Here is a 144,179-nt window from a genome sequence, read left to right as displayed (position 1 = left end):
AGTTTTGTGAGTTACTTACAAAGGATAATTCAGGTTGGGGTTGCTTGCTCATTCAGATTTACTGTCCCAGAATAAGATGAAGCCACTATCTTTAAAGTAGCTCATTTTGCCCAGGTGTGTTCCCTAACTCTCACCTGTCCTGCAGTGTCTATGGTGGATTATTAATGGTCCATATGGCTCAACTGAGGAACATTGTGTCTGAGCAAAGGGGCTGAGTATTTTTTGAAAACATGGAGGTTATGCCTTCCTTGGGTCCTACATAAAACTGTTGATCAGGTTGCCCTCTGTATTTATTATCAATAAAGACATCCCTTTAGCTTTGTAAGTCTTCTCTTTCAAATACAACCACTTGTTCTTAATAGTGCCCTCAGGTTCACAAAATCTTAATGTTGCATTCTGTGGAGTGCAATCTAGTTCAAGGTAGATATTAGTCAATGTCTATCACAGTCATAGTTTCCACTATAGTCACAGTTTCCTTTCTCTAGGAAGTATTCCCTGGAGACTCTGTCATGGTCTCCTTAGGGAACAATTTCCCCAAATAGCATATAGTTAGTCCAGCATCTCTGCCCTTGCAGCTCAAGTGGTTCATTTGATAAAGACTTAGTCATTCAGGATGCTTCATATTAAAATAACATTCCCTATTCCTTGTGACCCTTCATTTCTGCCTAACTTCTGATATAAAATTGATCTGAGAGAAGGAACATGCTTTCCCATTTATGAAAACTTTTCCTTCTCCCCTGAAGTCCTCATACATTCAATGATTTATTTTCCTGCTCTAGTGAACAATGTGTGTCTTTTTTAACAGCTAATTTATAGAATTGGTGACATTCAATTTTCACAAAAGTATTTTTGAAGTCTCAGATTCCCGTTGTATTTTTTTCAAGTAACTACAGGTATTCATTTCAACCTAGCATTTTAGTTGTTTCTTCTTAAAATTAAGTGCCTTAATGTGTTTTTTTTTTTCATTTTCCTCTCCCTGTAGAGTTTGTATTCAGTCATGTGGTCACTATTCAATAATAGTTCACCAAAAGCTGCTTTCTGTTACTATTCCTGGGTCCAATCAGGATAAAATGCAATGCACATATTGTCTCATAAATTTCAAGATGAACATTTTTTTAAAAATTAATATCACCCTAAACCCTACTATAGGTTGTTCTGATTCAAGAATAATTATTATAATGTATACAAACCCTTCTTTAAGGATATGTCCTTAGTGCTCATCACTAGACCTGATTTTGTAGCTTCCTTCCTGCAACACCACAGTTCAGGCTGAGCACTGAATTCAATACACACATGCCAAACACACCCTGATATATATGATGTAGGTGTGGAGTTATGGAAGACAATATGGAAGTCCAAACACTCAGTGGCCTCTGGCCTCCAGAAGTCTCTCAATGGAGGGGACAAGCTTACATAAACAACTCAATTTGGCACCAACAGTGCTTTGGGATCACAGAGGAGGCCAGCAGTTGCCAGAGCTTAATTCTTTAAAAAAAAAATAATTACATTTATTTATTTACAAGAAGAGAGAGATGGAAAGAGAGAATGGGTGTGCCAGGGCCTCCAGTTGCTACAAACTCCAGATGCATGTTCCACTGTGCATCTGGCTTTATGTGGGTACTAGGGAATTGAACCCAGATCATTAGGCTTTGCAGGCAAGTGCCTTAACCACTGAGCTATTTCTCCATCCCAGAGCTGCATTTTTGATGGCTACTACATATATATACATATATGTATGTATGCATGTATATATATATGTATACATATATACGTATATATATGTATATGTGTGTATATATATATATATATATATATATATTTCTCCATTGTACTGTTTATATAGTCCTTTTGCCCTGAATGATACCAGTTTGGGCAGCTATACAGCCCAAGTAATAGTCACAGCCTCTTGAAACCATGACATTTGAGTCTATTCCACTCCCAAGAGGTCCTGTTTAATACCTACTTCCCAGCATGGGTCCTCTGACAGGTGCCTTCAGTGGTCCCATGTGTACTGCTGCCTAGGACCTGATTGCACACATACACCTGTAGCCATGCTGGCCAAAGCCTTTGGCGCTGGGCACTGTCAACCTTGCTGCCACCACTGAAGAAGTTCTGTACATGAAAAGATATTCTTATCTAGTGTGGTAGTTTGAATATCCCCCAATAGGCTCAGATGTTTTTATGAAAACTTGGATTTCTAGCTGCCTGGCTGGAAGAGGTGCCACTGGGGGTGGATCTGTTTCTAGCCTAAAAAGTATGCAGAGGCTTGAGCTCTGCCTGGGGCTCCCTGCTATTTGCTCAAGTGTGATTTCTTTTGGTGACTTGGGTGGTGGTTTTTTTCTCTTTCTCTACTTGGATCTGTGAAAGGAGGTCAGCTTCTTTCACCATTTTGGAACTTCCCCTGGATCTGAAAGCTTCAACAAATCCATTCCTCCCATAAACTGTGCCTTGTTAGTAAGTTCATCCCAGCAAGGTAGAGCTGACATCTAGGCTTTAAGGTCTGAGAAGACAGCTGATGACAATAATTTTTCCTACATTCTTGGGAAGACCTATCTTCCTGCCTGTCTCCTTCTGGTGCAATGGCTGGGTGGGGAGGGGAGGGGAGTGGAAGGGTAGGGTCAGAGAGCATGCACTACAGAGTGCAGGAGAGGAGACAAAGCTGACCTAAGAGCTACATCCAAGAATCATCTCCTCATAGTAATTCTCTGCCTTTCTGAAGGCATCCTCATGACAGAACTTCTCAAAATCTTCATGTCATCTCAGTTGGGCTACATCACCCAACTGTCCTAGGAGCTCACCATCAGCTACAAAGCCCCCAATTATTTGTCCCAAGGATAGGATTTCCTACACACAAAAGTCTTAATGGACCCCTGACAAACCCAGTTTTTCTGAGGTATGTGTTCAGAATGAACTCATCTTGATCCTCTCTGTGTCTTATTAGTAGCATTTTTAGTCACCAAAGTAGCATTTACTATTTTCTGTGAAAACACAAATTATATTTAAACTAAATATATATATAAACTATAAACAAAACTTTCCATCACATCTTCCCCACTACTTTGACTCCTCTTGCTCTCCTTAGCTTTCTTCCACCCTCTCTCCTTATCTCCTACCCTCTCTCTTGTCATATAAAGTATATAATCATATACAATGTATGTTATATGCTATATATATTTTCATGTACATATTTTAAGCAAAATAATATACTGTGCATATCGCTTTGAAACTTCTTTTTTCCATTAGCAATGTCAATTTATAAAATTGTTTTTTTCCTTTCAACTATGTGTCCTTTGTTGTATGTCTACTTCCCAGTGCAGTGCCTGTCATAAAGCAGCAGAAGGAGGAAGATAGGGAAGGATGGCAGTGGGCAGACAGGCTAAGCACTTTAGTATGCATTCACTGTTTTATCAACTTCTGTCTGTATATCTCTAATGCACATATCACTCATGTCAAACATAGTCAATGACAAAATTTAGAATTTCCTCTTTAAAGGAAGAATGAGATCAGGATTTCCACTATAACTGCTCCTATTCAGTAATAGTACAAAAGTTTTAGCCAGTGCTATAAGATAAGAAAAATAAAACATAAAAGAATTTGGGGCTGGAGAGATGGTTCAATGAACAAAAGCACTTGCTAAGCAAACGTGACAATCTGAGTTTGAATTCCCAGAACCCATGTAAAAGCTGGACATGGTAATCAATATCCATAATCACAGCCCTCCTGGGGCAAGGTGGAAGAAGGGACAGGAATTCCTGGGAGCTAGCCTGACATATGAACAACAAGCGATTCTGCTTAAAAGTGGAAAGCCAGGACCGGAACCAGAAGTCCTCTAACCTCTGTGGCATGCGCACACTCTCACTCACAAACAGGAACATATACACACAAAGAAAAGATGCTAAAATATTTTTTAAAATAATTTGAATGATCTAGGTGTGGTGGCACACACTTTTAATCCCAGAACTTGGGAGGCAGAGGTAGGAGGATCATTGTGAGGTTAAAGCCAACCTGAGGGTACATAGTGTATTCTAGGTTAGCCTGTGCTACAGCAAGACTCTGCCTTAAAAAAACAAACAAACAAAAATATGGAAGAAAACAATTTGTCACTCACAGATAATATGATTGCATAATACAGAAAAAAAATCAAAAGTATCTAAAATTATTACAAGTGTAAACTATTTGAAATTGGATACAAAATTAATAGAAACCAACAATCTATTCCTGAATAATCACAATAACCACTTAGAAAACAACACATTTGAATCACCACAGTCAAAGTCCTGCCTATTCCTGGTCTGCTCACTTATCTTATTGAGATTTCCATGCAACAAGTAGCCTGGTTCCTTACTTTCAAGTTCCATAAAGGCTTCAACCATTTCTATTTTATGGACCACTTTAACTCTATTGTCTGAACACTTCGGTACTATCTTTTTTTTCTAAAATATGGACATAGTAACCAGTTACCCTGGAATTGAGTGGCTTTCCAGGATATGGAAATTTCAATGCTACATCCAGGACAATCCTGAGCAAACCAAAAGGTTGGTTTTCTTACCTGTTCACAAAATCCAAACAGAAGGGGAAATCTGAATCTCCATATTGACCAAGGAATAAGTTACTGCTTTCAGGGCTGAAGAAGAAAGTGAGCTAGAAATGGTGGCACACACTACAATGCCAGCATTCAGGAGGCAGAGCAGGAAGATCTGAAGTTAAAGGTCAACCTGTGCCACACAGAAAGACCCTGTCTCAAAAATCAAACCAAAACAAAACAAAAAAAGAAAGTGAATAAATGTTTACTGCAGTGGTTTGGGCTAGGTATTGATCAAATCAAGCTCAAATTCAAGGGTGAGTTGTGAATCCTTAATGTCTCCATAAAAACCCTTGGATAGTTTGAAATTTCTGATACCATTAAAACTATCAAGAGTATGAAAACCTTGAAGATAAGAATATTCCTACAGTCATTCTGATACAATCTAACACCATACAAAAGTGAGAAGCCATAATAGAATTTTCTTTATGAAATTGCAAGTCACTGCAATTCCTTTTCTCCCAAAACAACCTGAATAAATCAAAAGACCCTTTTTGCTCTGGAAGTAGCAGCAAAATTTCTCATCTGATGAAATACTCAAGATTAAGTATACATGTAATTAATTTGCATTTATATTCAATGCTTGAAGGATATTTTTTTCTAAAATACTCTCAATAGCACCAGAAATTTCTATTACAAAATATAATATTCATTACATTCAAAGTGCAGGGAAGGAGAACAAGTGGCATAGATTATTCAATAAAAAATATGCTCAGTATGAATAAACATATCCTTCCAAAATTCACATGTTAGAATTTAAACCCCTAGAGATGCATTAGGTTTGGGAGGGAATCAGTATGACTATTAATGGGAATGAAGCTTTTTTATAAAGTAATAATAGCATTCTAAAGAGAATTATGGTGTTTGCTGCATGACCTTGTGAATATAGTAGAACCAGTGAACTATTTTAAAACGAGTGACTTGATATGGCATGGGAATTGTATCTCAACAAAGCTATTAGAGGAAAAACAAAGCACTGTGAATTTGGGTGGAATGACTGAGTGCACAAATGGCCTCAATTCTTCACCACTCTTTGTGTCGACATCCTTGCCACATGGCTTTCCACTTCCTCTCACTAAAGAGGTGTACTCATTTGCACATCCATTGTATCTAAGTTGACCCTGTCATTTTCTTTGTCCAAAAGACTGCTGGGAAGTGACTTGGTGCTGAGAAACTGAGGCTGGCACTTGAGAACCCTTTCATGAGTCCACTTGGCCTTTGCTCCTCTAGCATTGCCATGAGAACCAGCCTAGATTAGCCTTAGATTAGTGGATGAGAGGTATGTGGCATCAAGATCTCCTCACTGATCCCATCTAAAGTCAACCTAAGGCTAGAGAGATGGATTAATGGTTAAGTGATTGCCTTTGAAGCCTAAGGACCCCTATTCAAGGCTCAATTCCCCAGGACCCACACTAGCCAGATGCACAAGGGGGTGCACGCATCTGGAGTTCGTTTACAGTGGCTGGAGGCCCTGGTGTGCCCATTCTCTCTCTCTCTCTCTCTGTCACTCTCAAATAAATAAAATAAACAAAAAAATTAAAGTCAACCTAGACTAACCAAGTCAGCCAGTTCTCTGACAATATCTCAAGCATATGAATAAGCTCAGTTATTACCAGGAAACTACCTTCTCAACCCAGCCATAATTGTCAACTTTGAAGTTACAAACTAAATAGATGTTTGCTTGCAAAGCCTAAGGATCCATGTTTGGCTATCCAAATCCCACATCAGCCAGATGCACAAAGGTGAGGCAAGCACAAGGTCGCACATGCCCACTAGGTGATGCAAGCATCTGGAGTTCTATTTCAGTGGCTGAGGACCTAGTGTGCCAATTCTCTCTCTCTCTCTCCCTCTCTCTCTCTCTCTCTCTCTCTCTCTCTCTTTCTCTCTCTCTCTCAAATAAAAAGTAAATAAATAGATGCTTGTTGTCTATGTCACTGTGTTAAGAGATTCTTTGCAGCATCTGTGTGTGTGCACGTGCACGCATACACACACACACACACACACACACACACGGGTATATATTTATATTTATATGCAATTACTATATCAGGATAACATCATACAATTCAAGTATCATTTCAAGAACTTTAAGGAAAAGGGCAGATAATAAAAAATGAAATCCAGAGCCCTCCTGGCCACAAGTGTTTACAAAGATTGGTAAAGACATTAGTGGAATGAGAAGAAAAATTTGAATATTATCTGTAGAGTAGCTAATATTAAAAAGCATTAAATCAATGTTAATTTTCTAAGTTTTAATAATCATCTTTTGAGTCATAAATCCTTGGAGAAGCTGGTTGAAAGTTATATTGTAACTTGGTGTACTAGTTTTAAAACTCTAAAGTGATTTCAAAGTGAAAAGTTCTTTAAAACTGGTACAACAGTGACACATAAGTTACATGGGTAACCGACTTCTCTCTGATTGGATATAGGGCTATTGAGAACCCAGTCAGAAGTCTATGTTGTGGAAGGTCATAAGCCCTACAGGGAAGCTACCACTTTGGGGGAGGTGGGTAAAGTGGAAAGGTTATGCCCATCAAAATCCTAAATGAATGTTTATCTCCTGAGATTAATGCTACTGTCACTGTTAGTTGGAAAACTTGCTTTTTACAGGTGGCATTGAATCCAGGGGACACCCAAGACCCATCAGAATGATGAGGAGAAAACCAAGCAGGAACTGAGTCTTCTCATCACATTGGTCAAGGCCAAGGAAGCATTATACAGAAGTGGTGGGTTAAACTTGAGTGTTGCTCTCACTAGTAACCAAAGAACCTTCTCCATGAATAGGAGTGTAGGCACTGAGGAGACTCAAAACTTCTCAAAGCAGAAAATCAGAGGCTTTTGAGGACTGAACTATATATAAAGGAGAGTTCTAACATGCCCTCTAAGGCTCAGAAAACACTGTGGAAAGAGGTAATGGAAAGGATGTGAGAGTGACCAAAGAAAGGTATATCCTGAGTCATTTTCCTTCCCACAGGAACCAGCTGGTTCATTTAAGACACCATAGTGATTACTGATACCCTGACTGAGGAGGGTCCTCAGTGGGACAGGGCCAGGGTAAAGGGGACAAAAGAAGACAACCTAGTGGGGTGACCAATTTGCAGTATTTTCATATATTAAAGTTCCCAATAAAAATTATTTAAGCCAGGTGTGGTGGCACATACCTTTAATCCCAGCACTTGGAAAGCAGAGATAGGAGAATCACTGTGAGTTTGAGGCCAGCCTATAGGTAAAGAGTGAGTTCCAGGGCAGCATGAGCTATAGTGAGAACCTATCTTGAAAAAGAATATTTTTTCAAAGGTAGGCTAAGTGTATTATTATTATATTTATATTTTTTGTTGTTATTTTTTTTGAAGTGGGGTCTCCCTCTAGCTCAGGCTGATCTGAAATTCACTATGTAGTCTCAGGGTGGCCTTGAACTCATGATGATTCTCCGACCTCTGCCTCCCAAGTGCTGGGATTAAAGGTATGTACCACCACACCTAGCCAACATTTATAATTATTAAAGGTGGATATATAGAGAACTATCATTAGCAGTTACTACACACACACACACACACACACACACACACACACACACACACACACAATTTATTGATGCAGGAGCTACAGTAAACAAAACAGAATATCTTTGCTCTTATGAACTTTTCACATGGTAAATAGAAATATCCAGGGTATGGTTGGAGAAATGGCATAGCAGTTAAGGCATTTGCCTGCAAAGCCAAAGGACCCAGGTTCAATTCCCTAGGACCCATGTAAGCCAGATGCACAAGGGGCACATGTGTCTGGAGTTCATTTGCAGTGGCTAGAGGCCCTGGTGTGCCCATTCTCTCTCCATCTGTCTCTTTTCTTTCTATCTCTCTCTGCTTGGAAATAAAAAAATAAAATAAAAAAGAAATATCCAGGGTAATTTTAGCTGGTGGTAAATACTATGTAGAAAATAAAACAGGATAAAGAAGTAGGAACAGACTTAGGGAACTACATAAGGTTAGGTGGTCAGGTAGCGTATAAGGGAGCGTAACTTACATGAAGCCAAAATGGCCTAAAGAACCAACTTTGTGGAGCTCTGGAACGTTTTGGGGAAGGGAAAGCAAAACACGGGCCCTGGGGCAGAAGCAAGCACAAAGTGTTCCAAAGAGAAAATGTCCAGGCTAGTGCAGAGTGAAATGTTGCCAGGCCAGCCTGGGGCAGTAGGCATTTTTGTGCAGCACGGGAAGGGCACCTTGAGAAGTTGTGTTTTCCTTTGTGTACAAATGGAAGCAATCGGATGTTTTTAAGATGGGTGGGACACAACTTAACAGACGGTTTTTTTTAAATGTCATTTCATTTCTGATGAAAAAAAAAACTTGCAGGAGGACAGGAGTGACAGAGGAGATGCCTGAGAGGAGGTGCACACAGTAGTATAGAAAGCAAGGGAGGATAGCTTGATTCTGGCAGTCAGTGAGGGCAGAAAACGATGAGTGGATGTAGTTTATTTGAGGGAGAACTGAACAAGTTTTGCAGATGGGCTAGATATGGAAGGTGAGAGAAAGCAAGGACCTGAGATGACCACTTGTTTTCTTGCCCAATTGGGTGGATTTTTATGCTATTTACCAGGGAATAGTGTTAAAGGAACAGTTTTCTGAGTAAAACAAAAAAAGCAAAAATTCTGTTCTGATAATTTTAATTTGAGATGTTTTAAAGAGTTTCATGATTTCATAATTTTATAAGGATTATGTGTCATATAAATGTATATTGTTAGGAGCTCACATTTTGGAAAAAAATAATAAATGTATGGAATATCCAGAATATGTAAGTCAATGTATAACTCAACCATTCAAATAAAGAGGGGGCACAACCCACCTAGAAAAGTTACTGAGATGAGACCTCTGCGCAGGGCAAATGTTCCACCCCCAAAACAAGCAGTTGTAGAATTCACCAATAAAAGTGATGTCTCACATTTGTTCCCAAGGATGATTAATGATAGGTTCCATGAGCGAGCCTTTATCCACTGTCATCGCCCACATAAACATGACAGCTTTCAAGAGGAAAATCAATGGAGCCAAGCAGTTGTCCTTCACATTTAGAAAAGAGACTGTTTCAGTCAGGATTCTCTAGAGGAACCCAACAGAACAGAAAGAGGATTTATTAGACTGGCCTACACAGTATGGGCTGGGTAAACAATGTCTCTCTGCAGGCCAGAGAGGCTGAGAGCCCTATCTTATGAGGCTGGATGGCTCAGTCATCCCGGGTGGCACTGAAGACCGGGGGATTCCTGGACAGCTGCTGGTCTTCAGCCCACATTGGAAAACTGAAGAAGTTGGGTTCCACTGTCAATAAAGGATGGCAGCAACTGGGTAGATGTACTCAACAACAAGGAGTAGATGTGGGGAGGCAAAACAGCCCATTTTTCCTTGAAACATATCTGAAGCAACAGTAGAAGGTGTCACCCACTCTCCCCCACCTCAGTTAATCCTTTCAGGAAATTCTCTCACAGTTCTGCTCAGGGGCCTGTTTCTTACTTGAATTATGACCCAACCAAGTTGGCCAGATTAAGCATCATGGAGATTGACCATATGTGCTGGTAAGAAGAGAAACAGTGGTAATTCTGTTTAAAATATCAGTGCAGAGGGGATTTGGAGGCCATGGGAAGATAAATATTAGACTATTTCAAGGATAATCCCAGCATTTGAGAGGTGGAGGCAAAAGGACCATAGTGTTTAACAGCCTTTGTCAACTCTTACCTCCACCACTGACTTTTGTCACTTTGCTCAAGTTCCATAACTTCTCTATGCATCAGTTCTATAATCCATAAACAAGGATAATAATACTGCTTCTTTCCTACCCCAAGTGTGGATACTTAGACTTTTCTGAATTAACAATCAGTTTCTCTCTCCCTCTCTCCTCTCTCCGTGGAGTCTGCTTCCAAGAGAACCCAATATGCAACCAAAGCACTTCCTCTGCATGGGAAGTCCAGAGGAATAAATAAGCTACTGTACATAATGCACTAGAATGGAACTTGCACACAGGAAGGGGAACATAAGTGTTAGATGTCATTGAAATGATCTTCCTGTGAGGCTATCAACCTTTGCCTTTACTTTTCCAGCCATATAGGTTCATTGTAATGGTTTGAATTAAATTTCCATAAGTTGTAAATAAAATTACCTGCATGATTTAGGTGATGAGAAAGGTGTTTGGAGCTTATGCTACTGCTTGGAGTCCCCTCATTTTTGGTGCTAGGGACCATCACCACATTTGCAACTTGGCCGTATGCACCTTGTCTATTTGTATATCGAGCTTTGTGGGGTTGCTATTTAAGAGAGTAGAACTGAAATGCATTTTCCTTTTGTGACAGGCCATCATGTAGCCCAGGTTGATCTTAAATTTCTGATCCTTTTGCTTTTACCTCTCAAATGCTGGGATTACAAGTGTGTGTGCCACATGCTCAGTGACTTGTCTTTTCATTAGGGCTGTGTTACATACATCTCCTAATACAGACTTCTTTATGACAAGAATCTGCATTTGTAGGGTCCTTTTCTTAGATAAGAGGAAGCCAGTGTCCTGAGCTTACTCCATTCTGTTCAGACAGAGATGGTTGTGATAACCAGAGGTCTGGATCTTAAACTCAGTTTGTTGTTGTATTTTTGTCTGGCTCATAAATACTTGATATTTATAGACTAAACAGAGATTGAAGTTTTCCCATAAAGCTGACGGTTCTAAACACAAGAATAACCAGAGAGCTTCTGTTTCTACAAGCAACCAATGCAAGACCACATGTCTAAATCTGAGAAACAAATGTTACCTCTAAAGTCAGATTTTTTATTAGATAAGGCTCCATTCCAACATATCAAGAGAAAGAAAGAATTGGCAAATGTAAACTTGCTGAGAACTAGAGGCTGAGATTGGTAAAGGTACGATATTTGTGGTTTTACCTAATTCTTCAAAGAGCATCAATTGTATATTTGGTTTACAAACTATGAGTGATGGTTAAAATTGTCAACTTGAAAGGATCTGGAATCACCTAGGAGACAAATCTTTAGGCATGTCTCTGAGGAATTTTCTAGATCAGGTTAACTGGGGTAGGAAGACCCACCCTAACTTTGGGAAGCACCATTTCATGGGCTGGGGTCCCAAACTGAATAAAATTGAGGAAAGGGAGCCAGGTGTGGTGGCGCATACCTTTAATTCCAGCACTTGGGAGACAGAGTTAGGAGGATTGCTGTGAGTTCGAAGCCACCCTGAGACTACATAGTGAATTCTAGGTCAGCTTAGGCCACAGCGAAACCCTACCTTGAAAAAAAAAATCTGAGGAAAGAACTGGCATTTCATGCCTTTCTGCTTCCTCACAGAGGATGCAGTATGACCAGTTTCCTGGCAACCCTACTGCCATGCCTTCCATTCCACAATGGGCAGTATCCCCTGGAACCAGAAGCCAAAATAAGGCCTTCCTCCCTTAAGCTGTTTCTTGGCAGGTATTTTCTGACATCAGTGAGAAGGACTAATGCATATAAAACATGCTCGTGTTTTCTTCTTCTAAGTGAAAAACTTTAACACTTATGATCCCATTCTTCCATATTTGTCCAATCTTATTTCCTGATATGAAACGTACATGCTGGGCACAGTTAGGGAAATAATCACCAAAGAGGTGACCTGGTTAATGAGAATCCAAGGCTATTTGCTTCTTACCCACCTTTGTTCATTTGCATGCCTTTAGCTTCCATGAGACCCCAAACTTCTGTATGTGACAACTGGGCTATGGATCCTCACTCCACTGGGCACCTCACTGCTCAGCCACAAGCTGAATAAGTTGGAAGTAGCTGACCTAGTTCTCATGTGTATCTGTAATTTCTCCCCATTTCATTTCTTTGGCACCATTGCCAGCTTTCACCTATTTTATCATAAGTCACAGTATCTGTTTCTATCTATGCATGATCCATGTTCCTTTACAAACCACCAAGTGTTCCTGGCTAAAATGTCCATGCAATTGTTTTTCTAGCTCCTGCCTTTATGCCCTAGACTTTTGTAAATAGTTCACAGGTTCATGGACAAATTTTCTCTTCAAGATGTTTATTAATCTCTTTTCAATTCACCCTCCCTTTCCCCAGAATGACCATTCCCCACAGTCCTTCCTTTCGATGGCTACAAACTTCAGGGTGTTTTCTCAAGAAACAGTTTTAGCAAGTGTATTTCCCTGCTAGCACTGTTTTACTTGGTTAGGTTATCTGCTACATAATTGGGATCCCAATGTCCCAAAGCTCTTAGCCAACCAGTCCTGTAGGAACTTCCGGATCTCTGGGTTTGTTTTGCTTTGCTTTTTCTGTTTTTTGTTTTCTAATGGAGGGCTTGGCAATGACACTTGAACTCAACATAAGAAAGCTTAAAAAAAAAAAACATGAGGGACTTGAGAGTTCGTTCAGCAATGAAGGTGCTTGCCTTCAAAACTAACAACCCAGGTTCAGTTCCCCAGTGCCCACCTAAAGCCAGATGCACAAAATGGTGCATGCATCAGGAGTCTGTTTGCAGCAGCTAGAGGCCCCATGAGCCTATTCTCTCTATCTCTCTTCTCTATATCTCTCTCTGCTTGAAAATAAAAAAAAAAAACCAAAACATTGAAAAAAAAGAGAAAAAAAAAAACATTAGGAAAAGAACTTAGATATTGGGGCAGCTTCTGGGGTGACTGCTGTAGAAACCAAGATGAGAGAGAGAGAGAAAAGAGTGGGAGGCAGTTTCCAGCCATCCATACCCCAGCTCCCTGCAGGGATTTTGGTTGTTCTACACTGGGATACAACCTTCACTACAAGGACCCCATGGGGAGATGGCCACGTTTATCTTCTAAATGCTCTGTGAGAGCCAGCCTTTCCTAAAAGACTGCCTGGTGCTTCTAACCATCTTCCAAAGAATTGGAATCATGCAGGAGGCTAAGTGAGCCCTGGGGCAGCCAGAGGAACACAGGGAGCCCAGTTCTACTTCACTTCAACCCTCATGGTTGTCATGGCATTTTTCTTCTAAATTCAGAGATTTTGATGCCCGTAACATCTCCAAAATGGGAAGTTCTGAGGTTGAAAGCATCTTTCAAACACCATCAATAAAATTCACAGAGGACAGCAGATGTGCTTTCCTACTTTCCAAGGCATTAGCCATATAGGAGTATATTTAGTTCAGTAGTTCAGGACTGTTGTCTGTTTGGAGGTGGGGAGATTCAAAGTGGGAGGAAGAGTGGATAAACTAACTCACCTGTTTTGCATGATCAGACACTGAGTGAAGGTGACCTTCAAGAGAGGAAGAACACACCCGGTACACTTATGAAAAAACCCATGTGATGATGGAGGTAGTTTCAAAACTTGGGATTTTCCCAGCACTCAGGAAGCAGAAGTAGGAGGATTGCCATGAGTACAAGGCCACCATGCAATTACATAGTGAATTCTAGGTCAGCCTGGGCTAGAGTGAGACCCTACCTCAAAAAAAAAAAAAAAAAATCTTGGGATTTTCATTTGCTACCTGAATGGATTGGGCAAGTTGCTTGTTGCTTAAATCTCTTTCTAAGCACCATGTGCTGTGCCAAGCACTGAAGCTGGACCAAGAGGCCACTGCTTTTATTGGATTCCACGTGAAGAGGCAGCACTTGTATTTATTTAAAAACAGACCAATATTGGAAAGCCAGTGCCAGGTAATAGTCAAGAGTTAAATACAAGCTCCAGTCCTGGCTCAAATCCTGCCACCATCATCTTGCCCCTTCTCTCCTCCCTGAATGCAGCATGGGACCTTCTGAACAAAGTTATTTCAGCTCTCCTCATTTCCTTTTGTGTAAAATGGAAATACTAATAAGACCTGCTTTATAAGACTGTGGCCACAATTAAGGAGGGAGCTACATGCAAAGCTGTTACATGTTAGCATAATGTATGATCCACCATACAAGCTTAGTAAAAGTCAGTTGACATTGCTACAGTTAATTAACTTTTTAACTGAGCACCTTGAAAACCAAGTAATAGAACAGGATAGTTGAAATAATTATGGAACTCAAACAGCTCAAATATGAGGTTAGACCCCATGTGTCTGAAGAAATTCAAGTTAAAACATAGTAGCATCAGTCCTGAAATGACAAAATGAAGAAACACTACGTCAGTCATTATACAGACGAAAAAGATCCCAAGGAAGGATACTTTATCACTGGGAACAAACTAAGTATACATGATATATCTAATTGAAACCCAAGGAAAGTTTAAGACTTCTAGTTTCTTCCATGTTACACCAATCCCATTAGAAAGACATCCAATGAGTAAAGGATTTTATGCTCAAATATGTAGGTATTTTGTCACCCTCTCCACTTAGAAATGCAGGATTCAGGAGAGATGGCTTAGCAGTAAAGGCACTTGCCTACAAAGCCTAAACACCCATGTTCAACTCTGCAGATCCCACATAAGCCAGACTCACAAGGGTGAGGCAAGCACACAAGGTCGTACACACATGTGGAGTTCTAGCACAGTGACTAGAGGTCCTGGTATTCCAATTCTTTCCTCTTTCTCTCTCATAAAAAGAAAAAACTTTAAAAATACAAGATTCACATTAGAATTTGAAAGATCCTTAGATTCCCTATAAATGCAAAGCATATAAACCCCAAAATGTTTAATTTTGTTTCATCTGGTGTTTTCCAAACTATCTGATGAGACAATGCTTCTTTTGTGCAATAACTGGTAAAATTCAGGAACATACCTGCTCAGATTTAGAAAGGTTTATAAGTACACATATGTGTTTGGGGTAGGGAGTGGAGGTCTCTATCTGAAGATATCATCATCATGACTATAGAAGGCAACTACTAAATTCCCACTCTGCTTCACAAAGCACTTTAGACTAGATGCTCCAGGCTCCCAGAAAGTGTAAAACCCAGAAATAGCTGGGATTATAAAGAAGGGTTGAGAGCAGAGAAATATGAGACCTGGTTATAATTAACTCTCATTGTCATCAACATTGTTGAGAGTTTACTGTGCACAAAACACTGTACCAAGTACCACTATGAAAAAAATGCAACCATTAAGGGACTCAGTCCTAGCTCATTATAATTTCTCTTTTCTTTCTTTTTTTTAATATATTTTTTAATTTTTTAAAATTTATTATTTATTTGAGAGCGACAGACACAGAGAGAAAGACAGATAGAGGGAGAGAGAGAGAATGGGCGTGCCAGGGCTTCCAGCCTCTGCAAACGAACTCCAGACACGTGCGGCCCCTTGTGCATCTGGCTAATGTGGGACCTGGGGAACCGAGCCTCGAACCGGGGTCCGTAGGCTTCACAGGCAAGTGCTTAACCACTAAGCCATCTCTCCAGCCCTCTTTTTTTCTTTCTTTCTTTCTTTCTTTCTTTCTTTCTTTCTTTTTTCTTTCTTTCTTTTTTTCTTTCGTTCTTTCTTTCTTTCTTTCTTATTGTGTTGTTGTTTGAGGTAGGATTTTACCTAACATGGAATTCACTATATAGTCTCAGCATGGCCTTGAACTCATGGCGATCCTCCTACCACTGCCTCCCAAATGCTGGGATTCAAGGTGTGCACCACCACACTTGGCCTATCTTTTTAAAATATTTTCTTTTTCTTTATTTATTTGAGAAAGTGAGCAAGAAACAGAGAGAGAGGCAGATAGAGAATGGGCACACTAGGGCCTCCAGCCACTGCAAATGAACTCCAAAAGCATGTGCCACCTTGTGCAACTGGCTTACGTGGGTTCTGGGGAATTGAACCTAGGTTCTTTGGCTTTGCAGGCAAGTGCCTTAACTACTAAGCCATTTCTCCAATTCCTCTTTTATTTAATATTTCATTTACTTATTTAATGAGAGAGAGAGAGAGAGTGGCAGATGGAGAATGGGCATGCCAGGGCCTCTAGCCACTGCAAATGAATTCCATATGCATAAGCCACCTTGTGCATCTGGCTTACATGGGTACTGGGGAATAGAACCTTGGTCCTTAGGCTTTGCAGGCAAGCGCCTTAACAACTAAGCAATCTTTCCAACATAACCTCTCTTTTCTTATGCATGAATTTTTTTCATTCATACAATTCCTATCTCTCTGCAAATAAATTAAGAAAACCACTGGTATGAAAAATATTTTGGGAGAATATACTTATACTCTTCATATTAGTATTACTGGTATCATGATCCAACACATGATGAAGAAATTAAACAGAGGTCTTGGTCCTGGCCCAGGCTTCCTCTTGTGTATCTTTCTCCTGACACATAGTTCCTCTCTTTGTTGGTCTCTGTTATCTACAAAAGTCCTTCCGCTTTAACATTTTATGATTCTAGGATCTATAAAAATCTCATTATTACAAGGCCAAGGTCAGTTTTTGCTATGAATCAAATAGACCAGATGTCCAAACATAAACAACCAGATGCTCGAGGGGAAACACACACACACACACACACTTGAGAGAAGCAGTAGAGCAGAGAAGGAATGGTGTGTCACATACAATACAGAAATTTAAGGGGCCAAAAAATTCATGAAATACCTTAAAAGGGTTGTCAAATCCAATAATAGGATCATCAAAGGGCAGATGACAGTCAAATCAGACCATTTGATAATTATGGTGCAAAACATGTCCTAAGGGAAGGAAATGAACTACTGGAGACCAAAGGTGAATTGTCTTTCCTAAATTGTTTTCTAAGGCAGAACTGTATGAAGAAGAAACAGATTCAAACACAGAATGTTTTTCTGGCTATAAAGGTACTATAAGGAATTATTAGAGAATGGAGAAAGCTGTGGGAGGCAGAGTGGGGATGAGACCAGGGGGATTAGAGGGCCCAGGCAGTGCAAGATTATCCTTCCTACCCCTCTTTGGAAAGCAGAAAGAATGATACTCCATACATTTAACAAAGAATTACCCATCCCTTCCTAAAGTGGTGCTAAGACCCAATTTCAGAAAGAAATCTGAAAGGAAAGCAGAGGAAAGACTTTGGGGTAGTAGAAATGATAATAAATGACAATGACAAATATCATTTATAAGTTTTTCCATGTATCAGAATGTAAGATAAAAGTTGGCCCAGTTTTGAATTTTGGTCCAGTCTCTTCTTAGCTAGGTAACATTGAGCAAGTTTCTAAATTCATTCAAGCCCAAGTTTTCTCATCTCAGAAAAATAATGATGTCTCTGTTGTGGGTCTAATATGAGATTGATCATTTGTAAAACCCAGATTCCTTTCTTCATTTTTTCAATTATTTTAAAATTTTATTTCTATGTATATATACATACATATTAGGAGGTTATACTTTTATCCCCTCACCCTTGCTCCCATTACCTTGGGGGTCCTCCACAGTAGGGTGGTGGTATTCCGTGGTGGTATTCCTGAAGGCCTCAGTCAGTCCCTGTGGGATTTCAGGGGAACCATGCTTCGGGTACTCCTACCTACTTTGTGGCTCTTATAATCTTTCTGCAGGTCTCTTCTGCAATGTTCCCTAACAGTCTGATTTAGTGTTGAGTTCTCTGTAGATCTGAATTTCTGCTTTGATATATATATTTTTTTCTTTTGAGAGAGAGAGAAGAGGCAGATAGAAAGAGAATGGGCATGCCAGGGCCTCCAGCCACTGCAAACAAACTCCAGACACATTCACCCCCTTGTGCATCTAGCTTATGTAAGAACTGGAGAATTTAACCTGGGTCCTTAGGCTTGACAGGCAAACACCTTAACCTCTAAGCCATATCTCCAGCCCAGCTTTGATGAGGTTTTAATTAATCACTGGGAAGCTGGTTGTCAGGCTAGCAGTAAGAGCAGTATTCATGTCACAGCTTCCTCTGCATTTTCTCCTGAGCCCCGGCAGTTGTGGTAGAAGTGGCATGTCTCCCAGCAAGCCATTGGCTATCTCTTGGATGGATCTTGGCTCTCCTTCATTTTCTCTGTCATCTGTAAAATAAAGCAGATCCTCCAATCAAGAGTGACAGCAGCTTGAGTTAAAGGAGTATGCAAAGTTATTTGAGAGACTTTGTGGTGTGCAAGCCCACTATTCTTCTCCAAAGAGCAGTGGGGGCTTCTCTCTGAAGTATGAGTTTCCTGACCATGAAATACTGACTTGGTTTTCAGTACCAGATATGAGTTCTCTACCACTAAGTGGGACTCATGTCCAATCAGAGAAGAACAGTTGTTTACCCACAGAGGCTGTGTGCCAGTATTTCACTAGTGTGTACTTCTTGTCTGGCTGGTTGATTTCATAGTCTATAGGGTCCCCTGCACTAAAAGGGCCAGCTAGATACATGTGCCATCCTGTGCAAATGTGCGACCTTGCACATTTGTGTCACTTTGTGTGTCGGGCTTACATGGGATCTGAAGAGTGAAACGTGGGTCCTTAGGCTTCACAGGCAAGTGCCTTAACTGGTAAGTCATCTCTCTAGCCTTCCTTCCACCTTTTGAGATTGGGTCTCTTATGTTGTTTTGCTGTTGGGAAAATAAGTCTAGCTGGCTTGTGAGCATGAGGATTCTCCTGGCTCTGTCTTTCATTGATGTAGGCACACTGGCATTACAGACCCATGTGCCTCTTTGAGTTTGCCTTTATTACCATGTTGCATACTAAATTTAGATCAATTGACTTGTTTGGGAGCAAGTACTTTTAACTACTGAGCCATCTTCCCAGTCTCAAAAGCCAAAATTTTTAGAATGTAAGAGCTTAATAAATACTATTGGTTATGACAACTATTATTTTAAATACTTTATACTTGTGCCATTTAATTATCAAATAATCTTTAGAGTTAGTCATACACACTCATAATATCATCAGCTACCAGCCCATGGGCATTGAAGATCATGGAAATTAAGTGTGCCCAAGGTCACAAAGCCAGTTACTAGTAAACGTTTTGGAATGGGAAAGGTTTGATAATCATAAATGCATATTTTATCAGCAGTCTAAATTCATGTTAAATTTGAGTTTATATATCAAATGGAACTATTTTATTATAACTATTAATAACTGAGTTACAATAAAATGGTTCTGCTAGGTTGACTGTGCAAAAGGCAGAGATGAGAGAAAGTAAAGCCATTAGTCAATAATGTAATAATACAGTTGTAAAGTGAAAATGCCCTTGCCTGTAGCCCTGTTCAAACTAAAAAGAAACTAAGGGAGACAAACTGATAAATGGACTTGAACATGGAGGCCTAAAGAAAAGGAGTCAAAGGTCACCCTTTCAGTCCAGAAGGGCCCATGTGGGGTAGTGGTGACTGGCAGAAGTAGGGAAGGGAGTTGGCAATGGGGGCTCAAAATTAGGTATGTTTTAGACACTTGGCAAGTGGATGGAGTGTGAATGAGTGCTTGAGAATTCAAGATTCTTCCACAAACATTTCTGTGCCTCAGTCTCCTTTTTATTGCAATAAAGAGTTGATCTAGCATTAACCCTCATGTTCCTTCCAGCTTCCTAGAGAGGCGTGTAAAACACATAAAGAGCTGGACGTGATAGTGAATGTCTTTAATCCTGGCACTCGTGAGGGAGGCAGAAATAGGAGGTAATATTACCATGAGTTCAAGGCCACCCTGAGACTATTCCAGATGAGACTGGGCTAGAGAGAGACTGAAGCTTGATAAACAAAAACAAACAAACAAACAAAACAACAGCAGCAACAACAAAAGACATATAAAGAAAGCAGGGGAGAAGGTCCTGCTGGTCAGCTCTCCTTCCTCACCCCACCCCAGCCCACCTCCGGGTACTCAGCTGTGCGTCACACCACCATGACAGGCCACCATCCAGTGCTCGAGCTCAGTCAGAATACAAATCTGGAAGAAAAGTTCAGTCTGGAAACCTCAACGCTGCTAAGCCAATTGCAGATATCATCAGAACATGTTTGGGACCCAAGTCCATGATGAAGATGCTTTTGGACCCAATGGGGGCAGGGCATCATGATGACCAATGATAGCAATGTCATTCTTCAAGAGATTCAAGTCCAGTACCCAGCAGCTACGTCTATGATTGAAATTAGCTGGACCCAGGATTCAGAGGTTGGAAATGGGACCACATCAGTAATTACTCTTGTTGGAGAAATGCAGTCTGTGGCTGAGCACTTCCTGGAGCAGCAGATGCATGGCACAGTGGTGATCAGTGCTTATTGCACAGCACCAGATAATATGAACAGTACCCTGAAGAAAATCAGTATCCCTGTTGATGTCATTAACTGTGATATGATGCTGAACATCATCAAAAGTGCCATTGCCACTAAAGTAATCAGCAGGTGGTCCTCTTTGGCTTGCAACATTGCCCTGGATGCTGTCAAGATTGCACAGTTTGAAGAGAATGGCTGAAAGGAGACTGACATCAAGAAATATGCAAAGGTGGAAAAGATACCTTCTGTGTGCTACATGGAGTCATGATTAACAATGTGATCCATCCTCAAATGCAGCGCTTGATCAAGAACCCTTGCACTGTGTTGCTGGATTCTTCTCTGTACTATAAGAAAGGAGAGGAGCCAGACTGACATTGAGATTACACAAGAGGAAGACTTCACCTGCATCCACCAAATGGAGGAGGAGTACGTCCAGCAGCTTGCAAGGACATTATCCAGCTGAAGCCTGAGGTGGTCATCACAGAAAAGAGCATCTCAGGTTTAGCACAGCACTACCTCATGCGGGCCAACATCACAGCCATTTGCACAGTCTGGAGGACAGACAATAATCAGATCGCTAGAGCCTGTGGGGCCAGAATAGTCAGTTGACCAGAGGAATTGACAGATGTTGGAACAGGAGCAGACCTGTTGGAACTCAAGAGGATTGGAAATGAGTAGTTCATTACTGGCAAAGACCCCGAGGCCTGCACTGTTCTCCTCAGGGAGGGGCAGCAAAGAGAGGCTCGTGGAAGCAGAATGCAATCTCCAGGACGCCAAGCAGGTGTGCAACAATGTTCTCCTGGACCCTCAGCTGGCATCGGAAGGTAGAGCTTCTGAAATGGCTGTCGCCCATGCCTTGACAGAAAGATCCAAGGTTATGACTGGTGTGTAACAGTGGCCATACAGGGATGCTGCCCAGGCTTCGGAAGTTATCCCGCATACCCCGATCCAGAAGTGTGGGGCCAGTACCATACGTCTACTAACCTCCCTTCCTGCCCAGCACACCTAGCAGAACTGTGAGACGTGGGGTGTAAACGGTGAGACTAGTACCTCAATGGACATGAAAGAAATGTGCATATGGGAGCCATTGGCTGTGAAGCTACAAACATACAAGACAGCAATGGAGACCACAGTTCTGCTGCTGTGCATTGATGGCATCATCTCGGGCCACGAAAACATGGGTGATGAGCAGAGCCGGCAAAGCAGCGCTCCTGATGCTGGCCAGGAGTGAGTGGTGGGCAAGGTGACTTCAGTGCACTGACCCAGCGTTCCACGAACACTGTGACTGTCTTTGTTTGGAAGGGGTCAGGTTGACCAGCCCCAGTCTGTCAAGCACAGTTTGCAAAAGGCACAGACCTGTACCGCTTCTTGTAAGCTTTCCATTCACTTTTTTTTTTTCCAGTGATTAAATCTAAGTCATTTGAAAAGAAAAAAGGCAGGGGAAGAAGCTGGGTTTTAGAGATTAAACTATTGGATTATAATTTGGCTGTGAACTCAAAGAGGAAATGAGGCAGCTGTTCATTTTTTAAGATTAAGGGGGAGATGCGCCACTGCTTCGCTAGTGACGGGGTCTCCTCAGGGCCTTGAGCCTCGTCCTCAGCACCTCCCCCAGGAGACCACTGCAGTCGGCAGCCCCGGCTCCTCGGTAACCAACCATGGGCGATCATAAGGCAGTGATCAAAAATGCAGACATGTCGGAAGAGATGCAACAGGACTCGGTGGAGGGCGCAACTCAGGCGCTGAAGAAATACAACATAGAGAAGGACATTGCGGCCCACATCAAGAAGGAGTTTGACAAGAAATACAACCCCACCTGGCACTGCATTGTGGGGCGGAACTTCGGGAGCTATGTGACACACGAAACCAAACACTTCATCTACTTTTACCTGGGTCAGGTAGCCATTCTGCTGTTCAAATCTGGCTAAAGGCGAGGACTGCCAAACACCCAGTGATCCATCCAAAATAAGGACTGCAGCCGAAACTCCAGTACCAGAGACTGAAATCCTCACCCTGGCTAAGGGAACGCCTCGTTTGAATCTTGACTGTGTCTGTACAGGGCATCCTCTGTACTAGTTTATTGAGGTCATAAAATGATTAGTAAAACAGCTTAGATTTGTATTTATTTTCTATTCCATACTCTGTGCCCCATGTTTTTTTTTTTTCTTCTCCTTAATCCATTCCTTTAAAAAATAAATCTGTTAGAGATGAAAAAATAAAAAAAAGATTAAGGGGGAAAATGTGCCTTTTAAGTAAAGACTTAGGGGCTGAGAAGATGGCTCAGCATTAAAGGCTGCCAGCCTGGGTTTCTAAGTCATAAAAAGTAGCACAAGTGTTGGGAATTAGGTTGTACCAGCAAGAGGCCTTGGCATGTGTGGACACACACACACGAGTGCACACACGAATAAATTGTAAAAATGACTGGACAGGATAATTAATATAGCCATATATGAAAGAGTTAGCATATGAACTGACTCAAGAAATATAAAGCAAATTGTGTAATAGTGTAATTTAAATAGTCTATTTGTAGAAGAGATAGCTGTGTGAGGAGTTAAGGGTTTTGGGAAAGTAAAAATGCTCAAAAAACTGTTCTATTGACCCTCTTAAAACACTGCTTAGCTTTGCACCATTAAAATAAAATTCTTCACTGTTCTTTATAGTGTAAACCGTGCATGTGCTGTTATGGTGTTTCCTGGTGAATTATTATAGCAGGATAATATCTAGCCACAATTAGCTGAGAAGACAATGGTCTAAAGGACAGGAAGAAACAATTCCTTTGGTATGTGTGGCATGGCTCATGACCATCAGTTCAGCAATGCATGGGCACCTGTCTTACCCCAGATGCTGAGCTAGGTTCTTGATCTAAAAGGTCAGCTGGCTCATTACCTCAAAATATGTAAGTCAGAGAGTAGGCTGCATAACGGGGCTAGGGGAGGGTTGTTTTTTTAATTCTATTATTTATTGATTTTTTTTTTTTAGGTAAGGTCTTGCTCTAACCCAGGCTGACCTGGAATTCACTATATAGTCTCAGGGTGGCCTCGAACTCACAGTGATCCTATCTCTGCCTCTTGAGTACTGGGATTAAGGGTATATGCCACCACACCCAGCTATTTACTTTTTATATAAAGGTTGTACTCTTAGACTCCCTCTTTTCTGCCCCAATTTTGCTAAAGGTCTTTGGTGGGGCTATTGGTCTTCATGGTGGGACAAGGCCTCAGTCAGTCTCTGCAGGGCAGGGAAGACAATGCCTCAAGCTACTCCCACCCACCCTGAGGCTCTTACAATAATTCAGAGTCCCCCACTTCTGCAATGTTCCCTGATCCTTGAGGGGCAAGATAGGGATCTGATTTAGTGTTGCTTTCTCTGTAGACTCTAGATCTCTGATTTGATGAGGTGTGAGTGACCACTGTGTCTATTGCTGTTTCCCTGGAAATGGTTTCCAGGATAGCCATGAGAGCAGTATTTGTGTCACTGCCTCCTCTGTAATGAGTTCTGGGCCCCAGCAGGTGAGGTGGAGATGACCCATCTCATGGCAGACAGCTCTCTCTTCTTGATGTATTGATGTATCCTTGTTCACCCCAGCATTTTCCTCTAGCTGTAAAATAAAAGTTTCTCCAACCAAAGGTGAGCAGTTTGAATTGAAGGGGATAAGCCTACTTATTAGAGACTTATTGATCAACTGTTAGTAGAGAGCAGTGGAGGTTTTCTCTGGATCCTATTGGTTTACTGTTCAAGTGAATCTGGTTTGGTTCCCAGAGCCACATACAAGTTCTCCCCCACTGAGCGGGTCTCATGTCCAATCCGTAAGCAGTTGGTTACCTGCATCAGCTGTGTGCCACTATTGCTCAGGTGTGTACTTCTTGCTCAGCTGGCCGATTTTATATCTAGCAGGATCTACTGCTTAATCAGTCAGTTGGCAACTGTTATTCTCTAGGCACTCTCATAGCACTTTCCAGCATGATAAGGGCTAGCTAGAAGGAACTGAGTTTCCTTTCAGTTCCAGTATGATCACTTGATGTCCTGCAGTTTCAGGCTATAGTGTCTTCAGCAATAGGGACTTACTTTTTATCTCTTGCAGGAAACCAAGTGTTTTTGCAGTGGCCTATATTATTTTGGTGGCCTCATGTCTCCCTGACCAACAGCTCTCCAAGGAGGGTGGAGGGGGCAATTCTAGCCCTGGGAATTACGAGCCAGAATCCATGGTTTTAGGGTTATGCTTTCTCTATCGTTTATGGAGCTCTTCTGTGCAGGGCCCCCTTCCCTTTGTAAAGGGTAATGACTTGCAGCATGGTATTCAGGAAGAGGGTGTCTCTGGAATGGTTTTAAGTTGCCATTTGTTATGTGTATCCCCCGCCCCCTCCCTCTACTCCTGAGGGCTTTCTCTCTCTCCCTTCCTTCCTTTCTGACCATGGACTTGTCAAATAGCCCTTTCTCCCTTCCCTCCCTATTTTCTCTTTTTCCTATCTTCACTCTAGCACCATGTCCATATTGTTGATATTTATTATGTTTTGAAATTATCTGATGCTGGTCCAGGCTAGAAACTACAGATGAGAGAGAACATGTGGCATTTGTCCTTCTGAGCCTGGATGACTTTACCTAGTATAATTTTCGTCCGAGTCCCTCCATTTTCCTGCAAATTTGATTATTTCATTTTTCCTTACTGCTAAGTAGAATTCCATTGTGTATATGTACCACATCTTCATTAACTATTCTTTATTATTATTAACAACATATTTTGTATCGATATATCATGTGTTGGTATCCCCTTTTCCCTCATCCTGACCCTTCATTAACCATTTTTGTACAGTCACTATGGAAGTCAATATGGAGATGCCTCAAAATGGTGAAAACAGAACTACCATTAGATCCAGCTATACCTCTTTGGGGCATATACCCTATAGACTCTACTATATCTCACAGAGACACATGCTCAACCACTTTTATTGCTGCTGTATTCACAAGAGCCAAGAACTGGAAGCAACCCAGACAACCATCAACAAATGAAAAGGCTGGGAGAGTTTTAAACAGTGGGAACAGGGACAAAGAAAGGAAAGAAAGAAATATAAAAGAAATTCTTGTCTTCCTTCACAACTTTGTTTTATATTTTAAATTTGTCTGAGGGAAAGACAGAAAGAGGCTGACAGAGAGAATGAGTATGGGCATGCCAGAGAGTCCTCCTGCCACTGCAAATAAACTACAGATACATGTGCTACTTAGTGCATCTGGTTTTATGTGGTTACTGCGAATTGAACCTGGACCATCAGTCTTTGCAAGCAAGTGCTTTTAACCACTCAGCCATCTCTCCAGCCCCCTTCACAACTTTTTCATAAATTAGACCCCTTCAATTTAAGGAGGGCTTCTATCTTGACTTCATCAAATCTCCAAAGGACCTTCTAAAGTTTTCCCAGTCAGATTTGACACTATGGGCTGAGAAGAAACATAATTCAAATATTTTCTCTAATTAAATGACTTTTAGTTCTTTGAAATTTAAATTTATAAATTTATTTATTTTTATTAGAACAGTTGTATGGACAAATCATGTGTTGGTCTCATTATCCAAATTTTTACTGTATTAGAATTTGGAAACTATAAGGTTGACTATGAAATATGTGTCCATGACTAAATTTTCACTCTCCTTACTTCCTCCTGGATCTTCACAATATCCTAGGATAGCTAAGGGTAGTGATCGAACCAGGGCTGGCAAGAGAAGGAAGCAGGGATGTAAAGGAATTGTAGCTAGAAATAGCACTGAGAACTTCTTTAAGCAACAAACTATAGGAGCACTATGTTTTCAGGACGGCATTAAGCAGGCACTGTAAAAACTGCAAGAATCCAAAAATGCTCAATTAGGGCTTTGAAAATACAGGCTGCCCATTCTGGTTCTGGTACTTATTAGCTTGATGGCCATGGGAATCGTCATATTCACCTTTATTCATTGAGTACTGGCCACATGCTGCATCTTTATAATGAGCAGAATGTCTTTGAACCTCCAAACTCATCTGTTGAAATCCTAATCCTCAATGTGATGAGTTTGGGGGTGGTGGAGCCTTTAAACTTTTAAAATTTACTTTTTATGGGATTTTTTTGAAGCAGGATCTCACATGAGCCCAGGCTGCCCTGGAACTTACTCTGAAGCCCAGGCTGGCCTTGAACTCAGGTGATCCTCCTACTAAGGGTCCAGAATGTTAGGATTATAGTAATGTGCCACCACTCCTAGCAGAAGTGGGGCCTTGGAAAGATGACCGGGTGATGACAGTGGAGTCGTTATGAATGGGATCAGTGCCCTCAGGACAGGGACTCTGGAGCTCTCATCTGTGTTGTTTCAAGACTACAAGGACACAAGAGGACGTCAGCCTGTACTCCAGAAAGGTAGAGCACTCTCGCCAGAACTCTGATCATGGCAGCACCCTGATGTCAGACTTCCAGCCTCTGGAACTCTAAGCAACAGGTTTTTATTCTTTAAGTAAATTAGTCTATGGCCAGACTTGTCCAAACTAAGGCAATGTTTAGCGCGTTAGTTAGTGCCCATTGCGAATCTAATGGGACACAGGGGTGGCAGGGAGTAAATACAGAGCTGGGAAATAAGGACACGCTCAGGGTTTAGAAGTGTTTGCTTCTGGCCAGATAAGGTTTGGGGTCTATCAGAAGACATTTTTACTAGAGACTCCGTTTTTCAGTGCCAGCAGAGATGCGGATTTTGAGGCAAAGCACTGTCGTTTCACAGCTTTCTGTTGGCCCATAGTCTCTACCCCGTTGCAACCAGGCTCCTCTTTAAGGAACGTACAGAATGGGAGGGGAGATGGTGTACATAGGGAGAAAATGTAAGTCAGACCTGATGCCAGCCACCAGGCGGTCTTCTGTCCAGGTGTCCATAAGGCTACCCATAAATGGTAGGAAGTGGGAGAGGAGCTGAGTCTAGGAAGATGTGACAGGTGGAGGGAACTATGAGGCTTTCTGGCATGGAACAGAACAGGATCCAAAAGCAGATTGTTCAAGGGCAGAGGCAGCCCAGGTGTGGTCTGTAGACATGTGGGCTTTGAGGTGACAGTTGGGCAGCAGAAAGAAAGTCAAAGGATGGCGGTCCAGCTGTGAGCGTCTCTGACACTCCTGCATTGGAGCTTGAGGCCACGTGGAGTCATCAGCATGGCAAGGTCACTCCTGGGAGGGCAACTTTGGAGTGTTGCGAGGAAAATGGACTGGAAGCAAGTAGAGATGCATGAGGCCAGAGAGCAACTGCGAGCTTCCACGGCCAGCTTCCAGAGGAAGCCTCGACTTGACCAAAGGGACACATTCATATTTGAACTGTTTTATCTACCTGCTCAAGGACAAGCTTCCTGTGTGTGTGTGTGGGGGGGGGTCCCTTTCTGCTGCTGAATGATAAGAAGTCTCCAGCCAGAGAAGTTTCAACTTTCTCCTCGCCAAGGTCGGCTACTACAGGTGGGCTTGAACGCTCCGCTGCACGTCCACTCTGGACGAGCCTGGTCGCTGTTCTCCCTCCAGGCCCTGGCACTGCTGTGGGCCAGGCCAGCAGGCGCTCCGGGAGCTGCGAGGCGGCGGCGGCGGCGGCGGCGGCAGCGAGAGGCTGTGCCCCAGTTTGTGTCCAATCAGGGAATGCGGGCTGTGCCCCGAGCCGGGCAGCAATGCGTAAACAAACCCACTGGCAACTCCTCCGCCCCCTTGGCGCGCTCGCCCCGCGTCCCGCCGCCTCCGCCTCCGCCGTCGCCACCACCGCGGGCTCGGTTGTCCTCGTGCCCGCCCGCGGGGCCAGCCCCGACCCCCGCGCGCGCCGAGCCGAGCCGCGCCGCGCCGCGCCGCTCACGCCCCGCCCCGCCCCCCGCCGGCGCGGGCTGCCTCACCTACCGCCCCACGCGCGCGCGCTCGCTCGCGCACCACGCGCCCCGCGCGGCCCGCCCGGATCGTGGCCTCTCGAGAGCAAGGTAAGGGAGATGCGCGGGGGGAGGGATCCAGGCGGCCCCCGAAGTTTCTGGCGTGGCTCTTTCCCGCTGGGGCGGGCGGGGGGTGGTGGCGGAGCGCTGGAGATTCCCCCCCCACACCCCCTACCCCGAGCGCCCAGCGAAGCCCGGCGGGCTGGAGGGGGCCGCGCGGCGCCGGGGGTCACAAGTTGCCGAAGCTGACACGGGCGGGTGCGGGCGGGCCGACGGCGCGCGGAGCCGGGCTGCGGGCGCGGCGGGGCCGGGCGGGCCGGGGAAGGGCCCCCAGGAACTTTCTCGTCCCCCGAGGGGCGCCTGCCAGCTCGGGCCGCGGCCCCGATCCCGGACCTCTGGCTCCGGGGTTGGAGGGAGACCGTGAAATGTGTTTGGAAGAAGCTGACGCAGTTTGTGACGCTCGCTCGCGGCTTCCTGAAGGGGACCGGCGGCCGCGGCAGCTCCTTCGCGGACGAAGGGACGGAGCCCCGGAGGCACACGGACCCTTCTCCAGCCCCCCCCCCCCCCCCGTCCCGGGAGCGCCGCGCGTTCCGGCGCCTAGTTTGGGGACGTGGGGGGGGGGGGGAGGAAGGCGAGGGCTCCGGGGCGTGAGCATCTGCTCCCGGCCGCACACCGGCCCCGGCAGCGCGCGTCGCTTCCGCTTTGATCGCGCGGGTTATTATATAAGATGTCACGGAGAGGAAAGCGGCGAGCGAGCGGGAGGTGCGGTGGCGAGGGCGCGCTGGCCTGCCGCGACTGGCGGGGTGCAGGGGTGCAGGCAGGAGGCAGGGCCCCGGCGGGGACCCACCTGTGCGTCACTGCGGGCGCCAACCGTGGTTGTTTTGCGGGGGGTGGGGGGGCACGACGACAGCCTTGCCCACCGCTCCCCTCTCTACCCGGGGAACTCTTCTCTCTGCCACCTCGCCTGGCTCTCCACGTTTCTGCTCCGGGCATTTGTACTTTGAAACATTTGTTTAATAGGAAGGAAGCTGCGTGTGCGGCCGTCATCGTACGCCCGGAACGTGTGGCCCCGAGCGCCAGCGGTGAATGAATCATCGGCCCGCGGACCGGGCTGGGATGATTCACGCGGGGCGCACACACGCGCGCGCGCGCCCCCGGCGAGCCGCTGGCCCGGGGAGAGCGGCCCTTCTGCAGTGACGACGCCGGCGGGCCGGGCCGGGTGGGTGGGCGGGTCGTGGTGCGAGAGGGCGGCGGGTTTTTCCCCCCTTCCACGCTAACTTTGAAGGTGTCAGGTTCCCCACCTTCCCGGAGGCTCAGCTCGCGTTCTTTTGGAAGGGTTACAGGATTCCACCTGGCAGCGTTAATGAGTCAGAGGAGAAGCGCTGATTCGCTGCTATAGCACTGGGTCCAGTCTCATTCAGAATTTGAATAGGAGGTATCGGACTTTGAAGGAATCTTTCTAGTAATTGCACCCTCTTAAGTAGCTTTCAAGTAATTAGTAAAATTTAAAAAGCAAGTGGATCTTAAGAACAGTAAGGAGCTCCTTAAGTAAATGACCTTTTAGGCTAGGCAATGGGTTCTTTTTAAGTTTTAAAAACAACCTAGTTTTTTCATTCATAAATACGGATCTTTTTCTTCCCCACCGTGATCATCTTTAAACACCAACTTGACTCATTCCCAGCTCATCCCGCATTTACAAGAACAAAGTTTTCTTATCATTTACAGGTCACCTCCAACGTCAGGGACCCACAGAGACTCTTGATAAATCTTTTTATATGTATATATTTTTTTATTTATTTGAGTGAGCGAGAGAGAGCGCGAGCGAGCAAGCCAAATAGAAAGAATGGGTGCACCAGGGCCTCCAGCCACTGCAGAGGAACTCCAGACACATGTGTTGTCTTATGCATCTGGTTTAGGTGGATCCTGGGGAATTGAACTGGGGTCCTTTGGCTTGTTTGAGACAGGGTCTCCCTTGTTTTTGCTGCTCAAAGCACACCAGTCTAGCTGGCCTAGAAACTTCTAGAGTCTCCTGGCTTCCCCTCTCATTGCCATGGGCATGTTGGGATCACAGACCCATGGTCCACTTTGTGTCTGGCTTTCCCTGGATGTTGGAGAATTAATCGAACTCAGGTCAGCAGGCGTGAAAGCAAGTGCCTTTAACTCTGAGCCATCTCCTCAGCCCCTATAAACTTTATATTATAAATAATAAACAAGAGCCAATTAATCAGCCTCAATCTTATACCAATACTTTCAGAACTCTGTATTTCCAAAGTCCACTACTAAACAAGTGGAGGCATTGTCCAGTTCTCTTCCCATAACAGAAACTGTGATCATCTTTGGAAGTAAAATTTCAAGAGTGAAGTCAGGAAAGAAAGAATCCTAGAGCTAAGACACACCTTGAAGTTAGAGGGCAGCATTCCTTTTTCCCATCTCCCTCCTTTAGGAAACTAAGGCACACAGTGAAGTGATTTGTTCAAGATTCAGGGTTGGGGAGTAGAACCAAGAATCCTGGCCTCCCACTGGAGTCTACATTGTGGTAAACCCCTGAACCCATCAGATTGTCAGTACCAACAGGTGGAAGGAATGATTCGTACCATTCACGGATGTCTGACTCTTGCTTGTGAACTCTCAGTAAAATCATGTTTTATCTAGCTTTGTCCCCTCCCATATCCCTTGGACTAGGTTTTTGTTGTTGTTACTGTTTTGTTTTGCTTATTTTGAGATTTGTTACTGCTTTTTATGTTGCTTTTTACCTTTTGTTCTGTTTTCCATGTAGGGTCTTACTCTATCACAGGCTGTCTTGGAACTCTCTCTATACTCCCAGGCTGGTCTTGAACTCACAGAGATCCTCCTACCTGTGCCTCCCAAGTTCTGAGATTAAAGGCATGTGCCACCACACCCAGCTCTACTTTTTATCTTTTCATTGATAATGCTTTATACATATACATAATGATCATAAGCCCCTCTTTTTTTTTTGTCCCATCCTCTTTCCACTGAACTCCTTTCTAACTAGTCCTTCTATTTTGTTGTCTTTTTGCCCTACTTCATTATTTATGAGAGTATTTTGATAAGTCCGGTATTATGCAGGTCTTGTGCGGATAATAACCACCACTGGAGGTCATGAATACAATGGCCATTTTGTATCTGGAAAACAGCATTCCATAGCACTTCTCCCCATCCTGTGGCTCTGACATTCTTTCTACCATCTCTTCTGCAATAGTCCCCTGAGCCTTCTAGGGTGTGGAAGAGTTGTCTCCACTACCACTTCTCATAACTTTAACACGTTTTTGAGTCTCCCCACAGTAGTCATTGCTATCTAGACAGAGAAGCATCTTTAACCAGAAGTGAGAATAGCACTAACATATGAATATAAACATAAATAAAAGGCTGGTTGGTGGGCATAGTATATCTGTTAAGCCAAACAGTAGTAGTTATATTTTGCTTTAGGGCCCATGACCTTCCCAGCTATAGCCTTTTGACTAGGTTTTCAAAAATCATGGAGCAGGCCTCAGATCCAAAGCAGTTGGTTACCCCCTTGCCAGACATGTCACTATTGCACTAGTGGGTATATCTTGTATGGCTGGCCACTTGTATAGCTTACAAGGTCCACTGCTGGTTAAGACTGTTGATGACTTTTCTCTCTCAGCAGACATCTCCCAGCACTATAACAGCTTGTCAACAAAAAAGAAGCCTACCAACTCAGTTTTAGCTTGATTTCTCGGACTTGTAGCCAATGCATGTCTTATCTTCAACAGTACGATCTTACCATATAGTCCTAGTGGGCAACTAAGAAACTTAGCAATAGCCTATATTTTTGGGGGTGGTTGGGGGCATCAGGAGCCTTCCTGACCAACTCACTGGTAGGTATCCCAACCCTAGCACAGGAATTTTACAACCTATGGTTTCTGGGTATAGCATTATTCACTACCATAGAGTACTTCTGCCCAAACTCTCTCTCTCTCTTTAAAAACATATAATATTTATTTTTAATTAGCTAACAAAGAAATGGGTTATCATATGACTAATAATATCTTTAACTTTGATTAACCCTACTCCCAACCTTTCTCTCTTCCATCCCCCTCCCTTTACCCCATTTAGACTTCCACCCCAGTATTCAGCCCCTCTTACTTAAATATCTTAAATATCTGCGTGTGAAAGATTACATGGTATCTTTGCCTTTCTGAACCTGGATAGTATTGTTGAATATGGTTGGACAATTATTTTTAAATTGAAAATATACTAAAGAAATAAAAAGCAGGAAAACATATCTTTACCAGATTGAAAAAGGTATCTGACAAATGGGATTATAATATTGGCATAAGTTGCCTTAAAGGTTTCATAAAGATAATGCTACTATCTAATTCTTATGTCTCAAAAATTTCAAAAATGGCTTAAAGCTTTTAGTGTACATATTCACTTAATTGCCATAATTATTTACTAGAAATCAGTGGGAGACAGAAATTAGGGCATCTACTAGGTGTTGTACATGTCACAGTTCAGTAGGAAAAACTGAACCTCAGGCCTACCTTCAAGCAGTAGTCTCCATTATAAGATTCTTAACTTATGTGGAAAATTCTCTCATTCTAAAGTGCCAGGCAGGGGAGGTGCCATCTACCTTGAAGGAGTATTGTGAGACTGGCACAATATATAAAGGGTCTGGTGTATACAAGGCCCTTAATGCTTGATATCAAGCAGGATGCATGCTTGTAATCCCAGTATTTAGGATGTGGAGGCACTGCACAGCAAGTTCAAGGCCAGGCTGTACTACATGAGACCCTGTCTCAAAAAAAAAAAAAAAATAGTTAATAACTGCTGTGCTTCAGTTATGTAACTGTTGGGCTGGAATAGGGAATTAAATGATCTCTAAGGTCTTGCCCAACTCTATTTTAGGAACCATTTATGTTTGTGCTATTCTGCAATTTCAGCTTAAATAAAACTATCCCTATGTTAATTTAACAAGATGAACTGCAAAAAAATGTTAAGTTTCTAGGATAATTTGCTTTGTGTAACCTCAGTGATAGTAACCACATTTTATTATTCTATATGTCATATAGATACAAAGTTAACTTGAATATTCTCTTTTACAGCTTACTACATGAAAGGCAGTGTAAGGAGTATGTGAGTTAATCAGAGGGTATGACAGGTAACCAAAAGCTACATTACATGGTAGAACTGCTAGAGAATCATAAATAATATTTTGTGAATTCAAAGAATGAAAAATCTATTACTAGCCAGAAAATTCAAAAATACCTTAATTAGGGAATTTTATTTAAGGTCTTAAGTAATTGGTAAGACTTCAACTGGCAGAGGTTTGGGGACTAGCCTCTACTAAGACATGAAAAAATATACAATCATATCCAAAAATAGAGAAAAATGTGGTTAGTCTGAGGAGGCTGCTGGGAGTTTAATGGAGAAAATGGGAAGATTGGGGAGACATTGTGAAGCATCTTAATTGTTGAGCTAAGGAGCTTTTTGAGTATGTAATAGAGAACATCAAAGATATTAGCAGGGAAGGGATGTGATCAAAGGTATGTGTTATGATTAATCTGAATGGGTAACAGTGGTAATTCCAGTTAGGAAACTATTTAACTGGCCTTCAGAAGAGAAGCCGTGCAAACCTAAGTTAGGGTGGGAGGAGATTGGGCTGGATGAGATGTAGTAGATATAGGTGTGACCACAGTCTCAGTTTGTTGGCTATTTGAAAGCAGAACCACCTGGGCTGGTGTTGACAGGAATTAACCTACAGTCAGGAAGGGTTACTGGTAAAGCATCTCCTAAGTAGTACTTTCATCAATACATAGGTGTCTAATTAATGGAGAAGATTGTAAGTTAGGATGGAGGGATAGATAGATGATAGGTGAACACAGATTAATCATAACACATACCTTTGATTTGTACCAATGAAATATCCAAACATATGAGAGCTTTCAAAAGTAGGAAAAGAGGCATTGGAGAGATTGCTCAGTGGTAAGGCACTTGCCTGCAAAGCATAACGACCCAGGTATAATTCCCCAGTGCCCACGTAAAACCAAAGTGGGACATGCATCTGCAGTGGCTAGAATCCCTAGTGCACCCATTCATATTCATTCATTCATTCCCTCCCTCCCTCCCTCCCTCCCTCCCTCCCTCCCTCCCTCCCTCCCTCCCTCCCTCCCTCCCTCCCTCCCTCCCTCTCTCTCTCTCTCTCTCTCTCTCCCTCCCTCCCTCTCCATGAGCAAATGAGTAAATAAAATATTTAAAAAGAAGAAAGAAAAAGATCTAGGATGTCCTTATGGAAGAGGGTGGCAAGCCTTGAGAATAAGTGAGTGAGAAGAATACTCAAGAGGACAATGAGAGTATCTGTGAAACATTCTCAAAAAGGAAATAATGAATGGGCTGGGGATTCATTCAGCACTTAAGTTCTTGTCTGACATATTCAAGGCCCTGAATTTAATCCATAGTATCACAACAAAACAAACCAACAGCAACAACAACAACAACAAATCAGCCTGTGGAATACAAAAGCATAAAGAAGGTGTTTGTGGGTGGAATGGCTTCCATTTGAGAAGCAAGGAGTAGGGAGGTAAGGAATACACCAGGAACTCCTCAGGTAGGAGGAGTGGAAGTATGGTACAATGACCTTATCTCTAGATTGCACAGGAAACTCCTGACTCAAATTTGTGATCCCAGTATAATCATGGAATGCTATTTGGACAAATGATGGCCATTTTTATACCTTTTTCAGTATTTATTCAGTTACCTTGATCCTAATAAAGGAATTATTTCTGGGGAAAATATGGAAATAAAACACGAAAGGGATATGAAAAGTTATATCAGGGCTGAGGAGATGGCTCAGCAGTTAAGGACACTTGCTTGTAAAACCTGCCGGCCTGAGGTTCTGGTCCCCAGTACTCACATAAAGCCAGATGTGGCTCATGCATCTGGAGTTCATTTTAGCAGCAAGAGGCACTGGTATGCCCATTCATTCTCTTTCTTGAATAAAAATATTCTTTAAGCAAGTATATTAATTTGGTAGAAAGGAAGAAATAAAACCTTTTTTTTTTAATTTTTTATTTATTTATTTGAGAGCGACAGACACAGAGAGAAAGACAGGTAGAGGGAGAGAGAGAGAATGGGCGCTCCAGGGCTTCCAGCCTCTGCAAACGAACTCCAGACGCGTGCGCCCCCTTGTGCATCTGGCTAACGTGGGACCTGGGGAACTGAGCCTCGAACCGGGGTCCTTAGGCTTCACAGGCAAGCGCTTAACCGCTAAGCCATCTCTCCAGCCCGAAATAAAACCTTCTTTGAAGATAACATGATTATATTAGAATGTAGAAGTGTAAGCAAATTCTTGGAACTAGTGAGTAGTTACAGCAAAATTACAAGATACAAAGCTAATACAGAATTATGAAATTTGAAATTAAGAACATAGTATAATTTTCATTAGCAAAAAAAGGAAATTAAATACTGTGGCATAAACCTAACAAAATATGTATAAGATCTAAGTAGTAAAAACTAGAAAAGTAATGAAAGAAATTGAAGGAAAATTAAGTCAATGGAGCAATATTCATATTCATGGATAGGACGATTCAATATTGTTAAGACTTCTGAACTTGATTTATAAATTCAATGCAATCTCAACCCGAATTTCAGTAGCTATTTTATGAATATTGAAAATCGACTTTAACTTTATGTAGAAAAGCAAAAGATCCAGAATAACCAACACAATGGCACAAAACAGAGTTGGATGGTTGGTACTAATTGGCTGCAAGATTGACTATGGAGATGTGGTGATCAAGACAATGTAGAATTAGTAAAAGATTAAACAGATGAGTGGAACAGAAACCCTGGATATCCCACATGAAGGTAATCCACTCATCTCTGACAAAGGAACAAAGGGGAAAACACAGTCTGTGAGGTGGCTGCATGTGAAATGGATTGGTAATCTCCTGAGCATTTGCTGAAAGTACATCAAGTGATGTATAAAGTGTGGTAGGGGAGAGTAAAGGAGGTTTGGAAAGCTGTGGCTCTGTATGCACAGAACAGCAAAAACACTGAAAATTCAAAGGCAATAAAAGCTAGACTAGTTGCTGAAAGGTCTTGAAGCAGTGGTAGGAAAGTCATTCATGTATTCTTACTTTCTCCAGCAATGTTCAGAAAATTGGAAGTGGAAATGGTGTGGGTATCACTGAAACTTCCAAGTCCCTGTGGACCCTCAGTTGAGTAGGAAATCAAGTCAGAAGTAGGTGATAGGCTAGGAGAATGAGCAGTGCAATTATGTGGAGTAGCTGGCTGGTTTAGCAAGAATGAGGGGAAAGGAGAAATGGGCATGTTCAGAGGTCTTGAAGGTAACATAATTTTGGAGGGATCTATTCTGAATGATGATAAAAATTCACAGGGTTGCTGACCTAGAAGCTGTCCAAATGATCGAGGCCATTGGAAGTAGAAGGTTGCTGTCTTCAGGAACCATGAAGTCAAAGTACTCAATGACTGTGTGTCAGTGTAACTAACTCTGCTTTTAACAATTGTAGAATATAAATATGAAAGCCTTTCTTAGCACTTACTACAGAAAGAGAAAGATAGAAGGTAAGGAAGAGGCAAGTTATTCTTTAATTTCAAAGATGAGGAGGCTCCAAAGTCTTTTAAGCACTTTCTAAATTTATTTATTTATTTATTTATTTGACACAGAGGGATGAAGGAGAGGGGAGAGAGAGAAAATGGGTGCAGTAGAGCCACTGCAAACGAATTCCAGATGCACGTGCCATAATGTGCATCTGGCTAACGTGGGACCTGGAGAATCGAACCTGGGTCCTTAGGCTTCACAGGCAAATGCCTTAACCACTAAGCCATCTCTCCAGCCCTTAAGCACTTTCTAGAAATATGAGGATTACTCAAGTTTGCAAACCTGCAAGGCAGAGCTGGAACTGGAAAGAACTGAAATCCCTGAATCGCAGTTAGTATTGCTGCGTGGACAGAATAGTTAAAAGTATTAACTGAGCTTCTGTGACATCGGCTCAAAGAGCTCTGTCCTGACATGGCATGTGAGGGCACCATCAACTAAACTACCCCTAAGAATTAGTAACCAAAATGTAAATACCTTTACTAGTGAAGGCTAGACTGGAAAACATAGTTTGGTGTGAAGCTCAAAATTATGTTGCATCCCACTTTCACCTAGTGTAAACTTCAGATGGAAACCTTGAGACTGTACTGCAGAAATGCTTACCCAAGAGTTTGCCTTTTACTGTCCAAGTGGAAAGAGAGAAAGATGCCATTTGCCACAGGTTATTATCTTTGGTAGAAAAACTCCATTCATTTACTAAGACCTATGATGTAGACCCCTGTCATTCCAGCCAAAGGAATAGTTTCCCTCTATGAGGCAAGTATAGCTTAAAAGAGGAAGATGCAAGGAGTATAATGGGAATACCCCTCCTTTGGAAATCTCTTGTATCACAAAGAGGCATTGGTTCCCCTTAAGGTTCCCATAAGGCTACTGACTACTCATAACTTTCTTATTTCCATTTGAAACAAGAGGGAGCAGGTACCTTGTTAGGTCACATAGATGTGAATGAGGTGACTCAGAACCGTTTGAACCTACGTCCTCAGTTATCAGTTCCACAGCCATGCTTAGAGGATTACCTCTTCCTCACTGGGAATCTCAGGAAATCACTGATGCCACAACGGCTTTGAGATTCTTTGTTCAAACTCTTAACTTTGGAAAAGTAGAAAGTTCTTCTTCATCAGATGTTTAAGCTCCTAACTTGCTTTCTCTCTCCTCTCTCTCTCTCTTTCCCTCCTTCTCTCCTTCCTTCCATCTCATATATGTATATGAATTAATTCTAATTGTGGTGTGTGTGTGTGTGTGTGTGTACTCGCATGTGGAGCTCAGAGGACATCCTTAGGTTTCAGTTCTCACCTTCCACCTTCATTGAGATGGGGTCTCTTGTTTAGCTGGCTTGGGAGCTTCAGGAGTCTTCTGACTCCACCTCCTATTGCCATAGGCACTTTGGGATCACAGACACTGTGCTGCTTACATTCAGCTTCACGTTCTGGCAATCTGAACTCTGGTTGTCAGACTCATGCAGCATGTACTTTTAACCACTGACCCATTTCCCCAGCCCATCATTTTTATCTTGTTCTAGAGATAGGATCTCACTGTAGCCTAAGCTAACCTGGAACTCACTCTGTAGCCCTAGGTGGCCTGGTACTCACAGTGATCCTCCTACCTTGGCTTTGGAGTTCTGCTCCCAGCACCATCACTTTTTTTCCTGGCAGTTTTAAGGATCAAATGAAGGGCCTTGAAGTTATACAAGCACTCTACCAGGGCAGCTACCACTGAGCTACATTCACAGCCACTATGTCTTTTTCTTTCTTTTTAAAATTTATTTTATTAGTTATTGACAGACTTAGTATGTAAATACCACATGTTGGTACCACCCTTTCCCTTATCCCTGCCCCTTTCTGAAGAGGCCCTCCTCGTTGGGAATGTAAGATATCCCCGTGGGAATTGTGGGTCATGCATTGTGGGAGCAGCAGTCATTTATGGGGGAGAGGCAATGTCTCTGCCCATAATGTCCCAACTTGTGGCTCTAATAATCTTTCCACCCACTTTTCTGCAAAATTCCCTGACCCATGTTGAGTTCGTTCTAAGTCTACTTCAGTGATGGGCTCTTAGGAGCCTCTGCATCTCTGGATTGGTAGGTGTTGAGTGTCCTCAGTGTCTGTCTCCTTCACCCTTGTGCTGATACCAGGTTCACTAGAAAACAGCACTCTTGATCATTTCCCCAATTGTTCTGTGGTTTCAGCTGGGGCCAGGCTGAAGGGTGATGGGTCATTTATCTCATGTCCCACACACCCATCTAAAAAAGAGAAGCAGGTTCTCCAACAGAGAGTGAAGTCAGTGCCAGTTAAATGGGATAACCATTATTAATTTAAAGTGAATTTAATAGGTGTAGACCCTCTTATATCCCAAGATTAGTGGGAGCTTAGTATTGGAAAGCAAAATCATTATGTGGATATGATTCTGACTTGTTTCCTATTTCCAAATATGGGTTCCTTTCCACTGAGTGGATCTGTTAGCCAATCCAAGAGCAGGTGGTACCCACCGTGGCTGTGTGCCACTGTTGCACTTGTGTGAGCATCATGTCAGGTCGTTTGCTTCTGAGTAGCTTAGACCTCAGGTTGTTCAGATAGATGTTGGCCATGTTCTCCCAGCAGCTCATGTAGCACTTTCCAGTACTAGACCGGCTGTTTGGGTGCTGGCTTTCCTCCAGATTCTAGCCAGGTCTCTTTCTTCATTTATTAAAAGTGATTTTAACTTTAAAGCAGAAAGAGATAGAAGAGAGACAAAGAGAATGGGCACACCATGCCATCCAACTGTTTCAAATGGACTCTAGATTCATACACCACTTTTTGTATCTGGCTCTACGTGGGAACTGGGGAATCAAACTTGGGTCATTAGGCTTTGCAGGCAAGCGCCTTGACCAGTGAGCCATCTCTCCAGCACCACATCCACTATTTCTAATTTTATGAACTAATTATTAAGTGCTCTAGACTCCTAATCAATAACATAGGAGGAAATAATATTCATTCTGTCGCCTAAGGATTTGATGTAAAAGCTCTTTGCAAATAAATAGTGATGTTCAATGTAAGTTATTAGTATTACCATAAGAAACGCAATGTCAACTAAAATGCTTAAGAGTTTTTATTGAAAATAAGGTATTTTGAATAAAACAAGGAAGATGGCTATAAAATATGCTGGGGCACAGGTTTAGACTTTAAAAGAATAAAAATTATGGCAACTTTTCTTTTTTATTCATGTCAAACTGTATAATAATTCTGGCTAAATGAGATTAAACCAGTATATTTCCTGACAAGTGAAATTTCTGCCTGTTTCTCTTTTAACTTTTTTAAAAGAGTAATTTTTATTACAAAATGTAATACAAATACAGAAAACTTTTGAAATGTAAATGTGCACTTTAATGAATTGTAAGAAGTGAACATCCGTGCAATTACCTCACAGCTAAAGAACTAGACCAATTTAATCTTTTCCACATGGGGAAACTTCTCCTGTTAGATGCTTGGTGTTGTTATTTTTTTTTTTTTCAAGGAAGTCCTGAGTAGTAGCAGAAGGCAATTATGAAGTTTTGGCAGGTCCAGAGTATGCACTCCTTTCAAGTGGAATTAGATCAAAGGTGCAATACTAGTGTTTTACTCTGTAGTCATTCTTGGAATTTATTTATCCTTGTAGTTGAATTTTGTGTTTAGGGCAAGTGCTGGGTTTTTATCCTTAAAGATTGAAATCTTTAGGCTAAGCATCTTCAATTTGTCTCCTTTAGATGAGGGTGAGAAGGTTGTAATCTTTGGATATGAGAAAAGTCTGTGTGCCTGACTATTTCTTAAAAGTTTTTGGTCTTTAATTCTTTTCCTGTCTTTAGAGGCAAACTAGTCAAGATTCCACTTCAGATGGCTTTGTACAGTAATCCAAAGTCTTTTTTGAAAGTACCTAACAGTTATCAAGGCAAATACCTTTCATTTCAGGAAGATGTGAAGTGGTAAGAAGGGTTTGATAAAAAGGCTCTTCTTGAATGAAAATACACATTTCCTTTGTTTATTACAGTCCAGGGTTAAAAATCATATCGTAGTATAAGAATAACTCAATGAGATTACAGGTCAAAAGTCTTTTGTGTTATTTAGAAAAGGATTCTCATTTACTTAATTTAATCACTGATTGTGTAGCTCAGGCTGGCCTTGAATTTTCCATTCTCCTTGCTTCAGACTTCCTTGTACTACGTTTATAGGTAATGAGACACCATACTTGGCTTAACAATTTTTGAATAATATTTATTTGTGATTAACAAAAAAGGTACTTTTCTTGCATCTTAATAAATAGTAAAAATAACTGGAAAAGTATGCCAGCTACTCAGATGAATCTATAAATCAGGGGGAAAGGAGGAGTGCTGAAAGACTTAAGAGAATGATACAGCTTTGGTGACACCTTCTCTGCTTGTGAGATTTGATTATTGAAACCTCAGATCAGAATTTGGTAGATTGAACATGATGACTGTCAGTGTCTCCTGAGACACTATCTTAATTTTCTGTCACTGGGATCAAATATGTAAGATAAGCAACTCAAAGAATGAAAGATTTGTTTGGTTCATAGTTTCAGAGGCTTCAGTCCATACCCACTTACCCTGATGCCCATGGATTTGAATCAAGGAGAGACAGAGACAGACACACATACAGAGAGAGAGAAAGAGAGAGAGAGAAGAAGAAGAAGAAGAAAGAGGAGGAGGGAAAAGGGGAAGTAAAGAGAAGGGACGTTGAGGGGAGGGAGAGAGAAGAGGAGAGGCAGGCAGAGAGACAGACTAACTCAAGTTTTGATGTTCCAATATCCCATCAAAGGGCAAATCCCAATTATTTAACTTGCACTAGGTCCAGCCTCCTAATGTTCCCACCATTCCCCAAGAGTGCTGCAAGCTTAGACTTAAGTCATTGATTGACACATGAGACTTTAAGGGACATTCTAGATCCAAACTATTAACAAATGTCCTCGTGGTGAACACGAAAGGGGGCTCCAGAAGGCAAGAGACACAAGGAGAACATGAAATACAGCAAAAGAACAAAGCAAGGACATCAGATTAGTACAGGGACTGGTTGAAGGGAGGCAGGCATTCAGTGCGAGGAGTATAGGGGAGAGAGGGCAAGGGAGAGTGGCAGGAGAGGACTGTAGTCACAATACAGTTTGCATATGTGTAAAATGTATCAATAAAAAGGAAAAAAATCAAATAAAAATTTTAAATAACTTAGTATTAACTTAGTATAATGGAGAAAGTTGATGTGTAAGGGTCTGGAGGGTATTGGAGTAAATAGTGGGAAGAAGCAGACAATTTACACTGGAGAAACTGAGAGAGGCTCTGGATTTAGAGGTCTTACAGCAGGGTATGGGTTTCAAAATGAAAGACTGGGTGAAAGTCTGAAAAAGGAGCTAGAGGCTCATTTCTGTCCCATATACACAGATGAAATATTTGCCTGACAATATAATCATTTTTTTTGTCTCTAAAAATCAAAATAAATGAAGGGTTATGGCTTTAGACATGACAGACAAAACAGAGAAGGGTAAAATGATCAAATGGAAAAAGATAAATTTAATGAAATTCTGCATGCTAAACAGTGAGACACTAGGTACTTCCTCCACCTTGATCCTAGGCTATCAGGTAGGATGTCGAGGGTTTGTGCTGGGCAACATGAGCAGCCGAGAGAAGAGACCTGCAGATACTGACATATGGTGATACTTCAGATGCTGCAGTAGAAAAGAATGATTTACTACTTATCTCTTCACCCAGTGAACCTAGTTAATGGCCCTACTACTGCCCTCCCTTCCCTTCTGCCATGAACTTGGAACTAGACATCAGATTTTCAGTGACACTCTTACAAAAAGTAAATAGCTAATGAATAGGAGGCATTTGAAAATAACCTTCCAAAAATCACAGAAGTCCAAACTATTGTTTACATGTCTAAAGAGATGACAAAATTTTCTTCCATTAGATAAGAGCAGAGACTTTAAAAATTAGTAATTATGGACTAAGAAATATTTCTTAGGAATTAAACATAAAATGGCAAAAAAGTAATTGGGAAGAAACAAAACAGGTTAAGAAGCAAAAAGGAGGGAGAATGTGATAGAAGAAATAGAATTAAGGTACTATTCAGTAGGTATAATATGCTATTAAGAATTCTAGACTACAGAGAAAAGGTAGGGAAACTACCAGATAAGTAAGAAATTTTTAGGACATCCATCTCAGGGTTGGAAACCCATATACTGATGTACAACTCATATCACTATAAAATTTCAACACACTAAGAAAATTAAAATACACTAAATCCTACAGAAAAAAAAAAAAGGTCCTTCAATGCCTTAGTAGCAGTACTGCACTTTTAAGAACACTGGCTGAATTCCTTCAAAATTTAGAGGGAAATTATATGCTATCTAAAAATTTAAACATGAACTATCAACTGGACATTTTTAGTGGGAGATAGAATTTGGACATATTGTAATTTTTTTACTTTTATATAACTTATAACAGGTTATATTCTTATCCCCTCATCCCAGCTTCTGTTACCCTGGGGGCCCTCCTCAGAGGAGTTATGGTATTCACTGTAATTCCTAGGAAGTACTGACATGACTGAACAATTCAGAAAACCTGGTATATGGGGGAGGGATGAATTATAAATGGTTGTACAAGAAAATAACTCAGCAGATGATAGTTACATAGGTCATAATAATGCAAATCACTATTGTACTAGTTAAAAGTAAGACTACACTGCTATAATAGAACACCCCAGATTATGACCTAAAGAAGTCATTTATTTTTATTTCACATGTCAGTTCAAGGTGAGCATTTCAAGTAGGTTAAAATGCTTACTCCATACACTTATTCAGGAGCCCAGATTTCTTCCATCTTGGCCCACTGCTGTCCATTAAGGGATTGCCCTAATGGATAGTGTTAAAACTTGGTCCATCAATGTCCATGTTTTAGTTGATAAAAGCAGGAAAAAGCTACAAGGGGCAAAAGTTTAAGGTCCAAGATTGGAAGCGGCATACATCACTTTCACTTACAGTTTAACAGCAACAAAAAAATCACATGGTCATACCTACAGGCAATACTCAGAAAATTTAACAACAAACTGGTTGCCCAGCTGCTGACAAGTCAGAACACAGGTTTGCTGGAGAGTGGGGCAGGTTCAGAAGGCTCCCTGCTAAGGCACATGGTAACCCTTTATTGGCTGGGTTATGGGGAACGGTGTTGGAGAGCAGGATTAGGAGAAGTTTGGGAATAGCAGCTATCAGTAGCTGTAGTACGGAATCAACACTTGGTACAGCTATTTTATTTAGGCTAAAATGTACAGGCCAAACATTGACCTTGGCCACATTTGACTGCAAAGGAGTTTGGGACAAGTGTTGACATGACCGTTTTAAACAACACAAGAGGATATGCTTGTACATAATGGGATGTCTGCAGATACACTCATTAAAAATGTCTAAAGTTAAATATGTAGTAAATGAAGAAATGCCAGAATCTGCAGATTGTTCGGGAATAGTAAATATCAGAAGAAACTGGTGGCATGTTTATAAGTAGCATGTCTTTGAGAGTGAGGCACGGGGTACTATTATTTTTTATGTTACATCTAATAGTATACTTTCTGGTAATTTTCTTGGGTGAGTTCAATAAAAACTAAAACCAGTAAGGAAAAAAAAAAAAAAAAAAGCAATGCAGGGGTAATAGGTGTGTGTGTCAAATGTTTTCCTTGGGAAGATAAGAACATGTGTGTGTTCATTCCAGATGGGGCTCAGACAAGAAAACCAAAGCACAATCGCACCAAAATCCAGTTTTAGTGAACCAGTAAGTCTATTGGGGTTATTTACAGAGTAGGGTGAGGGGTTGCTTCCAGGAGCATAGGGCACTCAAAGGCAGCTGCATCACATGGAGCCTACCCAGCATAGGTGCATGGAACCTGCCTCTGGAGCTCTCTGCAAGGTTTATAGGGAGCTTGGCAGCTGGGTTGGTTGTAGTTTGCTCCCCAGCAGCTCCTATAACCTGGAGCAGAGGTCTTGGACTTGTAACATTAAGTTGCACTTTTTCCAGACTTGTTTAACCCAAGTCTCCTGAGCTTCCCTCCTTTGTGGAAAGAGTGCTTCATTTCAGTGTAAATCTTTATATGAAAAGGTGGATTAGAGAAAGATGGACATGTTATCCAAAGTTTTAGAAATAATGCATATTAAAAGAAGCATAACTCTGTTAGAGTTGAGTTCTCTCTCACAACTGTGCTTCTGGCACTCATTCTATCTCAGACCCTTTGGGTGACCTTTGACAAAGTTCAGATGAATCCCCAAGCTTTGATGTCCTTGGCATTGGGAGGATCTCCAGGAATCGATAATTTAAAAAAGTCTCCCAACTTCTAATTTCCAGCAAGGAATGACTCTAGTTCAGTGATCTTTAAACATCTTTGCTTCTGATTCCAAAATATCTTTGTGCTGTTGCTATCTCATTCTTATTTCTGTCTGAAGTCAGGTCTTTTCTACCCTCACATCTTAACTAGGGTGGTCTCTTTCAGGGCAGAAGAGTAGAAGGAAAGAAAGTGAGAAACAAGGGAGAAGTCATTCAGATGACTCTGAGTGATATGATCAGAGAGCCAGTATTTGTTTCTTCTTCTTTGCAAAAGCTGCATGCATTGATGCCTTTATCTTAAATTCTCTGAAATTATTTTAGGACTTAAGTTCAAGTAAATCTGAATTCACTAACATTTTTTACATCATTGTCATTACTGTTGCCTCATAAGGCTACAGCTGTCCCCTCAGGTTGCCTTCCAGCTCTGTATCCCCCGGGGTTGTCTCTGATTCTCACAGCTGAGGTCTACCAATAGCAGCAAGTCCAGGTCACAACTGGGATCACCAGAAGGCCACACAGTTTATTAGTGTCCTCTGAAGGAATTCTTAGAGGGGTTTGATAAATAAGCAAGAGATGAAGGGATTAAAAACTATGTGGTTTCCCAAGGTCAGAGGCCTTATTCCATCAGATTTTTTACTAAATAGATTCTGTATACCTAAAAGAATGTTTATTGTGTACATGAGTTATATTTTTATTTTATTTTTATTTTTTTATTTTTTTATTTATTTATTTGAGAGTGACAGACACAGAGAGAAAGACAGATAGAGGGAGAGAGAGAGAATGGGCGCGCCAGGGCTTCCAGCCTCTGCAAACGAACTCCAGACGCATGCGCCCCCTTGTGCATCTGGCTAACGTGGGACCTGGGGAACCGAGCCTCGAACCAGGGTCCTTAGGCTTCACAGGCAAGCGCTTAACCACTAAACCATCTCTCCAGCCCTGAGATATATTTTTAAATACCAGTGGAAAACTTTTTAAATAAAAAAATCTAGATTTTTGAAAATACCAAATTATAGATCAAAGTTTTCCGTGTAAATTGCACAGTTCCAGTCTATCTACACCTTCCTAGATTCAGTTGTCCTCATGAATCAGGTATGTAAGTTATCTACTTATAACCAGTTCTTTTCAAGTCAGTGTCCTGCTCCATATAATGCTAGGTCTTGCCTGTAGCATTCTGTCCATGTACAAGGAGCTGTCCCAGCTGACTTCTGGAGGATTTCTCTATATTTATACATTCTGATACAGGTAGGCCCATGTGGTCTTCCAGGTGAGGGATTGATCTGTCATATAACTTAAAGATTTATTTTAATTTATTTAGATAACTTGCAGATTTTTATTGACTTATCCTCATCTAGGGATTGACAGTTTGTATTTCTGACAAATTCCTCCATGGCTGCTTTTTGGTCAGAGGGCCACACAGAGAATAGCAGTGCTGGTTAGTGACTGATTCTCAGCCTTGGTTACACATTAGAATCATCTGAAGCACTTTAAAAATCTGTGATCTGTGTGTAGTGATTAGGTTGAGTTGGTCAAGGTGGGGGCTGATGTCTATAAAAATAGATATGAATGACATAGACGTGTCTCATTTGATATTAAACAAATCTCGGTACCCTTTTACTATGTGCAACTTGTAGATAAAAGTCTTCATTGTGGAGAATGTACCAAACACTGGCAAGAAGAAGCTAGCTATAACACCTAAGCTCATCCCTATAAATACATCACCTCCAGGAGGCCCCAATTCCAAAATTGCTACCAGCTGGGGACCTAGCATTCAAAATATGTAAATCTATAAGAGACATCTGAATCAAACCAGGACATTCCACCACTGGCTGTTATAAAGTGGTAACCATCCATGATGTAAAATGCAATGTATCCAGTCCAACTTTAAAAGTCTTCTTAGTTTTTATTAATCCCAATGATGTTCAAATATCCCCATAATCCAAGGACTTTTAACTGAGCCATAATGCCAAAAAATAAAAATAAAAATAAGGGCAAAGAATAAATATTTATACTGCAAAAGGTGGTATTGGGTATGGCAAAAAAATATTGATTTAAAATAAACGGGGCAAACATCAGACTCTGTAGCTCCAAGTCTGACAATTCTAAACGGTGATAAGTCTCCAACTCTGATAATTCTAACCAGTGATAAGTCTCAAGTTCCAATTCTGTCTCTCCAGCAAGGCTATTAACAGTCTGGGAAAACTTCATCTGGGGCCAGCAGCTCTCTGTAGTCCTGGTATCTCCATTGGATCTCCACTGTAACCCATGGTTCATCCTCAAGGCTCCATTGGACCTCCATGCAGGTAATTCAACAAGCCTGCTTCACACTGCCCATCGTCACTTCCAAAAAAATAAAGCTGTGTTGCAAATTCAGTGTCCTTCTTTCCTGCATTTGTTATACTCCATAATATCAGGTGGGCTACCAATTTGTTAATCTCCAGGGAAATAAATGCAAATTTGAAGACAGGACATGCCTTCAGCGTTCAGACCCCTTACATCAAGAGTCCACATTCTTCCTGATGTTCCAATCCAATGCAGATCAGCTGGTCCAATCGCAGTGGTTGTGATCTCTCAAACAATTGCAGCTGAATGGGTAGCAGTTTCAGTCCAAAGATGTTGTTTCCTTCTATGCCATATCCATCTGCTCACACCAGTCCATTTCTACACAATGCATCCCTGCAGAAGTTCTCAAGACACAAGCAGGCAAAACAGCAAGTTTCCCATGCAAACTGCTCCTAGCTCAGTACCTGCAAAGTTCTTTCTCACCCTTGTAAGACAAACTTAACCGTCCATAGTTCTTACTGCATTCAGGCCTTTCAACTCTGACCAGAATGGTTCATCAAGCTGTACTTACAGCACTGCACTGCAAGGAGTTTCTTGGCCAAGGTTTCAAGTATGTACACATTCCTCCCTCAAATAAGTTCCAAATGACCAAAGCTATAATCAGGTTATTAGCAGCAATGACCCCACTTGTGGTATCAACTTACTGTTGCAGTCAGCTGGCAGAAAATACCTGACCAAGAGCATCTTGTGGAGGAAATGGTTTATTTTGGCTTGCAGAATTGAGGGGAAGCTCCATGATGGCAGGGGGAAATGATGGCATGAGCAGAGGGTGGACATCACCCCCTGGCCAACATCAGGCAGACAACAGCAGCAGGAGAGTGTGACAAACACTGGCAAGGGGAAGCTGGCTGTAACACCCATAAGTTCATCCCCAATAATACATAACCTCCAGGAGGCTCCAGTTCCCAAATTGCCACCATCTGGGGACCTAGCATTCAAAACATAACTTTATGGGGGACACCTGAATCAAACCATCACAGTGTCCTATCAGTAAGAATTCAAGGAGGCATTGATTTTAAAAACACAGCTTTGGGCTGGAGCGATGGCTTAGTGGTTAAGGCATTTGCCTGCAAAGCCAAAAGATCATGATTTGATTCTCCAAGACCCACGTAAGACAGATGCATAAGAGGGCGCACACATCTGGAGTTCATTTGCAGTGGCTGGAGGCCTTGGCACACCCATTCTCTCTTTCTCTCTCTCTCTCTCTCTCTGTCTGTCTGTCTCACTCTCTTTCTCTCTGTCTGTGTGTCTCACTCTCTGTCTCTCTCTGTCTGCCTGTCTGTCTCTCACTTGCTCTCTCAAAATGAATAAATAAAATAAAAAACCCCACAACTTTGATACTTTGTTTCTTTAGAGAACTAGTGTTTCTTACTATCTCTCTCTATATGTTTGCATGTAAGTATATTGAAAAATTTCTATATGTCTAGATTTCTAGTATTTACATATTTCATTTGACAATTGTTTACACAAGATTTTAGAAATTTTTAAGACATTTTATTGTCACTATCCTAAATTGAATGACTAACATCCTGACGATATGACTTTTGTCATTCTCAGGCACTTCCAATGCTGCTAGCTGACTGATGATTACATTTGCTCAAAAGTCACAGGCCGGGATTCACATGTTAATTATTTTAATATTACTACCAAGATGGTTTAAGGAAAATAAAAAAACTTTATAACTATGTTCATAGAAGCTTCTTGTAAATAATCTATAAAAATTGGTGGATTTAAATTAAGTATAATTGTGCTGCTAGAAAATTAGAATTCTCTACCTTCTTACTGTTTGGTCATAAAATAGACATTTGATTTTACTTCCTTCTTGTGACTTTGTCTACTTTCTACCTACTTGATTCAATCGGGTTCTCATTATTTGTTCATCATTACTGTGAACTCTACAGTGGTAAGGATGTGATCCTTGGAAATCTTAGTTCATTACATGGAGCCTGACACATGGAGCACATGTGTTATAAATGCTTGGTAAATGAATACAAGATTTCTCTATAGAGTGTTAAGAACTTGCACTTGTTAAGATGAAGATTCAAGATAAATAATAGGGCTGGAGATATGGCTTAGTGGTGAAGGCACTTGGCTGCAAAGCCAAAGGACCTAGGTTCAGTTCCCCAGGACTCACATAAGCCAGATGTATCTGGAGTTTATTTCCAGCAGCTGGAAGTCCTAGCACACCCATTTTCACTCTATCTGTTTCTTTCTCTCTCTCTGTCTCTCTCACAAATAATTAAATAAAATATTTAAAATTAAAATTAAAAGATAAACTCTTAGTAATATATGATATAAAATCATTACCTTAGTTTTTATTCTCAGTTGCCCTACCAAATACCATTTTAATGATAAAATCATTCCAAATATGCATAGATGCATATATATGCAGACATATAGACATGCCTATCTATATAAAATGGAGAAAAATCTTTTAAAAAATCAACATATTTATAAATATTAAATATCCAGGATAACAAAATTCATATAGATGTGAATAATACCCATAGTTGATTTGTTATTTTTCAGGTAGGCCTCCTTGGTTAGAAGAAAATAGGTTCAAGTCCTAAGAAACACATGAGCCAATGTGGAACACATCTGTATTTCCAAGTTGCATTGAAGTTGTGCTACAAAAATGTAGTTTGAAATATTTTCTTCAATAATGTGAAAATTTTAAGTACTGAAATACTATTATATAGTTTACAAATAAGTCAGATTTACATGAATTTCTACCATTTTCCACAGGATAGTATCTTAATTTATTCAGGGTACTACAACAAAATATTATGATCTGGGTGACTTACAAAAACACAAAAGTTTATTTTCATAGTTCTGTAAGGTAGGAACAAGATCAGGTCATGGACTGATTGGTGTTTAGTGAGAAGCAACTTCTGGTTTCTAGAATGCACCTTCTGTCTGTGTCCTCATATAACAGGAAAAGACTAGCTGGGTTTCTGGGCTATCTTATATAATGGTGACAATCACAATTGTGCCTTCATGACGTAATTCCCTTTCCCTTATACGATAGGATTTTGGCAAATGAATTTTGAAGGACACAAGCATTCAGGTTGTAAATGGTAATTTCACATAATTTCTCACAAATGAGGATACCTAGTCTTGGTATTAATGGGTAACTAAATTGTGTTATTATAAGACAATGTATGCTTCTTTTTTGAGGTTTAGTTTTCCCATATATAGAATATGGGATTTAGTGTAAAATATTACTCAGGTCATTTTTGACTCATCTGTGATTCTGGAAAGTTATGAAACACAGCCCGTAACCATGGTGAGGAAAGCTGATTGGTGGCTCCAAAATTACTTGTTTCCTCCTCCTCTGTAATGGTGATGCTTTCCTATTAAGTCATTCTGTGTGTATTCCCTTAATAAACCAATTTATTCACTTTTTTTTAATGCCAGCTGCTCAGTAGTGAATGGAACACTGTCTGGAGAAGTGCCACGCAAATGAGCTCTTGCCTCTTGTCTTAGGTATAGATCTAATTATTGTGTTGTATTTCATTCCTGTTGCAGGTTTTCAGAAAGCAGAAGGTGGTGATTTGGTAAATTTAGAAACTATTTCACTTCAGTGCCTGCTTTATTTTGTGTTTTCAAGAATGCCATTCAAAATAAATCTTAGTTATTCTCTGAAAATATGATTTTCTTCATTTTTGCTTTTTCACTGGCAACAAGTCCATATCTATAAATACAGACTGTGTCAAGATTCTTTCATTGGTAGTTATTTTTCTATGTTATCATCTAGGTAATCTAGTTAGACGCAGTCATGTTTGACCCTTGAAGCCCTTTGATTTCTTGATGTGTGGCATCATTAGTTTGTCCTTGGTGCACCAATGTCCTGAGGATCCCTGGGGAAACATTCTGAGATTGCAAGGCCTGTGGCCATGCTCCTTGGGGACTATCCTCCATCCAGAACACTGTAAGTGAAATGATATCTTCATCTACTGGAAACAAGTATGAGACTAATACACAGAATCTCACTGTTGGTGAATATACATGCCAGACAGATCTAGCCTTCTGTAGTAGAGAATCAGATCATTAAATGAGCATTTTTAAATGCCTGCAAAAATAACAGAAAGCAGGCCATATTTTTGCAGACTTGTAATCCCAGAACATGAAATGTAGAAGTAAGAAGATCAGAAGCTCAAGACCAGCCTCCATTACATAGGAAGTTCAAGGCTAGTCTGTGCTACAAAAAAAAGTCATGTTTCAAATAACAAAGATATGATTTCCATTTTTTAATTCTACAATAATATGTATATGAAATGTGACATTCTGATTAGCTGTGTTACATGATATGGTGGTTTCTATGAATTTCAGTTCCCTTCTTCTAAAATTATGGATCTAAAATGGCTTTGCTCCTAAATCCATACTTACACTCTCTCTTTCCCTCCCTTCCTTTTCCGTTCTCCCTCTTTGTCATTCCTTTTATTTTTTTTTCTACTCTTAAATGTCCTGATGATAATCAGTGCCCTAATACTTAAGATGCTCAAGACAATAAGGGTCCTCACATAAAGGTTGCTAATGATGGTCATCAGTGTCCTCACACTTAAGCTCCATGATGACAGTCATCTGTGTCCTCACACTTAAGCTCCATGATGACAATCATCTGTGTCCTCACACTTAAGCTCCATGATGACAGTTATCTCTGTCCTCACACTTAAGCTCCATGATGACAATCATCTGTGCCCTCACACTTAAGCTCCATGATGAAGGTCATCTGTGTCCTCACACTTAAGCTCCATGATGACAGTCATCTGTGTCCTCACACTTAAGCTCCATGATGACAGTCATCTGTGTCCTCACACTTAAGCTCCATGATGACAGTCATCTGTGTCCTCACACTTAAGCTCCATGATGACCATCATCAGTGTCCTCACACTTAAGCTCCATGATGACCATCATCTGTGTCCTCACACTTAAGCTCCATGATGACCATCATCTGTGTCCTCACACTTAAGCTCCATGATGACCATCATCAGTGTCCTCACACTTAAGCTCCATGATGACAATCATCTGTGCCCTCACACTTAAGCTCCATGATGAAGGTCATCAGTGTCCTCACACTTAAGCTCCATGATGACCATCATCTGTGTCCTCACACTTAAGCTCCATGATGACAGTCATCTGTGTCCTCACACTTAAGCTCCATGATGACAATCATCTGTGTCCTCACCCTTAAGCTCCATGATGACAGTCATCTGTGTCCTCACACTTAAGTTCCATGATGACAGTCATCAGTGTCCTCACACTTAAGCTCCATGATGACCATCATCTGTGTCCTCACACTTAAGCTCCATGATGACAGTCATCTGTGTCCTCACACTTAAGCTCCATGATGAGGGTCATCAGTGTCCTCACACTTAAGCTCCATGACAACAACATCAGTGTCCTCACACTTAAGCTCCATGATGACAGTCATCTGTGTCCTCACACTTAAGCTCCATGATGACCATCATCTGTGTCCTCACACTTAAGCTCCATGATGACCATCATCTGTGTCCTCACACTTAAGCTCCATGACGACAAACATCAGTGTCCTCCCACTTAAGCTCCATGATGACAGTCATCTGTGTCCTCACACTTAAGCTCCATGATGACCGTCATCTGTGTCCTCACCCTTAAGCTCCATGATGACAGTCATCAGTGTCCTCACACTTAAGCTCCATGATGACCGTCATCTGTGTCCTCACACTTAAGCTCCATGATGACAGTCATCTGTGTCCTCACACTTAAGCACCATGATGACAGTCATCAGTGTCCTCACACTTAAGCTCCATGATGAGGGTCATCAGTGTCCTCACACTTAAGCTCCATGACGACACACATCAGTGTCCTCACACTTAAGCTCCATGATGAAGGTCATCAGTGTCCTCACACTTAAGCTCCATGATGACAGTCATCTGTGTCCTCACACTTAAGCTCCATGATGACAGTTATCTCTGTCCTCACACTTAAGCTCCATGATGACAGTCATCTGTTTCCTCACACTTAAGCTCCATGATGACAATCATCTGTGTCCTCACACTTAAGCTCCATGATGACAGTCATCAGTGTCCTCACACTTAAGCTCCATGATGACAATCATCTGTGTCCTCACCCTTAAGCTCCATGATGACAGTCATCTGTGTCCTCACACTTAAGCTCCATGATGACCATCATCTGTGTCCTCACACTTAAGCTCCATGATGAGGGTCATCAGTGTCCTCACACTTAAGCTCCATGATGACAGTCATCTGTGTCCTCACACTTAAGCTCCATGATGACCATCATCTGTGTCCTCACACTTAAGCTCCATGATGACCATCATCTGTGTCCTCACACTTAAGCTCCATGATGAGGGTCATCAGTGTCCTCACACTTAAGCTCCATGATGACCGTCATCTGTGTCCTCACACTTAAGCTCCATGATGACCATCATCTGTGTCCTCACACTTAAGCTCCATGATGACCATCATCTGTGTCCTCACACTTAAGCTCCATGATGACAGTCATCTGTGTCCTCACACTTAAGTTCCATGATGACAGTCATCAGTGTCCTCACACTTAAGCTCCATGATGACCATCATCTGTGTCCTCACACTTAAGCTCCATGATGACAGTCATCTGTGTCCTCACACTTAAGCTCCATGATGAGGGTCATCAGTGTCCTCACACTTAAGCTCCATGACAACAACATCAGTGTCCTCACACTTAAGCTCCATGATGACAGTCATCTGTGTCCTCACACTTAAGCTCCATGATGACCGTCATCAGTGTCCTCACACTTAAGCTCCATGATGACAATCATCTGTGTCCTCACACTTAAGCTCCATGATGACCATCATCTGTGTCCTCACACTTAAGCACCATGATGACAGTCATCAGTGTCCTCACACTTAAGCTTGATGATGACAATGATCAGTGTCCTTACACTTAAGTGTGATGACTTTCTAACTTTGTCTGAAGCTTTATGATACCTATGGTTTTGTGCTTTAAGCTAGGCATAGATCCCAAGGGGTGGAGGCACGGACCTCTGTAGGGCCATCCTGCCTATCCACATCCCTGTCCTGACCATAACTGCAGTAGTTTTCCACTCCTTGCTCACATTAATGTACTTTTAACCCTCTGTATTGTTTCTTATTTCCATAGCTTTTACCATCCTTGCTGGATAAAGCACTGCACAGGCACTAGGAATCACTGAAACACAGGCTACAGAACCTCTTCGGAGGTCATACAGTCCTTTGTGGAGCTTCCAGATTGTTTTCCTGTGCACAAAGCAGAGGTCAGTCATATCTGTTCTTAGACAGGTGAATTTCAGGACGTGGTTTCTGTGTAAGAAGTGGACAGGAACCTCAGTTATCAGCAGTGTTCTGCTTATCTGTTACTGATGGGCAAACCACCCCAAAACTTAATGGCTTAAAACAGTAATCCTTTGTTCTCTCACAGTTTCTTGAATCATGAATTTAGCATCTGGAAGGCTGTATGGTCTTTCCACATGGCCTTCACAGGGTAGGCTCAATGGCTGGGGGCTGGAATAATCTTGCTCACTTGTGTGGTGTCTTGTTTGAGACACCTGGGCGACCCAGGCATATTCCTGTCTATGTGACCTCTTTGTGGCATATTACTTTCCAAGGTTGGCTGTATCGAGGTATAGATGTTGAAAATGAGATCTCCAACAGACAGTGTGACCATAATAATGTGTTGACTTTCTTGAGGGCTAGCTGTTATAGGGCTATCTCTTCCAGTACAGTGCTGGAAACTCAGTGAGGTTACATGACTTACATGAGTTTAAAATGGGCTTGTGAATTTACTTATGAAAGGATTACTGTTGGAGGGTCAGCGGAAAACTTACTTCCAGAAAGAAAATAGAACTCCAGTCCTTCACTGACTGTCAAAAAGTGCTGGACAGCTACCTATTGAAACACACATACACAGTTTGATTCATGTGTCCCCCAGAAACTTAGGTAGTCTGAGTGGTAGGTTCCCAGCTGATGGAGATTTGGGGATTAACACCTCCTAGAGGCAGTGTATTGTTGGGGGCTGGTTTATGGGTATTATAGCCAGTGTCCCCTTGCCAGTGTTTGGCACACTCTCCTGTTGCTGTTGTCCATCTTATGTTAGCCAGGTGGTGATGTCTACCCTCTGCTCATGCCATCGTTTTCTTCTGCCATGATGGAGCTTCCCTTCCAGTCTGAAAAGCACACACATGACCTCTTTTCCTTTCTCTTCATGATCTTAGATTTTCATTTTGTTCAGTTACATTTCAATAATTTTTTCATACTCCTGTTTTCCATTAAAAACATAAACCCCTTTATTAGATTTTACATCTGTGAGTTGTTGTAGAAACTGAGTATTTTGAAGAGGTACCCAAAGTTATTTTTTTAATATTTTTATTTATTTATTTGAGACAGAGAGAGAGAGAGAGAGAAATAGGCAGAAAGAGAGAGACAGATTGGGTGTGTGAGGGCCTCCAGCCCCTGCAAATGAACTCCAGATATGTGTGCCCCCTTGTGCATCTGGCTTACGTGGGTCCTGGAGAATTGAACCTGGGTCCTTTGGCTTTGCAGCCAAGTGCATTAACCACTAAGCCATCTCTCCAGCCCCCAAAGTTATTTTTAAAAACCTTTTGGGATAAATGGTTGGGATTCACTGGGAACAGGTGTACTTTGTTGTAATTCCCTTCCCATTCCCATGCCTTTCTTCCAGTTTAGAGAAGGTCCAGCCTCCCACCCGGAAAGGTAGTAATTAGGAATCAACTTCAGTATTGAGCTTTTCCTGGATATGGTTGTTCAATGTATGTTTAGTGAATTAATTCCACAAATAGGGCACCTCCCAAACTGCTTTGTTTCTGTGTTTTCCCCTGAGCTTTGGTGTGACAGTTACTTTCTATTGTCAACTTGATCAAATTAGGAATCAAATAGTAGACGTGCTTCTCAAATGGGTCTTTGAAAATGTTTCCCGGAAGGATTAATTGAAGGAGGGAGCCTTTACTCAAGAGTCATGGCCCTTCTGGCTAACTCTCTAAGGAAGCTCCAAGGGAGTACATTTTCTTTGGCCTGGCTGTCTGTGCTAATTGATGGTGCCTGCTTTTCACCAAAATGCCCTCACTGTTGACTCATGAGTGCATCCATCCTGTTTCTACTGTACTTCTTGGACATTAGAACTGATTTTCATCAGCCTTTTAATGGAGAATGAAGACCAGCAGCTCTCCATGCATCCTCCAGTCAGTCAGTGCCAGATTGGGACTGCTGAGGCATTGAGCTACTGGGTTCCTAGATACTCAGACCTACAGAGTGTTATTGTTGGACTGTCTAATTTTATATCCTGTCAGTGAATCCAATAAATCTCCTTCATAATACATATTCATTGTATCAGTTCTCTAGAGAACCCTGACTAATAACACTTGACATCCAGTTCTTTAAAAATTAGAAACATTTATTTGGTTTAGGGACCTTTGTTAAGTGTCTGAAGGATATAATAAATACTTATTGTTTGGGCCTTATACCAATGGTTTGAACACAGATTTTTCTGTGTTTTTATCTGGATTCATAATACCATTCATGAAGGATTACAAAGTTCTTCTCAAAATGGTTTCTTGATCTATTCAATAAGTGTTGAATAATTATTAAATGGGAAGCACTGAAGAATGAGAGCTTGCATTCTAGGGGTTGAGATAGTAAACTCGTATCATGTGTAATTTGTCACACTGTGAAACTATCATGTTAAAAAAAACTGGGCTGTAGAGATGGCTTAGCAGTTAAGGCACTTGCCTTCGAAGCCTAAGAACTCATGTTTGACTCTCCAGGTCCTGTGTAAGCCAGATGCACAGTGACGCAAGCACACAGTGTTGCATGTGCTCACAAGGGGGCTCAGGTATCCAGAGTTCATTCAGCAGCTGAAGGCCCTGGCATGCCCATTCTCTACCCCTGCCTCCCTCTCTCTCTCTCAAAATAAGAAAAGAAAACCTCAGGAGGGTGTATGAGTTACTTTTCTTGTTTCTGTGACAGAATATCTGAGAGAAAACAGGAAGAAGTTTTTCTTGCCCACAGTTCAGGGGTCACAGTTCATGTTGGTAGGGAGGAGAAGGCATGGTGAAGGAGTGGCTGCTCTGCTGCAGGGAACATGAGGTGGCTGGTCACAGTGTGGCAGCGGTCAGAAGGAAGAGAGAGCTCCAGAAGAAGTAGGACAGGGCTGTGACCTCAGGTATCACCAGCGCCAACACACTTCTTCCAGTTAGACCTCAACTCCTAAGGTTCTCCAACATCCCCAAATAATGCCACCTGCTAGGGACCAAGTGTTAAAACACATGAACCTATAGGGAACATTTCACATTTGAACCTTGATAGAGAGGAATAGGAATGTCAGATTATGTCATTCTACCCTTTTATGTCCACGTGGTTTCCTGCTTTCTCCAAGTGGAAGTCAGAAAGCCCTATATGATCAGCTTATCTCCATGACCTTGGCCCCTCTTGTTCGTTCTCAGCCACACTGGCCTCTTTGCTGGAGGAACTTTGGGGATCGGCAAATTGGCCTAGATTTCTTGACACTTTAATTTCTCTCAGTGTAGCCACTCTTCCTTCAGGTAAGACTAGCCTGACTCATCTCCTCAGTTATGTCTTTGTTCATCACATCATCCTAAACTGCAGTCACTTTCTTACCTCCCACCAGCACCCCTAATCTCTTGGGGGCTCACAGCCCAACAGAGGAAGTGACTGAATGCCACCAAATGGGCACAACCATGTGCAAAGCAGCATTGCCAGCTTCCTCTTCAGGGAGTGTGTCTGCCTGCCTCTGGGGAGCCCAAGCCCCTCTCTGTCTTTCAGTTGCTGGGAACGTTCTCAGTGGCAGCACCTGGGGAATCTCCCTGGACTCTACAATAGCATTGATTCAACTGTGCACCTCCTTACTGGGAATTCCCAGCATGATATTTGCCCTGTCATATGCAGACTCACATTCTGTGGATTGGATGTGGTTTTTAGAAGTTTAGGGTCTTTCTTCAGGCAAGAAATTCTTACCCCATGAGCCTTGGATGGGGGTGTCCAATCGTGTCCTCTGTCACTAAGGCCGTTCTTGTTCTGATCAGATGTTTCTCTTTCATCATCCTCTCTGGCTGCCTTGTCTGTGTTCTCAGCTTTCAGTTTCACTGGCTGGCCTGACCTTTGATGTATTTCTTGTTTTGCTCAGATACCAAAACTGCATCTCATACAGAACTTTCTTATTTCTACTTCACTCCCATTTTATTAAAACCTTAGTTTCTTTTCCCTTGTCTCTACCACTTTTTGATCATATGGCAACTAAAAGGGACAACCCTGCTTCTATAGGCAAGTTCCATACTGCACAATATTGTGAACTTAATAAGTAAAATTTAAAATGTACTCATCATAATTTCTTTTCCTAGGAAGCCACCTTAAGTGGAGGGTTTTTTTTTTTTTTGTGTGTGTGTGTGTGTGTGTGTGTGTGTGTGTGTGTAGCAAGGGTGGAAAGGGAGCCAAGGGGCCAGGGAGACATGGAGCTATTGCACCATGGGAAGCTCTGGAGCTAGAATGGCTCTCTAATCTTGTCTTGATGTCGGCTAAGATAGCTAGATCTTTATGCTTCAGCCTCCCTAAGTCATTGAGTGCTAGGCACCATGGGAAAGTGACTTGGGCAAAATTCATCCCTATAGAACCCCTCAGCATATTGGCAAATGTGGCATGAAAGTCTCACTCAAGGGACTATGCCTCCTGCAACCTTCCACATCAGTATAGGTGAGTTTCAACTTTTTCTTAAAGATATGATGCAGTGTTTTCATTCAGAAATAACCTCTGGGCTGGAGAGATTGCTCAGTGGTTAAGGCGCTTGCCTGCAAAGCCTAAGGATCCACGAAATTCTGTAGATTTCGTTGGTGAAGCCCAAAGAGGCTCCTGAGATCCTGTATGTAGCCCTCCTGTCTAGCACATGTAGGAGTAGAGTGATAAGAAGGGCTTCTCCCGACAGACTGCAGTGCAAGAACTTGGGAGGTTTTCCCTAGAAGGTAGGATGGGAGGAGAAAGAAGCAGGTAAAGAAAGGGTGTGTTTCCATAAGAATGGAGGATCACTGTGTGTACAGTTGGAACCATGTCCCTCCAGGAAGCTTCAGGAAACTAGACTATACTCTTAGTTACCCTACCCATCCACTGCCCTCTGCCCTTGATGGAGGCTGTGTCCTCCAGGCACTAACCTCCCTGCATTTTCACCTCACTCGGAGGAGGCATCTTCATGCTGGACTTGCCAAGAGTGGTGCTGGCCTCTGCTGGGTTGGCCTTTGCCCAAAGCCACTTTCCCCAGGTTGGCCTAGCCTGCTCCCAGAACCAGAGTAAAAGTCACATGTGTTTAAGAAAGTCCCTTTTATAGGAGGTCCAGGAGAGCCATTGAGTAGATTGATGATGGGAGGCAATAAGAGTGTTTGCTTCAGAGAATTGCCCAGAACCAGAATTAAGATGACCTGACTCCCTGCTAAGATTCTTTTCTCGATTACAGGACATCTTCTTACTCAGTGCCTTGAACAGTTAGTTCTAAGGAGTCTGAAGAGGAGAGAGAATGAGGACAGGACAGTGCAGGAGACATGGCCTCTTCTTGAGAAACAGCCATAGAGGGCAGAGTGTTCATGTAAGAGCAAAGGAAGGCTTGACAAGCATCCACAGCATCATGAGCTGTTCTGGAAACCATCATGTCCATCTGTGTTGAGGCATTGCTGTAAAGGCTGTTCCACAAGGAAAGATGATTTTTTAAATTTTTTTGTTAATTTTTATTTATTTATTTGAGAGCAACAGACAGAGAAAGAGGCAGATAGAGAATGGGTGTGCCAGGGCCTCTAGCCACTGCAGATGAACTCCAGATGTATGTACTACCTTGTGCATCTGGCTTGCATGGGTCCTGGGGAATCAAGCCTTGAACCAGGGTCCTTGGGCTTCTCAGGCAAGCACTTAACCACTAAGCCATCTCTCCAGCCCGGAAAGATGATTCTTAAACAGATTGAATCCTGAGCAAGAACTTGAACATGATTGAAGTGGGAGAGAGACAAGGTAGCACACTGGTAAAGAACTGGTGGCCAGTAGAGTGGCAAGACTAGCTTCCCATCCTACCCCCCATCACCTGCCTGGTGGTCAGTAGACGGTGGGTAAATTAAGCCTTGGTTTCCCGAAAATGGGCTTATAATAGAACCCAGTTCACAGGGTAACTGATATAAATATTTAGCCTAGAGCTTCACAGATAGGAGTCTCGTACATGTCCTATGATGGAAATTATGGTTGACAGTGGGGTAGGAGGGGAAGAGCAGGTGAGAGAATGGCCAGGACTTCAATTAGCATGAGAGAGATGCAAGAAGCATAAGGAGAAATGCCATGAAGCCCAACTCTCAAGAGGCTAGGGAAGTGGTAGGGAAAACTATAATGTTCAGAAGGGCTGCCCGCTTAGACCCAAATCTCATGAGAACTAGGATCTTCAAGCAAAATCTTAAGGGGAAGCCCAGTATGTAAAAAGTAAACAGCTAACGATTTGCAAGTGGAGTGGGGAACCAGGGTCCTGTCTTCTTTCTTCCTCCTTCAGCTACCCACAGCCCTGGAGGGAACACTGAGAAACCCCAAGGCTGCAAGAACAAAAGCAATGACTGTAGAAGGAATTTTTTTAAAAAGGAAACTACTGTAATAACTCATTAGTTCTGAACTGACTATTTTCCAGAAAAACATTTTTTATAAAGTCATTTTTTTGTTTGTTTGTTTGTTTGAGATATGGTCTCACACTAGCCCAGGCTGACCTGGAATTCACTATGTAGTCTCAGGCTGGCCTGGAAATCACAGCAGTCTTCCTACCTCTGCCTCCTGAGTGTTGGGATCAAAGGCATGTGCCTTGGTGATTTTTGATTATAGTAATGAGCATTAGTTATGGCTCTGTGCTGTGGTATAGTGTTTTCCAGCCTCAGAGGTTCTGAGAAGTTGGCTCTGATGGCTGTCCTGCACTCTTAGAATTATCATGAGTGGCAATATTGTGTCAGGGCTTCTGAATGTTGAAGCCAGGCTATATCCCAGCTTGCATCATTTTAGTATTATGACCTTGGGTAAGTTCTTGACCTCTCTATGTATGTCTCTTTCATCAGTTGGGAATAATAATCATATTTCCCCAACAGGGTAGTAGTGAGAAAGAATAAAATCTTTATATGTTCACTGATTAGAACAATATCTGCATACTAAAATACTATGTAGGCATGATGGTAATGATGGTGGTGATATATATATTCCTTACAGTTATTTCTCCTTCTATATTACATGGTAGTTAAGCCTATGAACTCCAGAGCTGAATAACCTGGAATTGAGTCCCACCACCATTGTGACCTTGGGAAAGTGAATGTAACTCTCTAAGGTTCAGTTTATTCCTATAAAAACAAGACTGATAATACTAGCTGGATTATAGGATTTTGTGAAGATTATATAGGATAAAATGTGTAAAACCATTACAAATTTGGCACGTATCTGGCAAATAGTGATGGCCATCTTTCTTGTCTATGATTGAGTCTAAATGTAATGCATTATAGTCAGGAATATATTCTGTATTAATTCCTAAAAGCCTTTAAAACATTTATTTTGTTACTTAATTGGTTTCAGCTGATAGAAGTATTAACTTACTGATCTGAAAAAGTGATTTTCAGGGCTGAGGAGATGGTTCAGTAGGTAGGAGCACTTGCTGCACAGGCATAAAGGTCTAAAAGGTTCTGAATTTGATCCTTCAACACCCATCTGAAAAGCCAGACATGCCCAGGCACACTCTAACCTCCGTGCTGTGGGGTCAGGAGACAGAGACAGGAGAATCACTAAAGCTGGTCAATCAGTCTTGCCAAAAACAGCAGCTCCAGATTCATTTAGACCGCATCACAAGGAAATAATGCAGAAGAGTGATAAAGGAAGATACCCAACATTCTGTTTTGTCCTTCACACATGTGCACATGGGTCACACACAGGGTATACTCATCTGTACATACACACATGCACACAAAGTGTTCTCAAAGTACTTCTTAATGCTGGCCCAAAGGTATGTAAATGGAACACTAGCCATTTATGCTATGGACTATCATGCCCATTAACTCGGAAGTTTTTAGATTCATTTAAGTTGAAAGAGCTGTGTCACTCTTCACTGAGAAGGTTGACATGGTTAGTGTTCACACAAGGGGATTTTGTCAAAGGAAGGAAATCAATAAGGAAACATGGTAAAAATGACAGAAGCAAAACAGAGTAGGCAGCAGATTTTCTGATGGAGCTTAAAAGAGGCTAAACATGATAAAACACAAGAAAGCGAACAAGAAATAAGCTCAGGCTTTTGGGGGTAAAATGATGATTAACATTGATCTATTAGAATGTACCCCTCTACCAAGCATTTTTGGGTTGATATAGGTCTCTAGAGTATGCCACTGTCAAGACTAGCTTGTTTATAAAAACAATGTGTAGTCAAGATTTTGCTGTCTATTAAGATGTTTAGGAAACAATTTGCTCACTACTGACTATTGTCTAGAACCCAAACTTTCAAATTCAGATGCTAGCATGGAGAATGGTAACTTAAGAAGGATTTCTGTATGATAAAGAAGGTACCCCCCCCACCTTCAAAAAGTGGCAGGTTTATTGTCCTGTAGGGTATTAGCTGGTTTTATAACTAAACTAGCAGTCTTATTTTATCACTCTGTTTTTTTGTGGAATCCATTTTGTCCCTCTTCCTTCACCACCATCTGTTAACGTGACCCTACAAATTCTCTGCCTCTTTATATTTGTACATACTGTTGCAGATTTCACAGAACCATTCAAAAATAAATTATAAATATGACTCTTCTAGATTCCTCAACATGTATCACCCATTGAAGTGATGTTTTTGCTGTGTTTGGGAAATGTAGTACTGATAGGATGCTTCTACCTTAGTCATTACTAATTTTCATTTGTCTTTCGTTGACCTTAATATTTTTGAAAATCAGGCTAGGGAGATTGGTTCAACTATTAAGAGTACTTGTTTCTTAAACATGATAGATTCTCAGGCCAGAGACCACCGTAGTTGGCTCCCCAGAACCCACATAAAAAATTAGGCACGGCCATACATATGTGTAACCCCTGACTACTAGGCAGGAGGTAAGAAGTAGATATTGGAAAATCATTGGGCCTTGCAGATGTACAGCAGCTCAGAGTTCCATGCCCAGGAAATACACAGATGAGCAGTAAGAAAAGGATACTCAATGTTCTTCTCTGACCTCCATATGCATGGGCATGGGGTGCAAGTACTGGCACATATACATGTGTTCACCACACTTCTCATGCAACACACACGCTCACTCAAAAAGAAAAAGAAAATACAAGTATAAGGTTTTTTGTTTCATAAAATGTCCCTCAGTAGTGCTTGCATTATATTCTCATTACCAGTTAAGATAGATATTTTGACAGACGTATTACTTAGAAAACTTTGTATCTTTGTAATACATCAGTTTAGCTGATTATGTGATGTCAGATTATTCTGTTACTAGTGTTGTTAAATTACATTCATTCGTAGTCATTGTGTGATTTCTATTAGGAAGATAAGAACAAACATCCATTCATATCAAATAGGGGAATGACAACACACCAAAGAACTGACTCCACCCATGCCTACCTTAGTTAGCCAGTGAGTTCACTGGGATTATTTGCATTGGTCCAGGGGTTGCTTACAGGAACATGGGTAATTCAAATGCAGCTGCATCATAGAAAAGCCCACCTCCACACAGATGACAGCTCATGCAAGGTATATCCCTAGAGCAGCCTGTGTGACATAGAGGCAGCTTCCCTAGCAACAGAACCTTATGGATCTTGAGGTTTTGTTATTTTCATGAGCTTTGTAAATTTTGTCTACTTCCTGAGCCTTGTAAGCTTGATTCAAAGAGCCTCTGTCCTCCCCTCAGGAGGGAATACTTTTATTCCAGGGAAATACCCACACAGTATTAATGTTGGGCATATTTCCTCATGGTAAAGGTATTTTTTTCCCTTTGTCACTGATAAATTCACAATGTAACATATAACTAAATAAAACTAGAGTATTTTTATAGAGAAATACTGTAAAATTCTTAAAAATTCTGTCCCCAAACATCTTTTTCCCTGATTGTGATAATATCCCTGAAAATTTTTACCTTAAAAAAATGAATAACTAGGCTGGAGGATGGCTTAGTGGTTAAGGCATTTGCCTGAAAAGCCAAAGGACCCAGGTTCAAAGACCCATGTTAGCCAGATGCACAAGGGGTTGCATGCGTCTGGAGTTCTTTTGCAGTGGTTGGAGTCCCTGGCACTCCCATTCTCTCTCTCTTCCTTCTTCCCTTCCTCTTCCTCTCTTCCTCCCTCTGTCTTTTTATCTAATAAATAAATATATATATATATAAATATATATATTTATATTTATATTTATATTTATTTGAGAGTGACAGACAGAGAGAGAAAGAGGCAGAGAGAGAGAGACAGAGAATGGTCGCACCAGGGCTTCCAGCCACTGCAAACGAACTCCAGATGCGTGCGCCCCCTTGTGCATCTGGCTAACATGGGTCCTGGGGAATTGAGCCTCGAACCGGGGTCCTTAGGCTTCTCAGGCAAGTGCTTAACCGCTGAGCCATCTCTCCAGCCCCAAAATAAAATATTTTTAAAAATTGATAACATAGGTGAAAAAATCATCAGTTTTTACACTTTTTACTGCATGGAGATGTTTTCATTGTGCTAAAGAAGATCATTGTATTTTGTTCATTTGTTTGGTTGATTGCTTATATGCACAGACACATGAATTCTTTTAAGTTTAGCATATACTAATTCATTACTGTCATTCATGTCAGATTATCCTGGTATTAATCTAACTTCACTGATCGCTAGCAGGCAAGGGGTGGCATCCCTAATCTAAGGTATATTCTTAGACCACTTACATGGTTCTCAGATTGTGATCAGGAAACATCTGAGTTCCATAGTCTGCATGTCTGTTACAGTCCCTGGAATGCTGACAGTCCATGGACTCCAGTTGAAATAGCAAAGCTGTACAAATTTGTAGGCTGATCTTGAAGGGTTAAAACAAATTTTGCTCTTGGGCTGAAGAGATGGCTTAGCGGTTGAGCGCTTGCCTGTGAAGCCTAAGGACCCCGGTTTGAGGCTCGATTCCCCAGGTCCCACGTTAGCCAGATGCACAAGGGGGCGCACGCGTCTGGAGTTCGTTTGCAGAGGCTGGAAGCCCTGGTGCGCCCATTCTCTCTCTCTCCCTCTATCTTTCTCTCTGTGTCTTTCTCTCTGTGTCTGTCGCTCTCAAATAAATAAATTAATTAAGAAAATTTTTAAAAAAATTTTGCTCTCTTTGTATAGCTAAAAAAAATTTATTTCCATAGCACGAAAGAGGATGGTCTTTTGGAGAATTATGACCTCTGGTGGGCATGGGGTGGGAAGAGGCTCACTTCACCAACTTGCCCTTTCCCCCAATAGAGGTCTCACAGGAAGCATCAGAAAGCAGAGAACACCTGCTGATTTAAAGTCGGAACATTCTAGCTTAGCATCCTTGGGGATAGGTGAAATGGAATGGATGCATTTGTCAACTTGAAGAGAATCTGAAAGATTTCCAAAGTGAATGCTTTTATTTTTTGCTTTTTTTTTTTTTTAACTCTGTGCTCTCTTATGTCATCTTCTGTTTCTGATATTTGGTTAGATAGCTAAGGATAGCATTTGACTTCTGTAAAACTTGATCAACTTCTGACATAAATGATTCACAGCGTCATGAGTCCCACTGCTCTCTAGGCTTCCCCTTCTTCCCAGAGGACTGGTACTCCTGAGGATGTTAGATACCTTCCTCTCACTGCAGAGAATTTATGTGGTGCTACAGCCCCATCTATGCCACTTTGGTGACTTGTTCCCTTACCAAGTTCATTGAACAGAGGGACACTAGTGGGAATTTCACGTTCCCTCCCTCAGTGTTGTGTGTGGTATGGAAGGATATTTAAGATAGCCACACTAACAGCTAGCCAAGATATCCCCTACTGAGATGTGTAACCAGGTAGACACCTTTTAAGTCTTCTTGGTTGGAGGGTGACACCCAAAGCCTTCTTGAATCAAACTGTATAACTAGCCCAGCCTGAGAGCTCACTATCTCACAGAGGCTCTGTGGTTTGCAGAAGCACAGGGCTGCAGGTCTGTGGCGTGTGCTGGACAGTCACAGTATGCAAAGCTTGTTCAGGGCTGGGTGCCAGGCCCTGAGGAGAGCAGAAAGGCTGCATCCGTGTCGCTAATGCTAGACACCTGGTACCAATTAGATCACACCTGGTTTCTGCTGTTGTGTCGCTCCTGTTTTCTCCCATGGGCTCTCCTTTAAAACAATCATTGGCCATTAGAAATGTTTCAGATTCTGGCCTAGATCTCCATCAGTCTTCAAAATATTTGAAAAATGTCCAAGAATTCTTTGGACAGTAAACATGAGAACAAATTTCACCTATTCTCTTATTTAAATGTAGAACATCACATTCTTTCTGCCAGTGAAACATTCTCAGATGTTTCATACATGTCAGGACAGCTATACTAGCATCCTTCACAAGGCCCAGCATAGAGTTTAACATGCATTACAACTTAGGAAGTTTTTGCTAAACGCATGATTAAAAACAAAGAGGAGGGCGTGGGAGATGTTTCAGAGGTTAAAAGCACTTGTTTGAAAAGCCTGACTGCTAGATTCAGTCCCCCGATACCCCCATAAAGCCAAATGCACAAAGTGGCACAAGTGTTTGGAGTTTGTTTTCAATGGCAGAAAACCCTCGTACACACACACACACACACACACACACACACACACACATACTTTCTCGCTGTTTCTCCTTTTTCTCACTCAAGTAAAATGCAAAAAGCAAAAAGGAATGGCAACGGAATACATTTTGTTTTTGTTTTCCATCTAATCAGCCTTTTCCATTTCCTGGCTATTGTGACTATCACAGCAATAAATTTGGATGAATATCTCTGTGGTATGTTGGCATAGAGTCCTTTGGGGGGGGTGTATTTATGGCCACATGTGTGTGCAGGTGTGTGTATATATGTGTGTATGTGTGTGGAGGCCAGAGATTGACATCCATGTCTTCCTCAATTGCTCTCAACCTTATTTTTTGAGACAGGGTCTCTTGGTGAACCTAGAGTTCACTTATGTAGCTAGACTAGGCAGTCAGCAAGCCCTAGGGATCCTTTTTTACAGGCATGTGCTGCCAAGCCTTGCTGATACATGGGTGTTGATGATCCAAACTCAGGTCCTAATGAATGCGCATCAAGCAAGCTTTACCCAGAGTCTTCTCCCCAGCCTCCTGCATCAGTCTGTAAAGGTTTTCATTGTAAAGCCCTTTTTTGTCTACTTGAATAGATTTATTCCTAGGCATTTTGTTAATATTTTGAAGCTATTGTGAGTGGAATTTTCCCCTGATTTCATTCTCAGCAAGTTTCTTTAATTAATTAAGAACTTTACAGAATGAACATATCACATATTGGTCATAGGGTTATATTCTTTTAGGGGCCATCCTCAGTGGTGTTAATGATACTCACTGCGGGGTCATGAATGCATCAGTCAGTCTCGGTGGCAAGGGGACAGTTTCTCAGGATACTTCTTCCCACTCTGTGGAGTGCTGCTGCCAATGGTAGCCTGACAGCCTGCTCCAGAGCAATGGTGGGAAACTGGAGAGTGCTCAAAACTCATCACAGCAGAAATTCTGAGATGCAAAGAGCTTGACACTAAAGGAGACTTATAGCACACCCACCAAGGCTGAAGGAACATTGCACAAGAGGGGCCAGAAAGACTTAGTTACTTTTATGTAGAAATGGTACTAAACTTTGCAAGTTGATTTCATATCCTGCTACTTTGCTGAAAGTGTTTGTCAATTCTAAGATTTTTCTGTTGAGTCTTTAGGTTAAGTACAGGCTCATGTCATCTATAAATAGGTATAATTTGACTTCTTCCTTTCCTATCTATATCCCTTTTTTTCTCGTTTTACTAGCAAAGATTTCAAGCAACAAATTAAATAAGACTGGAGAGAGTGAATACCTTTGTCTAAATACTCATTTTAGAGAAAATGTTCTGTTTTTCCTCATATAGTAGAATGTGTTGGCTATATGTTTGTCATATATAGCTTTATTTGTATTGAGATATGTTCCTCCTAGCCTTAGTTTCTTCAGGGATGTTATCATTAAGGGATAATCAGCTTTGTCTGAGGCCTTTTTGTATCTATTGCAATGATCACATAATTTTCCCCTTCAGTGTGTATGTTTCTACTGATTTGAATATGTCAGATTGCCCTTTCATCTTTGGAATAAAACCAACTTGGTCATGGTGAATGATCTCAATGTGTTCGAGTTTGGTTTGCAAGATTGAGATATTTGTGTGTTCATCAGAGAAGTTAGTATATTGTTTTCTCTAGATTTATTTATTTATTTATTTTGGCTTTTCAAGGTAGGGTCTCACTCTAGCCCAAGCTGACTCAGAACTCACTATGTAGTCTCATGGTGGCTTCGAACTCATAGTGCTATTATTTAAAAAGGCAGGTGCCACCATACTCGGCTTTTGTTTTCTTTTTTATCTTGTCCTTTTCTAGCTTTGGTATTAGGGTAACACTAGCCTCATGGAATGCGTTTGGTTCCTTTCCAATGTATGAGACAGTTTGAGGCACACTGGTCAGAGCCATTCTTTGAAGGTTTGATAGAACTTGGCAGTGAATCTAGTCCTGGGCTTTTCCTTTTTGGGAAAGCTTTTCTTGCTACTTCAGTCCCACCAGGTATTATGGATCTTTGTAAGTTGTTTATAGCTTCTTGCTCTGATTTTGGTAGGTCTAGAAATTTATTCTTCTAGAGCCTCAATCTTAGTTTTCAAAGTATTCCTAATAGCCTTCTGGATTTCATTGGCATCTACTATAATGCCCTTCTGTCATCTCTAATTTAGTGAATTTGGGTCTTGTCTGTATTTATTTTGAAAAGGGGGTTGTCATTGTTTACATTTTTCAAAGGACCAACTCTTTGGTGGAGCCTCTTATTCTTGTAGTCTCATTTTCTGCCCTGATCTTTATTATTCTTTGCCATCTAATGCTTTTGGGTTTGGCTTGTTCTTATTTTTCCTATACCTTGAGGTATATCATTAGGCTATTCATTTTAGATCTTTATGACTTTTTATCTTGTTTGTGTGTGTATATGTGTATATATATGCTTCTTTGTGTAAGTGCAGACACATGCATAGTATTGTGCACATGGAGGTCAGGACAACTTCAGATATTGGTTCTCATGTTCTGCCTTGTTTTTTGGTTTTTTGGGGGTTTCTTTTTGTTTTTGTTTTTGTTTGTTGAGGTAGGGTCTCACTATAGCTCAGGCTGACCTGGAATTCACTATGTAGTCTCAGGATGGCCTCAAACTCAGGGTGATCCTCCTACCTCTGCCTCCTGAGTGCTGAGATTAAAGACATGTGCCACCACACCTGGCCCTCTGCCTTATTTTTGAGATAGGGTCAGCTGTGTATGCCACGCTACCTCGATCACGTACTTCTGGGGATTCTCCTGTATCTGTATCCCATCTTGCCATAGGAGTGCTACTATCTCGTTTTTGTGAGTCTTGAGAATCCAAACTCACATCTTCATACCTGAGTAGCGAGCAAATTGACCCACTGAGCCATATCCCTGGCCCTCTTTCTGATTTTAATATAAGCAGTCATATAGCTGTAAGCTGTCCTTTCAGAACTGCCTTTGCTGCATCCCAGATATCCAGGCAAGTTTTGCTTTTATTTTCATTTTATTCTTAAGAATCTTTTTATTCTATGAATTTTTTTATTTCCTTCCTGATTTCATCAGTTTCCCACTGGTCATTCCTGAGTGTATGGCTTGGTCTTCATGTATTTGTGTACATCTGTAGCTTCTCTTGCAATTAATTTATAGTTTTACACCACTATAAGGCATAGAAAATTGATTTTTTATATGTGTTAAGACTTGATTTGTAGCCTATTTTAAAGAAGATTCCATTGGCTTCTGAGAAGAGTATTAAATTTCTATTGGAATAAAATATTCTACGATATATGTTCTGTCCATTTGTTCTATGGTGCAATTTAATACTAAGGTTTCTTTGGTGACTTTTAGTTTAGATGACATCAAAATGAGAGTGGTATTTAAATTATACACCATTTTTAATGTCCATTAGTATATTTTTGTGAAATAGGGAGTTCCAAGGTTTGGTGCATATGTATTTACAATTGGTATATCTTCTTGATGTTAAAATCCTTGCCTAATTTTGGCTGGAATTTTACTTCATCAAATACCAGAATAGCTATACCAGCTTCTTTTTCATTTTGCCTTATATTCACTTAGTAAATTGGCTTCTATCTGGATTACATGGGTACTGGAGAACTGAACCTGGGTCTTAAAATAAATAAATAAGTAAATAAATTGGCTTCTATCTTTTGACTCTTGGAGTGTCATTATCAGTAACATCTGATTTTGGAGACAACAGAAAGTTGGATCTGGTTTTAAATCCAGTCAACAGTGGTTTTAGATCATGTACATTTAAGGTTAATATTGAGACATGCTTACCAACTCCTATAATTTTGCTGGTTATGTTTTCTGGCTGGTTGGATTAGTGTTTGTCCTTTTCTCTCTTCCAGATTAGTATGGGGGTTTTGCTGCCCTCGGTGTTGAGCATGGCAGGTTTCCTCCACTCCCCTTTGTTTATCTGTTCCTCTCATGAGATACATTGTTCCCTGTGCTCAGTGACTGAGCTGGGATTCTTGTATTCCTTTGTGTTTAGTATGCCTTTGTGTACGATCTGCAGTGCTGGCTTGGTTTGTGCTTGTCTTGAAATGTCCTTATTTCTCCACCAATCTTAAATAAAAACTTTGCTGGATTCAGCAGTCTTAGCAGTTTGTTGTTGTTTTAGTTGGCATTTCCCCTTTAAAACTATAGTGGGCAAGATTTCTCTGCTTGTTTGTATACTCTTTCACTTTGTAGATTGTTTTTCCCTGCAAACTTTGAAATTTTCATCTGGCATTTTCCTGCTTCCATAGGTTTGATCTCATTCGTGGAAAGGTTATCTTTTGGAGGAGTCATGTGGCCCGGCTTTCTCGTGCTTCTTGAGTTGTGATTTGTCCATCTGCTTGTTTGGACATCTCTTCTAGTTTTATTTGGGAATCTTCATGAACAACCTACTGTTATATTTATCTTGAAGGATTGCTTCTCCATGCCACTCAGAAAGTAGAAAGCTACTGTAGAAGCAACAATAAGACATTCATAATATAGAAATGAACCTAAAATTGGTCAAAATTCACCAAAGTATCACCAACAGCCATAGGAACAGAAAGTGGCAAAACTATTGTAGGATCTTCTATGAAATTAAAATTTATGTAGGGCAAATGTATAAATAGAAAAATAAAGGAGCTGGAGAGATGGCCTAGCAGTTAAGGCATTTGCCTGTAAAGCCAAAGGATCCCAGGTCGATTCTCTAGCACCCATGTAAGCCAGATGCACACGAGGGCACATGTTTGGAGTTTGTTTACAGTGGCTAGAAGCCCTTGTGTGCCCAATCTCTCTCTTTCTATCTCTCTCCCTCTTTCTCTCTCAAATAAATAAAATATTTTTTTAAATAAAGGAAAGAGATGGGGAAAGGGTAGAAAGAGGAGGGACAAGGGTAAATAAAGAAAGAAGAAAGGAGGGATATGGAAGAGAGAGAAAAAAGCAAGGAAGTATAAAAATGGAAAAAGATAAAAAGGTTTCCCAATAGTGAAAAGGCTCAGGAACAAACTTAAATAAATGTAAGACAGAGAAATTTTTAAAAGACATAATACATGTTTTTAAAATAAGGTAAACTCAAAATACTTAAACATAAAGGGGAGTATAGAAAGGGCAATAAAAAGGTCAATAAAAAATGTTACCCAGGGCTGGAGAGATGGCTTAGTGGTTAAGCGCTGGCCTGTGAAGCCTAAGGACCCCGGTTTGAGGCTCGGTTCCCCAGGACCCACGTTAGCCATCTGGAGTTTGTTTGCAGTGGCTGGAAGCCCTGGTGCGCCTGTTCTCAATCTCTCTCACTCTTTCTCCTTCTCTCTCTCTCTGTCACTCTCAAATAAATTAATTAATTAATAAAAAAATGTTACCCAATAATAAAAAAAGATTGAACAAATTTAAATGAACGTATGAAGGGTAACAAATAAAAATACTTTATTATGTGTGGATTGTATGAAGAGTGGGTGTGTGTTTGTGTGTGTATAGGTCTGAGGACAGCCTTGGAGTGTTTGTCCTCTCCTCCTACCTTATTTAACACAGGGCCTCCCTTGTTATTTTTGGTGTATGTGCCAAGATAGCTGGCCTGTGAGTTTCTAGATTCTCCTGGCTCTGACTCTCATTGCAACAGCCATGGTTGATTACAGATGCATGAACTCCTTTGTGTTTGGGGAACTGAACTTGATCCAGAAAGCTAGCAAGCATTTTTAACCACTAAACCATCTCCCCAGCTTCAAGACACTTCTAAAAAAATACAGTAAAGTAAAGCTTCTGCTAAACAGGCAACAAAAAGGAAGAAAATCACAAGAGTCAAAACAGAAAGAAAAGCAGGAGAAGGAAGGGAGGAAAAGAGTATGTTTTTCTTCAGGGTGACATTCTGGAGCAGTGTATTTCCAGGTCCTTGAAAGTTGGAGACTGGCAGTTATATGCACAGGCTAGGGAAGAGGATCTACTGTATTTGCCACCTCTTGTCTTTTCCTGTGATGTATGCTGTCACTCAGTCTGTACTGGACAAGTGTCTAGTGTCCACCAGAGCTGCCTTTATTCCTTTTCATACCAACGACCTCAGAAAGCCACAACTAGCTTTGCAGACTGTGTACTGTGCAGGTTCTGTCACCCTTCCAAGACTCCTCAGGCTGTATCTTCTGGGTAGCTACTGTTCTGAGTGGTGTCTGCCATGTGCTTTGGGAGATCTGTACAGATATAAGATCTACCTTCATATTTCCAAGACCTCCTGAGTATTAAATACCTTGTGAAAGGGACACAGCAGCAAAAATGAAGTGCATCCCTAAAACTTCAGAGGTCTCTGGCCCTACAGCGGGGCATGGCAGATGGGTAGTTATGCCCCTGGCCTCAGACTCGGAGCTGTCAAACCCAGCATTCTTATTAGTAGCTCTGAGGTGGGAGGGTTCTCTTCTCCTCTGCACTTCTCTGCTTGAGGTGAGCCACCCCGCCTAGATCCCCTATCCCTCAGCTTGTCAGTACACAGCCCCTCGGCTTTCCTCACCTGCTTCCATAGGTCTTGCCTCACCTTGGGGCTGTGGCAAGCCAAGTTCAGACCTCTTAACCTATGATTATTTCCTGTTCATAGGCTGCCAAGGTTGCTCAGTTGTTAATAATAGTTTTCTCAAGATAGCACCTGGCCACTGCCTTCCAAATCATACAGAGTGACTCAGTGAGAGTTTAGTCCCCTTCTGACCTGTCCACAGTTGGAATCACTCTTACCAACCGTACACATAGATTTGAAGCTAGTGTAGGCTCTAGCCCTTATGACAGAGTACCTGTCTGTTGCCTGCCTTACCTTTTAGATGTTGTTTCTGCTGCTTCTCCACCTAGCTGGGAGCTGCCACTGTAGATACATGGCTTACTGCTTATTAGTGAGTTACCCATCTTTTTCCCCTCTCTTTTCCAGTACCCTTTCAATTCCTTTGTGCATTTCTTCTTCTCCTTCTTCCTTTGGAATAGGGTCTGTTTTACTTATTTTGCCTCACTTCTTCACAGTGTCAAATGGATACAGAGTCTAGTCATTGTAGCCAGAAGCTTAAGAATTCTGTTTTAATATTCCCTGAATCTTTTCTTTCTTTTATTGCCAAGATTTATTTTTCATTGAAAAGAATTACTTTTAGTAGGAAGCTTAGGTTTTACTAAGCGTGATGCCTCTGTGTTTATAAAGGAAAGATTAAGTTCTGCTTCAGTCTCATCTTCACGGGAGATATTGCAGGAAATTCACGGGAGTGCAATGCACTGCAGAAAGAAATGGCATCTTCAGACACGAAACTGCACCTACATGCATCCTTTATTTGTATGTGGATGCTGGGGAATTGAACCCAAGCTGGCAGACAAGTCCCTTTAACTACTGAGACATCTCCCCAGCAACATCATTTTTTTAAGCCTAAATAGTCTTTAAAACATATTTTTGTGGTGGCTGGAGAGATGGTTTAGTGGTTAAGACCCTTGCCTGCAAAGTCAAAGGATCCAGGATTGATTTTCCAGGGCCCATGTAAGCCAGATGCACAAGGTGGCACATGTGTCTGGAGGTGGTTTGCAGCCTCTGGAGGCCTTGGCATGCCCGTCCTCTCTCTCTTCTCCTCCCCCACCACCTCTTTCTCTCTCCCTCAAATAAATAAATAGAAATAAAATATTTTAAAAATATGTTTTTATAGGTACATGTAGGAGGTTGTGCTGCTATGGTCACATGGTATTCTTCTGTCTGTCGTTCTCCCTTCTTATAAGGACACTAGTCTTACTTAAGAGCCCATCTACTTCCATGTAACTTTATCATAACTTGATTGCATCTTTAAAGTACCTATTTCCAAATAAACTCATACGCACCAGAGGTTAGGGTTTCATTATTTCCTTAGAGGGGCACAAATCAACCCTTAACTAACATTCAGAACAGATCTATGCAATACTTAACCTGTAATACTTACCATTTATTGTGGCACATTAAAGTGGTGAAATAAATGAACAAAGTACAGAACAAATGTAAGATGTTTACACAACTATCAGTATGGGCACTATAAATGTCAACTTTTAAAAAGCAAAGCTCTACTTAGGCTTTGTTAATGGATAGTTTATTGCTGGATACTTATACTGTAACTGTTTTAATTGACATAAAGATAGCAGAGAAGTACTTATGTCTGTGCTTATATGTTCAACTCCTAATTATAAGAAGTATTTTCTCTCTTAGTAAAAATTAATGCTTCAGTTAAGACTTTGTACTTCTTGGCTAAAAAGGAGTAGATACTCAGAGAATAGTTAAGGAAGTACTATAAGGGAAATGGTACTCTACGAGTTTATAGTCAAGTTTCAGTTAAGTTCCTTGGCAATGCCCACAATGTTCACCATCGTTTGTCCATTTTTAGGAAGTAAATATCATTATAAATTCAAGTCAGGAACAACATCTGTCAACAAAACTTTGATTTTTAAAGCAAGAGTGAATACAGTACATGTCTTTGCTTCAAAAGGCAATATTGGGCTGGAGAGATGGCTTAGCAGTTCAGGCATTTACCTGCAAAGTCAAAGGACCCAGGTTTGATTCTCCAGGACCCATATAAAGCCAGATACACAAGGTGAAACATGCATCTGGAGTTCTTTTGCAGTGGCTAGATGCCCTGTCATGCCCATTGTCTCTCTCCCCAACCTTTCTCAAATAAACAAACAAAAATAAATTCAAAAAACAATTTTTAATTTTATTTATTTATTTGAAAGGGAGAGACAGAGAGAAAGAGGTAGATAGAGAGAGAATGAGTGCATCAAAGCCTCCAGCCACTGCAAACAAACTCCAGATGCATACACCACATTGTACATCTGGCTTACATGGGTCCTGGGGAATCAAACCTAGGACCTTTGGCTTTGTAGGCAAATGCCTTAACTCCTAAGCCATCTCTCCAGCCCAAAATAGTTTTTGTTTGTTTGTTTGTTTGTTTTTGGTTTTTCAAGGTAGGGTCTCACTCTGGTCCAGGCTGACCTGGAATTCACTATGTAGTCTCAGGGTGGCCTCGAACTTATGGCGATCCTCCTACCTCTGCCTCCTGGGTACTGGGATTAAAGGCATGCGCCACCACACCCAGCTTCTAAAATATTTTTTTAAAGGCAGTATTTAAATGATCTGACAATGAAGCCTCTTTTATAATTCACCAACAATGTAAGTAACAAATAGACCTTTGTCAGCAATTTGTGTGCAAAGTGCTTTGAAATCCTTTCCCTCTGTTGATAATTCTTTATAATTTGCATGTTACAAAACATGAAAATGCTAGAATGGAAGCATATTGTCAGTATCTGTCTCCAGCTGAAATTTCCTTGTTTAGCATTCTAGAAATAAAAGCATACCTCTTTGCCTCAGGCTAATCAAGACAGATCTAGTTCCCTCAGCTGAAGTGTTCTTATTTCCAAATGTGCTCTCTCTTATTGTAGTGGCTGTGTTTCAGGGGCTCTGAGAGGTAGGTTCTCACCACCTTCTTCAGGGCCTCTTCTCAGCCACGGTGCAGCTGCTGAAGCTGGCCAGGGTGAATCTTGAGTGGCCAGATCACCTACCCCAGCATGAGGTCAGGCCAGCTTGCAGAGCTCTCAGCACAAAGTTTACTGCTTGAAGCACTGTTTTCTCTTAGGTCAGCACCCTAGAATCCCAGCAGAATGGGGGTGTTTTGAAGTCAGACGTATGAGGCCAGAACGTTATTGTTTAACATTCTTTTTCTTTTTCTTGAAAGACTTCCTCCATTGTGGCAGGAAGAAGGACCAAGTTATTGCAGACCTTTAGAGAGCATATTAAGGGAAATCGCTTCTAACTCCCTGAACTGTCTGATGAAGATAATGATAATTATGATGACATTATTTGATAAATAATTTTATCCATGGCCTAGAAATTAGAATTCATAAAACTAAAGATTTGCAGTGAGATGCTCTAACATGAAACTATAATGAAGAGTTTGTTGGGACTGTAAAAGTTGTCAACTTTGGGATATGGGAAACTTTTTAGCTATGTCCCATCTATATTTGCTCACAGAAAATATTCTCTAGATCAGAAGATAACAGTCTAAGGCAGTCTAAGGTTACTATCTGCCTTGCTAGCTATTTTTTAAATAAAGTTTTATTGGTACACAGCTACTTTGATTTTATATTGGTTTTGGTAGCCTTTGCCCTACCTGGGCAGAGTTGAGTAGTTATTATGGAAACCATACTGGCCCCCCAAAAATAGAACATTTACTGTGTTCTTTTACAGATGCAATTTGTTAATCTCCACTCTAGGTGCTACTTCCAAATTCCACAACCATATAACTGAATATCTGGAAGGATCCCTAATGATTTTATAACCCAAATATAAAGCAATTTTATAGATCCAGACTCAGGAAATGATTTGCCGTAGGTCTTAGGATTGGCTGATGAATTTGTGTTTTTCCAAAGAGGACATTTTTTTTCTTTTGAAATTGCAGTGCAATACAGTAAAAAATAATACCTTTGCAGTTCAGGACATATATTTTTGTGCAAGAGAAAGGCAAATTAGTTCTCAGAAAGTAACTCTGGGCATTGGACTCCAAGCTGAAGATGGACAGCTTTGGCCTGATGGACTGTTCCTGGGCAGTACCTGGGTAGTCTGTTGGCTAGTTCAGTGTTTGCCAAACTCAGTGTCTGGCTCATGCAGTTAGTGTTGTCAGCACACGCCAAGGCCATGCCCTTGTGCGCTCCTCTTTGTGCTCTTTGCCAATCATCCTCTTTCTCTTCACATGTGTTTCTTCCAGAGGAGGGTATGATTGATCTGGTTACGTTTTCTAAATATATTATGTTGCAGCCAGTCCTTCCGAAGACTACACCTAGTAAGACAGAGGATTTTTTTTTTTTTGGAGGGGGGGCTTCAAGGTAATGTTTCACTCTAGCCTAGGCTGACCTGCAATTCACTGTGTAGTCTCAGGGTAGCTTCGAACTCATGGCGATCCTCCTGAGTGCTAAGATTAAAGGTTTGTGCCACCATGCACGGCTAGAGTTATGTTTTTACTTGTGCAAACAGGATGTTGGGGAGTATGTGTGTGTATACATTTCTTAACTTCACCTTGAGATGAGCCATTTAAACTAGGACTTTCATGTTCACTCCTTTGCCTCATCAATAGTAACTTTGTTTTTAACTTACGGTAGCTTTAAAAAGTAGACATTTTGCAGGGATGTTAAGCAACTACATTTTGCCCTTATTATAACTAAAGGCAAACAATCTGTACACAGGTATTTGTTCTAAGTATTTGTCATCAGGCCTTAAACTATGTGTTGTATTGTTATTTTGTCCAAATAGCAGGGAACAGTATAGACATGTGTATGTGTGTATGCACACACACGCGCACACACACATGTAAACATTCATGTATTTGCCCATGCTGTACTCTGTGCACTCACTTGTGGCAGGTGCAGTTGCCTGTGGTGGCCAGAAGGGAACATCCAGGTGTTCTGCTCCATTGCTGTTTTGTCCATTCTTACTTGAGCTGTGTCTCTTACTGATTCTGGAACTTGCTAATTACTGCAAACCCCAGTTCTTTTCTGGTCTCTACTCCCCACTGGACTGAGGTTACAGACACATGTGGCTGTGAGCAGCTGTTTAGGTGGGGCCTGGGGATCAAACTTGAGTGGACCGTCAGACATCCTCAGGCCCTCTGTGTTCATAGAAAGTGCTGTTAACTGCTAAACCATCTCTTCGGCCCTAGATATGAATTCTTACAGTTAATTAAGAAAGAATTTGTCCAGTATGCACTAAGTGTGTTGGTTGCATTATCCCATATAATTCGTGGAAAAGTCCTCTTTTATGATCTATTATGGCCATTTAAGTAATGATAAAACTGAGGCAGAGATGGGTTGTATGCTCTGGGAAATAAACCCAAGAGAGACTTGCTAGACTTTAAACATGAGCAGTCTTGGCTGCAAAGTCACATGTCATTTCTTTGCTTGTTCATGTGTTCATTGGACCATTCAGCAAATGTGTTGCATTTTACTGTCCACTGTGGGTCACGTCACAGCAGTCATGAGTGATGGCAGAGGCCTTGCTCTTGTGGAGCCTGTGCTCTGTTGACCGTGGCTCTCTGCAGCCACCTTAGAGTTTTGTGTTACCTAATGTGGGACATTCTGATGCTGGGGCTTTTTCTGCCTTCCCATCAAGACAGTGCTTAAAGTTGGTAAGAGGAAGGACTACTTGCAGTGAGCTGAGATGATTCTTTGCTTAGAGGTAACTATTCAAGACGCAGTGTTTCTTTCCTCTTCAACTCTGAAGGGGAATTGTCTTAGCTTCTGACACTGTTATGAACTTACCATCCTGATATTTAAAAATTAAAAATGTCTATCCTACATTTTAGATAATGTGTGCCTGCTTTGATTTAGATCAATTCTCTCTGGTTTTGTACAAACCTAGACAAAATGTAATCCATATCTTAGTCAATAAGTGCTTGAATATTTAGAAATGGGAAAAAGTTTGCCTTTTATTTTCGAGTGCTTTTCTCTGTATGTCTTGCTGTCTCTTTATCTTTCCCTCTCTCTCCCTCCCTCCTTCTCTCCTTCTCTTTCTTTTTTTGAGGAGGAGGTTCTAGGTTATTAGCAAGCCAACTCATCATTGAAGCCTTAACCCCTTCCTTGGCTCTTCCTTCCTTTGGACCAAAGAGCCTGTAATCCTGGCAGAGCTGTGAACAGCTCAGATGAGGGTTCACTGTGACCCCCATATGGAGAATTTGCATTTTATGGAAAATAATTTTCTGCTATCCATTCAGTGCAGGGAAAGTCATTACAGCCTTAATGTTAAACTAACAAAATCATTAAAACTTGCATAGGACCTAGTTTCTTTGTCCAGTGTGGATTTGGTGAAATATTTAGGTTTCCCCACCTGTTGAGTGAAATACTTATAGAGATCAGGAGAAAGATACTTTGTGACCACCATGTTTCCACTTCATACTGTGGTAGGATTCATTTCTCAAGCCTAGAGTGTTTCATTATCGAAAGACATTATTTGACTAGATCTAGCATCCAAATATTGGCTAAATTTTTCTTACAGTATTACAAAGAACTATCCAATTGCTGATGGTAAAAAATATATATATATTACCTAACTTTTTATTCATTTGCAAGCAGAGAGAGAGAGTGCACCACGGCCTTTTGCCATTGTAAATGAACTCCAAATGTGTGCACCACTTTGTGCATCTGGTTTTATGTGGTTACTAGGGAATTGAATGCCAGTCATCAGGTTTTGCAAGCAAATGTTTTTAACTACTGAGCAACCTTCCCAGCCTTACCTAACTTTAAAAAAATTATTATTATTATTATTATTGGGTTTTTGGACTTTTAAAATATTTTATTTATTTATTTATTTGCCAGTGAAAGAGGGGGAAACAAAGAGAGAATGGGCATGCAAGGGCCTCCAGCCACTGCAAACTCCAGATGCATACGCCCCTTATGCTTCTGGCTAACATGGGTCCTGGGGAATCAAACCTGGGTCCTTTGGCTTTGCAGGCAAATGCCTTAAACACTAAGCAATCCTTCCAGCCCTTACCTAACTTTTTTATAGGACTCCATAGTTTATAATTTTTAAAAGCACTTCTCACCTATCATCTCAACGATATTCATAAACAGGTAAAAAACACTCTTACCTGCTAATATTAATAATGATATAATCTCAGTTTTCAGCTGGGGATGTAGCTCATTGGTAGCACATTTGCCTAGGCCTTGGACTTCATCCCAAGTACACACCTCCCCCATCAAAGGAAGACATCATCTCATTTTTCACAGGCAGACAATCAAGCTGAGGGAAGAAGAGACTTATCCTAACAGAAACCAGTGTCTTGGCTCAAGATTTGCTCCTTCTACACCACTGCTGTCTATAAAGTCAGCACCTTTTCTCCAGTTATCTCCGCTAGTATTCACTTGTTTGTTTAGTCACTGAAGTTTTACAACATCTCAGAATATAGAATATTGCATTCAGATTTGATGAATTATTCTTAGTTTCCACCTTTATGTACATGTATGACCCTCAGAAATTTATTCTAACCTTGTAAAACAACAGTTGCTATTTTATATAGACGAAGTACCATAGCCCTGATGGCTGGAGTAAGCTTAGTTTTTCTGTAGTTCAGTACTATTTTGATTCTGCCCTCTGTTCTTCCAGTATGATTGAAACATGTACCAGTCAATATTCAACACCATAGTAAAGAAAACAAAGGGGAGGAGCTGGAGAGATGGCTCACTGGTTAAGGCATTTGCCAGGTTTAATTCTGCAGTACGCACGTAAGCCAGAAGCATAAGGTGGCACATGTGTCTGGAGTTCATTTGCAGTGTCTGGAAGCCTTGGTACGCCCATTCTCTCTCTCTATTTGCTTCTCTCTCTCAAAATAAGTAAGTAAATAAAATGGTTTTAAAAAGAAGCTGGGTGTGGTAGTGCATGCCTTTAATCCCAGCACTTGGGAGGCAGATATAGGAGAATCTCCATAAGTTCAAAGTCACCCTGAAACTAGATCAGCCCAGGCTAATACAGGACCCTACCTTGCAAAACCAAAAGGAAAAAAAAAAAAAAAAAAGCTTTTTTTTTTTTCCTGCCTTCAGAAGAAGTAAAAACCAATTGGTCATTTTAGAGTAATATATTTAAAGGACTCTAAAATATTTATCTATTTTCATAGTTTCATTCATATTAATTATATTCCTATTCCTAGTGTACTTTTTTCACTGAATTTCTTTCAGGCTTTCCCATTTTCTAGTCAGATTCGTAGCTTTTGGGATTATGTCTTGTTGTCTTTATAACTGGCAAGGAGGCCACCTAGGACTTTTTCTTGACCTCCTGTCATTCTTCTTCCTTCCACTGGAGTTCTTGTCATTTCATCATGTTTTATTTAGTACTTTATCAATAAATGTGGCATATTTCTATATAACTATTTCTTGTGGTTAAGTGTCCACTCCCTGGTGTGATTTTAATTAACAGTCCCAGAGGGCAGGGATTATAACTTAATACACACTTTGTAAAGATAGCTCCTGGAATAAATTTAAGGAAAATGCAGAGAATCTGTCCTAAAATGTGTACAGTTATTTACATTTGTATTTATTTGAGTGCTTGCTCCTTGCTGTTTCTGGCCTGGGGATACACAGTGTTGGGGCCGATCCACTGGGATCACATTCCAACAGGGTGTTCAGACAACCAAGGCAGAGTGATAGATGATTTGAGAGAATAAGGATGTGTTGTCATGTATGTACATGGTCCATGTCTGTAGCAAAGGCACCTCTGCAGCTTTGAAGTACCTAGGAAAGTAGTCTTTGAAATCGTCTTAAGGGATTATCCCCATTTCACTGGAGTAAGGAAGGGTGAAGGGGTTCAGTCAGGGTGTCTATTCAGAAGCAGATCCATCTAGCTAGCTAAAGGGAAAGTGGTTCATTGGGTTTGGATCATGGGAGTCAAGAGGGGCTAGAAGTGACAAGAATCTAGGGTGGCCTTATTAAATCTTCAGGGTTTGTACTAAGAATGCAAGGTGTTTTCTACTTCTTTGTTTTTATGTGTGTACGTGTGGTGTGGTACTTGTGTGTGGATGCTCGTGCACAGGTACGTGCATGCATATGGAGTCCTCTTCAATAGCTTTCCACCTGAAGTTTTTGAGCAAGGATCTCTCACTGAACCTAGAGCTCACCAGTTCAGTTCGATGAGCTAGCCTGTGAGCATTGTCTCCACCTCCCCAGGGCTGGGATTTCAGGCGCCGGCCACCACACACAGCATTTTACCCGGGTACGCAGGATACAAACTCGGGTCCTCATGATGTACAGCAGGCACTTAGCCCACCGAGTCATCACCCCAGCCACAAACAGGGTTTTATGTAAATCTGCGGAACAAGCATGATAAAAACAAGTTAGAAGGAGCCTCCTCTGCCAAGGAGGGTGGCTTGGCAGAGAAAAGATACAGGCAGACTGTTTCATAGTCCAGTGAGTGAGGGAAGGTACAGGTGATAATGAGCTGAGCCGGGCAGGGTGGTGGAAGAATTCAAGAGATATGTGGCAGAGAATCCCTAAGACTTACTGGATTGTGGGATGGGGCCATTGAGAAAAAGAGGAACGGTGACTGGACCTTCAGATCACAGTTCCTCTTCCACTCCTCCACTGATTTTATGCAAGCAAATTGTTCTTGAGCTGTAATATTTATGATCATAAAATAAATGCACTTTGTCCAATAGGACACAGTATTAAATTTTATTTCTGTAAATCTCTTTAGGAAAATTTATAGATTATAAGAGGTAATTTATGTGTTAAAGAAACTCTGTGTTAAAAGATTAAACAGCATATTTAGGTGTATAAAATAGTCTGTACCATGAAAATGCCATCTTATTTAAAGTTTCAAGAGAATGTATCATTCTTTTTCCATTAAAAGTTGGACCATTAAGCCAGGCGTGGTGGCGCACGCTTTTAATCCCAGCACTTGTGAGGCAGAGGTAGGAGGATCGCCAGAAGTTTGAGGCCACCCTGAGACTACATAGTTAGTTCCAGGTCAGTCTGGGCTAGAGTGAGACCCTACCTCAAAAAGCCCCCCCCCCAAAAAATAGTTGCACCATTAGAATCAGTTAATTGATATTAACTTATTATTAATTAGAGGTGAAAAACCTACTCTCTGTGTTTTTGTTAATAAATTATTCTTTTGTTACCAATACTTTCCTAAACTTCTTGTACTCAAGAAATTCTCCTAAGAGGTATGAAAATAAATAAACTGAACTGGGACCTTTGCTTTTCTTGGCTTTACCAAAATCATCAGTAATACTGAACTTGCCACCTACTGGACTGGGCCTTGTTTCCACATCTGTACCATGAGAAAGCTACAGGGGGTCATTCCTGAGGGGACTCTAGCTACTGATCTTTCACCTGGCCTTTCCGTTTTCCTATGCCCGTGAAGCCAGATATTCTAGGGCTTTGTCTGCTTGGCAATGTGACTGATACTTGTGGTTTTCACACGCCTCATATTGAGACTTCTGCTGTTTCTTCCTAGCCTGAACTGCAGAACCCAGGGATGTGTAGCCAGAAGGCAGCCTCTGGATGCAGGAGAGGCAGCCCAGCAGCCGAGGTTCCATGTCTCAGTACTGAGAATCTGTTCCATTAGAAAGGTTATCGTGTGTGTAACAGTCCCTCCTGCCATGACTTTCGTCATATATATATATGTATGTATATATATATATTTTTTTTTAAACAGGTAGATGTTTGAGTTCTAAATTACTTTTTTCTCTTGAAGTTCTAGGGATTGAATCCAGGATTTGGCACATGCTAGGCAAGCACTCCACCACTGAGCTCTATGCCCCAGGCTCAATGTTTGAATTTTTATCTGTGTTGCTTTTCTTTCATGCTTGAGCATTTTTATTAGATTTAAGGAGGTTGAGTGAGGCAGTTGCCGAAGAGGAGAGAGAAGAACTCACAGAATGTTGTGTTACAAACCATGCTAGCTGGGAAGACAAAAGCACAAATTTGGGACCCCATCATATCCCTTACCCCATCACATCAGGGTGTTTGGCAAGGCAGCTCCACCTCCAAGTTCTGCCCTGTGGCATAGGTGTATGTCCCCTCCCTTCTTTGCTAACATGTTCTCTTCACATCTGCTCTTAGGGTCATCTCCCCTGAGAATGCTGGTTAACTGCATTTATTCTTGCCCATCATTCACATAATCCTTGAATTTTATGAGCTGTTAATATTTTAATATACTTTAAACAATTTCTGTGTTGGCGGTGGTGGCGCATGCCTTTAATCCCAGCACTCCAGAGGCAGAGATAGGAGGACTGCTGTGAATTCCAGGCCAGCCTGAGACTACATGATGAATTCCAGGTCAGCTTGGGTGATCCTCCTACCTCTGCCTCCTGAGTGCTGGGATTAAGGGCGTGTGACACCACGCCTGGATTCCACTGCATATTTTAAATAAACTAGAACTAGATCGACTTCACATTTTGACTGGCTCTGTATGTAGACAAGAGACATGAAGAGTAGCCCTCCATGGTCATTTGACCTGACTTGTTTTCTTTTACTTACTGTAATTACTGTATCTTACTGAAATCCATCCCAGTTTGGAAATGCAGTAATGGCAATACCTTTTCCTCTTCCTGATACATAAGACTGAAAGTTGCCCTTTGCAACCTTCCCCTTGGAGAATGTTCCATTTATATTTCTTTAATCAGGGAAGACTACAGTGATTTGCCTACTATACTAGAATAACTGATTGAAAGCTGGGAAGCAAAGGGCTAGGTTTAATGTGTGTTAAGCAAAATTGAGGTTGTAGTGGAAATTTGTGTTTATGGCATGCAGTAGAATAGGACTGAATAACCCAGGAGTCCCTTAATAGTCGCTTTCGGATGAGTCATTCAATGAATGGTGTCTTGAAAATTTCAAAGTCCACTAGAAAGAGCTCTGAGGGGGCTGGGTGTGTTTTGAACCCTGAGAACAGCAATACAGTTTTGCCACTGCCTCTTCCTCCTCACCCCTGGCCCTACCGCGTTCCTGCGGCTATACTTGTTGTGGTCAAGAGCATGATCACTCGCCGGTGATTTTTAGATAAGGTGTCTAACAAGGGGTGTCTTCGTCCCCAGGCCGCCCAGGAGATAATTTAGTAAGCTGACTCAGCCTCAGCACTGACCTTTGCTTTTAAGCCCGACAGGGGAAAAAAATAGAGCAGTCATTGTTGTAACGAAAACAACCGGGAGGGTGGCGAGGATAAGGAGAACAGAGATAAAATTTGGCCAGAGCTTCGTTTCACACAGGAGCCACGGGGGCAGGGCGCTGGGGCAGCCAGGCACCTGCGAGGAGAGGAGCGCGGGAGGGCGTGGTCGCGGTGGGCGTGGCCAGGGGGCGTGGCCGCGGTGGGCGTGGCCGGCGCCGAGGGCCCGGCGGCGCGGGCGGTTGGAAGGGGGTGGAGTTGCCCTTGGAGGCGGCACCGGCCCAGGCCCCCGAGGTCCGCCGCGCCCTATCGGGCTCGTGGCCCCGCGGAGCCGGCGCACTCCCGCCTGCAGGGGGAGGGCGGACGGGGCGCGGAGACCCGCCAGGCCGCGGCGGCCGCTGTTTCTCTTTCACTTTCCCGGGCTGGGAGGCCGGCGCGCCGGCGGGCGGGCGAGGAGCGCGGTGGCGGCCGCGGGGTAGGTACGGGACCGCGCGGGCCGGGAGGGACCGCGCCCCGGGAGCCGCGCCGGGCGGAGGCGGCTCCTCCAGACACCTGCCGCGGCGGCGCCGGCCCGGAGCCAGGGGCGAGCGGCTCGCGCGGGCCGGGGCGGGGGCGGCGCGGGGGCTCCGCTGGGCCGGTCCGAGTACCTGCCGGGACCTTCGCCTGCCTGGTCCTCCGAGGACCCGGGAAAGTTGCGTCCATCCCCCGGCCCGTCTTCCCCCACCCCTCAGCACTCGCTGCCTTTCACTGCGTTGGTGACAGGACTCCGGGCTTAGTTAGCACTTGAGGACGCGGACCCCCGGGTGGGTTCCCCGCTCGACTTCCTTCCGAGAACTTTCTCGTACGTGGGAGCTTCGTGGTCAGCCCGTGGGAACGGCGGAGCTGTTACTTCCCAGGAGATAGGCTTGCACATTCATTGCTTTGCTGAAGGTCACACGGAGCTCAGGCCCTCACAGGGATGGTCCATTCGCTACTTTGTTTCTTTCTCTGTCCCACCCTCAACACGATTTTCCTGAACGGATAGAGTGATTCCATGCAGAAACTATGCCCTTGCACATCGCAGTGGACATGTGTTGATGGAATGATGCCTTCAGCCTTTCCGGTTCCTTTATACTTGCCTATGAGTTAACAGTTAAGATAGGAAAGTTCCTGTTTATAGAATGAGCTTAGGAAAATCAGCAATGCCTTTCATGTGTTTTCTAAGAGGACAGGAACTTTTAAAAAAAACCTTTTTTTTTTAAGTAGCCTGTGTTCAAGCCAGCTGTACTTAAGGTTATAAGAAAAATAATGACTTTTTTCAACTATCTGCTATTTGTGTGTATTGCCTCATTTAATCATCACCACTCCAGGAAGCAGACTCCCATTTTCATTTTACAATTTAAGAACAAATGAGACTTAGACAAGTAACATTTTATAAGTTATACATTTGCCAAGTGAGGCTGATTTCTGTAAAGGATTTTCCCATCTAATAGAGGAGATGAAGAATGACTGCATCTATAAATCAAAATGACAGGAAAGCATAAAGGTTAAAAATGAGGGAGAGGTGCTTCTGAGGATAGTATTGGAAAGAGTTGTGAGGGACAGAGAAGAGGAAGGGCTTGTTGAACTGAAGACAGGGACTACAGAGCAGAAGGTAGACAGGGAGTGATCCCTTAAGTTTACCTGAAGGGAATGTTCAGTCAGCTTGGGGGTGGAGCACATCTTGTAGGACATAACTAAGAAACTTCAAAGTTTGTTTTTTTCTGTTTGTAAAGAGACGTTCTATCAATGTAATAGGGTAGAATCAAGTACCTCTGATTGCAGAATAGAAGATGGACTGCAGGTGGAGCAGTGGTATGTAAGGGAGGATAGCTGTTCCCAGAATGGGAAAGGACATCAGCTTGATTTGTCTGTTAACTCCAGGTAGGATGTGGAATGGAAATAGTGTTCTGATAAGGAAGATAATGACTTCATTCTGAATCATTTAATTTGTACTGGCAGAAACTGCTGGTAGAGTAAATGGTTAAAATGCATTACTGAAGAGGAAAGATAGCTTGGAGTCAGTAGCATTGGGTGGTTGGGTGTCATTAGTGTTGAGGTGATAGTTGAAATTTCAAGATTGGGTGAATTTGTTACTCTGAATTACAAGTCCATTGCACAATAAAGGGCATGTCCAATTGACTGAATTTAGACCATAAAACACTCACTGTTAATGATTTTTGGAAGCAGATATGAAGACGCAGAAGCACCAAAAAGAGTGATGATTTGTGATCTCATCTGGGTGTCAGTGCTCATGCCTCGGGACACCTGTCAAGAGCGCCAGCCAGCTCCTGGGACCAGCCTTTCATCCACTTAGTTCTTTTCTTTGCCTGAACTGCTGAAGCCAGCTAACCACGAATGGCTACCCAAAGGAAACACTTAGTGAAAGATTTCAACCCTTACATTACCTGCTACATCTGTAAAGGGTATCTGATCAAACCAACCACAGTGACAGAATGCCTCCACACCTGTAAGTATACTTTGATGCAACCCACTCATCAAAATGTATGCCAACATTCATTCCCTTGAAAACCTGTGTTTTGTTTTGTGTAGCTTTTAACTTGTAAAAGGGGAGCAAGTTATCTTAGAGTTTGAAAATCAGTGGCATGAAATTTTTCTGTTAATTGAACCTCAATACTTAGTTGATTTTTTATTCAATTGTAAAATGTCCTAAAATCATTAACATGTTACTGGGTATGGATTTTTAAAATATGAACTTGAAGTAAATATTTTTAATTGTGATGACAGTGTTAATCCAGTTCATCAGTTTTGTTAAAGTGTGTTTATGTTGATTCATTGGTTCTCAAGAGTGTGATTTGTAGGTAGATCAGCCACATCATGGTCAGCATCCCATTGGGACTTGTTAGAAGTGCAGAGCATCAGTCCCAGCTTAAGTTTCCTTAAGGAGACTGGAGTGTGCCCAGCCCTGACTTTTCAGGAGCCTGCCAGGTGATGAAGAAGTGTGCGTAGGTTGGTGGCCACTGTTCTAGTGTAACAGCTGAGTACTTCTTAAGAAACTCCATTCTCACCTGTTTCATCAGAAAATGAAAAGACAATCTTATAGCCATATGTGCCTGAGTTATATACATTTTTTGTGTGTTTATTTTCTTCAATGAAACTAATTCCAGTGGGCTTATTTAATGCCTAGGATATGTGCTGAAGTAGATGCTTTATATAGACTTGATTTCATTTTTGCTTTACAATATCACTACAATGGAGCAGCTTGAAGTGGATGTGGGGGAAATAAAGGGCACACATTTTATCTTCATTTTATGGGTGTAGAAACTTAAGAGTTTTAAGTAACTTTCTTTTCCCCTTGGCTACTAAGTGGACAACCTGAATTCAACTACAAAGCACATGCTATTACTGCAGTAACAGAGTGCCTTTTTAGAAATCTTTCTCAGTTCTTCTCCCTTTGCTATAACACATCCCACTAGGTTTAAAGAACACTGCAAAACAGAATCACATGAAAATGATTAAAATGACAGGTTACATATATTTTGTCACAATAAATAGAATCACATGGGAAGCTGTCTAAACATACACACGCTCAGGATGCTCCCTAAGAAATGTTAGGTCTTGTAGATAAGTCTATGCATATATGCTTTGGAAAAACTGTCAGTAGTGCTGGTGCATACTCCGTTGGGGTGCCATGCTGTTCATTCTGCAACATCTTCCATTATTAATTTATCAGTGTTTCATATTTAATTTGAACAGTTAATCTGTAACTGTCATTGAACACACTTTTCTTTATTACCTACTGTCTGATCTAGACACAGGCTATGATAGAGCACAAGATAGTAAAATGTGTCTCTGCTCAAGAAGTTTGCATTCTACTACGAGAAACTTATCATAAATACATGCCACAGTAGTGGTGATGAATGCTATGAAAAGGAACCAAGAGTGTATTCAGGAGAGATGGGTTTATCTTATATGCTATCAGGTCAGCCTCCAATTTGATGACATGTGAACAGACAAATGAAGGGATCAAGCTCTGTGGATCTACATTCTAGATACAGAGAGGAACAAGTGCACAAGTTTTAAGGATAGAATATGCTTGGCAGTTTCAGAGAATAGCAAATCAGTTAGAAGGCATGTCATCTGGAAGACTGGTTGGTCTTCCAAGCAGTAAGATGTGAGATGAAGGTAGGGAAGAGTAAGTTGTTGCTGATAAATTTGTAGGTAAGCAAATAAAATGTGGCTACCTTAGGCTGATCAGGGGACACAACTTAGTTGATAGAGGGCTTACCTAGTATGCTGAAGGCCCTGGTTTTGATCCCCAGAGCCACAAAACTGAGTGTGGTGGCACACAGCAGTAATAACCCCAGCACTCAGAATGATTAAAAGTTCAAGGTCAGGGGCTGGAGAGATTGCTTAGTGGTTAAAGCGCTTGCCTGTGAAGCCTAAGGACCCACATTCAGTTCCCCAGAACCCATATAAGCCAGATGCACATGGTGGCACATGCATCTGGAGTTTGTTTGCAGTGGCTAAAAGCCCTGGTCTGTCCATTCTCTATCTACCTCTTTCTCTGTCTCCCTCTGTCACTCAAATAAATAAATAAATAAATATTTTTTTAAAGTTCAAGGTCATACTTGGAGTAGGAGATAGAGGCCAGCCTGGCCTTGAAAGCCTGTCTCAAAAAAAAAAGTGACTACCTTAGAGTGGGACTTTGGCCCATTTTTCTGTTCCCCATTGTACCAGCTTAGGACTTAAACATGGTCTGTTCTGTTTGGTTTTACTAATCCTAATATTTGTGTATTGTTCTTGTATTTGGATTTATGAAGCAGAAATTTTCTGCTCTTAAACATGATTTGAAAGCTTGAATTCAGATTTCAATCTACCGCAAATTTTACATGTTTTTCTGAAAGAAAACTCTGAATGTAATTGTGAATGTTTTTGAAGGAAAAAAGATCCTAAGAAATACACACAGTTGGTTTATAAGGAAAGATTATTTTGTGTTCTTTTTTAAATACTTTATTTGAGAGAGAGAGAGAAGCAGAGAGAAAAAGAGGCAAATAGAGAATGGGCTCACCAGGGCCTCCACCTGCTACAAACAAATCGTACATGCATGTGCCACCTTGTGCATCTGGCTTACGTGAGCCCTGGGGCATTGGACCTAGGTCATTTGGCTTTGCAGGCAAGTACCTTAACTGTTAAGCCATCTCTTCATCCCTGTTGTTTTTTTTTTTTTTTTTGAGGTAGGGTCTCATCTCATAGCCCATGATGGCCTTGAACTCATGGAAATCCACCTGCCTCAGCCTCCTGAGTGCTGGGATCATAGGAGTGCACCACCATGTCTGTCATCTTTATATTCTTAAAAGCATTTTAAAGCCTAAAGAGGAAAATGGCAAACTGTGTACTTAATTCTGTCATGCAAGATCATTTGGCAGTTATCAAGCCCCTTGAATTAAAAAATGAAAGTGGCAGAAATATGATTAAAATCCAATGGTAAATCACGAATGTGGACTTTCTCATCAACAGAGTGTCTCAAAAAAGTCAGGTGTTTAACCTGGTTTCTGAGGAAACTTGAGGAATCTATACTCTTGGGTTCTTGAATTTCTGTGCACTTTGTATTTAATATTGAGCCTTGTAGGTACTGTCCCATTTGCAAAGCATTTCCTTGTTTGTGGTTATAACACAGATAGTGCCATAAAGCAATATTCCCAGCGTCTCTTTAGGGCGTTAGATGTTTTGAGTTTTCTGCTAGGTTTGTTATTATAGGATAGATTCAGTGCTATGTGATTTGGAATTATGTATAAAATTAAGCTAAATGGCCAAATAGGAAAAGTAGGAATTGAAAAATCTTACAAGACATTGTGGTTACTTACTGTGTTTTTCAACTTTGACTTAGTTTTATAAAAACTTAAAATACCTTTACAAAACTATAGATATATGGTACTGTAAGTAAAAAATGAATTAAGACTCAATAAACACCAGTTCTTATTATGTAAATTTACAGATTTTTGTCCTACTATTCAAGTAAGAAATGTGTAAGTGAGCCGGGCGTGGTGGCTCACGCCTTTAATCCCAGCACTCAGGAGGCAGAGGTAGGAGGATTGCCATGAGTTCAAGGCCACCCTGAGATGACAGAGTTAATTCCAGGTCAGCCTGGACCAGAGTGAGACCCTACCTCGAAAAACCAAAAAAAAAAAAAAAAAAAGAAAGAAAGAAAGAAAGAAAGAAAGAAAGAAAGAAAGAAAGAAAGAAAGAAAGAAAAGAAATGTGTAAGTGAAGTTGTATTATCAGGAGCAGAACTAGCAAGGAATCTACTCCCTACCCTATTTAAATAGTCAAGTGGAAAAAGACTGAGGGCACTAAGAAATGTCTAAAATAAGTCCAGGTGTTGGTAAGTACTGTGAAGATAGTGGAGAAGGGTAATACATAGCGAGGGTCAGAATATTGGAACAAAATGGAATGTAAAAAAAAAAGAAACTGGAGTATTTCTGAAATGCCTAGCCTTAGGCCTTCTCCAATGGGTGCCTTGGGCCTCACTTTAGAAAAGATGCAGTGGGACATTGCAGGGAGGTAGGACCCATCCTTCTCTGACATGGAGTAACAATTACTTCAACTTTCTCTTAAATTTTTGTGCAAACATGTTTCATTCCTTGCTCAAGCCAGATAGATTACTGCTACTCCATTCTTGAACTATTGAGAAATTCTGGGGTTAATACTGCCCTGTGGCTTTAGAAAGAGCCCAGAGGGTGAGTTGTATGCCTACCTGAAACACTCTAAACAGAGCCTGTCACAAGGAATGAGAAAGCAGAGATAATGGAGCACCTATGTCCCGGGCTCCTGGCGTAGAGATGACACAAAGGAGTTGATCGTAAGAATGCCACTTTAAAAAAATTTAAATATTGTCACCCTCCTCCTAAGTTAAATATCTCCTTAGTATCTGGTATGTGAGTGAGTACTCAGTAGACACTTAAAACTAAATGAGTCACCAATGAATTATTTTATTGTGTTTTCCCATTCAGCAATTCATATGCAGTGCTAGATATTTAGAAAGACATGTAGAAACTTCTGTTTAGAAATTATGAATTAAGTAAAACTATCTTCTAGAATTTACTGAGGCATCTGTGGATGTCAGAGACAGGGTTGGACTCAACTCTAGACTGGTGACTAAAAGATTTATGGTATATATCAGGGGATGTTTTCTGTCTTGTACCAAGTCCTGGTGGTTGTCAATTTAGAATGCAAGACTTCGCATTAACTAAGAACCAAGGAGCTTTGTTCCAGAAACTCAGATGTGATGAGCACAGGGCATTGGTTCTAAACCCTTTGTGTATCGAGGCCCCTGTAGGAATCTGGTGATTCTGTCAGAAAACAGTTGTTTGCAAACTTGAAATTCTATGATACAGCAGTGGAAAGCTTTCTTCTTTCTGCCCTTTTAGAAATTATGGCAGTGGTCAGGCATGGTGGCGCATGCCTTAATCCCAGAATTCCAGAGGCAGAGGTAGGAGGATCGCTGCGAGCTTAAGGCAACCCTGACCCTGCATAGTGAATCCAGGTCAGCCTGGGCTAGAATGAGACTTTACCTCAAAAAGACAGAGAAAGAGAAAGGAAAGGAAGGAAGGAAATTATGAGTCTTGGAATTCCTTGGGAAAATGTACTTTGTACTATTTTATAACTTAAAGAAGGGTTTATTGATAAATATAGTTTATATTACAATTAGGAACTTGGTGATATTGTGTGGTGATGTTAAGAATGAAGATGAGCTTAATCCTGATGGTAAAATTTAAGTGCTATCAACCATTTAAACAAATACAAGCACATCACTACTTAGTTAAAGTATAGAAAATTCCTAATGCTTTAGTTTTTACTGTTTACCAGTCTTATGCCACAACCCTTGCTGTTCCAAGTGGAGTCTCCAAGCAACAGCATCCACTGGCAACAACATCACCTGGGAGCTTATTAGAAGTGCAAATTCTTGGGCTTTACTGTATACCTATGAAATCAGAATCTCTGGGGAGAAGGGCAGAATTCTGTATCAATAAGCCTTCTAGGTAATTCTATAGTCCATTAGAGTTTGATAAGTCTGCAGACTTTTGTCATTCTAGCATTTAAAAATGAATGGTAATTAAAGATTAAAAGAGTAGCTGTTTTTTTATTGATTATCATAGGGAATCATGAGCTTTCCACTCAGTGTCTCATTTCCTCTAACTCAAAGCCCTTCTAGCTCATCACTCAACACGTCCATTAACACCTACATATGCCAGTCATTCTCACCTCAGGAAGCATAGAAATAAACAGACCCAGCCCATTCCCTCCTAGATGTTGTGTTCTGATAGGAGAGAGACCATAAGCAAGAAAAACGAAAACTGTTATTTCATCTTATGTATAAGATAAATACCTTGAGGGAAGATGAAGCAGAGAAAAGCCTTTCTTGGTAGTTTCCATTTGAAGACACCAAATAACAGGAAGGAGCAAGCTACAAAAAGAGAGGTGTATTTCAGTTTATTCCAGACTTTTTCACAGAGATGAGAGATGTCAGGAAACAAGTAGTAAGTGCCAGAGTTCTGTTCTGAATGCTGTATATCTGATTTGGGGGCACTTGAAAATACATTTTCTTCTTTCTTCATGTGCTTAGTTAGCTTCTTGTCTAATACTTCTTTAAGTAACATGTAAATTACATGTATGTGTATGCATGTGTGTATATGAGAAAATGAACTGTTTTCACAAGATCTTACTAAGTAACCAATCATGACCTGAATTTATTATCCTGAGTGGATATCCATTAAAATAAGAAAAGATATTTAATAAAAATATAAAATGCAATATTTTGTCATAAAAATTTTATTTATGTCAGAGAAAGAGGGAGGGAGAGAGAGAGAACAGGCCCACAGGGCCTCTAGCCACTGTAGATGAGCTCCAGATGCATGTGCCACCTGGTGCAGCTGGTTTTTTGTGGATACTAAGGAATCAAACTCAGGTCCTTGGGCTTTGTAGGCAAGCACCTTAACCACTGAGCAATCTCTCCAGCCCAAGATTTATTTTTAGAATAAAAATATGGCTTAGAATAAAATCAAATAGCCAAATAGAAATTATAGTATCTGGGCTAGGGAGATGGCTTAACAGTTAAAGGCAGGTGTTTTCAAAGCCTGTCAACCTGGGTTCAATATCCAAGCTATACACATAAGCCATATGCAAAAAGTGATGCAAGTGTACCCTGGGTACTTATTCCCAAGCAAATACATGCACATGCATGTATGCTAATCAGTCAATCAATAAATTTGTAGAATCACTAGATATAAGTACATTGTGCTAGAGATGAAACCATCATTACACTATGTTACTTTCAGATATGGCAGAAGCATTCATTCATAAAAGTGACCACTGTGTTCATTTTGGTGATTTTTAGATAAAGATTAATTACTAATTATAAATGATATAGGTATCATCTATTAGTAATAATGTTCAAGGTGAACTATATTTACTCCACAGGGTTCTTTTTGCTTTTGAAGCTGTGCTTTTGTTAGGAATATGCAAAGTTGAGCAAAACAGCATAGGCAATACTAAGGAACAAACTAGGGGATAAACAGAAATTTTCAAAGTGAAGCATTTTTTTGTATTGTACTTTGAGAATAAACAAGAGTCAGAGTGAGTTGAAACTAATGTTAATGATAGACTGAGAAGAAAGTATGTAACATAAAATATAAATATAACTAAGGCTGGAAATGACTGCAAATATATAAAGCATTTAAGAGTCCTTAAAGATGATAAATAACTGCAGTATAATTTTATAGAGAAGGATCATTTCTTTGGATACTTTAAGAAGTCTTCACATTTACTAATGCTTCACACATAGAGATTTTCAACACATATTGTATCAAATAATTTCAAGCCAGTGATCATAAGTTACTTTCTCAGAATCCTTAACTACTGTCATCCTGTTACTGAGTTGACAGAGAAAATGATTTATGTTATACTTTAGTTCATAAAGAATGAATTTTTATTGTCATTGCTAAACTCAGGATTTGTTTAGTTGGAAATGTAAGCTTCTTCCTGAGTTGGCTATAGTGATACACTGTGGGCCCAGCAATCTTGGATCCTTTTAGTATTCCTAACCCTTGGGACTTCCTTTTCTAGGTCCTAGTATAGGCACTTAGAACATAGTAGGCAATAATCAGTCACAGTGTGTATTATAAGGTGACAAATGCCACATAGATGAAGGGAAAGTCAACTTGGCAGAGGGAATTGGGCAAGTCAGTAAAATACTACAATTTATAAAAAGTCTGTATCCAGGAAAAGCCTCATTAAGTAAGTGATATTTGAGGCTAAAGAAACTTCAAGAGCAAAGACTGTCAGGTAGGCGTGTGCCTCACATGTTGAGAAGTAGCCAGGAGGCCAGTATGATGGATGGCACTGAGTGGAGAAGAGTGTAGACACATGATGAGGATGGCGTGGCCCACAGCCACCATGCACAGTTCTTACAGGGCCATCTTAAGGATTTTAGGGACTTTATTCTGAGAGAAATGAAGACTCATTTCAGGTATAGCTTTGAGGAAAGGAGTAACATTTGTATTCAAAAGAATCGCCTAGACTACTGTGTGGAAAACAGATCTGTTAGGAGAGCATTCAACAATCCAAGAACTAGATGATGATGGCTTGCACTAAGGTGGTGATGGTGGTAAAACGTTGTCCGATTCTGAATACAGTTTAAAGGTAGACTCATACTTTCTAATGAAGTGTATGTGGATCATGAAAAGGAAAAAAAAAAAAAAAACAGTTAAGGACATCTTAAAGACTTCAGACTTGAAGAACCAGAATAAAGATGACATCACATGATTCAGGAAACCCTGAGGGTAAATTTTCAGGAGGTTATTTTAGGTTATATATTGGTAATTGAATCTAAGTTATGAGCTGTCCAAAGAGAGATGTTCAATGGGGGTTGGACATGAGAGCCTGAAGATTATTGAAATATAAATAACGTAAACAATGAAAACGTGAAGGGAATGAGTGTAGGAAGAGAATAGAAAAGAACCAAGGACTGAGCCCTAGGACCCTGCAGCTCTAACCCATGAGAAAGAAAATGAGTCAGTGAGATAGGAGGGTAAGAATAAGTAGCTTCTTAGGAAATAAAGCAATACAGAGCATCAAGGAAAAGGAGGCATCAACTGAGTTATGTGTAGTAGTAAGCCAGCAGTAAGAACAGAAGGAGCAATATGGGATCTTGTCCAGAGCATTTTCTGTGGAGTGTTAAGGTGTGAAAGGTATGAGTAGAGGTGAGAGGATGGTGCACTTTGGAATTTCCTGGTTTTGACCATTGACCTGTAAATAAGTATTTTAACTTTTTTTTTTTTTTTTACAATACTGGAAATAAAACCTAAGGCATCCCACATACTAGGCAATCTACCACAGAGATATATCCCAAGCCCTATACCTTAATAAAGGTAAAGGTGAAAAAATGAGAAAAAAGGAATTATAGAGAATAAGTGCAGATAGTTCATTCAGGGAGTTTTACTGCAAAGAACAAAGAAACAGAGAGATAGCTGACAGGGAATGAAGCCAGCAAGAGTGTCTGTTTTGATACTGGAGAAATAATATGTGTGGATGATGTTGAGCACACTTAGTAGGTTTTAGGTAGGTCATGGTTATAGGTGTGTTAGATAAGTTACTTAGTACACAAGAAAAAGATTGGCACACACAAATTCTGTAAACCTACCAGAACACAAAGTAACAATGCAGTGGAGGAGTAGATGTGTGGTGCAAATTCTCTTGATACAGTTACTTGTTTCTTTTTATATCTTTTTCAGTAAAGGGAAGTGAGATCTTCAGTGGAGAGTGGGGATGGAGGAGGATTTGGTGAGGGCTGGGGGAAGAGAAGAAGTACTGGCAAGGAGCATAATGAGCTGGAAGGTATTGAGTATGACTGCTGTGCAGATGAAGCCCACTTCATAAGGTTCGTGGTCATGAACTTAAGGTGGAGGTCAAGCATCATGGTTGCATGTTTTTCTCTCACACTCTCCAGCCGTAGTCTCATAAAAGCAGAATATAGAGGATTTGAATTTAGCTAAAATTCTAGTGTAATTGAGGCAGTATGATCAAAGAAGAGAGGGCAGTTTTTAGTCAGCTTTTTATGACTAGAATGTAATGCCTAAGGCAAGCTACTTGTTAAGAGGTTTATATAGCTCATGGTTTCAGAGATTAAAAATTCAAGATCAAATGGCCTAGTTGGTTTGGTCTCTAGTGATAGCTGGAAATGGCATCACATTGGGTATTAAGTATATTTACAAGCAGAGAGGATGGACTAGACCTACTCTTATACAATCTCTCTCTCTCTCGTGTGAAAACTTCTCACGGGTGGAGTTGCCAGAGGACTACCTTAATCCTTTCCCAGTGACTCAAGAATCTCCTACTAGGCCCCAGCTTCAAGGTTCCACCATCTCCTCCATCATTATATGAGGGACCAAACCTGCAGACCTCATCCAAACCATATTAGAGGGGTAGAGGAGTTAAAAATAATGTATTTTGATCAGTAATAGAATTTATATTAAGGTAAGGAGGGGAGTGAGGCCCTTGAAGTACATGACTGCCTGACTTCTAAGACCTTGAAATCTCATTTATTCCCTATACCAGCCTTTGAAAATAGGTTTTCTTTTCTACATTTCTAGGCTTATGGAGGTCTTCTCGTTGGTCATTCACCCACAAACACACACATGCCATGTTTAAATTAGACTCTGTCTTGACCCTGTTTAGAAACCTCTGCTTTGTTTGCTACCTGTTCCTGTGTCTCAGCAGGAAAAGGACGCATCATTCTAGGAAGCAGAAAACAATGCTGTCATTTTATACTTCATACACTGTAACATTATAACAGCATAAAAGATAGGTGTTTATTCCTTATGCAACTAAAACAAGGAGATACTATTTCATGGGAAGCAAATTATAGCTATTTTTGATTTTTTTTAGGTTACTGTTAGTTTTGTGTGTAGGAATATGTACGAAGCTGACACTGCTTCTCTTTGTACATGATCACAACTTACTGTTAGCAGATAAAGTTTCCAAGACAAGTGTTGTATGAAATGAATGTTGTCAAGAATTGCCTATTTTAGAAGTTGAAGGGTTGCTTGCATGCACAAGTCCCTGGGTTTTAACCTTAGCACTGCAAAAAAAAACAAAAATACATAAATAAAAAGAAAAATCATGTATAAGTGCTCTTAAGGAGGGAAAAAGAGCTTGCTTCTAAGTTGGCAAATAAAAACCAACACAACTTCATATATTTTTAGAGAGAAAGCAAGAGAGAGAATTGGCATGCCAGGTCCTCGGCCACTGAAATCTAACTCCATATGCTTCCACTACCTAGTAGGCATGTGCATCCTTGCGCTTGCGTCGCTCACCTTTGTGTCTGGCTTACATGGGATATGAAGAAAGATCAAACATGGGTCCTTAGGCTTCACAGGCAAACACCTTAAACACTAAGCCATCTCTCCAGTCCCAACTTCATATTTTAACAAAGGAAGTCCACCCTTGGTCAGCTTTAGTAAATAGCATTACTAATGATGGTACTACTAAGAACATGAGAGAAAAGACAACTATTACTTTATTTTCAGTAGTATCACAATTAATGCTCAAAAAGAGAAATCTGTAAATTACTTTGTGCTGTTAATATCGAGTTAAAAGAAGAATGTCTAATGGAGAAAGGTTAGTTAAGCTTGAGCAAAACCCCACCTCACCCCCAAAACAGAAATCTTACCTGCACTGACATTAAGCAGTGTGTCTGAAACATCATATTTGAGTTATGTGGCAATCTCTGGGGTAGGAATGGTTGCAGGGAATTACTACCCACAAGTGATAGACATGAGCAAGATTATCCATTAAGATAAGCATATTAAGTGAATCATGATGTGATGCTGAGTAGTACTTCACTGTGATTCTCTTGATCATCCAACAATCTAAATGTGAATGATAGCTCTTATTACTGAGTCCTTGAAAGTCACCAGTCTCTGGAAACCGGTAGTTACATATATTATCTCATTTAATCCCTGTAAGAGCCCTGCATGGTAGGTGTCTTTTTTATCTCCCTGTACATAGAGGTGTAGAGTAAGTTAACTGGCCTGATGGAAGGAGTAAGTTTCCACTGCATGCAATCTAAAGCAGAATTGTCTGGAACAACCAAGCATACTGTCTTAGCTTCTTGTTAAGTCTGCATTATAGGTACATTGTCACATATTCTTTTGATATATCTTATCCTGTGATAGTGTGGAAAATAAAGTGACTAATGATTATATTTTAGCAGAGAGCCAAATCCTGGAATGGGACAGACTAACAGGTACTACCCAGGAAGATGTTTTTTGACTAGTTCTTGTCCCCCTCCCCACTTCTGCTAATCCCTTTGGTCCGTGTTTACCAGGTATCTTTTGGCTGTCTCAATGAAAGGATTTGCAGGGAAAGCATTGGAGTCAAATGGAGGACTAGAAGGAGCCTGCAGATCTATTTAAAATTCTCACTGGTGACTGAGGTGTTGAAAAACTGATTTAATGACGTAACGTCCCATTGCCATTCAGGTTCACATTGCTGGTAGCAGTCACCCAACCAAGAGCAGCTTGTGGGGAAAAAAAGAGGTTTATTTTGGCTTACAGGTTCAAGGGGAAGCTCCACAATGGCAGGGGAAAACAATGGCATGAGCAGAGAGTAGACATCACCCCCTGGCCCACATAAGGCAGACCATAGCAACAGGGGAGTCTGCCAAAACTGGCAAAGAGAAACTGGCTACCAGTAAGCCCACCCCCAACAATACACTGCCTTCAGAAGGCTTCAATTTCCATTTGTCATCAGCTGGGGAACCTACCATCCAGAATACCTAAGTTTAGGGGGGACACCGGAATCAATCCACCACATTCCACCCCTGGCCCCCATAAACTGATAACCATATATGATATAAAATGCAATGCATTCATCCAACTTTAAAATTCCCCATAGTTTTTATCAATTCCAATGAAGTTCATACATCCCCATAGTCCAAGGTCTTTAACTGAGCCATAATTCCAAAAAATTACCTTAAAAATCAGTAATGGCACAGAGTAAACATTCACACTACAAAAGATGGTATTGGGCATAGCAAAGAAATATTCAACCAATACAAGATTTAAAACAAGGCAAGCATCAAGCTGTAGCTGCAAGTTCAACAACTCTAGCCAGTGACAAATCTCCAGGTCCGATAATTCTAACCTGCAACAAATCTCTGGCATTATTCCACCCCTCCAGCTATGCTACTCGCAATCCTGGAAAACTTCATCTGGGGGTGGCAGCTTTCCTTAGCAGCCGTCTTGTGGTCTTGGCATCTCCACTAGGTCTCCACTGAAATCCATGGTTCATCCTTATGGCTCCATGGGGTCTCCATACAGGCATCCAGCAAACCTGTTTTACCCTGCCCATGCCATTTCCAAACCACAAGACTGTGTTGCAAGCTCAATGACCCTCTTTCCTGCATTTCTTATACTCTACAATACCAGGTAGGTTGCCAATTTGTTAAACCAGGGGAGAATAAAGCAGACCTTGAAGAACAAGACACTCCTTGAGCACTTGGGCCCCTTCAAAAGAGTCTACATTCTTCCTGTTGCCCCAGTACAGGTCAGCTGGCCCAATCTCAATGGTTGTAATCTTTCAATTGCAGCTGAATGGGCAGCAGTTCACCTGAAGTTGTTTTGTTTTGTTTTGTTTTGTTTTTCTGTGCCACTTTACTGTTGCAGTCTGGTTCACGTTGCTGGTAGAAATCACCCAACCAACAGCAGCTTGTGGGAAAAAGAGGTTTATTTTGGCTTACAGGTTCAAGGGGAAGCTCCACGATAGCAAGGAAAAACGATGGCATGAGCAGAGGGTGGACATTACCCCCTGGCCCACATAAGTTGAAAATAGCAACAGGAGAATGTGACAAACACTGGCAAGGGGAAACTGGCTATAACACCCATAAGCCTCCCCCCCCCAACAATGCACTGCCTCCGGGAGGCTTCAATTTCCAATTGCCATCAGCTGGGGAACTTAGCATCCAGAACACCTAAGTTTTGGGGGAAACACCTGAATCAAACCACCACATGGCCATTTCTCCATTAATTTGTATAACGACCTTATTGGAATATAAGAAGTGATAAAAGTGAAACTCTTATTCAGTTTAATAATACTAATGTTTGTAATGAAAATAAGTAAACATATAAAGTCATGGGTTGAAAGTATAGTGAGTGCTTGCCTAGCAAATTTGAAATCCTCAGCTCATTCAACATTGCAAAAGAGAGGGAGGGAGGGAGGGAGGGAGGGAGGGAGGGAGGGAAGGAAGGAGAGGGTCAATTAATCAATCAGTCTTGATGCCAGGCACCAAACGTTCTTCATTGGATGCTAGGAGCCACAGGTCCTGAGTTGGATACCATCTCAGCTACATTGCTGGGCAACTGTAAGCATTCTTCTCAGGCTCTAAGGTAGATGTGCACAGCCTATGCTATAATCCATACAGAGCTGTGAGTCCATTTGGTTAATGTTCAATAAACATTAGCAGTTATTAGTCAGGTGCTTTTCCACATGGGGCTGTCTTTGGTGAGCTAACTCCATTTCTGCATAGCCTTTGTCTCTTAGAGGGACTGGTGAAAATGGAGACTGATCAGCCTCCATATATAGTCTTATTCAAAAACTAGGACCAGGTGATTTTGCCTAAACAGCCACAGAACATTTAGAGAGCTTGGCATTAAATCTTTAAAATATTTGTATTCTTATTTTTTTATTGACAACTTCCATAATTATAAACAATATCCCATGGTAATTACCTCTCTCCCACCCCCACTTTCCCCTTTGAAACTCCACTCTCCATCATATCCCCCCCCACCCCAATAGTCTCTCCTTTTGATGCCGTGGTCTTTTATCCTGCTATGATGGTCTTGTACAGGTAATGTCAGGCACTGTGAGGTCATGGATATCCAGGCCATTTTGTGTCTGGAGGAGCACATTGTAAGGAGTCCTACCCTTCCTTTGGCTCTTAAATTCTCTTTGTCACCTCTTCCTCAGTGGAAACTGAGCCTTGGAAGGTGTGATAGAGATATTTTGGTGCTGAGTGCTCCTCTGTTATTTCTTCACAGCACCATGGTGCCTTCTGAGTCATCCCAGAGTTACTGCCATCTGAAAAGAGAAGCTTCTCTGACCAAAAGTGAGAGTAACATTAATATATAGGTATAAACATTAAGAGAAGTGCTTACTGGGCAGTTTGTTGAGCATAATATATCTATTTAGCCAGACTCCAGCAGACATTACACCCTTAGGGCTCATGACTACCCCTGTTGTAGGTTTCAGTATCAGTACCATGGAGCAGGCCTCCAGTCCAATTAGAGGGCAGTTGGTTTCCCCCACAACAGACATGCCACTATTGCACCCATTGGCTCATATAAGATATTTTTAAAATGTGCATTATTGCTTGTTTAGTTTTCAAGTTATAATTAATCTACTTATTTTGATATCATTTCAGTTGATCTTGCAACAGACCTAACTTGTGATAGCAGAATACTCCTAAATACTAGTATGTGAAACATCTAAAACACATTTTGCTGTAGCTACCAGTATTTGCTTTCTACAAGGATGATGGAGGAGGGCAAAATAATGTCAAAATACAAAGGGGAATTGTTGGTAAGAGGAGGAGGTTCAATGGAACAGGGGTGAGAAGAAGGGATAAAAGAATGTAATGGGAGAAGATTATGATCAAATTATGTTCATATATAAAATTATCAATAAAAAGAAAAAGTAAAAAAAAAAAAAAAACTAGGACCTCACAGGTCAGTTTTCTAGTGCTGAAAAGTTTTAAGAATCTAAGGAAAATCATATCTCCATTTTGGTTTTCTCACTGTTACTGAATATTCAGCCCAGATTTCCTCAGGTACTAATGTATATAACAGGATGCTTCATTTAGCAACCTGTAGAAGCTATGTAGAAGGTTTACTTTCTAAAGATTTTTAAGAAAGTAACAAGTAAGCTAATAGGGTTTATTCTTTTAGTATAATATACTAGAAAGAAATTTAGTTCTACAAACTGGCATATGTACAGATCTCAAATTTATGGGTCAGACATTTTCTATATTTTTTAGAAAAGTAGCAGCAATGGTTATACACAAACATACACATATATACATATACACACACACACACGCACATATATATAGTTTATATATATATATATATATATACACACACACACACATATATATATGTTTATGCACATATGTATATGCCTCAAAAAACTAAGCACATATCTTAATGGGTATTTCTGTCTTCATTTAGAACAGCATTCTTCAGTAGGAATAAATATGAAACACAACCAGGCTTGTACCTGCAATCCTAGTTACATGGGAGGCTGAAGTAGGAGAATCGTGAATTCATGATCTTCCTGAGCTATGTAACAAGGACAAGGCTTGCCTGAGCAATTTAGTGAGACTATGGCTCAAACTGAAATCGAGAAGAAGTCCAGTTCACCGTCCACTACAGTATATATCTACCTCAGACTAAAATTTTAAAAGGGCCTGAAGATCTGTACCAACACATGTTTAGCTAAGCACAAGGCCTTGACTTCAATACCCAGTACCACAAAATAATAAATAAATAAAAATGTGAACTAATGTGTAATTAAAATATGACTAGATGCCACATTAAAAAGAAGCAAATAATATGTTTAATGCAGTATGTCTAAAATAATTGTCACTTTAACATGTAATTAGCTTAAAATAATTGGGATTAGTTTTCATATTAAACATAATTTTAATACAGTGTGCATTTTATATTTACTACACATCTCAGATTAACCAGTTTTATTTACTCAGTAGAAACATGTGACTAGCCAGATCTAGAATTCAGATAAGCATTCTGTTAATGTTCTAGGTACTCAGGCTACTTTGGCCTCAAGCAATTAACATTTGTAGAGCTGTGTATCTTAGAATGCCTCAGCCTTGTCTCTCTTCATTCAGATAGCCTAGATTAGCATCTTTGCCCCTGGGAGGACATGGTCCTACCTTTAGCCTCTTGGCTGAAGGACATGTGGATTTGCTTTGGGCATAACATGCACCTCTGTTAAGTCAAGGCTGGTAGAGAGACAAGGCTGGGGGAGAACTAGCGATTGCTGAATTTTTTGAGTGTTACAAACATTTGGAACTATCAGAGTCAGAGCTTTAGGACAAGATTGGCTTTGTAGAAAACCTCTAATCTTTGGGTTTTTTTTTGTTTGTTTGTTTGTTTTAAATGCTTTTAATTTATTTGAGAGAGAAATGCAGAGACAGAGAGAGAGAATATGGGCATGTCAGGGTCTCCTTCCACAGCAACTCCAGATGCATGTGCCACTTTGTGCTTCTGGTTTTACTTGGGTACTGAGGAATTGAACCCAGGTCATTAGGCTTTTCAGGCAAGCTCCTTAACTGCTGAGCTATTGCTCCAGCCCTCTTTGTTTTTTATCTTTGTTTCTTAAATTTCAGAGTTGTTATCTAGTGACCATAGGAAAAGAACAAACATCAGCAATCTTGTAAGGGGATTCTACTGTCCTCCCCTTCAGCTTAGTTCAACAAGATGGCCTCCTAAAAGCTACTTTGATTTTTTTGTTTGTTTGTTTGTTTTGTTTTTCGAGGTAGGGTCTCACTCTAGTCCAGTCTGACCTGGAATTCACTATGGAGTCTCAGGGTGGCCTCGAACTCACAGCAATCCTCCTACCTCTGCCTCCCAAGTGCTGGGATTAAAGGTGTGCGCCACCATACCCGGCTTACTTTGATTTTTTTAAAAAAACATTTGAAAACGCTTTTAGAAGGCCAGTGTGATGATGGTACATGCCTATAATCCCAAAAGATGAAAGATGGAATATCAGAAATTGCAAGTTCAGCCACCCCTTGTCTATGTGAGACCCTGTCTCAAGGAAACAAAAACAAAGAAACTCTTTGGGAATTTAAGAGATTTGGAGCACAGGACAGATACTCATTTCTACATTGTAATAGCAGGTTTAGTTTTATTTTCTATATTTTAAGTATGTTTTCTGATACTGACTCATATTTTTGAAGAATCATATTGAATGAGGTCTTATTCTAAATTGTTTGAAATGAAAAGAAGTGGAGAGTATAGGATTTAAGTCCGCTCATCTAACCCAAAATCAGCTCAGATGTCACCTTCTTAGGGAGGTCTGCCCTGGTTATCCTATCTGAATAGCTGACACAGCCTCTGTCTGTACCTCTTAGAGGTGGGAGGGGATACCAATTACTCACTAAAATGCTTTCCTTGCCTTTCAATGTAACGTACATAAGGATGTGAGCTTTATTTTCTTTACCCCTACATTTACTAATTCATAATATGCCTGGCATTCAATAAATTCCTATTAAATCAATGAATAAATAAGAGATAGCATGTTCTTTTCTCTGTGTTCTAACTGATTTTACAATTACATACCTAGAAGCATTCTCCCTGACCATTGTTGCTCCGGCCAGTGATAGATGATCCATTTTCATTTTCAGACCTTTCTTCAGTGGTGGTAGTCTTCATGTCTGTTATTGTCCAATCACTAGATAAACTCTTTTTTTAGACAGTGTAGGACATGACAAGAGGGAAAGAAGTAGAATGGAATATAGTCATAACATAAGGGTGGGATAGCCTGTCTATACTGAGAAAATTTGAGATTGTACAGAATAACAACATGGAGAGAAGAGTAAGTACTGAGATAGGGAATTGAGTGGAAGTTTTATAATTTTGGTTGTATGAATGTGTCTAAGGACACATTTGTACAAACATTGGGCATACTAGATAATAGAAACAAAGGTAAAAGATAAGTGAAATTGATCACCAGAGAGATTAGTATAATTCAGAGGAAATACTGGGTTGGATAGCATTATACTTCCTGATCCACAAATATTTGTGTTGTCCTTGTTTATAATTTTTATTTAAAAATTATATCTGTTCATTTCTCAAACCATTCTTCCACTTTACCTCTTGTGCTTTTGTGCCAACCTGATGCCATTATCCATACCATATACTCCATGGAATTATGGCCCCTTTGAGCATGAGGTCATACTCTGCAAGGGCTAGAAATTCCATAGTACCCCACTTTGTTCCAGGGTCCACCCTACAATTACAAGTAATCCAAAACAATGAAAACTCTAGTGTTTTGTTTTGTTGTTTTTCTAGTGCAAGAGATCAAGGCCAGAATCTCAGAGGCAAATGTTACACCACTGACCTATCTTTTCAGCGTTTCAACTTTATTAAGAACTATTTATATTGCATTAAAAAAAGTTTTAGAGTTGGTTGTTCAGGTGAAGGGTTAAAGTATAATGTGTTTTATTGATTTCCTATCCTTTTAGGTAGGACCACTTCTGTGTTCATTCATACTTGTGGAAAGAAGGCTTGTACTTGACTACATCCTGAAAAATCAGTACCAGCTTAGCTAGTTAAATAAAAGTAAATGAAACACCAAGAACTTTTACTTTTCCTCTGTCCTACTTAAAAAAAAAAATGTTTATTGACCATTTTATGTATAATGAATTTAACATAATCCACTCTCAACACCTTTTTCTTATCCCTCCTCCCCATTCCCTGTCTACTAGCTCTTTTCCAACAAAGCCCTCTTCTTCTTTGGGTGGTTGAGTGTGTGTGTGTGTGTTTGGCAGAATGAGCTTGGTTGGGGATTATTTATCAGAGTACATGCAATTTATAAACTGTCTCCCACGCCCCCAGCAATCATTAACTGCCAGTAACACTCCATAGAAGGATGGGGGCCTCATAACCTCTTCCATCCTCCATGACATGGGCTCAGTATCTGTCCTACTTCTTTAAATGAGACACACCCCTTTTGTGTAAGTGCACCAGCATTTTTAATAGGGTACAATGAGTATATTTAATTTGTAAATATATTGAATAGAAGCAATAAATAAAATGTCATGTTTTTATATTGTGGAAGTAGGGTTTTACTTTGCTGATATAATTATAGGGTTTACAGTACACATTTTTAGTTGGTATTTTTAAATTTTATTTATTTATTTCCAAGGAGAGAGAGAAAGAGAAGATTGGCACAATGGGGCTTCTAGCCATTGCAGACAAACTCCATATACTTGCACGTCTTTGTGTGCCTAGCTTTATGTGGGTGCTGGAGAATTGAACCTGGGTTGTTAGGCTTTACAGACAAGAGCCTTAACCACCAAGCATCTCTCCAACCCGGTAGTAGACATTTTTAAGGACAATTTCTAAGTATATTTAGTTTAACTTTCAGTGCATATGATGGTTCAAATGATGCATTTTATGGTAAAATTTTATTGATATGCTTGTGAGAATCAATCATATGATTGTGTCTTTGTAGAAAAGACATGATTTTAATGTATTTTTAAAATGTCAAATAGTAAATAGGATCAATATACATTATATACATTATGAAATTGTCAAATGGTATATTTAACTTTGTCCTTTCTTAGTCTGTAAGACCTGTATTGTCCAGCACTTTGAAGATAGTAATGATTGTCCAAGATGTGGCAACCAAGTTCATGAAACAAATCCATTGGAAATGTTGAGGTAAAGAAATGCATTTTATATTTTATCTAATTTACATTAATTGTATAAGTTTGTGATTTTTATCATTTATTATGCTGTTTTGATGTCTTATATAATTTAGATCTTAAGAATTTTATGGGCTGGGGGGATGGCTTAGCAATTAAGGAGCTTACCTGCAAAACCAAAGGACCCAGGTACAATTCCCCAGGACCCATGTAAGCCAGCTGCACAAGGTGGCACATGCACCTGGAATTTGTTAACAGTGGCTGAAGGTCCTGACATGTCCATTATTTCTATCTGTCTGTCTGCCTCTGTCTTTCCCTCCCTCCCTCCCTCCCTCCCTCTCCCTTTCCCCCTCCCTCTCTCAAATAAATATTTTTTAAAAATTAAAAAAAGAATTTTACATTTTTTATTTTAAATAATTTTATTCCATTTCAAGATTCTATTAAAAGTTAAAAAATAAGGGCTGGATGGATTACTTAGTGGTTAAAAGACACTTGCCTGCAAAGCCAGAGGACCCAGGTTTGATTGCCCAGGACCCACTAAGCCAAATGCATAAGGCGCATGCTTATAGAGTTTGTTTGCAGTGGCTGAATGCCATATGTCATGCCTATATTCTCTCTCTCTCTCCATCAAATAAATAAAATTAAAATTTTAAAAGTTGAAAAATTATGACTATATAACTTAAATATTTAGAAAATAAGCTTGCAGTTAAAATTGTAACTTTCTCTTCTGCTCTTAGAATAACTTTAGTTGATTTACTTTCATATGCAAATGAACTAGATTGTATTAATATAATTGTAATAAAACCATATTGAGAAGATGAGAAGATTGAGGAGAACGTGTGTTGGGAGGAAAGGGACTGACAGGATGAATGAGAGGGTTCTAAGACTTTTCTTCATGAAAGTAACTCAGAAACATGCAGGCAGCAGAAAAGTGTGGCCTTTGAAAATAGAAATAGGAAAGTATATACTAGGAACAAAAGAGGCTGGATTTGAAAATTATTCCCTCTGGGATTATAAGAATCAGGCAGGCTGGGGCCTAAAGAATGTTATATTTTAATAAATATTTTCTGAGGGAAGTTTGATTTTTAAATTATGTATTTTTTATTAAAAATGATAAATGAAATATTACATTAAAATATTAAATGTTATTTCTTATGTTTATTAGTATTAGTCTTAAACAAGTTTGAATTTTCTTTATATTTTATTTATTAGTATTTATTTATTTATGAGAGAGAGAGCAAATACAGGGCCTCCCACCACTGCAAACACAAACTCCAGATGCATGCGCCCCTTTGTGTATCTGATTTTACATTGATACTGGGAAATCAAACCTGGGTTACCAGGCTTTGCAAGCAAGTACCTTTAACTGCCGAGCTCTCTCTCCAGCTAAGTATGTGAATTTTCTTAAAGAATAAGATTAATAAGCTGGAGAGATGGCTTAGTAGTTAAAGCACTTGCCCACAAAGCCAAAGGACCCAGGTTTGATTCCCCAAGACCCATGTAAGCCAGATGCACAATGTGGCACATGAACCTGGAGGCCCTGGTGTGTGTGTACTCACTCTCTCTGTCTCTCTCTCTTTCTCTTTCTCTTTCTCTTTCAAATAGAAAAATAAAAACATTTTTTAAAAAGAATTAAGTTTAACAATGTTATAATTGGTAAGTAGGAAGAGTATTTGAGCTCAGATGAAAATCACGTTGCAGAGAAATAGATTGCAAGATAGAATTCTTAGGATAACTAAATAGGCTAGTTGGTGAGAGCAGACAGACAGGAGAAAAAGCACAGGTTAGGTGTGTAGGTCAGACGCACATTCTATAAACACTTGAGGCAGGTAGTGAGGAAAGTTGGTTCTTGAGCTGGGAAATAATGACCAGCTTCATACTCTAGAGAACATTTTTATGACCATGTTAAAGATAAAGGCTCTAGTTCTTTGTCATGCCTTGATAGGCTGGGTCCTTAGAGTGGAAGGGTGAGGTAGGTAGTCAGGAAAGATATGGATGGAAGACTGCAAAGGAGCTGTGAATGTAAGGCTTGGCGAGAAGTACATGATGAAGAGAAAAACAGTTAAGATATTCTTTTACTTTGAGCCGTTTGAGAGAATTGCAGTGTCACTTAACACTTAAAGAGAGGCAGTGGAGGAATATTTGGTGTTTCATTGGAGGAGAGTTGATGGGACAGCCTTTGCATAAACAAACAAAAGGAGATGACAAAGCTGTTCAGCATCTTTTGGAAACATGGAATCTAGCAAAGATGTGGCAGACAGTGTTAATAAATAGCCTGCATGTTAATTCCAAGCTACAACAGTAGGTGAGGTCCCAGGGAACATGGCTCACTGAAGAAACCTGACCAGGCACAGTACATAGCAACAGGGCACACTTTGTCCTTTATATCCATGAATTTGGCCAGCCACATTAAAAATATTTGGGGAAAATTTCTTTCTGCATAAAACATGTAGTTTAAATTGCCATGATTTCCTAAACAATACAATGAATTAACTAATTATAACATTTACATGATATAAATCATAAGAAATAGTTGAAGACACATGGAAGAATATGCATAGGTTATGTAAACCCTGAACTGTTTTGTATAAAGGATCTGGTCATACACAGATTCTGGTATTTACTCAGAGTCCTGGAACCATTTCCCTACTACAAAAGAAGAATAGCTTTAGTCGGATTTAAAAAAAAAAAAAAAGGGCTAGAGAGATGGTTTAGCAGTTAAGCGTTGCCTATGAAGCCTAAGGACCCCAATTTGAGGCTCTCCCCAGGACCCACATAAGCCAGATTCACAAGGGGGCGCATGCATCTGGAATTCTTTTGCAGTGGCTAGAGGCCCTGACGAGCTCTTTCTCTCTCTCTCTCTTTGTCTCCCTCCCTCCCTCTCTTTTTCTGACTCTCCCTCTTTCTCTCTCTCTCTCTGTCTGTCTGTTGCTCTCAAATAAATAAATAAAAATAAACAGAAATTAAAAAAAAACATATTTAGGGTGGAAAAAGAGATAAATGGAAACTAGAAAAGGGTATCAGGAAGTTAATGTTAAGTGACACTGTCTAATTGCTGAATAAAAGAGTAGTGTTCACTATGAAATTCTGGGTGAATCTAAAGAGTTCAGGAACGTAGAAGTAAACAGTATACAACAGAAGGAACATAGAGTAAGCCTTCAAGGTTTTCCAGTTGGAAGAAAAGATTGAAAAACAGCTTTAAAAGACACTAAGGTAAGGAACAGTGTGTGTCTTTTGAGAGATGGGAAACCCATGTGTGCTCAATGTCAGAGGACAGCGCTGTGGAGCAGGGGAAGCTGCCAAAGTGAGAAAGGCGTTACGGAAAATGGTTTGGAGAAATCAAGCCCTGGAAAGGAAGGGTTATGTAGCAAGAAAGAAAACAATAAAAACGACAAGATAAATATTTTAAGTTTATTCTAGGGAAACTGGATGATTAAATGGTCTAAGTTTCTTAGAATAGAGAACTGGGAACCATTTGTTTTGGAGAAAAAGCCATAACTATGTTAAAGACTTCAAGAGTTGGTTTATCAGCTATTTCTGCATAGCAGTAATTAATTTTGTGAATTAATACTTCAGGCAATAGGCATTCTTTACTCCTTTCAGTTGCATGGTTTAGCTCTTCTGGTCATGGTGGATTGCTCCTGGAGCTGCAGTTACTGCATTTCTATCAGGTCAGCTGCTCTGTTGCTCTTGACTGGGTTCAGCCATGTGCTGGGGATAGGCTGCCAGTGATGACCTAAGATGGCCTCAGCAAGGCAAGGTGGCTCCTCATGTTGTGTCTTATCCTCCAAGCTTGTTACCCTGCTCTCAGGAGGTAATGAAGGAGAGGATAGCACTGTGTCTCTTGAGACTTAGGCTAGATCTAAGCACAGTGTCATTCTTGCCACATTTTCTTGGTTTGAGCAATTTTCAGAGGCAGTCCATTTTCTGAGTTATGGACTCTACTGCTTAGTCAAGGGAGAAACTTCAAAAGCATGTTCAGAGGGCGTAAAGAAAGAGTGGAGGTCATGGGGACTATTAGTCTACCACTGGGGAAAGCTAGAAATAGGTATTTTCCCTAGGCAAAAACAGTTTGGGATAGTAAGTGTGATAAAATCATCTATATTCTGTATTTTGTAAGATTGACATGATAGAAATCTCAAGCTGTTTGAATAGTAGGTTTTGTTGATATCTTCACTGTTAGTATATTCTCTTCCCACACTTAAAGGTTGGATAATACATTGGAGGAAATTATATTTAAGCTGGTCCCCGGACTACGAGAAAGTAAGTTGCTTTTTTAAGTTCTACTGACTTTGTCATTTTTTTTTAATTTTTATTAACATTTTCCATGATTATAAAATATATCCCATGGTAATTCCCTCCCTCCCCACCCCCACACTTTCCCATTTGAAATTCCATTCTCCATCATATTACCTCCCCATTACAATCATTGTAATTACATATATACAATATCAACCTATTAAGTATCCTCCTCCCTTCCTTTCTCTACCCTTTATGTCTCCTTTTTGACTTTGTCATTTTATGAAGCCAACATTTCCACTAAATATTTCATGATTGTCCCTATGGTTTTCATACCTTTTTTCCCCCTTTTAAATAGAAGAACTTGAACGTGAAGCTGAATTTTGGAAAAAAAATAAGCCTCAAGAAAACGGACAAGGTAACTATGTCTGTATCTGACAGCGTCTCAAATTGGTCAGCTTTTTGTTACTTTGGTGAAGTTAATACTGGTTTTCAAACTTGTATCTTTTTTCTGCACAAAGCTCATGTAGCTTGTATGTTAGTTCTGTATAAATAGGGATATAAAAGAGAGTCCACCTTCTCACTGATACATTTGTAAGGCTTTACTATAGTTCATGAGTATATAGCCATGTCTTGTTAGATAGCCTTCCTCAGTGCTCCTCCCCAGCCATTCTTTCTGTGTCCCCTCTTCAGCCATGTTCCCTGAGCCTGGTAGGGGTATAGATTTAGAGCACACAGTAGTTACTTACTGTCAGCACTTCACCAGCTGTACCTCTCTGTATTCCCCTGCCCACTGCAAAAATAAAAATAAAAATAAATAAATAAAAATAAAAAAGACCTCCCTAGCCAAGCTCTTTTGATCAGGTGTACAGAAGTCCTGAAAGCCAATCAGAAAGTTGTTGGTTACCCCTCAAATAATCATGTCACTGTCGCATCAGTGATACACAAGATGTGCCCACTGGATTGTGGAGCACACAAGGCCGACAGCTAGTAAGACTGCTCGTTAGGTCTCTCCTAGCAGTCGGCACAGCACCTCTAGCCCTGTGAAAGCCAATCACAGGGAGAAAGTTTCTAGCTCAGTTCCAGCTTGATTCCTCTGTGTCCTGCAACTGAAGTATGTGGTGGTCAGCAGTAGGAACCTACCGACTAGTTTGGGTGGGCAATCAAAAGCAGTAACAATCGCCTGTACTATTGTAGGGCTTCTGCAGCGCACTGACCAGCAACTCATGAGGAGCTGTCTTACCCTGGTTCTGGGGTTTTTGATTCCCAACCTGTGGCTTGTGGAACAGCTTCATCCACACATGCGGAGAACCTCTGTTCAGTGTTTCCAATCACACTTTTAATTATCTTACAAAGTAGTATGGGTTCATATGACCTTTAATATGCCCTCTGCTTGGTTAACCTTTACCTACCCCTCCTTTTTCAAATTCCCAGTCTTGAGTCTCTGCTTAACCTCCCATTATGACACTCCCCTCTGTACTTTTATAACACATGTTTTCAGCTTCCACCCCTAAACCTTAAAGAGGATACTTTATAATTTGAAAAGGTAATAGTTGATTTTTAATTTGAAAACATTTTATTGAATTTGCAAGTATTTTTATTTTGGTTTGTTTTTGCCATGAAAACTTTTATAACTTTATTTTTACACTCAAGAAGTTAGTTCTCATCCACATTGACAGTCTACAGATTTTTGAATGTGGTAACAGGGACATAGGTCACCAAAGTATAAAGCTTATTTGGTGAATCTTCATCCTCATTTCATTTCCTGGACAACCGTACACGGATACGATATGGGACATTCCTTATTCCCTTGGCCCAGACGGCTTTGTTGAGCCTGGTATCAGTGTGCACATCTGGAGTCCCCATCTCCTTCATGGCAAACTTCCAGATCTCAAGGCCCAAGGAGCCCGCTTCTTGAAGCCCACCCCATGGATGCGCTTGTGAATGTTGATGGTGTACTCTGGGTCACCACCTCGTTGATGGCAGAACGGCCCTTCTTCTTCTCGCCACCCTTCTTGGCGGGAGCCATTCTGCCGGGCCCAGCTTGGAAAGCTTGTTTTGTTTTTTAAGGTAGGGTTTCACTCTAGCCCATGCTGAGCTGGAATTCACTAGATAGTCTCAGGGTGGCCTAGAACTCAGAGCGATTCTCCTACCTCCCCCCACAATTACTTGGATTAAAGGCATGTGCTACCACACCCAGCTAGTATTTTGTTTTTAAAGTGACCTCACTAGTTGCAGTCACTTCTGTGAACAAATACATTTTGTCCAGAATCTTTTATTGGGATACTCCAGTGAGCCTAGAAATCTTACGCTGTGTTAATTTCCTGGTGGTTTTAAAAATATTTCCATTGTTAAGTTGGTAAAAGAAGTTTAAAGATAGCACACTTTGTAATTCATCAAAACTTGTGAGAAAATACTTTCGGTTGATGAGGTTTGTTGAGTACTATATTGTTGCCTGACTGTAAACTTTGAGCTTTGCTGAAATCACACAGATGACACTTCAAAAGTTGACAAAACTACAGCAGACGAAGAAGGGGATGAGGCTCAAGATGATAAAGACTATCATAGAAGTGACCCACAAATTGCTATTTGTCTAGATTGTTTACGAAATAATGGACAATCAGGGGACAACGTAGTAAAGGTGAGTTGACAAATACACTTGTGTTTTTAAGGATCATTTTTATAGTAGATAACTGTTCATATTTTGGTGAATTTTCCGATGCTTCAAAATATTTTTTTCAAGGTTTTGTTGTTGATGTTGTTTTAAGATAATGCATTTGGACTTCATCCAACAGTTCTCACCAGGGAATGGCCAAGCAATTGCTTACACCAGCTAGTTTCCCATCCCACCCATCTTGATCCAATGCCTCCACCTAGTGGCTAATGCAGATAATCACACCTTTATTTCTTGAATGCTTGTTTGGAGATTCTTGCAGGGGAGAGCAGTTATTGGTATACTATTGACTGAAGACTGGTCTTTCTCTGTTCTGTGAAGGTTGTCCTCTTCAACCAAGCACACAGCATTGGGTGGGATGCACTTGAGCACTTGGAGAGTTGAGGGAGGAAGGGGACACCCACCTAGCCAGCCAGATCACCAAATCAACTCTAGCAGTCAAGGGGGTGACAGATGTAACAGCCAGATCGCACTCACATCCCACACATATATTTCTTTTATATCTTTGTTGGACAGTCACATGTACTGCTGTCCTCATTTTTTTATATTAAGTAGAAACTTTGTATGGATGCATCATGTGTTGATATTATCACTTCCCTCCTCCTTGCCCCCACTGCACTGAGGTCCCTTCTTAGTGGTGGTGTTGGTATTCACCATGGAGTTGTGAGAGCAAGGCAGTCAGTCATTGTGGGTGGGTGGGCAATGCCTCTGGATATTCCCTCCCACCCGTGGCTCTTATATTCTTTCCACCCCCTACTCCACAAAATTCCCTGAGCTTTCGCTGGGCGTGCTTTAGGTCTACTTTAATGTTGTGCTCTCAGCAGCTTCTGTTTTTCTGTGCTCTGATGCAATTTAAATATCTTCAGTGTCTGTCTCCATGGTGCAGGTTATAAGGCTCAATGTGGAAACAGCACTCTTGTACATCGTGCTGTTTCCTCTGTGGTTTCACTTGGACCCTATCTGCTGTGCGAGGGGTGGTTCATCTCCTGCCAGGGAGTCAGCTCTCTATTCTCCTGAAGTTTACCAAATGTTGACATTACACACATGGACCACCACACCCAGATGAAACACTTGATTTTCATAATTTCACCTAAGAACCTGTATTCACTCATGCATGTCTTTCTTGTGACCCTGGTTCTCCCAGGCCATACTTGATGTATTTGTGCTCTAATATTTTGCCATGTTCATTCTAAGAAGTCTTTTTTTTCAGCATTAACTATGCAGAATGCCTTAAAATTATCATAACTAGCCCTGTATTTCTTCCATGGTGAAGTATTGTATCTCTAACTACTTTAAAATACCAACTTAGAGTTTCACTAACAAACCTGAAACTTAACATATTTATAAGCAATTTATTATACTTCCACCTAACTTAACTACAGTTTTGACTATCATCTTTCAACCATCATACCAGCTCAAAGCCTTGGAGGCATCTAACTTCACTCTTCTCCAAATTCAGCACTGCTCACCTTTATATCTAAATCTTGCAAAGTTGTTTCTTAAGTGGTTTCTATGCTCCTAATTTCTCTTTTGTTATGCAGGACTAGCATAACTTGCCTAAGTATAGGCAAGGCAGAGCCTGAGGGTCCAGTTCATGGCAATTCTCAGGGTCAGATGATGAATATTTGGGGTGCTGTGAGCCATGTGGTCTGTGTTGCATCTACTCAGTAACACTAGGTCACCACAGATAGTAGGGAACGGGTAGATGTGGTTGGATTCCAATGAACTTTACTTAGGAAAATTGGTGGCCAACAGGATGTGTCCTGAGGACATGGCTAAGGTTTGTCACCTTCTTGCCTACAGAATCAAGTCTTAAATGTTCACATTAGCAATCAAGGCCCTCCATTGAGAATATTGTCTCTGATAAACTTATCTCCCATTAAACTCTCCAGTTGAACTTTAATTCATTGATGAACACACACATCTATCATTTATGTCACAAGCTATATCTAACAAAGAATTTATATCAAAAATTATATAAAAGCTTTTGGTATGAATATCTAAAGGCTTCTAAACATGAGAAAAGTTTTTCCTTTTTGACATCATCTTCTCTGTTTTTCTAACCATTCTGTGATCCAGTGCAGACCCAAGCAAAGATATATATTCTTTGTTCTCTTGTGTAACCAGCTACCTAGTGAGGGATTTTGTGAAGTTCTGTGGGACTTAGCATTTTTCACTCAATTAGGACTAACTTGTTATCTGTTAAGATAGGCCTATAGGTGCTAGGCACTGATTCTGTCTTGCCCTTTATAATTTGTGTCCTTCTTGAAGCTATATTATAACACCCTCACAGGCAGACATGTGCCAGTACTGCTGATAGCCTCTTAGCCATTTCATTCCTCATTCTGTGGGAAGTGACTCTTAAGTGTTGGTGGTGTGGTAGCTATAACATTTATGTAGTTAACCTGTTATTCTTATAACATGAAAAATCAAAATAGCAGCAGAACACCAAGGGAAAAAAGTAAAGTACCTCCAAAAATTTGCTTCTCCATAAAACAATGAAAATGCTAACAAAAACATTACAGGTATTTAACCAAAACTTTGCAGTAGTCAAAGGACCATATAATCCTGAAGATGGCTGGCCCTCATGAAAACCGCATGCTCTATACTTACAGCAGTCTGAGTTGCTGCAGTCCCACTCTACAACTCTGTAGTAATGGCCTTGAAAAAAAAGTAGCCTGCTTTCCCATTCGAGCATCTCAGGCACCAGAGGCAGAACAGGGGGTAGGACTCAAAGCTTCATTGCCAAAGACATGCTGCAGACCTGACTGGTTTCCTAGAAGACTCTACTTGCAAGGCAGTCTGTATCTGCTGACTTGGAGCTGGCCCAGTGGAAAGAGACTATCTGTGGGTGGAAACAAAGGACATTTCTTGATTTCTTAGATAACATTTGAGGCAAATGATTGATAATGCTGAAGTCCTAAAAAGAAAAGTCCATTGGCAAGTCTCAGCAGTAGGTTTACACCAAAGAAAAAGAACCCACAAAACCAAGTTGAATGATTTATTAACCAGTTTGAGGAACAGAAAGAAAATACAATAAAGAAAAGTTAATAGAACTTCAGAGACCTGTAGGATGTCACCAGACTTAACTAATGCATAATGGAAGTCCTAAAATGACAGGAGAGAAAAGAAGGGGCAGAAAGGATATTTGAAGAAATATTTGCCAAAAACTAGTGTTGTTGAAACACATAAGACATGTAAGAAGCTCAGCTCCAGGTATGATGAATTCAGATACGTTCAAACCCAAACACATAATCAAACTGTTCCAAGAAAAAGGGTCTGAACAGTAATACTACAGGAGTGAGTGACTTCCTATGAGGAATCTTCATGTAAAAACAATTGTGATCTAGAGAGATGGCTCAGCAGTTAAGGCACTTGCCTGCAAAGCCTAACCACCTGGGTTCAGTTCCCCAGTATCCGCATAAAGCCAGGCGTGCAAAGTGCCACGTGCATCTGGAGTTCATTCATAGCAGCTAGAGGCCCTGGCACACCTATTCTCTCTCATTCTCGCGTTCTCTCTCTCTCTCTCTCTCTCTCTCTCTCTCTCTCTCTGCTTGCAAAAATATATATATATATATTTTGAAAAGACGATTTTATGAAGCAATAACTCTAAACTTAGGTTAATGAGCATACACGTATAAAAATGTGCTGTGTGATAAAAAGACCAAAAAATGTAGTGTGTGATTAAAATAGCATAAAGGATAGGGAGAAAAGAACTGTAAGACAATTGGTTGTGTTTTCTTAAAAATAAAATGCAACTAAAACCACACATGGTGTCACACTCCTTTAATCCCAGAACTCTAGAGGGTGAGGTAGGAAGATCACAGTGAGTTTAAAGCCTGACTGGGGCTACAGAGTGAGTACCACGTCAGCCTGGGCAACAGTGAGAGCCTACGGGGGAGAGGGGATAAAATGCAATTGATCCAGACTAGACTGTAAAAATAAGTCAGATCCACAACAAAGTAGATACTGTCTCATACCTATAAGGTTTTTTGGAAAGAGTAAAGAAAACAATCAACGTCTGGGGAGATGAGTTTGTGGAGAAATTAGAACCTTCCTACATTAGTGAACTGGTACAGACACTGTGAAAAGCAATCTGTAACTTTCTAAAAATGGCAAGGAAGAAGCTCTTATGGTCATTGCTCCATCCTTTATCTTCTGCTTAGCACTCTCACTTGACAGGGACCCTTTTAAAAGATGTCAGTCACTTGTTAGACTTTTTACAGTACTGCTAGATTGCACTCAGCTAGGAAACAAGACAAGGTTTAATTGGTATTTTTAGTGTTCCTAGAGAAATGATTGTTATATTTTTATTTTCTAAGTATTTGCACATCAACTTTTAAATAATTCAGACTAGAATTTTGTTAAGATTGATGTCAAACTATTGAATTACAAATTTCAGAAGTAGGTTTTGCTGCATTTTAAAAATGTCCCCTTAGCTCTTCTTGACAGCTCTATAATTTCTGGAAGGTTGAGTCATGATGTCAAAGTTGTTTGTGGAGGCTGTTCTGCAGATGAGATTACACATAAGGGTGCTCCACACTTTACCAAGACTTAGGAAAATATGCTACTGGTTCTGTGTAGTTTTATGTAGTTCAGGGAAAAAAATAGAAAAGCTTTAGAGCAGTTGAAATAATCTAAGCAGATAAAATAACCCTCCCAACACCCTCAGCAGAATTGGGGTAGGGGAGAGGGAGCTGTTTAAAAAATAATAAAATAATAAGTTAATTTTTTAAAAAAGACGATGGACCTATATGTCCATCTTCTTGTTTTAATACTGCCATAGGGTATCCATCTGCCTGTTTGAAATGGGTGAATGATGGGTTTTCTTTAAATGTAAATTTTAATTTATGTTTTCTTTAAGTAGATACTTTACCATTTGAAACTGGACTGGGATTTGTTTCTATTAGTCTTTTGTCAGGGAATAATTTCAAATTATTCAAATAATTATTTGAATGGGTCTACCTTTAACTCGAATTTAAGAATACGGGATGTTGTTCCAAGTGTGGATTCAATTTGCTACTTAGAAATAGGAGTACTTTGTTGGTTTAGATTAATAAGATTTGTTTTTGTTAAGATTTAGATTGGCTTTTGTTTGTGTTTCAGTGTTGAGGTAGCTTTCAGTTGTGGAATGTAACTTTGTTTCAAATTCTGAGTAATGTGTTAGCCTGTCTGCAGTTTCATGCATTGTCCTTTAGTGGGAATGTCCACTCTGGATTGAACCTTCCATGTCCATTTTAGTGATGTGCAAGCTTTAAAAAATGAAGCAGTCAGTACATCTCTTCATGTGGCGCAAATGTGGACTTAGTTCTTTACTGTAAAGGGCTGCTATAGCCTACCACAAGGGCATGGTTTTCCTCAACCCACAGTCCACACTGATACTCACTGCGCAGCTTTCAGTTGCTGAGACACATTGTGGCCTAAAAGGCCCTCGCTGTTGTGCCCTGTGGCTCCTACTCCTGTTTGAAATCACTGCTTTCTCTAAAATTACTTAAAAGGTTTAGAATTATGTCTTTGGAAATGTCTGTAATGCTTTCAGTGGTAATAATACATGACAAAATTTTTATATTTCATAGTTATTCTTTTGTTCTTAATTTTTAATGTTCTCTTTACAAAAATGGCTTAGAGATAAACAGACTATCTCACAGGATTTTCCTAACACATATTAATGCATTCTGAAGGATATCATACAAGTATCCAGTAACTAGGAATGTTTATACTTAAGAGAACTAACTAGAAATTTAAACTTATTTACATTTTGAAACTACACAAAATGATAGTAAAAATGGTGCCTATAGTTTGTTTTTTTTTTTTTTAGTTTAGTTTTTTGTTTATTTGTTTTGTTTTTTATGGGGGGTTGGAGGTAGAGTTTCACTCTAGTCCAGGCTGACCTGAAATTCACTATAGTCTCAGGGTGGCCTTCAGCTCATGGCAATCCTCCTACCTCTGCCTTCCGAGTACTGGGATTAAAGGCATGCACCACCATGCCTGGCCTGCTTTGTTTTGTTTTGTTTTGTTTTTTTTAAGGCATATTCACTTGAGATCACTTGAGCTAATCTCAAACTCACAGTCCTCCAGCCCATACCTCCTGAAGTTGTGGTTGTAGCCATGATAGTACTTTACTAAAAGCAAAGTAAAATGTTTTAATTTGTTTGCTTTATTTCCTTTAGGGTCTGATGAAGAAATTCATTCGATGTTCTACACGTGTTACAGTGGGAACTATTAAAAAGTTTCTAAGTTTAAAACTAAAGCTTCCAAGTTCTTATGAGGTAAGATAAGTTACACTTAATTATGATCATTTTGATGATTCTGAACTGTAGTAAAGTTCCAACAAAAGAAGGGAAATTAATTGAGGTTATATTCAAATTAAATTTTGTAGAAACTAGTTATTTTCATGATAAAATTTAATTCTTAAGAGTGTAATATTTATGTGACATTTTATACCTTACCTTGAGTAAATCATGGTTTTATAATTAAAGGAGACATTGAAATTTTTAATAATAAGTATTCCCAAATTAAGTATCCTAGTTGAGTGAGTTCTTTTTATAAGATGTGTCGCTGTTTTTGTTCCCTTCTTGTTGCTGGGAAAATACCTACTCGGAAGCTGCTAAAGAAGCTGGCTCACGTCATCACATCCATAGCAGAGAAAGCCAGCAGCCGCAGCTCAAGTGGGCTTGAAACCCACGTTAGGGCTGGACGCAACTCCCTCAGTAGGGCTCTGCCTGTTGGGAATGAAGCAAGAAGCTTAATCAAAATTACCTGAGGCTATGAGGGACATTTCCAATCAAACCACCCACCCCAGTCATCTTTTAAGTCTTTCTATTGACAAGTTTATATATGTGTAAAGTGTATTTTGATCATAGTCCCTTCCCATCCCTTTCTGTAGCCCCCCACTTCCCTATGCTCCTTCCTCTTTTGAGTCTTCCTCCAAAATATAAAACATTGTCTTCTTGTCAAATGGGGTTTCATAAATAACATCCTATAGTGCCACACATGCAAAATGATATTGTATAGCACTAGTCAAAACCAACATATTGTATCTGAACAATTGAAGTTTACTAGTTTATTACTTAGAATGGCAATTGCCCTGATATTGATCACAGCATGGCTCCTAAGCAATACCAGAGGATATTTATGATGCTGGGGTTTTATGGCTATAACATAGCAAGAAAATATGACTACTGTTTTTCACCTGCCACATGAAAGACATGTCTTTTATTAATAACTTCTTTCTTCCCCTTAGATTCTAAAAGTAGCATCAGAAAAACTAAAGACCAGACAATTTCCTGTAGAAATAAGGACATCAAAGGCAGCATAGGTTTTTGGGGGAAGACTTATTTGTAGTAATACTAACATTATGAATAATTATCATAGGAAAAATTAATGTGATAAAGTTTTAACACAGACATTGACAAACATTAAAACTATATTTAAAAGAAGCATCTCATCCAGAACTTTATTGAAAAATTTTCTCATATAAGTAATCTGGGTTAATTTTTTTATGGTTTGGCCCTATAATTTCAAAAATTCCTTTGACATTAATCTTTGTATTAGGAATAAACTGTGAAATTATCAACCCAGTGTACTTGGTAAATGTAAAAGCATAATTTACAGAAGCCAGCTGAAGGGAAAAGTAGATAATGAGATTATTTGTATGATTTGATTTTGTCTCCAATCTACTTTTGATCTACTACAGTTTCTTTCCTGCCGCACTCAAAGGACTTCTCCTGGGACTTTATGGCTGTAGTGGTTAGTCTCCTAGTGTGTGCTCCCCACCATAAAGAAATAAATGTACTGGGATACCTGAAGCTCAAGCTTCTGTCACCACATTGCTCCCTGGGTCAGGAGAGCATGGCTGTTAGGAGGCAGGAGCAGGAGCACTCCTGAGGAAGATTGCATCTGAAGTCAGTCCCCTTACACCATTCTTAACCATTTGGCTTCAGGAAATATTAAAGGAAATTATCTACTTTGTTCTTTTAAGAGCTAAAGTAATTCTTAAAAACATTTCAAAGTAAATGTCAGCATAATTTTTTAAATCAATAATTTAATATGTATAATTTGGACTATATTAACCTTTATAACCCAAAAGTTAAGAGTTGTAGTTTCTGTATAGACAGACACAGAATATTTAAAACTTATTCTCTTTTTCCCTCCATACTTCAAATGAAATCTTACCAGTTGTTTTTAATAGCTAGAGAACTGAAATGTTACTTAACTTATAGAGATGCATGATGAACATTTGTTCAACATACGTTGTTGCATTAATGAGTTGTAGACAGTGTTCCCATGGTCTTTTTGAGTTTTGGGTGGCAGGGTGAGATATTTATTGTAACCTAGAACAAAAGTTGAGCATTTATAAATACAAACTAATTTTGAAGTTTCATGCAAGGTGAAAATTGGGACCTACAAATACTGTGCTGTTACTAACCAAGCAAGCCAGAAAGGCATGACAGCCCTAGAGCCATAGTCCTGAAATATATCAACATGGCCTATAATAATTAACAAGGCAGGCTTACATATTTGAAAGCCCCCCCCCCCAAATCACCATACCCACATGCATTACTCTCTTTTAACATTTTCTTAAAATATTTCATTTATGGGCTGGAGAGATGTATAAGGTATATGCCTACAAAGCCAGAGGACCCAGATTTGATTTCTCAGGACCCATATAAGTCAGATACACAAGGTGACTCATGCGTCTGGAGTTCATTTGCAGTGGCTGAAGGCCCTGGCATGCCCATATTCTCTCACTCTCACTCCCCTCCCCCAATAATAAATAAATAAATAAAATTTTTAAAAGAGTAAGAGTCATCCAAGAATTAAGGCCAAATAACACAATGTAATTATAAAAAATATATATTTATTTGTTTGAGAAAGAAGCAGACAGAGAGAGAATGGGCATGCTAGGGTCTCTAGCCACTGCAAACAAACTCCAAACACATGTGCCACCTTGTGCATCTGGGTTTACATGTGTACTGGAGAACTGAACTTGAGTCCTTGGTTTCTCTAGGCAAGTGCCTTAACTGCTAAACCATCTTTTAATCTGAACTAACAAGAAAGCAACTCCTTTCACATTGGGAATTTGAAAGGATTCTGAGAGATGAATTCAGAACTCAAAGAAATTGTGTTATTTTCTTTTCATTCAGTAATTCCAAAAACATGTTTAAAACTCTTAAGGTTACACAGAGACATAGATCAAGAAGGTAAGGTTGACATTGCATTTACACATGAAATTTATGAGCTTGAGATACAGTTAGGTGGGCAAGATCAACAGTGCTTCATATTACTCATATCTGAATTACTAGTATTCTGTGAAAAAGAAAAGTTTTCAATAAAAATATTCAATATTAAAATTAATACTTCTGCTTTTTTATAAGTGTATCTTTAAAATCTTTTAACTATGTAAAGTACTTACTAACTAAAATTTCTTACATTAATATATCTACCTATTCCTTTTAAAGTTGGATGTGCTGTGCAATGGTGAGATTATGGGGAAGGATCATACTATGGAATTCATCTATATGACAAGATGGCGGCTAAGAGGAGAAAACGTAAATTGCTTTTATATTTAACTATGTGTGTATTCAGTTATGTAGTATGTTAATTCAAATTTAACAGTATTGCCTAGGAACCTTAAAATATTAACTTTGGAAGAAGAATCTGGTTATTTTCCTTCAGAACATGAAAAATTGGTCCAAGTATAAGACCACTGTTTATTTAGCTTTTTAAGGTGAATTTAAAAGTCCGTCTATAAATATGTTCAGGATACTGTCCACCTAAAAACAGATAAGATGGTTCTAAAGCCCAATAACTATCCAAAAGTAAAAGTATATGTGAAGGGGATAAATTCTGCCCTGACCAGTATGATGAAATAGGCTAGAACTGGGTCATCTTTTTTCCAGTACCTTTACAATGGATGTGTAAAGTCAGGCTTAAGGTTCAGTGAAGTTGCAGGAGTTTCTGATGCCAGTTATAGATTGATGTTATTTAGGCCCCTAGTAATACTGGAGAAATTATCCACACAAGAAAACCCCCTCTCTCCAAAAAAAGTTTTTAACTATATCTTTGCTTAGAGTTGGCTCAAGGTTTGAATACCTCTGAGTTGTAATGAACATAAGACATAGAAAAATTTGAGACACCCTAGATATTGTAATGCAGGCTTACATGTGAGGGAAGGAATACTGTAGCAGTGGTACTAGAAATTCTGTCCATGATCTGAGTACATAAATTAATCTAATTAAAATTTATTAGAAAGTTGAGCTAGTTAACTTCCATAGTTACCTATCAGATATTAAGATTCTGTGGTGTTTATGGAATAATGTGCCATGCTTTAAACTCTGGATATTTTAATATTTCTATTGTAATAAAAATGTAAATCAATTGTAAAATGTAACACAAAGTTGAGAAATGCTACCGTATGCAGTAATAGACAATATAGAATCCAGGGCTAAAGAGATGGTTCAACAGTTAAGAGCACCTCCCGTGCAGGTATGAGGATATGAGAAGATAACACAGAATCCAGATGGAATGAGGCTTGCCATGTTTCAGTAATTCAAAAATATATTGCCATCAAATGTAAGCATCTGTTGAATTGGTATACCACCTCAGAAAATCATTTTGTGTTAAGCTATGTGGTTCTTTTTCGGAAGAAATGCCTTGATATGATATAATAATAATGAAGCTCCTAACTTAAGTAAACAATTTTGTTCCTATTTGATTTTCCCATGGGTGAGGTTTCCTGATGAGGCTGAGTGCTCTGGCCATTTAGGAAAATTATGTCAGTATCAGTCCCCACCTAAGAACTCATCCAACTAGTACTTCAGGGTTCATTCTTAAATGTAATTATATTTGGTAAAGAAAGACCTGCCTTAATTGATAGGTTTTGGTGGTTTGTCAAGGTAGAGTCTCACTCTAGCCCAGGCTGACCTGGAATTCATCTCAGAGTAGCTTCAAACTCAATATGATCCTCCTGCCTTTGCCTCCTGAGTGCTGGGATTAAAGGTGTGCACCACCAAGCCCTGCTTATTTGATAGGGTTTTAAGGGTGGCGTGCATGACCCCCACTTAATTTAATTCTTACACCCAAAATACTTTAGGTACCCTGTGCAAATTGCAAGGGTCAATGGAGAGTGGGTATTGTACCATAAGGATATTAATGTACTGACTGTAACTTCGGCTTTGATAGCTCATTGGACATCCCATTGTGCTAGTGTTGGAAGATATCATTATGAAAAGTTTTCCTCAAGGCTAAGGTTCACTGTGAGGCCTCTTTCTAGGGCTCACCTGTCCTTCACAAGTTCCCTGCTAAAACTTGCCCACATTGTCAGTTTTGGTGAGGTTTTGTTTTGTCTTTGTTTTGGAGGAAGCTATGCAATGAACAAAGAGTTCTCCCGCCTCAGCCTTCCAAGTGCTGGAACTAGAGGCACATGCAGCTGAGTCTTTAGTTACGGTCTTGATTAAACATTTCTGAAGCTTAAGATTGCTGGTTGTTTGAGGTGTATTTTATTAAAAGTTCAATTTTGTTTAATATCTATGATTTTTCATGCATGTAGAAACTAAACCTATAAGAAAACTTAGACCTTTTGCATAGTGGGTAACAGTGAAGTGATATGTTAGCCCATTTCATATTTTAGCATGATAAACCTTCTTTTTGTTGTTGTTGTTCTCTAAACCTGTTTATTCTTTAATCTTCACAGTTTTCATAATTCTGACACTAAGAGCTCCTTAGTTTTTAGTTGTTCGGGTCAGACTACCTGTAACCAGCCCTGATTATTTCTTTTTCCTTCATCATTCATAGTTCAGTCTGTAATTTCTCCCATAAAAATACTGTCATCAATACCCACTTATTGTTCCCTCTGCCCTGTCCTACTTGGTCTCAGCCTGTGGCCATTTTACAGAATGACTTAAAATCTCCCAGTTGAGCTCCCCCTGCTACCCTCCCCCACCTGCTTCATGCCCTGTGACACAGAACATACCTTTCCTCTTCTCATCTCCTGGAAACAGGATTTGACATCATTTAGATGAAAGTCAAAGCCCTTAGATGATGCTACCAGTGTCCCCTCTCTAACCTGACCATTTTACTCTCCTTGGTTTCACCTCTCCAGCAGTAAGACCTTCCAGGCTTCCTCATTCATGCCCTGTTTTCATCTAGATATCTCCTGTTCCTCTTCACTTCAATAATTATGTCTGTGTGTCACCTTGGAGAGGTTTCTGATGTCTGTTAAAATTATAACACTCTCAGCATTCTAAATTCCTTTTATTTCTTACTGTTTTCCAAAGCATATTCATGACATACTGTTCCACTTACATTTATGTCTGTCACCTTGAGAACAGATAGTTGGACTTGTTCATTGTGGAATCTCCAGCACCTTAAACTATGGCCCTGTACAGATACTCAGTATTTGCTTGAAGAGCGCATTAAATGGAAATTTTGTCTCTAATAATAGTGGAGTCTTCATTAAGCCCTTACCAGAATATCTGTTGTGATCATATCCCTTCTCATCTCCACCATCCATTACCAACAAGAGGCCAGGATGTCTGAACTCTCCTCATGCTGTCTCCTGGTATTGCTGATTAGCTCTGCCTTGGGCTGGGTCGACTTGCAGTATCCTATCTTAACTACCATGTGGTTCTCTCACTGGCTTCTAGCACTTTTTAAAAAAATATTTTATTTATCTATTTATTTTAAAAGGAGAAAGAGATAGGATAAGTATGCCAGGGCCTCCAGCCACTGCAGACAAACTCTAGACACACACACCACTTTGTGCATCTGGCTTCACAAGGGTACTGAGGAATTGGACCCAGGCCATCAGGCTTTGTAAGCAAATGCCTTTAACCTCTGAGCTCTCTTTTAGCACCTGGCACTATTTTATATTGAACATTTGAATATATGGGATTGATTCATTTATACAAGTACATCCAACAAGAGTACTTTCTTGTAATGATTTCTTAATCAGAAAAGATTTATTGAAAAATTCATAGTTGGTCTCATTGTTTCAGGATTCATCATTATCTGCTCACTTATATGTATACATTCATATGTATGTATACATACACATATATGTATCTGCACATGTTCCGGAAAACTTTTTCCTTTCCAGCCTTATCCATAAGTGTACCTTTTATAAAAATCTCATCATTATAACACCCCTTCCTTGTCAGTTTTTTTGGAATAGGTTTCTATAAAGTCCAAACTAGGGCTGGAGAGATGGCTTAGCGGTTAAGCGCTTGCCTATGAAGCCTAAGAATCCCGGTTCGAGGCTCGGTTCCCCAGGTCCCACGTTAGCCAGATGCACAAGGGGGCGCACGCATCTGGAGTTCGTTTGCAGAGGCTGGAAGCCCTGGCGCGCCTATTCTCTCTCTCCCTCTATCTGTCTTTCTCTTTGTGTCTGTCACTCTCAAATAAATAAATAAATAATTTTTAAAAAAATGTAAAGTCCAAACTAAAATGTCTAGCCAAGTTAGTTCACTTTATGCTGTATATTAGTAACTGTTAGGGAAAGGATCCTATTATTTTTTAAATTTTCCCATTTTTGTTTACCCATCCTGCCTGGTGATCTTTTGAATGGGATTATGATTGGCCTTGGGTTGTATTTCTGGGTTGTATGGGCTCTAATCTTTGCAGCTTTCAATGATGCTCAGTGCTATGCAATGCCTCTTCATGTAGCCCATGATTGATGGTAGCTTGATATTGGAGAGTGGGCTTATGCTTGGATATGGTTCTGACTTGTTTCCCAGCTCCAGCGATGGGTCCCGCACCACTGAGGGGATCAACACAAGGGTAGTTCAACATACGGAACTCTGTCAGTGTAATACACCACATAAACAAGGTTAAACATAAAAACCACATGATCATTTCGATAGATGCAGAAAAGGCCTTTGACAAGATACAACATCACTTCATGATCAGTGAATTGGCATGGTTGGTACATATCTTAACATAATAAAGGCAACATACAAAGCTCCAAAGGCCCAAATAATACTTAATGGAGAGACTGGAAGAATTCCCATTAAGATCAGGAACAAGAGAGGGTTATCCTCTCTCACCTCTGCTTTTCAATATTATCAGTTTTATATCTCTCTTGTGAGCTTTTATGTTCATTGCCCATATTTTCTTTCTCACAGTTCTCTCCTCCACCTAATGACACTTGGTGATTTAGTGTCATTGTCTCTCTGTTCATCCTCAGCTTTCATCACAGACCCATCTTCCTGTTCACCTTTCTTGGAAAGTTTGAATGGTAACCACTCTCACTGTAGCCCCCTTACTCAAAAGGCCCTAGCTAGTTTCAACTCTTCCAGCAACATTGACGAGTCTGGCACCAAAAGTCACTGCACTGTGTATGTCTGCATTGTTTGTATTCTCTAGCATGTTTAAAGGTAAAAATGCCTATCTTGACTAACACCAAAGTAATTAGAGAAAAACATTAAAGAATTAGTGAAATGATCTCTTTCCACCTTAACTCTGTTTTGGTTGTGTTTTTTTTTTTTTTTCAGGGGTGGGGGGTGTTGTTTGGTTTTTGGTTTTTTGAGGTAGGGTCTAGCTGTAGCCCAGGCTAACCTGGAATTTACTTGGTTGTCTCACAGTGGCCTTGAACTCACAGCAGTCCATCTACATCTGCTCCCAAGTTCTAGGATTAAAGGCATGTGCCACCATGCCGAGATTTTAGCTCTGTGTTCTTGATGAATGCTTTGTGCAGTGTGCATAGTAATACAAAATTGGGTAGGCCTGAGGTTTAGGACTCAGAAAGAAAGGAGAAGGTCACTACAGGATGACAGTGTGGGGCATGTCATAGATTGTGGTTATGAACACTGCAAACAATCAAGGACCAACTCTCAGAGAAAAGACTTCCAAAGAATCCTAGAGAAATAGAAGTGCATGACTCTTAGACCTAGCTTTTAAGAATCTACTCTGGAAAGTTAGAATTTTTCCTGGTTAATTTACAGCTCACATTTTTACTTTTACCTATTTATGAATTTAGGTTTTCCATGCAATAGGGTATACAATGTTAAATTCCTTTTTTAGTTGTTGTTTTTGAAGCAGGGTCACACTGTAGCCTAGGCTGACCTGGATATCACCCTATAGCCCAGGCTGGCCTCAGACTCAAAACAATCCTACTTCAGCTTCCCAAGTGCGGGGCTTCAAGGTGTACACTGCCACAACCAGCTCAGTGTTAAATTCATATTTGTAGAATTTGAAGTATAAATTTCACATTTTATAGTTCTGTATATTTGAATTTTAAACATGTCATGATTTTTTTTTTTTTTTTTTGGTTTTTCGAGGTAGGGTCTCACTGTGGCTCAGGCTGACCTGGAATTCACTGTGTAGTCTCAGGGTGGCCTCGAACTCTCGGCGATCCTCCTACCTCTGCCTCCCGAGTGCTGGGATTAAAGGCGTGCACCACCACGCCCGGCTGATTTTTTTTTTTTTTATAAAGAAATACTCTGGGCTGGGTATGGTAGTGCATATCTTTTTTTTTTTTTTTTTTGGTTCATTTTTTATTTATTTATTTGAGAGCGACAGACATAGAAAGACAGAGAGAGAGAGAGAATGGGCGCGCCAGGGCTTCCAGCCTCTGCAAACGAACTCCAGATGCGTGCGCCCCCTTGTGCATCTGGCTAACGTGGGATCTGGGGAACCGAGCCTCGAACCGGGGTCCTTAGGCTTCACAGGCAAGCGCTTAACAGCTAAGCCATCTCTCCAGCCCCATGTCATGATTTTTAAAACTCAAATTGAAACTGATTTTTAATGTGAAAATACTGCTAAAAAGGAAGTCAATTCACGGATAATATCCTTAATAGTTTAAAAATGTTTACTGACTGGTTTACTAACAGTTATTTATTGAGTGGCTGTTATGTGCCAACAGTTGTGCACCCTATAACTAATACATGGGGTTAAGATTCAGGTTTTACCTAAAGTCATAGCAAAAGTTAAAAGCACGTGAGTCAGCCCTTTACAGATTGAGTGGAGGGGGTTCTGTGCCCACTTGGACCTCATTCTGAATGGCACTGCTCTCAGGAGAGATTCTCCACAGAAAGGTCTTTGAAGAAAGAGGATGCTCCAAAGTAACTGAAAGGTAAAGCTCTCCCCAGCAATTAGTATGTGAATAGGATATGAAAAAGTTAGAGTACCATTTTGGTATTTCAGAATATTTTAAAAACTCACAGATGAATGTTAAAATTTCTTCAAGCTAAATCTTACCAAACACTAAGTTAAACAATTACCATTTTCTCAGAAATTGTTTATATAAATTTACTCCTGTTAACTCTTATGTTTGACGTTAAACTATTTAAATAATCAGTTTTAAATATGTATCCCGTTGTGGATGCCTCTTATCTGATGAGTTCATCTCCTCCGCAGTTTCGGTGCCTGAACTGCTCAGCTTCGCAAGTCTGCTGTCAGGATGGCCCTTTGTATCAGGTAAGAGGCACTCACGACGGTACATAAGACCATCACAGTGCTCTGTGCTGTCCACTCTCATCCCAGATTCAACTTTGGAGACACATCACTTCGTAAAACAAATGTTTTCTTTTTAGTTCTTCAAACTTTACCCAAAATTTCCCAGTATTTTAGTTCTCCCATATTAACCATTTACTGATCTAAAATTGATAGTACGTGTGTTAAGGCCACTATTCATGAATCTGAAATTTTTAAATTACTAGTTTCACCCCTTGACAAATCTCTGATCTACACTTGATTGAGATGTTCCCTTCTTTGCATAATTGTTTATTTTTAATGAGTCATTCATCCAAAATGGAACATGAACTATCAAAGTAAGCAGCCCAGCCTAAATATAAGTGTGACCTCTCTCCAGAGCCCAGTCCTAAGTGCCTCTCAAGTTCAATAACGTTCAATAAAGTTCAGTAACAAAATAACAGTGAGCTAGCTTAGTGATGCACTAGGAAACCTTGAACATGTATCTAAAGAAATTTTATCTCATGAACACTCATTTTTAAAAATTGAAAAACAGGGGAGGCTGTGTCTAGTATATTGAGTCTTATAGCTGGGTGCAGAGATGATCTGTGGTCAGCCTTAATCTCATGGACTGGTCACAGCATTTTTTAAAATACCCATTGTCCTTTTTTCCCAGTAATTAAGGCAGTCACCATCCTATTTCCTTTGCAGCCAATAATTAGTAGACTTTGATATGGCAGTTTTGAGGTTTGAGCAACTTACATGATTCATTAAAACAATACTTTGCTGCTGATAAGATGATTTTGAACTCAGATCCCAAGTATTAAACAACAGTTGAAATAAGACAAACTTACAAATGCACACTAGGTACCTTCTCTTTCTTCAATACTTTATTATGGATAACAGTCTTTAAGAAAATTTAATTTGTACTGCAAATTACTTCAAATTCATTTCACAAATGTAGGATAAGTATGATAACAAACATTAACAGTGAATTCACAATTACAAAACTAGGACCAATCTCATTTTGTCATAAATGTGAAGATGACAGTAACCTACTAAAGTACACTAAATAATATGCTAACATATTATACTAAAAGAATAAAAACAAAGACTGAGTAGGACTTGTGTTGGACTACAAGAAGGGCATAATATTATAGGGGAGACAGATTGATAATGAGCTTCTATTTTATGTGCATCCACTAAAATAAAAATTACCAGATTTCTAAAAAGATATTTGAGTGCTGGAGGGATGACTTTAGTGGTTAAGACACTTGCCTGCAAAGCCAAAGGACCCAAGTTCAATTCCCAGAACCAATGTAAGCCAGATGCTCAAGGTGGCACATGCATCTGGAGTTCATTTGTAGTGGCTGGAGACCCTGGCACACTCATTCATTCCCATTCTTTCTCTCTCCCTCCCTTACCCCCTTTCTGTGATTCTGTAAAATAAATGAATTAATGAATATACATTTGATAAAATTTAGTTAATGCTGATTCCCCCTACAAGCTTCTTAGTTTGAAATAATTATTTCAAGACACATTTTTTATATTTATGCCACTTTTTTTCCCTTTCTTTCTCTATTCCTCTTTGCATCTCCTTCTACTTTCTCCCTCTCCCCACCCTGTGTGTGTGTGTGTGTGTGTGTGTGTGTTGAGTTTTTTAGTTTGAAGTTATTGGAAATAATTCAGGCATAAGGACAACTGACCACTAAATATTTCAGCTTGTATTTCCTCAGAGCACAGGCCTCCTTATATATATCCAAAAGTCCATTTCACACAAGAACCTTAACTGTTATACTAAGGACATGTCTGTTATTTCCATGACTAAATTATGAAGTTAAATGTAATTCTAAACATTTTTTTTGTTGTTGTTTTTTCAAAGGTAGGGTCTCACTCTGGCTCAGGCTGACCTGGAATTAACTCTGTATTCTCAGGGTGGCCTCAATCTCACAGCAATTCTCCTACCTCTGCCTCCTGAGTGCTGGGATTAAAGGTGTGTGCCACCTCGCCCAGTTTTCTAAACACATTTTTGTGAGAGTCTTGCTTAATTTGACAAAGTGATACTAACATCCATCAGAAAATAGATGGTCTGGTCAGTTACTTGAAGTCATATTCTAAAAATAATATTCTACAAATGATAAATATCATTTTAACATAAATATGATTATGACAGAAACATACTTAAGTACACTCAATAATATGCTAACATATTATACTAAAAGAATAACAAACCAAGACCAAGTAGGACTTCGATCAGAATGCAAGAAGAGCTTAATAGTGTGGGAGAGACAGATTGAGTGAGTAATGAATGAAGCAAATTCACTGTTTGCATATTCAAATACATTGTTAAGCTGAAATAGTTAAAATCAGGTGCTGACTTAATGACATGTACAAAAAAAAAAAACAGCTCAGAAATAGACTCCAATATTTGTAAGCATGTAAAGACAGTATTTCATTTTCATGGAGGAAAAAAGATTAACAGTATCTGTTGAGCATGTTAATCTGCACTGGGCACTCTTCTAGTACTGGGGACATAGAAGTAAAAATGAGCACAAGCTCTTACTCTTTAGAGACTGTAAAAGACAAAAGAACAAATAAATTTAATGTTAGAAGAAATTTTAAAGTAATTAAATAGAATCTATTTTATCAGCTAGCCAAAAGGAAACTTTCTATCAGAGGGAAGTAGCAGAGCCATTTGAATATTTGGTGCATAGCACTTAAGGCTGAGGGACTGGTATGTCTGGTGTCATGTGATCTTCAAGAAGACCAGTGGCACTGGAACAGGCAAGGGTTGTTGGAAATTGAGCACTCAAGAGACACAGTGTTGAATGCAGATCTACTAGGGCTTATTTCATTAATTATATTAGGACCTTCTTGAGGCCAATGAATCTATACCTCACATTATATACCAGTGTAAATTTCTCTGGAAGTTTAAAATAGAGAGTATTAAAAATTGTACCATAAAGATCAAGAAGAAAATAAAATTGAGGAACTGATCATATAGTCTTTCACATTGAACCTGTAGATATAAAATAAACAAATCTTGGGCTGGAGAGATGGCTTAGCAGTTAAAGCACTTGCCTTTCCTACAAGTACAAAGGACCCAGGTGTGATTCCCCAGTACCCACGTAAGCCAGATGCACAAAATGGTACATGTGTCTGGAGTTGATTTGTAGCAGCTAGAGGCTCTGGTGCACCCATATTCATCCATTCATTCATTTTTTCTCTCTCTCTCTCTCTCTCTTTCCCCTTGCAAATATATAAAAATTGAAAACAAGGTAAAAGTCTCATAATTATTTGTTGAGTATGACAAAAAAGATTCAATGTCATTTAGATTTTATGTCACACATAAATTTAATACATTGCTCTATAGCAAGAAGCCTGCCTTTCCATTAAGAAATACATAGACTTTAAGTAGGAAGTTACACAAAAGGAATACATTTGGCTAATAAGCATATACAGATAATTAACTTCTTTAATAGTAAAGAAATTAAGAAGTTAAGAAAATGATTGCATGTTTTATTAAATTATCAGGTTAAGAGGGGAGGGATGGATAATGCTCATTATTGTTAAGACTGAAGGAATGGACACTCCTATTTTTTTTTAGAAATAGTCAACTAAGTCAAATTTTTAGTATTTATCAAAAAAGCCTCTATACTTTAAGTAGTATGTTCATATCTAGGAATCTGTCCTGTAGGTTGGATATCAATCACTGAGATGAGACTAATTTATAGTAACAAAAATTGAATAATCTCAAATGTGCATCAAAAGGAGATATGGATAATTTAGAATACATTTCTTTAATAACACAATGTGTGGCCACCAAAAATAATAATGTAGTAACAAATAATATGTTTATGGGCTTTTAATGGAAAAAATTATTTACTAAACCAAATGTTTGTTTAGCATGATTTTAATTTAAAAAAAAACTGTAGGAAAAATGGCTAGAAGGATGTATACTAAAACTGTTATGGTAGTGATACCAAATATATGACAAAACATATTTATAATTAAAAATAAATAACTTATTATTTAAGTAATAAGCATATCAGCCAATGACAGTGAGCTTCCTCATTTTCTAAAGTTATCATATTTGAAATGCATATTTTGAGAATTTATCTGTTCATTTTTATTACATAATGAGAATTGTGACTTGAAAACTGTGTGGAAGGGAAGTCCATTGAGTATGATCATTTAACCAACTATGCTATATTTTACTGGAGCAAGTGTGTTGCCTTTTCACCTCAGAAAGGTAATGAAAACCACAGATATAACTGAAGATATCTAAAGAGCTTTCACATTTTAATAAAGTTGGTGAATTTGATGTATGGCACATGAACAAATATAAATTGTTTCTAAGAGGAGAAAACAAAAGCTTCTTCAGGCAGAAACAGAAAATCTCAACCAATGACAACCACCCATTCTACTTGCCTTTCTGTTTACTCTAGTACAGTTGTTGACAGATACTTTTAAATATGATGAAAATGTTCTAAAACAAGCAACTCAGCTGCAGAAAGCCTGCAGATTCATCAGTCAGGAACAGAAAGTGTGAAAGATTATTACAGAAAGGGCAGGCTGGGGTTGGAGTGAAGTAGTGCTATGGGAATTAATAAAGCTAAGATGGCTGTATGATCTCAAAATCTAGCTGGCTTTAAGAAATGCTCAGAGAACTGTGTATGTATCAGTGTAAGCAGTCCAGAGGTTGATGACAGTGTCTTCCTGTATTCTCTACTTTGTTTACTGAGGCAAGAATCTCTCACTTGAACCCAAGGATCATGTTGGCTACTCTAGCTAGCCAGTTTACACTTGGAATCTTGTGTACACCTCCCTAATGCTGGGAATCCAGAGGGGTCACCATGCCTTCTCATCATTTACATAGGTACTGGAGGTCAGAACTTCAGTCCTCATGCTTTTACAAGCCCTTTACTAACAGCCATCACCACAGCCTACAGAAACATAATTTTTAATGAAGTTTTTTGGTCCCCACTCCCAGATACTCTGATTCTGCAACAACAGGATAAAATTCAAAACAAAAACAAATATGCAAATTAAATACAGATTAATTAGACCATGGAATCTGTAAAAGACCTTTATGCTCCACCTTTGAAAGCTGAAAGTGGCATCCGCTTTACTTCTTCAAACAGGAGAGTAAGACCTAGGCATCTCTCTACCCTTCTGTCCCATACTGAAAGATAGTAGATACAGACATTGATCTTCTCAATATGTAAAGAACCTATAAGTGCTCAAATGGTTACTTTTAGAATTGTAGACTTGCATTCTGTCCCTTTTTCTACATGAAAAGTATACAGGGCTGGAGAGATGGCTTAGTGGTTAAGGTGCTTGCCTGCAAAGCCAAAGACCCAGGTGTGATTCCCCAGGACGCACGTAAGCCAAATGCACAAAGGGGGTACACACATTTGGAGTTTGTTTGCCCTGGCATGCCCATTTTCCCCCTCCTTTATGATGCATGAGTTTTCTATGATAGGGAAGTAATGTTAAAACAGAACAGCAGAGTCAACACTTTCCTCTCTTAGTGTTACATGGTAGGTAGTGATGTGTGAAACCTTTTCTACATATAGCTGCACTCAGGTCAACACAAACCTTTTATCTACAGTATGTAATAGATCTGGATAGTTAATGGTATCAAATGACTATTGAAAGGCAGTGACCTAAGTAGTTCAGGTAGCAATTAGTTATATATTTACAATATTTTTAAAAGACTGTTAAATATGTTTTAAATGCTAAAAGGATAAAAGTATCAAATTCATAAAAGAATTTACTTTCAGAATATTACAGTTTTATAGATTTGCAGTATAGAACCTTTCATCAATGAGTGGCCCAGTGAGATTTCACCAGCAGCAGCTCAATTTGCTAAGCCTCACAGAGGGATGCCTGGAAGCAGGGCATCTAGCTCTCAGTCCTCCACAGCACCTACTGCTCCTGAGTGGTGCATTGGAAATGGTCACATATATGTACTCCTTTTAACTTGACCTCTGCTGCAGTTTAGTGAAAACATGGTTGATTTGAGAAAAGTAACGGGAATCAAAAGAGTGCTGGATATGGTAGCTCATGCTTCTAATCTCAGCACTGGAGGGGCTGTGGCAGGAGGATCGTCACAAGTTTGAATCAAACCTAGGCTACATATTAAATTCCAATAAGCCTGGACTACAGAGTAATATCCTATCTAGGAAGAAAAAAAAAATGGAAGGATGAGGAAGGGAGACAGGGAAGGTAAAAAAGTATTAATGAAAGTAACTTAATCTTACTTGTGTTTATTTAAATATTTATTTGCATTGAGATGGGAGGGGAGCACCAGAGTCTTTTGCTGCTACAAATGGAATACTAGCTTTACATGGTGGCTGGGGAGTTGAACCCGGGCAAGCATGCTTCAAAAACAAATACCTTTAACTACTGAGCCATCTCCCCAGCCCAAAGTAGTAACTTGAATCTTACATTAACTTAAATTTTTGCTGTTGTAATCAGTAGATGAAAAACTGTTAAATGTTTTGATATATAAACTGTATTTTTATGTAAACATAGTCTTACTCATCATCTGTTTTTATTTTGTAGTCGTACCCTATGGTATTGCAGTATCGACCAAGAATTGATTTCGGGTAGACCAAAGGGCCTAGATTTCACTGAAATGAATCCTGCACTATTTGTTTACTCGTCGACAGATTGCACAGTGAACGGTGTGTGGACTAGAGGGACACAATCAGATTTTCAGCATGCAAACAGGGCCATTGTCTGTCTCTAAATTGTTAGTTGCATTCATGTTGTTTCTGTTAGGAGTAGTCCAAATACCATTCTGCTATGGAACCATCTGTGTAAGGTATTTCTGCTGTCTCACAGTGTGCAAGTCATGGCTGCAATCCATTAGGTGTGCAGCCATAACTAAGCTTTCTGAGTATTTTGCTTGCCCATTCCCAGATTGTTCTAATGTTTCATTACACTAGTAAAATGGCTCACTCCTTGTGGTATGGTAGTTTTCACATACTTAACTATTTTATCAGCTCTTGTTTATTATAGAGTACTGTACAAGAACGTAATTATATCTTGAAATTATTTTGTATGAAAATATATTTACAAAAGTGGTTTCAGAGCCACTGTTATTCTTGGTAAGCTTTTATGTAAAACAAAAAGAAGAAGAAGAAGAAAAGAAAAAATGAGCTCATTCTTGAGTGTACAAGTCTTTTGTGAAAAATTCCAGTTATTATTTTTGCATTAGAGCACATAATTGTAGACATGCTAGACATCTGTATAGTCTACTAATTGCACAAGGAAGGCATGTTAGCCCTCCAGATTGAAAATGTCTGTGACTTCTTAGTCAACTGAAGTGTTAGATTCACAACCATTTAATATATTGGCAGCTGATCGTACCGACTTCTAATAAAAGTAATGTGTAAGGTTATATTTGATGATGCCTTAGGACAAGCGGGTGCTGCTTCACGAAACTTCGTTGTATAACCTGTTGTATCTGTGTATCATTACACTGTTGCTATCATTCAATGGATACTTTTTTTGTTGTTTAAATTGGCCTTAGGTTTGTGTCATTGTGGCATGCAAAAGGTTGTATATGATGATATTATGACTTTTAGAACAGGTAACATTGACTACAATGGATTCCAAAAGTCTCAAAACAGTTGTAAGATAATATTACTAACTACGCATCACAATTCCCAACCATATGCAGAAAACGGAATAAAAGCAATGTAGTTGATAAATATGCTAACCAAAATTAGTGGTTTGGCTTAGTTTGTTTTAGATACTATAGTAAGTAGGGAAGTGGGATTATTGTTTTAAATGTGAGTTCATTGGAAGTCAGCTATGACAGTGTTCCTAATTTGCAATGTGTTAAGTCTTCCATTCTTGTTGAGATTAGTCTGCAACTCAAAGAAAGTCTTGTTACCTTATTACATTAAAACTTCGTTTTAAACCCTGTAAAATGCATAGTGTTCCCAAAAACCTCTTTGGAAATTGTCTTTCAGTTGCTTTGAAACAAATGAGTCAACCTCTGAGTCTTAATAAAAATGTTAGTAATTAATAAAATTACTTGTTTTAGAAACCTGACACTGAGCAGTGAGCACAGTGTGTGCATCACACACAGTTTTCACACTGTACACATGTCATGTGCTACCTTTGCCAGTAAAGTCTTTCACAAATTAATGCCTTCTGAATCCCACTATGCTTCATAGAAATAAGAAATTCTGCTGCTCTAAGGAGCATACACAGTGCAGCTCAGTCTTGACATACTTCATAATATAAAAGGCTAAAAGTTTATAATTACCTTTTCTTTATATTTTTCAAATCAAAAGTCTACATTAAAGTTCTCTGATGTTAGAAGGTCACAGCAATACTATATTAACTTCATCTAGTTAAATTATGTTTGTTCTTAGCAGAGCACATAAGCAGAATTCAAGGAGAAGTTTTCATTAACTCTTCAAAAACTTGGACAAGACCATTGCACTTAACCAAAAAGCAATTTATTTTCTACCTACAAAAATTATTTTGCTATTCTGTGAAACCTGGTTGCCAAGTATTCTAAATTTTTAAGATAAATTTGTTATATCTAGATCAGTGATTAAAATAGTGTTTACATATGGAAGTTAATTTTAATCAATTTGAGTCAAAATGAAACAAATGCATTTTGAAAACCACATAAGATTGGAATATTTGGCTCCCCTACCAAGACATATTAATAGGTGAGTTTTATGTACAAGATTTCTTTAAATTTGGTTTATTGTTTAATCACAATGCAACTTGACTATTTTCCAAGGGATACATGTGAAATAATTACAGAGTTGAGAGTAGTTTTGTATAGTATTCCTTTATTTCATGTTAATGCATTGACATTTTTACCAAGATGCAATAAAATATGTGCCAAAAACAGAACTTGGGAGAAAAATACACATTTTTCAAGGGCCCTGAGTATTATGGTATTGCTACTAGAACCATAGCCTTCTTTAGCAGATCTATTTTGGTTTATCAACTCTGAGAATATAAGAAAGGGATGTTTTCATATCTAGTAATACACTAAGTCCCCAGCTAATTATTCTTTATATCAGGTTATAGAATTTATAAGAAACCAGATATATAGAACAATGTTCAGGCACCTGTTGTGGCTAGCTTTACAAACCAAGGGTGTTTGAATTATTACATAAATAACCTGTAGGAATAATTATCTGAATCTATAAAGTCAAAGAATAAACATAAATTCAATTATCTTTTAATCTGTTGTTGCTTAAGCAATAAACTGACAAGAACTTTACTTCCTTAAAATGTTGTGTTCTCTTTATACCTGCCTTAAAAAATCAGACATGAAAAGATCAAGGAATCATGGCTATAAAGAATTACTGGTTTTTTTAAATACCACTTTAAATTGAAGTAATTACACCTACTAGTAAAGAAATTAAACAGCCTTTTCTCTAGCTTAACAAGACACGTTTTTTAACAAGTATTAGATGTACTAAAAGACTTATGGATGAGGTTATATTCAGTCTAGGGTTTGGTTAACTTAAATAATGTCTGTTAACTGTGTTTAAATATTATTTCTTGATTCACTAAGTATCTGCCCCATACTAATATGCCACATTGTATGAATATAGTGAACTTGCTCAAATGTTATCTAAATTTAATCTAATTCTTTAAGAAAAAAAAATGTGTTACATATTATTGTGAATTGCTTAGCTTTATTGAATATTTAAAAGAAAGTGCCTCATGACTAAAGTGCATTTTGTTTTAGATTTACTGCATAAATTTTCAGTCATCTGTACCTGTCTCTTATGAATGGTTTCATATCTAAGTAGATACTTGCAAGTTAGAATAATCTTTTTTAAAGATTTTCATAATATAGATATCACCAAAGATACTTTACTGTTAATAAATAACCATGTGGTAGAACAATCTTGGACAGTTCAGAGGCTGGAAGTTAGATTGCAACTTGATTTTAAATAGTTAGGTATAGGCAGTAACCTTGATTCATTATTAAAGTATCACCAACGAACGACATTAAAGTAAATTTTCCTGGTGATGTTGGTCAGATGCAGTTTTCTTGAAATAATTACAGCACACTTCCTTTCAACTACATTCACTGTTTTTTCTAGCACTAAAGACCTTAGAAGATCCTCAAATATGAGATATGTATGTAACCAGTAGCCCCCTCCCACTAAATGAAAAAAGAGAAATTCAAGCTTGTAAAAGAATATTGAAATTGAAGTTTTAAAGTTTAAGAAGCGTTTTATTCTATAAAGACAGTATTAAGTAAATTATACTTATTTAGCTCTTGCTTACTAAAATGTGAAATTTTATTAAAGACAGATTTGGGTAAAAGTGCTGACATTCTTACTTAGGTAAGGTATAGTACATTCTATTAAACTTACATAAGTGCTTTTTAATTTAAAAGCAGGATTTTCATAAAAGCTTGGTTTTTTTTTTGTTGTTAAAAGCAACTCCTAGTTTTATTTCTCAGCAGTTACTTTACTTTTACTAGAATTTAGCCAAAATTTGACAAAATGGAATAGAGTATATACATCAAGAAAAATGTCCCATTATACTGTTTCTCCTTGGGAGTTCATGCTGTGTGTCATCTCTGTTACAAAGTCTGTGGTGGGTAACTAGATTTAGCATCCTCAGATAGGACAGAAGGGATGCAGTCTGCATGCTTGGGTCAGCCAGCACTACCACTGAGCTACATTCTAGTCCATTACTCTGATCACATAAGGAATTTTATAGCAGACTACGCTTTGTTTTCATGTAAGATATTGATTGGATCTAAGAATTTCAAAAGTGAGTTTGCCATAACTTCTTTTCTGGGTTAGAACCACACAAGTTTGGCATCCTCTTATTAAGATGTATACATCCTTTGGAGAGAATTAAGGAACCTAGCATGTCTGCTAGGTCTAGTTTATGAACAACTGAAAAGTATTAAATACACAATTGACTCAGAAGCCCTTCAAAAGCACAAAATAACAAATTGGTCTGGATTTACTTGATATATCTAGCTAGGTTCAGTAATGTTTGATGTCAAACAGGAGATTGAAGAGTCATTAAAAATCAACTGGCACAGACAGTATGGGCTTTCATAGTTGTATTTTAAGCAATGGTGTTTTTTAGTAATTTAAAACTTATTTGCCTCCTATAATACAGTTTTCACAAATAGTGCATTTTCTTTCCTCATATTTTTCAAATATACCTAAAATTGTTGGGCACTTCCTTTTCAGATAGTTAAAAATTAAACTTAAATAATTTTATTGCTTAGAGATCATGTATGCCCCTTTGTGAGTCAAAACAGACTGATTTTTTAGAAATACCTTTTAATGTTAATTATCTTTACATCTGGGATCTAATAAAGTGTTAATTACTGGACCTAGTTTTCTTCCATCCTGTAGAGCTTCAATGGAAAAAAAAACTAATCTACAAATGATGTTTCTGGGCAATATAGAGATAGTAAAAAGGTTTATTTATTTATCCACACATTACACACCAGCCCACTCGAGCAGGAGTTCTATACACTCAAATGTGATGGGGCAACCTAACATTGCTGGGTGTGTTTTCTTTTGCTGTCTTTCTTAGAATGGGGGTGGGGGCCCAAGTGTCCTTATGAAGCTGTGGTCCAGGACGAGAGCTTGGGGGGAGGGCAGCGTGTTCTGCCAGTTTCCTGCATCTGGCGACACAACTGCACTGGGTTGTTAGTTGAATGCCTCACAGTAAGTGCAGCTGACATGGAATAGATTGCAAAGTTATGTTGCTAATTTTACTTTGAAATATGAACTATTTAAGCTTTTTGTCAAAAGTGGTAACATCTTAATACAAATAAAAACCTTTTTGTGGTTGTAAGATTTAGCTTATAAATCATTCAAATTGAAGTGAAAGAATTACCAGGTCATTGTTAATGACTTCGTCTATTAAGAATATATGTATTTTTGTAAAGGAAAAGCACTTGTAGATATTTAATCAGTGCAAGATATATGTCTGTTTTGCAGAAATAAAATGCTGCTTAGAGATTCTCCTTAAATATTTTTATTTTTGTGCTCAAATGTATTTCTGTTGATCTCTGGAATGTTCTGTACAAAGCTGTATGATTGTACTGTTAAGCTAGATACATTTTTTTTAAATCTGGGCTTAGCCACATATATTTGACCATGTTAAAAATAGTATCTTTGTTATTAAATTTTTGATTGCATAATATTTTGTTTGTCTGTTTAATATTAATAGCTGCATATTGCAACCAGTTTTAAAAGTGCTTCTTCAAGTGCAGTTCTC

At 40.0% G+C, this 144,179-nt stretch overlaps 2 protein-coding genes and 2 pseudogenes across 5 annotated transcripts; 3 read left to right on the top strand and 1 right to left on the bottom strand.

Annotated features, from left to right (window-relative positions):
* The first annotated feature begins 20,215 nt into the window (after positions 1 to 20,215).
* On the top strand, positions 20,216 to 21,844 carry LOC101610882 (annotated as a pseudogene).
* Positions 21,845 to 22,262: 418 nt separating this feature from the next.
* On the top strand, positions 22,263 to 22,692 carry LOC101611170 (dynein light chain 1, cytoplasmic-like). The gene has a single exon (XM_012947662.2). It carries the CDS (start codon positions 22,269 to 22,271, stop codon positions 22,536 to 22,538), a length of 270 nt encoding a protein of 89 aa, XP_012803116.1. The 5' UTR covers positions 22,263 to 22,268; the 3' UTR covers positions 22,539 to 22,692.
* Positions 22,693 to 28,528: 5,836 nt separating this feature from the next.
* Pcgf5 (polycomb group ring finger 5) lies at positions 28,529 to 142,249 on the top strand. Of its 4 annotated transcripts, none has more exons than XM_045139139.1 (10): positions 28,529 to 28,547; positions 88,315 to 88,594; positions 108,515 to 108,611; positions 112,803 to 112,858; positions 113,193 to 113,252; positions 115,327 to 115,475; positions 121,679 to 121,777; positions 124,970 to 125,059; positions 131,865 to 131,924; positions 138,489 to 142,249. In XM_045139139.1, the coding sequence occupies exons 2-10, from the start codon at positions 88,483 to 88,485 to the stop codon at positions 138,534 to 138,536; spliced, it is 771 nt and encodes a 256-aa protein (XP_044995074.1). In that variant the 5' UTR covers positions 28,529 to 28,547; positions 88,315 to 88,482; the 3' UTR covers positions 138,537 to 142,249. The 4 variants fall into 4 exon arrangements, with proteins under 4 accessions (XP_044995074.1, XP_044995065.1, XP_044995084.1 ...); XM_045139130.1 differs by lacking the exon at positions 28,529 to 28,547 and adding an exon at positions 86,531 to 86,581; XM_045139143.1 differs by lacking the exon at positions 28,529 to 28,547 and adding an exon at positions 86,891 to 86,909.
* On the bottom strand, positions 114,458 to 114,876 carry LOC105943721 (annotated as a pseudogene).
* Positions 142,250 to 144,179: the final 1,930 nt, after the last annotated feature.

Source organism: Jaculus jaculus, chromosome 1 (assembly GCF_020740685.1).
Source record: "Jaculus jaculus isolate mJacJac1 chromosome 1, mJacJac1.mat.Y.cur, whole genome shotgun sequence".
Taxonomy (NCBI): Eukaryota; Metazoa; Chordata; class Mammalia; order Rodentia; family Dipodidae; genus Jaculus; species Jaculus jaculus.
The sequence above is the reverse complement of the archived record's forward strand: the minus strand, read 5'-3'. Positions and strand labels throughout refer to the sequence as shown.

What these genes read in the sequence shown, in the direction of transcription:
- LOC101611170 (XM_012947662.2), top strand. Translation starts at nt 22,269, where the DNA reads ATGGGCGATCATAAGGCAGTGATCAAAAATGCAGACATGTCGGAAGAG.
- Pcgf5 (XM_045139139.1), top strand. Translation starts at nt 88,483, where the DNA reads ATGGCTACCCAAAGGAAACACTTAGTGAAAGATTTCAACCCTTACATT. An exon ending in GCCTCAAGAAAACGGACAAG is followed by an intron (nt 113,253 to 115,326) that starts GTAACTATGTCT and finishes GAAATCACACAG; the next exon opens with ATGACACTTCAAAAGTTGAC. An exon ending in GGCGGCTAAGAGGAGAAAAC is followed by an intron (nt 125,060 to 131,864) that starts GTAAATTGCTTT and finishes TCTCCTCCGCAG; the next exon opens with TTTCGGTGCCTGAACTGCTC.